The sequence below is a fragment of the Lytechinus variegatus genome, chromosome 11, assembly GCF_018143015.1.
Source record: "Lytechinus variegatus isolate NC3 chromosome 11, Lvar_3.0, whole genome shotgun sequence".
NCBI classification, from domain to species: domain Eukaryota; kingdom Metazoa; phylum Echinodermata; class Echinoidea; order Temnopleuroida; family Toxopneustidae; genus Lytechinus; species Lytechinus variegatus.
In genome coordinates, this window is record NC_054750.1 from 3,611,999 (window position 1) to 3,756,177 (window position 144,179).

Below are 144,179 nucleotides of genomic sequence, written 5' to 3' on the forward strand. Positions count from 1 at the left end.
CAATTGATGATAGCTTTACACCCACTTTAGTTTCCCTTACTAAGTATTCCCAGAAGTCAGAGTTGTAGATGTTGGACAACTATTGCAACAGATATCATTCTGGGATTGTCTCTACTTCTTGTATCAAAGGAAACGTCGAAAACAACTTGAAACCGTACCTTTAATGGAAGCAATGTTTAATTAAAGTCAGGGATTAAACAGACGAGGGTTGAACTCCGGGAAGTGGCACTGTCAACCGGAGGTGTTTTTACTGGTGGATGTCCTGCTGTAAATGTCACGCTAGATTGTGTTTGGGATCCCCTGTGGGTTAAGCGCGGGCTGCTCTCCAAGGCTCACAGGGGATGTATGAATGATGTTAATCTAGGCCGAAGACGTGCTGGGAGATCTGATAGATCCAATCTTTTTAGCGTCGGGCATACTCCCGACGAGTGCAAGGATTTCCTTGTATGTAGGATAGGTATGTCGCATCCTGCATATCGGCAGGTAGAAATATGAATTGTTTTATCTTGCTGAATGACATGATGAAATCAATGCAACAATCCCATTTCAAATTGGATGCATCGGAAGTCATGCCATAGTCACACAGGCGAAACCTGTCCGGACAAACCAAAGCCAAGACCCTGTTCTCATTTAACTATTTTATAGTGGTAACTAGTTTAGTGAAAAGTAGTTAAACATGTTATGGGAATGCTCGAAGCCATCTTGATGCGATCATACCATCCTACCTCTCACTTGAGATGAATAGTTGAGCATTTCAGAAATAGAAATTGATAAACTGATTGGCCTAAAGAGCCGACGAAAAGGGCACTTAACCAGCGGGAAAGACGAGGGATGCCATCTTCCGCTGCGAAGCTAACATCTGCCGCCAAGTTTGTCAGGCCAATAAATAAAAGGCGAGACCAACTTATTGACAAACTTATTGCCTTAATTGCTACAGGGGAAGTTTAGAATCCCACACCAGTTTTTCTGCATCTCCATGCAAATTTGTCGTGGAATACAATAAACATGTATTTTTTTAAGGGGGGGGGGGGGATGTTAAAATGCATCATCAGAATCGACATGATAATGGTATACATTTTCCCCTGTAGTCTTATTCTGCTTGCACTCTGTGCATCCTTTTGTTCTTGATTGCCAACAAAGAATTTTACCTAATTTCTTAATTTTCTACTTGAATTTGAAACATACTTTTTTCCTTCATTGAATTTTGAGTATTGACCCATTTCCACTACTTTTCACCATCACTTGTATTGTTCGGTTAGGTTTCTCCTCCTTTAGTCGTTTCAAAGAAATTTCATTCTCTCTTCTATTTATTTACCCTAAGAAGGAGGGCGGGCATATGTTATTAACTTAATTTTGCTAGGTATTTGTAACATCTTCCTTTTTTGTCATGCTTTGGCTGTTTTTCCCATCAACGGATGCAGCTCTGTTTCAAGCTCATGCTCGTGACTGGAAGGAATCTGACTCTTCTAATTAGTCTTCTGCATTTGTATTGAAGTCAGATGCCTTTCTATGTTATCTGAATCTTTCTTTTTTATTTTCCTTATAGATTCTTTGAGTTTTTCAATGCACTCTCTCTCTCTTTTTAGCAATCAATTTCCTTCGATTTCTTTTGTTGCTGTTTCTTTGTCTCTTCATCACTTGTTTTCTGTTTCCTCCTCTTTAACAACTTGATTCTTTTCACCAATCCTCTTTCTCTATCTCTCCACATAACCACTCCCCCTCTTCCTTTCACTTTCTCGCTCTCCTTTTCTCTTTTGGTGTTTTTGGGCGAACCATGTGATTTTGTCTGTCTTTGTCTCTTCTCTCTTCCTTATTGTTTCAGTCTCTCTCTCCCTCCCTCTGTGTATCAATTCCTTTAGCTTCTCTTATCTCTTGTTTCTTTTCTCCATCCATCTTCCCTTGTCTCTCCCAAATTTCCCCTCTTTCTTTTTCTGTTTCTCTCTCCCGTTTCCTGTCTTTCTCTCTCTCTCTCTGTTTCTGTCTGCCAGTATGTCTCTCACCTGTCTCTGTCTCTGTGTCTCCTCTCTCCACCCCTCTGTCCTTCAACCCCTCTTGGGACGCCGACATTTACAAAGCAAATGTGAAGTGTCAGGTTATTGAATTGGATCAATTTGAGCTGGGGATCTGGCTTAAGAGAGGCACAGAGTATCTTGAACCTTTGCTAGCGAGTCTCCTGACAGTTCCTCTTGTCTGGCTAGTCCATTCATTCATCTCATTCCATGACTCATGTGACGGAGTCTGCGGCTCATGCAGCAATCTGTAAAAACATTAACATTCACAAATTGGCAACATTGTGAGAGGTTTGAATGACCTGATGAATGTTCTCTTTTGATATAAAAGCCAGAAGTCATTACCAAAACTAGAATACTTTTATTAGATGTCGGCCTTTATGTCAGCCATGGAGGGGAAGTGTACTATCCGGGTAACGGTTCATGCTGCACCTTGTCAATGTCAGTGATTTGTACCGACGTACTTTCTCTTAGCCAATCAGATGCAAGTTCAGTAGTTTATAACATTTCTTTTATGAAATACCCCTCTGAACAGTTACAAAGCAACAAAGTTTTGTGAAGAGAGCAACGCGGAATGTTGTACACCATCTTTTTCTGAGAATGAATCATCCATAATTTTTGGTTAAAAACATGTTTTTTGCTTGTCAATTTTTTTTCCCGGAAACAAATATGCCCCCCCCCCCTTTGGAAAATCCTGGATCTGCCTCTGACTTAACAAATATGTATAAATGATGATTGTTAGCTTGATCAATGGTGAGGCCTACTTGTAATGCTGAACATTTTCTGAAAATTGTATCAGCGTGTCCATTGATATAGAAGCATAAATTGGAAAACCCACAGAACTAAAATCAGTGCCAGTTGCTTATTATATTTCTTCGATATATTGGAAAAAAACCTGTATTTCATACTCTAGTACATGAATGTAACATGATTGAATCCGCAGACAGTTTATTGGTGAACATGAACTTAACATGAACTGTGGCAAAGATCATACTGTACATAGCATAACCCTTTGGGATGTCTTGATTCTGGAATGACTCTGTTCTATCTTCTCTTGGCCGGGTTGGCTGGCTGGTTGGTATCACCTTGAAACGTGTTAAGGTGACAGGATAGTCCCAACCAGCAGCTACCCCTCCTCCCATCTATCTCCTTGGAACCCCCTTCGGACCAGAGGAATATTGTACAAATGTTGTGCAAGACATGTCTACATCAGAGGATGCATTTCAAGTATATGAATAGTGGATGATACTGAAATATGAGGATACATATGAAGATCTCGATCTTGATATGGTTGCAAAGCGAATGTTGATGAGCACCGAGGATAATAATAATAGTAATAATAATATAGGGTATTTATATTGCGCACATATCCACCTTCTTAGGTGCTCAAGGCGCTCCTATATTACCCGGCTAAGCTATAGGCGTTCATAGCGCACACAGCTTTTTAAGGAATTACTTCCTACCGGTACCCATTTACCTCACCTGGGTTGAGTGCAGCACACTGTGGATCAGTTTCTTGCTGAAGGAAATTACGCCATGGCTGGGATTCGAACCCATGACCCTCTGTTTCAAAGTCCGAAGACTAATCCACATAATCATAACCTCATCAGGATAATCTCATACTATTTGATGGAAAGAAATCAAAATAGTAAATTTAGCATTAAATGCTAGTTTAACAAAAAGCCAAACAATTATGAAACCAAATATCTTTATTTTGAATATTTAACTTTGTTTTAAAGAGAAATGCCAGTAGTTGCAGTAAACACTGATTTCATGAGTGATTTCATGAGAAAGTCTGTTAAACCAGGCTTAATTGTCAGTAGATCATCGATGATCTAGATCTGGTACAGTCACATAAACTGAACTCGTGAAATCTTGAAATCTACGCTGAAAAATATTCACGCTGAAGATCACCAACACAGATAAGTGCACGTGGGACAGTGTATTATGCTTTGAATGTCGTGCCCGACGCTTGACCTGAATCCTGTGCTTATTTGCTAATTTCTCAGCAATTACACAATTTCTTCCAGAATCTTTTGGCACATATTCTTTATTTATACAAACAGACACTTTGGTGGTCATTTCATTGGAATCTGTACGAACTCATTTTGATATCGTTACCAAGACTGGCATTTACCTTTAAGCGCTTATCACATTAGATAAGATTTTTTTTTTCATGATTGAAAAAAAAATTGTTCTCAAAGACCCAATATGGAGAGTGATGAACTATGGGGAAGGATAATCAAATATTCACACAAGAGAGAAATATGGTATAGATATGGTGCATAGCCTTCCCATTTCATATGAACCTATACAAAGAATTTGTTGGTGTGAATGAGGTTTAGGAAGGACAATGCCAAGGGGAAGGGGACAGAATGAAAGTGTATAAACTGCTTTGCTAGTGTAATGGAATCCCAATTACACAACAATTAATTGAATGGTATCGTGCACCTGCTGTTTTCACCTTTGGCAGGGTAGAGAGGCCCGGAAATGACAAATTAGCGGGAGATACGTGCCGGAAAGGTCAAATAATGTTCCGAGGTTCATGTGCCCCGGTATGCTGGTCTAGGTATCTTTATTTGGGAGTGGTGCTTTATTCTTACATGGGGGTGAGGGGGGGGGGCAGAAGTGTATTCATTACACTCTTGCCAAGGCCTTTTAAAGTTTTTAAAGTGAAAATATATAGTTTAATATATAAATTCACTTTTCTCAAACGAGTCATTGACAAACATTGGCCTTTTAATTTTTGCTTGAGGCCATGATGCCATCTAGTATGTGTATAAAAAGCCCCTTTTAGGGGGATAGCATCTGTTCACATTAAATCATGTTTTGAAAAGCAGAGTTTAGTGACCTCTGGTAAAATATAAAAGTACAATGCTTTATTGAAAAAAAACAGATATTGGACATGTTACCAATTATAAGATATTGACCACTGTTTATTGACAAATATTTTTTTGATTCATTTTGAAAAGGGGCTCATATCAGAAATTTTGTTTGCCAAAAATTATCATGTAAAGTGGATTAAATAAAAATAAATTATGGATGTTTGGATGTTTATATTAAGATAGCAATCTGATATTAAAGATGGAAAAAGGAGAGAGAGAGAGAGAGAGAAAGAAGCAGATGGACAAGAGAAAGAGAGCATGAGAGCTTTACACAGTGTGTTATATATTTATCGAGAGACAGAGAGGAAGAGATGGAATTGGGGAGAAAAAGAGATGCTGAGAGGGAGGGGAAGATGAAGATAAAGAAAGAGCTAGAGAGGGAGAGAGGGGAGGGAGTGTTGGGGTAATAGGGAGGAAAAGGGGAGAAGAGAAGAAGATAAAGAGACAACTCGCTTACACCAAGAAGAAGATGAAGAGAAGAAAAGCAGGGATAGTTGCCCAATGTAAGATAGATGTGATGTGAGAGAAGCGGAGAAGAGTGACAGAGAGAGCAGAAATTGATAAATATAGTTTGTCATGCCAATATGTTCCGAAATTTAGGTGAGATATTTGAAAGGTCAGGCATGTGAAGTATTAGGAGATGTTTTGCGTCAGTTCAAACTTACCTGCTGGTCTCAATATTATGCTTGATCTATAAGCTTATTTTACTGTTCTCTCTTTATTGTATCGAGGGTATGGTATCAGGCCTTTTCTCTGTTCCCCCCATTGAATACTGCATATATTTCAAAGTGTAAATGAGATGCAGGTTGTTTTCTCACTGTGAAGAATCCTCCCCAAAACTATGGTGTTTATTATAGCACCGATGTACACAGTATAAGTAGACAACACCAAGTATTTTTCACCAGTGTTTAAGATTGTTTCAGCTCAACACCCTTTGGTGTTGATAGCGTATTGCGGTTATTCAAACAGGAATGTATGTGATGCTAATACCAGGTTTTGATTCAACTACAATGGTGTCATTGGTTTGGTTTTACAGCACCCAAATGCATACTTATATGACTTTGAGTCCTATCCAAGTGACTCCCAGGGCCCCAAGTTGACTATAAACAGGACTATATAAACAGAGCATATTAATATGCTATCAGCATTAGATATGAAACAATTGATGCATATGTGCATTACACTGGTACTTTATGATTAAGTATAATCAAATCGATGATTGGTTTATGATAAATATAGAGTCATTTTTTTAACAAATAGCTATTGATTACTAATTCCTTTCATGCACATGACTGATTTCAACCTAATACACTTTATTCCGGCACAATGTCTCCCTTACAGCTCCCTGGTGCAGTCATGCCTATTAGATAACTGATCGAGGTATTCTTAAATGAAGGCTGTTGCTGACCTTGGTTTAACTGAGGACATAGCCAAAGCTGTGTGTTTGAAGTGAAGCCTCACTCGTCATCCAGGCCAGGGATGAATGCCCAATCAATTAAGATAATGTTTTATCTAGGTGTCTGATCTTAAGTGTTTCACATGTTTTTCTGATAATAGCTCCTCTGTACAGACACACTTTGTGAGATTTGTAGAATAGTAGTTTGAAAGATGGTTATACATGTTGCTGTAATCCTCTTTGATCCGGTTTTATCATCATTAATCCGGTTTTGTCCCTGTTTTACCCTCTCCCTCTATTTTGTGTGATTCAGTTTATCCTCTATCCTCAACCCATCTCTCCCACGCTCCTCCACTTGCCCTTTCTATTTTTTCTAGTATGCATTTATGATATCAGATGACAAGTTTATTTTGTAGAATGTGAAGTGCATTTAGAGGAAGAGTGGTTATATTTTTTAGATGTTTGTTGCGCACCTCATCATTTGTATTTTCATCTTAAAGTTGCTAATATGGCAGTCATAATGTTGGTTTGCTTGTTAATCCCCAAATTTAGAAATCGAGAAATTTCAAGGACAACTTAGAAAAAGCTGTATTTAAGAATTACGGTTTTGGTGGTAACCTGATGTTGTCTAAAAAAGAAGATTTCCACTTTGAACATAATTCTAAAAAAGGGCTGATTCTGAGTTGTCTCAGTTCTTTTTTTAATTTTAAATTTTAAATGTTTTAAGAGCCAGGCCACCATTGTGTAACTTAATTTGTTTTTTATTATCCCAAATTTGTATGGGAAAGAATTAACAACCCACAAGCTGTAAAAAATTCAAGTCACCCATCGGAACAAGACCAAAAGATTGCCAATTTGATATCTTCCAGCATTCTGTCTGTGCTATATTCACAGAGGGAGGTGGGGGGGGGGGCAGGGGACAGGATACAGACTTTGCAAGGGAGGGCAGGTTGGGTAGTTTGGTAGGGGGCACCTGTGCAATCAGTATTAGTGAAATGATACTCCATTCATTCCCCTGCGTGTTGGGGCAATCTGGAGCCTGACACGCCTCGCGAGATCCCGAAAGCTTGTCGCAATCGGCTTTGATCAGTCCCCTTCGCTTTAAATGTCTAAAACCAGAGGACATCCCCCTTGATACATAACCCATCTCAGATATCAGAGGGAGATATGATATTTGGTGCTCTGCCGTGCCTCTGGCAATTAGAATAATAGCAAGGAGCAAGCTTCTTCCTGTGAAATGCACGGGGGCATAGATGAATCGCGACAGTTTGTTTAATTGGGACTCATCTCTTTCCTCCGCTCATTTCAAAGAGGGTTTGAAGTGATTTCAATCTTGAGGCAGTGTCTTTCTACAGTTATAGAATCTACTGAATGAGGAATTTCATTTTTTGTGAAGATACATGATGTAGTTGGAGGAAAGTACTACAATACCAAATTCTCATATCTAATAGATACTCATATTTGCATAGCTTGGATATGAACTTTGGATAATTCTTAAAATCAAATATATATACCCACAAATTCTCATATCTAATGAATACTCATGATATTTGCATAGCTTGGATATGAACTTTAGATAAATGAAATAACAATGTGATATGATGAAGCAAATCAAATGTATAATTATCGAAAATCAATTTAATCAATCTAACTTGAGCAAAAACATTTTTTTGTATAATAAATTATCACGTTTAATAAAGTCAATGAACACTAATGTATAGAGCCATCAAGATTTTATTGGAGATCATGACACATACATTTGATTAAATACAATAGATTGAAATATATGACAATATACAATTTTGATATTCTATTGAAAATTAAGGTTACCATTGGAAAAAAAATAAAATGATGAAAATCTGCCTGGCTTTTCCAACACAACATGAAATTATTTATGATTTTCAAAAAAATGAACCCCAGATGGAGAGCTTTTGAAATATGTCTATCATAAATCTGTTTTTCTTTTTAGCTACTACTATGTTCTTGCCACAAGTACAAATAAAGCAATTATGTTTATGCAATTACTTGATTATTTCTGCACCCTCTATAAATTGATGTCCTTTGCCGATGCCTGCTTTCCCACTCAACGAGCAAGCAATGCATGTGAAGGTATTCTGAAGTCTTGAAAATAATGAGAAAACCAGCATTTCTGTTCTTCCTATCGCACACTGTTTCATCATTAAACGGCTCGCGGGTTAACAATAGGTGACTAATCGCCATGTAATAAGCAAACCAGACACCCATTCATGAAAAAGCTCAAGTTCAATCACGACGGCCAGTTCTCCCCATTAAGATTTCATGGGGGGAAACCCAACGCATGCACGTGCCTTGCATGTATGGGGGTAGAATAAATGATGTGGAGTTTAATGTGTACCCAAAGTGAATTATGTATACCAATTTAATTTCAAATACCACCACATGAAATTAATTAAATGTATTTGACTATAGGAAGCTTGTGGTTACCATGGTTTAATGTATTAATCATAGTGTAGTTTGACCCATTCAATGCTATAATGCACATTTTTTCATAGACTCCAAACTGCACATATACGGGTTCACACCCCCAACTGGTTAAAAGATTTACTAACTTTTACTTTAAGGGCTATAGGGCCCCATAGCACAATATCAAATGCAGTTGATGTATTGATTGTTACTTGAAATCAGTCATTAAAATCAATCATCAAATCAATTTTTGGTTTGTGCAATGAATCCCAGATATCAATATATACCTCCATCATGTAGATTTGTGTTGAACTTAAAAAAAAAAAAATGTTTTCAAGGGCACTTTTAAATAATCAATGGCTAATTTTGTTAGGAAATATTCTTGAAGTCCCCATGGTTTTTGTTTTCTCTGGTTGAATGAATTGAATAGGTAGAATTCACACATGACGATGTCTTCCCAAATTTCAAATATCTGCAAATCAGTATCATCTTTGCAATCTAGGATTTATCCGGAAATATTTATCTAAGTCCGCGACAGAAAAGATAGTAAGTAAGTACATGCCTTGATTTCCTCCCGCCTTGATTTTTGTAATGCCCTTTTGTTTAATTTACCGCAGGCCCAGTTACATAAGCTTCAGAAGCTTCAGAATGCAGCCGCTCGCATTGTCACTTTGTCAAGTAAATGCTCACATATCACCCCCATCTTATATTCGCTGCACTGGCTCCCTATAAAAAACTGGATTATCTTTAAGATTTTGTTACTTGCCTTTCACAGTATACGTGGATCAGCACCACAATACAGTCTTTCATTTACCAATCACTACAGACCAGGCAGATCCTTGCGCTCATCCACCTCTGGCTTACTTGTCATTCCAAAAGTTTCAAAAACTTGGGGGGGGAAGATCTTTTGCTTTTGCATGCCCCACTTTGTGGAATAGCCTTCCTGAAGACATAAAAAAATGTACCTCTTTCAAAAATCTTCTAAAAACTTTGCTATTTAACTCTTAGCTCTTTATGCGCCTTGAGCACTCTACAGAGTGGATTTGGCGCTTTACAAGTCTCATTATTATTATTAATAAAATCATGTAATTTGTATGTATTGCATTACAGGTGGATGAGATGATATTTGAGGGAAAATGTTTACCTTTCTCAACCCCAATTTCACCGTAAATCTCTTTCCATTATTTACCGTAGTGCCCCCATCAGCAGTCTTGTGTGAAATTGAAAACTGGGCTGTAAAGTGCCGAATGATAAATTATCATCGAAATGCCCCCATTCTGTAACACCATACTCTCTTCAATTACACACTGTAAATTCTTTTTTTATTGGAGAGGGGATCAGAATGGTATGGAATTTAATGGTTTTTGGGTATGTGGACTTACCAGTTATAGATTTGAAATGTTTAATTTTTTTTGCTATATTTATACACGAGGGTGTAATTCATATCTTTTGTGATTTTTTTGTGACTTTATGTTCCGTAGGTGTTGAAACATGACAAGGAATTGGTGTTTAATAAAGGGTTGAACTTGGCACAGTTTTGAAAATTGAGATGGAAGTGAATTTAAATTGGCAGCATTGACACAAAGCAATTTATTAATTTGAAGAGCATATTGCAAAGTATTTATATTTATAAGCATTCTGCTTAAATGCCATAATGATACTTTATTTTGACAATTACTGGAAGTGATTTTTTAAAAAGGATCAAGTAACGATTCTGTGGTACAAAATGAATGTTTCAACCTCTTTGTGTCTTCTTATTTCGTTCTCTCTAAAAAAAAAATCAAGTTTTTCAAGTTCTTGTCCCTTTTTTCTAATCTATCACTTTTGTTGTTCTTGATTTAATAGCTGTATACCTCGTTCCTAATACTGCTTTCATTTGCTTTCCTTCCCTATCTTTAATATCTCTGTTTCACAGACATCTTTACTAATACTTTCTCTCAAATATACTATAGAATCTTGGAAAGTTTCAGGGCATTGTGCCATTGAAAGCTAAGATGGGCTTATATTTTTCATGAATATGCAATAATCCACTGCAAATCTGTCATAAGTGCATAATTCATGGTAGAGCATGAAATTTCAGAAATGTTGACGAATATAGATGTGGTGGTATATACTACTACTAATACCTTTGCCTGAGATTTCAATTTCTTGGCAATCTCAGCGTCGCTGCCTCCGGATATTTTTCTTGGAGTGAGAAAATTATTCATGGTTTGGATATATGCAGGGGCAAATAATATGCTGCCGCGGCAAGGATTTATGATGTGAAATGAAAGACCTGGCAATATTGGTGCTGATATTGAAGCAATACGAAGGTTCTATTTGCCGAGCACTTCTCTCAAGTTTAAAGGAAAGCTCCAGGGAATGTGTATGTCAGCTACTGTGTTGAACTTTTTTTATTGAAATTTTGAGTTGTTTATTTTAGATCCATAATATTCCTTGAAGTTATGTTGTCCTTGGCTTGTACTTTTCTTTTCAATATGTGATTTCAGACTAGTCTGCTGTGCAAACCCTTCACTCGAGTTAAGGGTCTGAATTGCAGCCTACTCATGCCTTGTGCACTAAAGGCCGCAACACCAAGTTTTGTATGTGCTAGTCTTTGCATGGAGACACACTTGTTGATCAAAGTATCAATCAGGGTCTGTGCCTGCAGACTAGTTTCATACCGCCTCGAATTTTGTCAGTTCCAGGTATTTTCTGATTGGGAAATTTAGCCTAATCAGAAAATACCAGGGGCCCATTGCATAAAACTTTTTACCTGAGAAAACTCGGGTTTTTATACGGGAGTTTTGCCCTGTGTTAAAGTCAAAGTTAGAAATCAGACTAACCTTAGTTTTCAGTTTTTACCAGAGTTTTCTCAGGTTTTATGCAACATGCCCCAGGTGATTTTGGCGATGTGAAAGCAAATTGCACGTAATCTCCCGGAAATACCTGATAAAAAGTGGAAGGTACTTGTCAAAATTACAAGAACTTTCCCGGCGATTTTTCCAAGGTTGCAGGTATTTTGAAAGTGTGAAAGCAAATTACAAGAATTTTTAGACCAGTATGTAGTTGAGTGTGGGTGCTGTAGGTGGCTGCTGAGCTAGCGATATTGAATGTATTTTATAATTTAACAGGGATTCTTGTGATCGAGGTGTTTTAAAACCAGCTGATTTTTTTTTTTTTTGGGGGGGGGGTGGAGTGTAGGTAAAAGTCTATTTCTCTCTTTTTTTTTCTGGATTCATCTCCACTACTCTGTCTCATTTTGGTGTTAACCTTAGATCCTTGTCCTCAATGTGTATTAAATTGTCTTCAATGCTTAGGCCTTCTTAAATCAATCAATCAGTTAACCTACTCTCTCTTTGCTCATATTTTCTATCTGTCCACCCTCCATGCATCCTACATCCCCACCCTCCAATTATCTTGCATCCCTCTTTCCCCCCCCTTCCAGCACCCCACCCTCCCAACATCCCTCATCCCCCCATCCCTGTGTCACCCAAACCCCGCCCTTCATGCATTTTGCATCTCTCTCCCTCCTATCTTAATGTAATAATTCCCCTTCTGCCCTGTGTCCCTCATGTCCATCCCCTTAGTTCTGCCAGCATCACCAAACCCTGCCCTAATAGCGTTCCGAATCTCCCTCGCCTACCATACTTTAGTCATTCACGTTCCGCCTACATCCCTCATCCTCTTCTCCCAGCACCACCCCACCCGCCCTCCCTACATCCCTCATCCCCTCCTCCCAGCATCACCCCACCCTCCCTACATCCCTCATGCCCTCCTCCCAGCATCACCCCACCCCGCCCTCCCTACATCCACCATCCCCTCCTCCCAGCATCACCCAACCCCACCCTCTCTGCATCACTTGTCCCCTCCTCCCAGCATTACCCATCCCTTCCTCACTGCATCCCTCATCCCCTCCTCCCAGCATCACCCCACCTCGCCCTCCCTACATCAACCATCCCCTCGTCCAAGCATCACCCAACCCCACCCTCTCTGCATCACTTTCCCCTCCTCCCAGCATCATCCCACCCCTCCCTTCCTGCATCCCTCATCCCCTCCTCCCAGCATCACCCCACCCTGCCCTCCCTACATCCCTCATCCCCTCCTCCCAGCATCACCCAACCCCGCCCTCCCTGCATCATCGTCTACTCACACAGTAACCCTCTTCTCTGTATGACATTTACAGTAGCTTTGTTAGCTTGCGTTCATTAATCCCTATTTTTCTGTGGAAAGCAAGTGAAGTAAAAGAAAGCCAAGTTAGCGAGTGAGAGAGGCTGGCATATAGGACATGGGAGAAAACAATGAGATAGTGAAGAGAGATTGGACCTATAAAGATGACCTGCAATGAGCCATAGAGGAATTACATGATTGGGGATGCACTCTAAAATCAAATGTCACTTCACAGCTATTCTCATTGAACTCAAAAATGATATCAAGGACTGATTTGCAAAAGAATGTCTTTAATTATAAATAAATGTAATTTTTGGTTGTAAATTAAATCAATATTATGAAATCCCATTGGAAATAAGCCTTTCGGCTTTCATGGGCTATCCTGTCAAGGTATTCTTCAATTTCATTGTAATCTCCGGTGATATTCTTGATGAATAAAATCAATCAATCAATCTTTAAACAGTTTGTGGGTTCAAGAAAATGTGACAATATTATTAAATATTTTTTGTATCTTTTTCTTCTCTTTCTTGAATAGATGGTTCTTCTAGGTGTCCTTCTAGTTACAGTACTTATCAATATATTATTCATCGCAGACACCGGCAGAAAACTACGCGAAGCCCAAATGGAAGGTAAGAACATGTATTTCATTTCAATATGTTTGAATATACTTCTTTGGTTGCATTGGCCTTTCCAATCAGAAAGTATTTTTGCCTGGTGAAAGCAACCTTGTTGTGGATATTTTCCTGCAAAAATATTTTGGGACAATTAGTCCAAATGGAAAATCTGTTCTGGTTTGGGGGCTAGTGGAATTTCTCTTGAACTTGATTCTTTGCGAAATCCTGGTATCATGAATTTCTGCATAAATTTGATTTTAGGTTCCAAAGTCAGGTTTGGTCCATTTTCATTTGGTATGGCAGGGTGGTTGAAGGAGTTAGTGCCAGAGGAAAAAAAATGCCCTTTAACATTTTTTCTATAGGAATTTAGATATTCCGTTGGACATGACAAGTAAATTGGTTTTAATAAGCCTTCCATTATCCTCTCATTCACGCTAATGCTGGCAGTTTCCTGTACAAATTGTTACAAGGCCTTTTATAGTTTGATCTCAATGCCGACTCGTTAAAGCAGGAAATAAAATGATTAAGCTTGAAATACATTGTTTTTACTTTTTGGTACATATCAGAATTAAAAAAAAAAAGATTTTTTCTTTAATACTGAGCTTTCAAGCTACAATACCAAAAGTGTTATTTTTTTCTTGGACATCCTTTTCCTCCTCTAATTCTACCTATTCTTTTTTCTTTCATTTTACCCATTTCTGTTTCCTTTTCTCTTCTCCACCTCTATCCACATTATCAAGTACAACTAGTTGTTTTTCCTTTTGTCCGTTTTCACCTCGCTCCCTTCTTCTCTACCCCTCTTCCTTCCTAGAAATTCCCATCCTCCCCCTCCTTTTCCCATCTTAAACATTCCATAAATTCATACTTTTCTATTGGTATTACCATTGACGTTTGAATCGTGTACTCATATTAAATATTCAATTCTGCCTGTTGCTTCTCTTGTATAACACAAGATGCATTGAACCCGGTAGAAATGATCTTACACTAGGCCTATGATTACCAGGTCAGTAGTTACCTCCTGCCATCCTTCATTCATATGTTTTGCATTCATCATCATCCCTAGTACATTGAAATTGTGTGTTTTGTTGTATTGCAAGGACAGCACTGAATTTAATATAGATATGATTAGTGGTGTACCGAGGGCAGGTTTGAGCATCAGTAATGATTAATCAGTGGATATTCTCAATGCTATGAAGGGTTGGTCTCAAATACCGTGTTTACACATTGACTCGGTTCGGGGGTTTGACACGCGAGCCGTGTTCAACATGGCAATGTGATCGCGTTAAATATCATGTTTACACCGTGACATGGCTCGGGGTTCGACATGCGATCCATGCTCGACACGGCAATTTTATGCTGTTTAAACGCAATCAGTGTGATCCGCGAGCCATGTCGAACATGGCTTTTTTGATCCGCCAAAATCGTAAGTTCGACCCGCAAGCTGAGTCAGGCCCGCCTATTTTTTTGTGTCGTGTTGAGCCCGTATGACCTAGGCCAAACATGGCATATATTTGTGACATCTATTCTAGTTCCGTTCGTGATCCGCGGGCTGTTTCGAACCCGCCTTTTTTGTTCTATTATAAAAGCGATCACAGTTGCCCTCTTTGATGATTCAACACTCGAGCGAGCCGTGTGTAAACAGGATACATTATGAGTCCTAGCTCTTGTAGATTAGTGATAACATGATATCCGTGCTGCCAATCTAGGGGTGCTTTTATGCCCTCTTTGCAAAAGCAGAATGAGGATTTGAAATATGCTCATGATTCAGTATGAAAGTCAACAGCGATGGGGGAGAATCAAGGATTATTTCATAGATGTAGAAGAAGAAAAGTTTGTTCAATTTTATTTACAACAATAAATGAATGTGCAAACTGTGCATACCCTTCCTGATTAGCTACATAAACTCAACAAATCCAATGTTCTAAAGTTCAAATATCCCCCCCCCCATTGATGCTGTCCGCCTAAGGCCGTGTTTATGCTTCCACTTTTCAGGCCAGAATCAGCGTTTCCAAACGTGGTTAGTCCAAAACACGGTTGCGTCCATGCTTACTTTCATTTAAACGCTGTTTCAAAACGTCGATCGTAAACTCACAAAAAGTTCCGTTTGTAAACGTCGTTTGACCAGAATCAGGCTTTCTGGGGAAGCATAAACAGAACCACGATCGTAAACGTGTTTAAATGACGTCATTTGGTACATGCTTCCGGTGAGATGAAAATCCGCGGGCAATTCAGTCGTATTGCTCCATGCTTATCTCCACGTAATAACAACAATCGGAAAAAAACTTTCGAAAAAAGGCGCGCCCAATTTGACCTCGCTTTACGATGCGAAGCCAGCTGGAGACCATGATTTGCTCTGAAAAGTTAAGCATAAACAGCACTCCCAGAAACAAGTTTACGATCGGCATTTTGAATCGACGTTTGAAATCGCTGATTCTGTCCTCTCAATGGAAGCATAAACACACCCTTAGTCAGATATGCTCACGCCTACGCACATTCATCCTCTTCAATTCTTGCAGCCATCTTAGATTTGCGTAAATAAGAGTTCTGACACCCAGTACACATACATTTTACACTTATGATTTTGCCATTACATAATATTTTCCGTACCATAGTAATTTCATATTTGTGCAGGTGTATTGTATTGAATATTGGGACATCCAGGCATTGTGGATAAGATTTAAGATGGAAACATAATTCAGGATTCAAGATATTTTGCCAGTTGTGGTAAAACTGTTCATTATTCATTCAGCCATGCAATTAATAATACAGTTGGATTCAGACACGTACATGACATGAAATAAAAATAACATGAATTATGTATTTCACCCCTAAGTAGTACACATGATGCTTAACTAAATTCAAGCACTTTTGTCAATCATGTTTACTGAAAATTATTGGAACAGTTCCTAAGAGGCATGATTTCCACCCAAGACAAAGCAAAATAATGAAGACCTGAGACCTGATTTCCGCGGAGTTGTTCTTTATATCAGGTCGTACTTGTAGAGTAACACCTTGTTCAGACTTTATAAAAATGCAGTGTATAGGCCTTTAGATGAATTTGTCTTCACAGCACTGTAGCCTACAGTCATATAACTGGAGACTTCCAAAGAAAAACAAAAATACTTGAAATGGCTATATAACAAACCAGGTGCGTTGCTATGTCAGTAGATAAATTAATTGGTGTCTGTTATCTGATCTAGTGTGAATGCAACTCATAAATTTTGAAGAAAAAAAATTAATTTCAAATCTTGCAAAATTTATTCCTAGAAATGTCATTTATCACACTTGTTGTGAGTGGAGTAGCAATCACAGACCACTGTCTAGTTGTAATGTTATTTTTAATCATCTGTGTAGCCACCTTTTTTATATCATGAGTTGGCAATACACTTGTCCTTCATTGTAACAATACAGTAGTCCAAACTCTCTCATTATACAGAAAAGCATCATAATTCATAACAATGTATCAGTAAGCAAAGCTTATTATGTTAATTGAGTTTGCTTATCTTATGGTCCAAACTCTCTCGATATACAGAAAAGCATCATAATTCATAACAATGTATCAGTAAGCAAAGCTTATAATGTTAATTGAGTTTGCTTATCTCTCCTGCCAGGTACTGGAAAACTCATTTCATTGTTCTTTCTTCACAGTCAATATGAATTTCAGCGTGAAAAATGATGCTTTTATACGTTTTGAAATCGTTATTATGTACAAATATCCTTCAGTGTAAATGGGCTGCAAGGTGATGGATTGCCATTATTGCTAGCTCTGAAGGCAACCTTTTAGTGGCAAGATCGCAAGTCTCTTTCAATCTCCTGCAAGCCACAGACATTTACATTTACAACACCTTCAATTTAGCGCCGGTTATACCTTAAAGACAAAATCAAGTCATTGTAATCAACAATGATGTTGAAACGAAAACTTAAAAAGAAGAGGTTTATTCTTATCAAAATTATCTTGGTAAATTCAAAGTTCTAATAGTTAAGCTAGTCAAATGGTATGAATTGATAACCTGAACGGAACACTGAGTAGTACTGAAAATACTGAAATAACTAACATTGAATAGCATATGTGGGCACATGTTATATGACACCTCAGGAAAAGAGCCATGTAGTAAGAGAATACTTCGCTTACTTTGCTAATTAGGCTACTGAATGATTTTCTACCTTTATTTCATGGTTATTGTACAAACAATTTTATATTTTTTCTTTCAAAATTCATTTTGTGTTCATTCTTAGAATAAGAATTCATCTGTAAAGGGGAAGTTCACCCTGAAGAAAAGTTTGTTGTAAAAATAGCAGAAAAATGATGAAAAAATATTTTAATTGTTTAATGGATTTTTCTCTTTTGAGATTATTATAAATATTTGTTATTTTTTCTACTATTTTTGCATGAAAATTTTTGTCAGGCTGAACTTTCCCTTTAATGGTGGTGTCTTTACTAATGGGAGTTGTCAGATGACATTTCTATTGAAACCCCTCTTCCATGTTTATGCAGGAATAGAATGTATTTCATTTGAATAGATTGAGCAGAGCTGATATTTGTTGTTTGTCATTATTTGCCTCATCATGCAGCTGATATAGAAAATCAAAGCCACTAGAGAAACAGGCCTTCATTTGATAAATCTAATTTTATTCATCATCTGCATTGGTCGATGATGCTTCTATAAACACTTCACAGTCATGCACATGTTGTTGTGACCCATGGTCATTAATCATTTTGTTGGATTTCTTTTTTTTTATTCCAAAGACATATTTTTTTAACAATTTTCATCAATGTCAGTGATTTCAGATAGGATTTTGCGGAAGCTGTTAAGCTACACATCCCTTTTCATTTAAATTACCCCACTTATATTATGAAAGGAAGTTTGTTGAAAATATATAGAAAGTTAATGTGCCATAGATAATCATATAAAATGCAAATGACCCATGTCGGGCATTTTTAAACTCAAGGTTGAATGTTCGTAAATTAGTTTTTCTTCGAACACTAACCATTTACAAAGGATCCATCCTTTAAACTTAACATTTTTCAAACTTGCTTGCATTGTAGATTTGAAGGGTTCTTTGAAATAAATTATTTTTTTCTTACAAGTTTATTTATGATTATTCCCTGCCATATGGTCATTAAAATGAAGTTTGTTACATCCATATTTCTCTTTATGTTGTTAGAACAAGATGTTTACTCTCTCATTTCCCCCATTGTCCTTCCTTTCAGTATGTTTTATGATTTTGTTTTCAAATTCATATGAACATTTTTCTCAAATTAGGTGTTATTCTTGCATCCTTCTATTATATATTCATTATGTTTCTACTCTGCTCTCTCTCTCTCTTTATTTTTTATATTTTTTATTTTTATTTTTTACTTTAGTGAGGATTGTTCTTCCTTTCTCTTCTTTCCCCTTCTCTAACTTGATGAATTACACATTTTTTCTTCAATTTAGCTCTATCAATAATTAACTTGCAGCAACCCTCAGGATCTATCCCATCCTTGCATGGGCTTAGGATTTACATGTAAATTGAATATTGGCCCATATAAGGGGTTTCTACTATATGCAAAGGGATGATAAACTACAATTTTCCCTCAACCTAATCCTTATTATTTTTAACATCAGAGTGGTATTGATTTTGTGGTGTTTATTTGAATAACAATTTTAATTATCATAGTCTAATTTTTTAGAAGGCTTTCTTGAAATCTGTGTGCTTGATTGATGAGGAATTACTCTCTTTATCCAAAATTCTAATCAAACTTTCATATGAAGAAGGTCAGTAAATCCCCATCAACGAATGAGAATGGAATAATATGAATTTCAGAGTTTTTCAGGTGTTCCACTAAAAAAAACCCTCCTTTTCCTGATATGCGTGATTGATCAATGGGATTACTGTCAATTTAATCCAAAATGCAGCATTTTAATTGAAATTTTTATATGAAGGAGGTCAGTAAATCGTCATCAATGAATGAATTCAGAATAATGCGAATATTGGAATTTACTCCACTTTTTTGTAAATCCTTTCCCTGATATTGTGTGATTGATTGGTGGGATTACTGTCAATTTGATCCGAAATGTGGCTTTTTAATTGAAATTTTGGTATGGAGGTCAGTTAATACATGCAATCAATAAAACATCAGAATAATGTGCATATTGCATACCTCAATATTCCACTTTTGTGAAGCATTCTTGCAACCTGTGTTATTAATTGATACGTACAGGATTTGTATCAATTTGATCAAAAAATACAATTTTTTATTAAAAACTTTGTGTGACAGACAAAACTTTGGTGTTCCACTTTAGTAAAAATGTTCACTAATCCTAAAAGATTACTGTCAATATGATGGAAAATATGGACATTTGATTGGGTGGTCAAGTTAAAAATCTATGATATATTATGTTGCATCCCTAATGACCCTAATACACATTTGTCAGGATATTAGATCATGAAAGTGGTTTAACTACAAGAACAAAATACAGATGGAAAGGTTCAAAGTTTTCCTAAAAGGAAACTTCTTAAGCATGCTAAGAATCCTTAGTATTTTCATCATACGATTGTAAATGCTAACTTTCAATATGTTTCGTGTTTAGTGCCTTGTAATATATTTTTTAACTTACATATATTTTTTTTTCTCTTTGACCATACCATATCATATATCATAGCACGTATAAATTTTGGCATGTAACTATGGGCATTTAATTATACCTAAGCAAAAAGGCAGTTAATAATTAAAATAACTAAAGAATCAGTCAATGAGATACAATTACTCTGTTCCATTTGGTGAATCCTGTTTGCAGCCCCTGTGATTGATTACCAAAAGTTTACCGTCAAAATTCACTAAAAATACACAATGAGGTCAACAAATTTTAATAGAATAGATGAAAGGGTTCCAATATGAATTTCATTATTCAGATTTCAACCCCATCTTTTTATTTTAAATATTCTTGTTGAATTCACTTTTGGAGTGATGGATGTGGGTTTTACAATATTGTATTCAGGTTTATAATCAGAGTGATGAATTGTGATGATTGAAAAGTTTTATCAAAAATACACATGTATCTAGTTAATTTTTTGACACCTGCCGATTCTATTTAGCAGTATGAAGCAGAGTAATGGACCTAATTTTAATTGTGGACCTTTGTTGATAAAAAGATAGAGAATTTTACAATATGTCAGCTTGTGAATGATCTTAAAAGAAGTCTTTTGTAAGTTTAGCTGAGTTATATGTTTAGAAGATATTTATATGAAAAAAGTGTTTTTTCCATGCAAAAGAGATCGGCACGTTTCTTTTCTGCCTATACATCACATATACCATGTATATTGATGCAAATTAATTTATATATTACAGGATTTAGGAGAATTTGCATGTGTTATATTTGAATGAAACCCATGCAGAATGCATATACCTGGGGAGTTTCTCACAAATCACTCATCGGTCATTGATTCCCACAGACAAATTGATCCCAGCCAATCAGTTTTAAGGATTTCTGTAGCTTGTGAAAGATGTCACTGAAAATTCAGTGAGTTTGCAGAACACTTTTCTGATAACAAGAAAAGGGAGATGTTATTAACAAGGCATATCCTGTTTCGAATGTTTCCTTTTTGCTCATGACCACTGTGGGATAACATGTTTATTTATAATATAAACAAGCCCACAGATTGGAGCACACTGGAGATATTTCATGATCAGTCTAGCTATATAGTTTAAGGTCATTCTTTCCTGCAGATAAAGCCAGACTTGTGTCTGAAAAAGATAAAGTTGTCTGTGTTTGAGGGAACATTTATTTTCATATCCCTAGCTCTAAAGCCCTTGTCAAATAAGCATGGCTGTTTACACAACAAATGCAGAGTCCATTGCCATCCAGAGTAGTCTGGTGGTCCAGGCTCTGAAAGATTCTTTTCATCCATTGCCATCTGAGTAGTCTGGTGGTCCAGACTCTGTACGATTCTTTTCATCCATTACTTCACTCTTTGACTCATGAACAGCAAAGTCGAGTTAATATTCTTACATTATACATGTTTGACTATATCAAATTTCTTTTCAATTAAAAAGAACCAAATATTACAAGAAAATTAGAGTTCGATATATTTCAGATCATTTTGTTTGATTCTAAATCTTATTGCATACTAAGGAAGCTTCATATGGCTTATAATCAACAATTCTATTCATTTTGAGGCAGTGTCTTCTAAAATCAGTCTCATAACCAAGACTTATGTTTATCTTAAAAAAAAAGATGTTTGCTTGTTTGCATTTTAAGTTTGACGTTTTTCAATTGATATGATACTGTACTAGAGACTGCACTTTCTTCAGTTTAATGGAAACATTTAGATACAGTCATAGCCTCATAGGATGTGGAGTGGCATATTTCCGGCCACACCCAATAATCAGTAATTAATACTGGCTACTGTTATAAGCTAGTGAAATGCTTGCATCTGGTTGGCTCAGAGCAAATTTGTGACACAAATAAAATCACTTAAGATGCTTCATGAAATTCTGCCCATGTAAGTTGTTTCATATCTAACCGAGATAGGTACTTGATGAGCAGATTTAAAATGTTTTGTGGGCGGTCGGCCGTCGCCCCATTCTTTTTTTCTGAGCAGCTGTTTTGTGGATAAAATATGACATAGTCTAAGGATTTGCACATATATAAATGTAGTTCAGATGATGAATTATTGATGGTAGTGGGGGCGGTGCCCCCCACCCCTGCCCTATTTGTGCTTATACTCCTGGTAGGGTTTTATGGGAATGCAAATATAAATGAAAAGAGGTACATGTTGTAGAGCTATAACATTAACTGCCACGCTTTTATGAAGATAGTTAATTTTTATTCTACATCGTAATCTACATCGTAAAATAGGTCTCAACTCCATTAAGATATTCTTTGCATGCAAGCTGGTGGATTTCTGCTCAAATTAATTTCATCCATGATAATGAGAAGAAATATGAAGAATGTTTGGAATTTAAACAATCAGCCAGCGAAGGGATTAGAAAATGTAAAGAAAACAAACAAGTGAAGAGGAAAGAGAGGTAGAGGAAAATTAGGATCGATGAGCGTCAGTCGTCTGCAGGGTGAATGCCTGTGAATCAATGCCAATGATATTAAGCTGGAGAACCATGGGTTACTCAAGTGGCAGTGGTCTTTGAGATGATATCGTCAAGCCATTCGACCATTGAGAACCAGAAGGACATTGACTTGTATTTAAATGATATGAATTTGTGCCCTACTGGCACAGACTAATGAAATTAGGCAGTGTGATGGAATATCTCATGGTCAAAGATCTTCAAAGATTTTCCGAGTCTCGTCTGCCGTTGATTTTGTGAAATGATTAACCGGCATTTACGGTAATTGACCTTGGTTTGGTGTTGGGTGGATCGATTCTAATTCCAGGTCATTTTTTTCTCTCCAAGCATGTAGAATATAATTTCAGAGATTTTGTAGGGATGTTTTGAGAAAATAGTATCTGCAGAAGGGGATCTGTAGGTCAGGGTCAATAGTTTTTTGATGCATGAATATGGATGTCATTATTGTAGCAGTATAATGTGCTTTAAATTTAGGGAAGATAATGACACATGATGTATTGTAAATTTGAGTCTATAGTTCTTTTGGCCCTTGATACATAGGTGTCTTTAGATATGCAGATGATTTAGGAATAGATGAAGAAAAACTGAATTTTAAAGATGAGTGAGATTACACCGGGGAACGTAAGAACCAACCCCTTAAAAAAATCTTAACAGCAGAGAAGGAAAGTTTTAAAGAAATATATATTTACCACGAAGAGGCAAATATTTCATTCCTTACTTACTGAAATCTTTCAACCAAGCTGGTAATAGATAAGCACAATCCACTAATAGCCTTCTTTCAATCTAGATAGACAGAAATCATATTGATAGATCCATGCTTATGGTACCTATCAAAACTCATTGGGGTCATTTAGCTCATTGCAGCCTCTTGCCTGCATTAAAAAAACTATTAATAGCCATCGTCAGAATGATTGGAATTTCGGGCAAGTTTGCGTCTGTCCACGCCACTGACAAGTGCACAGAAGCTGATGCGTCCATCCCAAGTTTATAGCCATGATTTCTCCTGACACCGATCACTTAATACCAAAAAGAGGGGCAGGAATGGACTGATTAACCCTTAACATGCCTGAAAATAGTTTGCCCAAGACCAGTCATTGTCAGACGGAATGAGATAGATACTCAGTCTTCGTTCTGATGTGCTCTCTTCCGGCAGTATATTTAGGTTTGAAGAGCCAGGGTTGTTGCCAAAGGGAGGATTCTTTTGAGTGTAAAGCTCTTGAGTCATCTATGCCAAGTGTTTAATTATTATTTTTTCAGTTGTACGATTATATCATTTTTCTCCTTTAATAGAATTGTTCCTTTCCAATAATTTGGTCATAGGAAATATGTTTTAAATTCATACTTTGCATTTCCACAAGCTATATTATTTTTTTTTTGGATGAGTTAATGACAGAAATTGAAATAAAAGTGAGATAAATTTTGTTTGATAATCAGTTCAAATGACTCCTTGACTAAATGAACAATTAGAGTGAATAAACAATATTTAAAGATTAAATTTTGATTATACAACTAGACATGTACTATGTACAATGATTGAAGATAAGATTAAGTATACCATATTTAAGCATTAGATTGATTAGATGAACAATACAGTGCTTAAATATTCCACTACATATTATAGTATAGACCATGAAATAGAGATGACAAAGAGTCTAATCCTTGGTCCTGGTAAAACAATCACACTTTATTTGACAATATTTTGTTTGCATCATCTGTATGAATGCCAAATGCCTATACCTGTCATATGTAGACCAACTGCCGTTAACCCACAAATCATCAACTCATTTGGGAGAGGTTATACACATGCTCCAATGAGAGATGGATGGAGGGATCCACTGCGCAGCTGTCTCCGCATTGCGATGGTATTACCTTACTTAATTAAGATAACTCTGAACGTGGGAAGAATCATTCGACGGTGTCGTCGCTCAGTTGGATTCCTCGCAAGAAGCATCGCGATCTCCCTTTTCCAACCCCCGCTGGGAGGCAGATTGAGGATCTCGTTTTGAAATGTATGCTAGTAACCTCGGCTTTACAACCCTATCTGCGCTTAAATCCGCACTTTAGGAGTTTGTCTGTGGTTTCTGCAAGTCGGGTTGTATCAGAAGGATCTTTTGATTGCAAGAAATAATTTGTGTTTTTGAGTCATTTGAGTAATCTGTCCTTGAAGATTTCTCAAACTTCCCAGTATATAATCATGGATGTATTATGAAATAATTGAACATGAAGCATGATAACGAACTCATCTTATTGGAAAAATAATTTGATCTTCATTATACATTTGGTTTATCTTCCTCAGAAAAGATTTTCTGAAAATTCTGGAGTGGCCTTGGCTCATTCCTCTGTCCATACTTCTTCTATCTTACTTTGTAGCTTCCAAAGTCACCCAAATTTTATATCCATGGAAATCCTGCCTTAAATCTCATGTAACTGAGATACATGCACTTTCCTCCGAGAGGGAGAATATACAAGAGCAGGGCTCTTCGTGTAGATCAATGTCTTTATTTTCAGAGTTAGGAGATAATATTCAGTGGCAATTGTAATCCAGTAATGAGCGTGATGTACTTGTTGCCATAACAACAGGATGGATATCATTCTGAAAGATGAGGGAAGATGGATAAAAGTTTTTTTTTTTTAGATTCCAACATCAAGGATAATTGAGGCAAAATCTGTGATCAAAATTATTTTGTGATAATTGTGATTTGTATTTTATTGAAGTTAATTTGAATATGTCTTTGAGTTAGGTAATATTGCTACTTCTGCATCTATACTGCTCCTACTGTTATACTACTAAGGCGAAGACAAATACTACTACTACTACTACTACTACTACTACTTGACTACTGCTGTTGCTGCTGCTGCTACTACTGCTGCTGCTGCTGCTGCTGCTGCTGCTGCTACTACTACTAATATTACTACTACTACTACTACTACTACTACTACTACTACTACTACTACTACTACTGCTACTACTACTACTACTACTGCTACTACTACTTAAATTACTTCTTCTACTATTGCTGCTGCCACTACTATACTTTTGTTATGCATTATTCTACTGATTATACATTCAACTGGTGAAATTGCGCTTGTATCAAAATTTGACAAAAATGTCTCACACCATTAGTTCACCCTAAAGTCGGCAAGGTGTCACGTATGATTGTCAGCTACTGTACATTTTCACTAAGGTCACGCAATGGCAATTATGTGTTTACGGAACTTAATTTCTTGCTTGAGGGTAACAACTGCTTATATTTAATCAGCCGCACAGTTACATCCAATGGGACCAATTAGGAGAAAGTAAAGGATTGTATATATACCCAAGACTGTTGTTTTAGGTTGGGCCTCATTTCAAGAGCGTTTTCTCAGCCTTCGTTGACCATGGGGGAGTCGGGTTTCTCTACGCACTTGACACAACTCGCTGGGACTCTCAGCATGCCTAAACTCCTGACAAGTCAGACGTTTTACGGTTAATAAATGTATTGTGAGCATGGAATATTGCATTTCTATTGCTTGTCATGTTATGTTTTGCTTTAAGGCAGGCAGTCGTCTTTTTCATCTGTTTCTTAATGTATTTTAACTGAATATTACCTAATTTAACTGCAAACATGCCAAAGTATTCCATGAGAAAGTCCATTCATCCTCTATTTTCTTGTTGATGCTTTTTCCATAGTTACCTAATAATGCTGTATTTGAATGCAACCGTGCACATTTGAAAAAAAATGAAAGATATTTTAAATAAGTGGGATGGAAATACAAAATGATAATGATGTTTCTCCCAGAACCCCTAACTTCTCTAGTATGTTGAAAATTAAAGAAATATTTTCTTCTTGAGAAAGAATTTTCCTTTATCCCTACAGGGGGGGTGGCAATTCTACATATTTGTATACATGTGTAGGGCTAATCTTAAGTCTGTCATTGTAATGTCAGTTGACCCATCCAGATGAACTTTTACATCTCAGAAACATTCAACTTCATAAATATCTTCTTATATTTCAAAAAATCTAATCCTCCATGTTCTTAAATAGGCCTACCTACTCTAAGTGGATCCACTTGTCATTTTTTGTCACTTAATTTTGCTCTCTTTGAAGTCTGAAGGGCAGAGATGAGCATAGTTATATTGCATCAATCATGCATGCTTTAAAAACCCAAAATACTAGGCACTTCTAAGGTTGTAGCCCACCTGAATTGAAGTTTGTGTCAAAGAAAGCTATTTTAGTCTAGTCCGTTTCCATCACTATTGACAAATTCTCACCCTTAAACATTACAGCATTCAACTGAAAGTAGGAATGACAACAACAAACCTTTTTGAAGAATTGTCTCTTGTTTTGCTTTATCAGTGCATTCCACTCAGATTTTGATTAAGAACAACACATAATATACCTTTTTGACAATACTAGTGGTGATGTGATCTGCAACTTTTATAAGACTAAACAAATTTGTTTCAGTATGGAAGTAAGTTGGTACGGCTGTAATTTATATGTGTAAAATTAGGGGCAATGGATGAATACTAGTAGAAAGATCATAAAGGAAATCGAACTAAATTCACATTTTTCTACTTTAATATCATATTGATCAAAAGTATATTGACCTTGCACGAGGTTGTTTTACCCAGTGTTGATATATTCCATAAACATCTTGTAGATGGCTTTACAAAAATCCTTTGGTTGTAAGAGCAAATCCTAACATTCCTTTTAAAAGTATTTGCTCATAAATATTTTCATAAGATATTACCTCTACATCCAGCTCAGAAGAAGGAATGGCTAGCATGCATAATTCAAATAGCACCTTGCAGACTTGAGACTTTTCTTTAATTCGCACATCAAAATGAAAATTATGCCATCAATCATAAGAAATCATACCTGTTTTAAAAGCATCTCTAAAAGGGTTCTTTTAGCAGCTCAGTGGAACAAAAGCAAATAAAATGACCAATTTTTCCAAGGAAATATCCATCATTTCTGATGCTAATGGGGTAGTTTTTATCCTTGATTATTTATCATGTGCACCAAATGATTTTTTTAAAAGTATTTCATGAGTGAGGAGTGCATTTACTCTATTCAAAGTGCTATGGCTCAAAAGAAAATGGGAGAAAAAAAATGAAATATTTATCAACAGAATTGTTAAAAGGTAGTAACAGTCAATCACTCATGTTTTCATGCATGGCAGGGAAACAGTTCTTGCAAATTGAAAAACAATTGATCAAAATTGTTTTTTCTTGAAAAAGGAGATATGCACTGCACAAGAGTTACAAACTCAATTGCTAAAGCTAGAGTTACACTGGAACCGAATCAGTTGCGAATTCATCCGAATACACGTATTCGGGTGGTTTTCGGGAGTATTCTGTTCCCCCTCCGCAAATGCAAGAAAATTCAACAAGGATTCGGGAACATTTGAATCCACTGAAAACATCAAAATTAGGCCAAATTCGGCTAGAATCGGTCAAATTTATTTGGGAGAATTTGGCGTTGGTGTAACCTAGCTTTTGACGGATATTGAACCCAGTATTAGTTACTCGGTACTTTTACAATAGTAAATATCTGATGGAGAGGGGGGGGGAGAGGATACCCCAAAGATTTTTGCACTCCTTTCCCCTTCTTAAGAACACCACCCCAGCCCTCCCCACGAACAGTTGTCATGATGACCGTCAACATTTGCTCAGTCCATCCAGAAAGGGAGCCGGCAAACTCTTTGGGCCATCTGGGACTATTCCCCCAGCATGATGGCAGTCAAGACCATTGGTATGGCCGAGGTCACCGTCAACATGACCCCTGCAATTACCAGACTCCAGCCCAATAACTTGATATTGCCTCAAGAGATGAATGAATCATGGCTAAATATGGTCAGTCACAGTGATATCCCTTGCACTTGGACTTCTGGGAGAAGTCAAAATACTATACTTCTCCAGTTCTGTCTTCAGTAGTAGTCTTTAATGCAGACCCATGATGGTGTTTTTGTTGTGTGTAATTGAGTTTTTACAGGCTTGTATCAAACAGGTATGATTATTTAGATATGGGGCCAACATTTAAATCCGGCATCAGAAAGAAGTGACTAGGATTTCAAACTACGAACTGCATTAATCTTTAACTTCCCTATGAAGATTTTCTTGTGCCCCTCAAATTCCTTTGCTACCAATATAGTGTGTGAATTCCCTGTACGCAGGGGTTACAAACAAGCCCAAAACGGATGACTTCAAAGTCAAACTGACCTAAAGTCAAACTGACCTAAAGTTAATCTTGTAGAATATTTTTTTAAAATCTAGTTTTTTGGGGAGCAGTTTCAGTTTGGAAAGATTATCAACCATAATAGTAGTCTGATGGACAAGTGGACTGACTGTACTCACTGTCTTTAGTGTGATGGGGGATGGGTAGTCTGTTGCGCAAACCCTTCACTCGAGTTAAGGGTCTGAATGTGCAGCCTCCCCATGCCTTGTGTACTGAAGGCCCTCTCACAGCAAGTTTTGTGTGCTAGTCTTTGCATGGAGACACACTTGCTGATCAAAGTTTCAATCAGGGTCTGCCTGCAGACTAGGGGATGGGGGGGGCTGCATTCTTATGCAAACAGCCCCCTTGACCATCACCCCCTGTCAACATGAGCCTATTCTGACCAAGATCTTGAGTGTGTTCATGAAAAATGTGAGCACTGAATTAATTCACAGTTTTGATACTATGTCAATGGAATCATCAATGTTGATTGGCTGAATAGCACTGGTCTTCCATCTGTTACTATGGTAACTGTCAGATATTGACAGCTTGTCAGTGTTGACAGGATCCATGACATAGGGCCCAGGCCGTCAAGAGTGTAAATTTGCAACAGGCTTCAACAGGATACCAAGAAGTACATGTCTTGACTCTTCTTGACTTTGGGTAATCTATCTACTTCTCTGTCACCTACATCTGGAATCTATCCGTGGGACTGTAGCTATCCAAGACCAGAGGCTATATATCTTCGCGGAGCAAGAACGCCCTTAGCGAAACATTCTTGCGCACTGAAACGGTGCAGAAATGCTCTTACACAATGCACAATTTGTGCTGCTAAGGGCGTTTCTGCTTACCGATCGTGTGATGCAAAAAGTGAAACCTTGTGCCACAGTAACAATGACAAAAGTGACTCCAGACCGACCAAATTTATAATGTTATTATTAACAATGACAATATCATCGGATGATCTGGATTCAGTGTCATTGCTGTGACTGTATCATAGTAGATACTCTCTTGGTGAAGTGTGACAAATTTTTCACTGTCTTTTACAAAGTTTAACCTGCTGTTCTTTGTCCCCACTTCACAAATACTGACAATTACGGTCAATTTGCGATTGTTTTACTTCTTATGGAAACCTTGATTGTAATTGGCTTCTGAGCGCTGTTGCCGTGGTAGTAAGCCATAATGGCAAAGTTAATGGGCATTCTGCTCTCACCTTTGATGTAATTCATAGGATTCTAGAACTTCAAGACAGAGTCCACGCTAATTTCAAGATGATTTGAATAGATAGAGGTAAATCAGACAAGCATCATCATGAATTTATCACCAAATGTACTTTTTGATTATAAACAATTTTATGTGTAGGGCTATGGCACGTTTTGCTTTTCATTTTTTTATCATGAAATGTCTGAATAATTTGGTTTATTTGCAGATGAGTTGAACAAGACAATTGAGTGTACTCATGTGCAAGATATGTCACATGACCTCCACTGCGGATAACCCATATCTTCATTCAGTTAGGCCTTTTGCATCGAGGGCAAAATGAGAAGACTCGCTTTGTAACCAATATTAGGTTTTTGATCCTCTGGGGCGAAAAGACATGAAAATGAGGGATAAGGAGTATAGATCAAAACAGCAAGATTGCAACACCGATTTCACCCGCGAGCATTCTCAAAGCCTGACAGAAGTCTGGGAAATCTTATTCTCGAATTATCTGCCTGATTTAACGCAATATGCCCACAATTTTCAAAGAATCATTGTTCACGGGAGGAGAGGGGAGGCAGGCAGGCAGGCAGAGTTGTTCATTTAACCTTTGTCAGCTAAATTGTCTGGCATGTGACAATGTGTGCATGATAATGTACCGGGAATACGGATGACTCCTGTTTTGCATTACTTATATTCATTTAAATTCAGTAGGGATTTTTCTTCAGACAGCATTTTATTCATTATGCAGATTTTGCTCACTCTTGATGAGCATGTGATATGTTTTTGAAGAATTAATTTCTTCAAGATTTTAATATTTACATTCGGCAAGATAGCCTGCAAATTTCAAACAAAATGGTAAAAAAGTGATTAACACTCCTCAAAATAGAGTAATGCATACACCCGGTCATGCACAGATATTTTATTGGGAATAAGCTCCAAAAACAATTGTTTTCACATTTTGAATAAAACAGTATTGTTATGAAATGATTTATAAAGTCAAACAGGATGACCATGACTATTCTTCTTTGGGTAGTAGTACAGCCACTCTAGTGTATCAATTTTCATGCCTTATCGCTTTTTTTCTTACTATTTTTATATTTTGTGGAAACCTGTTGGTCTTTGAACATTAATCATTACATTAAATTGTCAAGTATTGGTTTATAAACTTATCAAATCAAATCTATAATCACAGGAAGGCTAAAGATTGGTTCACTTTATACACAATTGAAGCACTGATTTAAAATTTGTAAATTTTGCTGCTTACTATTAACCCTTTCAGTTGGTTAAGCAGTTTAAACAAGTGTTTAAATCTCAAATAACTAGTTTGATTTCTGATGTTTAATTGTATTAATAAATTAGCATGGTTTTTTAAACTTGAAAAAAAAACACTGTACGGTGTGTTGTATAAAATTTTAAACACCCTTTTACTGTGTACATTTGTTTAATGATTGACATTTAACCTTTGACCTTTCCTCTATCAGCTGCAGGTGGAGACGGCGAGACGATGGAGAAAGTCGAGGCTCGGGAGACCAAAGATGGAGGCAGAGATATCTTAGATACGATACCTCAAGAACTCGACATTGAAGTCCTATCCAGTGGAAACAAGGTTGCCGTATCAGTGGGAGGAACACCAGTAAGTTAATTTTCATTGTACTTTAAAAGGGAATTTCATCCTGATAAAACATTGATTATGAAAATAGAAAAATAATCCATCAAAGATTTGAATAAAAAAGTTTTATAATTTGTGACGTCCTATGCAAGCAGCTTCCCCATATATCATGTGGTAAAAAAATCAATAAAATGTCATTTTCTCAAAAATTTGAAAATGGTTTTTATTTTACGGTACCTTCATTATGGCAACAGACAAATCATCACAACCAATTCGGAACGAAAAAAGTTCATCATGTTCTCTGATATGTAATAAGACAGCCCATTACATGGAAGATGGGATTGCGTCGTAGTATACATATTGGCTTCACCTCAGCTGCACTTTTTTACCATGGTGCTTTGTTTTTTCCTGCATGGCAAACATTGCAGACAATCATGCCTTTCCAAACACTCTAACCATAACTTGAAACACGAGGAGATCCAGAGATCATTACGACGGACATGCCAAAACTCTCTTTATCCCATCCGTTGAGTTGCAAGCACGCATCATGGCGGGAAGGATATGGGAAATTATGAGATGTTTTTTAACTGTGCAGAAAAATTATAAAAGAGAAAGAAAGGACTTTTTCCAAAATGTAACTTGATTTTGTTTTGACTGATGAAATACCTTCAACTTTGACCAAATTTGACTTACACTCAGGACAAAAAAAAATGATAATTTAAGAGATGGGAGTTTGAATATGATATAGAGTCTGGCAAAGCTCAACTGAACGTAAGGTAAAGAACCAGGGGAGAAAAATCTGAGGGGGCCCAGGTGATTTTTGCCCCTGAAATGCTTCAAAGAGTCCTGGAAAAAAATGAAAGAGCCCGAAATATCCCCATTCACTGCAATTATAAAGCTTGTCAAACATTGCAGATTTAGAAAGTAGGTTTGTGACAATTAGCCCCTGGTAATAAAAAAATTAAGGTTTTGACTGTAAAGAAGGCCTACATAGTGTTTTATAACTCAAGTAGATCTGTTAGTATCATTTTAACGGTAAGAAAATTCCAAAGAATAAACCTACAAATCAATCCCCAACTCAGTAACAATTCATTTTATTGGGTTCGAGCTGGTTTTCATTTATCTTTTTACTTAGTTACTGACTAGTAAAATAAGAGTATATAAAAACACACTCTGCGTTTATAAATGAAATCACTTTTACTGCCATCCATCTTTTCTCGAAAAACCTTGTGCTGTATCTAGAGCTCAATATTGGGTTAAAATCCTCCAATCTTATTTAAACCCACCGCACCGTTCTCCTTACGAGGGCGAGGAGGAAAGCCGGATACTTCCCCTCGCGTCATAAATGAGAATCCAATCACACTGAATAGGGAGATAAACAACATGCACGCTCCCTCAGATATCACCTTTTCCTTTGTACCTTGCCGCTCCTGCTCCTCTCCAGGCCATTTGCTGAGGGTTAGGGGCTTGGTGGAGGACGGAACGCGAGGAAGGGGAAATGTATTTATTATCGCACTCTTCACACTTTCTCAAAAGGCCAGCTAAATGAATATTGTTTAGGATGGGAGTTGGGGTTACAAGGAGATTCAAATTTTTGGTAACGGGGATATTGAGATCTGTATGGGGGAGGGGGGGGGGGGGGGCTGTGAATGTAATTGGACAGGCTTCTAGCCTTGGCATGGAGATTCTATCAGAACATAGGGCTGCATGTTATGAATTAAGAGTTGATTTATCTCGACTAGTATGTAGAAATATGCGTCCAACTCCCTTTTTAATATAATTATGCGGTAAATAGCCATACCAAATAGATGTCTATTAATGTATTTTTTAATATGGGATTGGAATTATTGAAGAAAGATAATTATATTCCTTTGTCATATCCAAACTTGCTCAAGCTATCCTGTCTTGCTTTTTCTTCAATAAGAATTGTAATCATTGTTGCCCCCCCCCTCGAATGTTAGGAGATTTTTCATTGACAACTGTTGAAAGGTACTCAGATATGGGAATCTGATTGGCTACAAACTAATATACAAGTAAATATCGCTACAGTAACAAGGTTCTCTGTGGACAGCCTTTTTGAACATGGTTTACTAGCATGACAGTTCTTAATATTTGATTAATTCATGACCTATGTAGAATAAATACTTATGCGTGATTAGTCAGCATGCCGTCACATGACCATCGTAACAATGATGCTTATTATTATGTGTACCCCACTATGCTCTTTATAGGAATTATATAATATCCCTTTACTGAAATATAACAGCCCACGAGGAACTAAAATGTTCTATTTCCCCTCTAGACAGTCAATATCCTTTGTAATATTTTATGAATGTGTGAAAATATGTTTTTTTTTATTAACATATTTCACATATCACAAACTGGGAACAAACATTGTGGTGTACCAATGCTCACACACTTTCTAATATAGATTCTGCCTTACATTATAGAGGAGAAGATCTGTTGTTTTATTTTGCATGTGAGTGTTCAATCGATAGTCAATATTGTATAATGGCGCAAGAAAAATACAAATAATCATTATAGCAAGGGATACCCCCTAGATGCTGCCCTATATATGAGGCAAGATACAGTTGTTTTGTTTTGATTATGAGTGTTAAATCAATATCGTGTGGTGAGCTCTCATTAAATGAAAACCGACAGAGAACCAGGCTGGAGGGGCACGTTGGAGTGCGGTTGGTACGTGTTTGTGTTTGGTTTGATGACGTCAAGATATAAAAAGTTTCTTCCCAAACTAGTTTCAAGTGGATATTGAAATTAAAGAGATGCCATGGATATGATGTAGGCCTATGTGCTTTCGGAATATGCTTGGATGAATCGAAAAGAAAAGAAATTGTCTGAAAAATTGTATGAAAACAGTGAAAATGTATTTGAAGCATTATCATTCTACATCATTTTACTATAAAGATGCAAAAGTTTGTGTACAGAACAACAATGAGGATTGCAGACTAGAGATTATATAAATATAAGATAATTTCTTTTTGCTTTGATATGGATCTCATAAAAAGCATTATATAAGATTTTTTATATCGTTATCATAAATAATTGAAAAGAAAATTATGAATTATGAAAAAAATATGTTTAAAAAGTAGATTTTTTTGTTTTAGCTTTCAATTTGTTAATGTAAAATGATTTTGGATTCAACCTTAAGTTCAACCAAAGAATCATTGGTTTGACAATTTTAAAAATGAATGACAAAATAATTTCTGCTTGTCTGGATGCAGTGCCAGGCCAGCCACTCTCCCTCCCATAATTTAGTATTACACGATATAGATGTTAATTCAGGGATTTAGAGTGCTGAATTGTCTCTTATCTTGTAAACATATTTTGCAGTTACACCAACAAAAACCACTTCAGTCCAGTCAAAACTATTTCATGAATTCCATTGACTTACCATTAGTCAGTGGGGGGGGGGGTGGGGGGTGGGGGTGGGAGGGGGGGGGTAGTCTGCAGGCACAGACCCTGATTGAAACTTTGATCAACAAGTGTGTCTCCATGCAAAGACTAGCACATACGAAACTTGCTGTTGGGGCCTTCAGTACACAAGGCATCAGTAGGCTGCAAATTAGACCCTTAAATCGAGTGAAGGGTTTGCACAGCATACGGGGGGGGGGGGGGGGGGGGGTGGAGTGACTGAGATTTTACTTAGTGCATGTTCCCTAGCTAGAATGTACCATAGTAGGAACATAATAGAGGAAGCACATGCCCCCTCACAATCACCGCTCTGTGCTCATGACCGTCCTTACATTCGATGCTTTCAGACCGTCTTAAAAACTGAGAATACCACGTACACAAGATTATTAGTACTAAACGTAGTAATCTTATTAGTGTATTCTCCGATTAGGAAATTCACCCTGACCACAAATACACAGTATGAAAAATATGCAGTGTGAAAGAAAATCACTTATTCTTGAAATACCTGCTAAAGAGTGGGTACTTGTCGAAGTTACAAGAGCTTTCGTAATTCCTGAATACACTTGCTAAATAATAGGTACTTGTCAAAATAATAAGAACTGTTGCAGGGATGTTACAAGAATTTCACAGGGATTTCCTCTCAAAGGTTGTGGATATTCTTACAGTGCGAAAGCAGATTATATCATGAACTTTTCCATCTCATGGCAATGATGGATGCGGGCGGGCACTTGGCTTGTTTCGCTGAGTTTATAGCGAGTTCGGATCGCACCCCTCGACTGCTACTCAGAACATATTCGGCATTCTCGTAAGTCACTTCAAGAACTCACTCTGAAGTAATTTTGGTGCATATGAATACTGAAAAATTTGTTGGTCTTGGTCTTATGGTTTTGACTCTCATCTTTTAAGCAGAGGGTCGTGGGTTCGAATCCTAACCATTGCTTGTTTTCTTTCAGCAAGAAATTTATCCACACTGTGCTGCACTCGACCCAGGTGAGGTGAATGGATACCCGGCAGGATTAATTCCTTGCATGCACTGAGCACCAGTGATGGTAGCTCGAGCTAAAGCCGGGGTAATAATAGCAAGCGCTTTGTATCCTCAAGGCAAAAAGCGCTATATAAATCCAGCTATCATTATTATTAAAATAATTATTGGATATTTTGAGGTCTGAAACAAGTTCTTGTAAATTCCAAGGTATTTTGATGATTGAGTCGGTTTGAAAGCACCTAGTGATAGAGTCCTCCTTCTTGACTACATTTATAACATTAAGTGATGCGTGGCATATGGCAGGGTACTCCTCTCTGCTTCATTCATCTTTATCTTTGAATATCACTGAAATCTTTCCATGTAGGGCCTACTTAGGAGACTGTTCAGCATCTTTTAAGAGAAAGTCAAGGGAGAGTAAAATTGTAAGAAATTAGATTGTAAACATGTTATTAGGAAGAAGATTATTACTTCAGCTGAAATGTGGCTTTTCAGCTGACCGTACCATCAATTTCAACTGCACTCTTAATTCCAGGGGTTTAAAATAAAAGCAGATCGACTATGAATAGTGTCCAGCCGAATATTTGATTTATTTTCAATTTTAACCTCGGATCAAATCATATAGCTTTATATTTAAATTGACAATGTTGACGTCTAAATCTAATATACACATCCGATCTGGATTTATTTTTAAATCCTTTTGAATTTATAGTGTATATGATTATAGGCATTATATTGCTTAGTCTGTAGAAATATTGCATTTTGTAGGAGACAAGAAGACAAAAAGATTGTAAAAACTGAACTAGAAACTGATAATTTCAAAAGTTGTATAAAAGGAAGGAAAGAGGCAGAGAGAGATGGAGAGAAAGAGAGGGGGAAGGAGGAATGGAATGGGGGGGGGGGGTATTGTGGAGCATTTATTGAAGGGGTTTAAATCGGGGGGGGGGGACAGAGGGAGGTGGGATGGAATGGGGGTAGGCCCAGGCAGGGCTATAACGAAAGAGAGGGGCATAGTGAGTATGGTAGGAGAAAGTGATAATTTGATTTTATAAAAATGTCTTTTTAAAGAGATCATGTAAATAAAAATGAAGTAAATGACATGAATTTGAGGACCACAATAAAAAAAAAAAGAGATAAATAAAATGACAAACACCACCAGCTTATAGCCGGAAATGAAGGAAAAGTAGCAAAAGCGATGGTTTGATTGATCAAGGAATGCAAATTCAAAGAGAAGCGGAATAGTGAAGAAAACATAAAAGAAACCTGATCGATGATGCTGATCACCTTCAGAACTCCTGTACATGAATTCATGCGGTTTCCATGGTAACACTGTATTCTCTAGTCTACCAGGAAGGATGCCAGCCCAACAGGCTGGTGGCATTTCTCTTTTAGCTCTCTTCCTCCTCCAAACATCAAGTGCATTATCAGAAATTTGTTCTAAATATCAGTTGGTGAGGAATATTGTTCCATATAAAAAAGAATTCATTTATTGAATCATTTTACTCAAACTGATGATAATAACGATTGGATTTGTTTGGCGCTTTTTTCAGAGGATACAAAAACACTGTTAATAGCATAAGACAAGTTAAGGTTTGTACTTTGTAGTTATCTAGGTGTGTGTTAAGATGCTTTTTGAAGAGGTCAAGAGAAATGTTTCAGAGACTTGGATATCTTGATATATCTATTGGGTGTTCTATATATTGAATTTACATGATGATCTACGATTAATTTCAATTTTAGATCAGATGGATGACCGAACTGTTGATAAATGATTGCATCCTTCAATATATCTAAGAGGAACTGCCCTCTCCCTTTCTTGATTTTAGTGAATGTATTATACATGAATAGCTAATGTGTCACAATTTTGTGAGCATACTTCAGTTCTACTTCTTGAGAATAAAGACTTAACTTCTGTTTAAGAACGAGAGTTTTACTTCTTTTTTTGGCAAATGTGCCATCAGCGTAATCAAGCTTAAGTAATTTATTTTCAATGAAAGTTGGATACACATCCCGTTCCTTCTTGATTAGTTTTACAATTGCTCAACATGATGGAATCTGGGCTGGGGGATTTTATTTATGCATTTTCATCTTCAAACCATGGAGATAACTTCTATCTCCAGTAGTCCATGACAACTGCTCCATGGTAACTTCTGTAGATCTCCATGTTCAAACTATATGGCCAGTATTCTCAAAAGAGGTTTCAATTGTACCATGGTACAAAATCATGGACTTTGCAGATTTATTTCATTAACGCGCTTCATTTTAAGCGCACTTTTCAGAAAACGTGCATTTAATTTGATTTAAATTTGTGTACGCGATGAAATAAGTTAGCGTAATTATGTTTAAAAGTCTGCATAGTCCATTGTTTTGTACAATGGTACAATTGAAACCTCTTTTGAGGATACGGACCTATGGGTCTTGGCATTGAGATAATATCTCCGCAGTGCTGACACCGAAAATTCATTTATCAACACACGAATATGTCTGCCCTGTGCTGGAATACCTATAGTCGATGCCAATGAATGAGCTGTAGCAACACTGATTTCTTGCGACGTGATTAATCTTCTTGTAAAATTTAGGCAATGGTGTCGCTGGTTTTGACGGCCCTCCATGGAATATGACGGCGATTGCTTTGACTTTCACCACGACCTTGATGGATTTTGCATCTGGGAATGCCATCGAAGTCGGTCGGCCCAGCTCGGCTCTAGTCTGATCTTGAAGCTTATGCAGTATTAACAACCTCATATAGGCTTTGACCCTCTTCTGGCTAATGATCAAGATGATGTATGGAACGCTTTGTAAGGATTTTTCTCCTTTAAACTTGTGCTGGCCCAGCCCAGATTTGGTTGAGGTTGGTTTGGATGTTATCATGCTAATGCAGTATTAACAACCTCACTTATACTGTAGGCTTTGATACTTTCTAGTTTAGTGATTGAGATGATGTATGGAATGCTTTTAAGGATTATTTTCCTTTAATTTTTGTGCCAGCCTCTCCCAGCTTTGGTTCAATTTGATTTGAAGGCTATAGGCTTTGATTCTCTTCTGGTAAATGATTGAGATGCTATTTCAGGATTTTTTTCAGCTTTGGTTTGATCTGGAAGCTAATACAGCATTAACACTGCCCTTATCCTCTTCAGGTAAATGAGCTTGATGATGTATGGAATGCTCTTTCAGGGATATTTTTCATCAGCTCGTCATTAGTTTGGATATGATGCTATAATGCAGTATAAATACTCTAATATCGGCTTTGATCCACTTCTGAAGTAATGATTGAGATGATGTATGGAATGCCCTTTCAGGAGTTTTTTAAAATAATTTTGTTGAAGTTGTTATTGGTCAAATAAAAACACAAGTTTAGATGTACTAATATAATGTTAGCACTATACCAGTACACTTTTAAAGAAACAATCTAAATTCAGATTAAACCATTGAGATGTTTTTAATATTTGGAATGTACATGTATGTGCACAACTACAAAAAAAAGATAAAGCAAGTTGTGAAATCATATTATCAATCAAGCAATTACTACACCAGATTTCTTGTATTTCATATCAGAGTTGTAAGTATTGGTATTACAATATTTCCAGGAGTTTGTTTATATCTTTTGATTGAATTATGGATGGGGTTACAATTATTGGATAGTAGACAAAAATTCCAATTGGACATTTTATGATAAGAACCACACCTGGCATTTGCTTTATTAGAACCCCCAGTGCTCGCCAATGATGCAGCATAATTACCCTGAATTAATTAGCAAGCGAAGTTCCAATAAATTTCAAAGACAAATAAGGGGAAAGGGATTTTCATTTTACAGCTAAGTAAAAAATTGTTGTTTCATGTGCAAAATTCATTGAATTTACCTTTGCAAGACAGAATTCATGTTTTGGCTGTGTGTAAATTTGTGACAACAAAGGGAGTGTTCCATTTAAGATCAAGTTTTATGTTGGTCATATTAGCTGAAATTGATTATAAATACAAAGGAAAAGTAGAACAGGCAGATGGATTGGCCTGAAATGAGATTAGGGCAAATCCGTAATCGACAAAATGACTCTACATGCTCCTTTTACAGCAGTACAGCAATACATGTAAACATGCCCACCTATACTAACTGTAGGCAGTAGCGCCTGACTACACCGAGCCACTGGAACTAGTATTAAAGGCCCCCTGCCCTACTGATCAATAAATTAAGAACATGGCTCCAATATTCATGACGAACATGCTGCCTGCCCGCCCGCCCTCCCCGCAGACCCTAATCCATTGATACTCACACCCATGCCTCTTCATGCTCGCTACCGTCCTGCAGATGTTCTCGAAACTTGAGCCCCTCGTCCGGATCAATGGGTATTAAATCAGGGAAACGGTTGAAACTTGAGCGAATCATCGCAGACGAGCATTCCCTCGCTCAACCGTTTTTCACTGCATTCTGCAATGGTTGCTCCAACCTCTATAAATGTGTCTAATGATGTTCGTTATGTTACCCCAAAAGGGATTTAGACAATGAATGCTGTTTTTTTTCAAAAAAATCTGAAGTCTCTTTGCTTTTCGGGGGTTGTTTATTGTATAAAATTAATAGGCCTGTATTCCGAGATCAGGTTTAACTTTAAAAATGGTCTAACTCTGCTACAAGTATGGGAAGCCAAAAATGTCAACATTTTGTTGTCTCACCTGCGAAGCAAAGTGAGACTATAGGCGCCGCTTTTCCGACGGCGGCGGCGGCGTCAACATCAAATCTTAACCTGAGGTTAAGTTTTTGAAATGACGTCATAACTTAGAAAGTATATGGACCTAGTTAATAAAACTTGGCCATAAGGTTAATCAAGTATTACTGAACATCCTATTAGAATTTCATGTCACATGACCAAGGTCAAAGGTCATTTAGGGTCAATGAACTTAGACCATGTTGGAGGAATCAACATCGAAATCTTAACCTGAGGTTAAGTTTTTGAAATGTCATCATAACTTAGAAAATATATGGACCTAGTTCATGAAACTTGGACATAAGGTTAATCAAGTATCACTGAACATCCTGCATGAGTTTCACGTCACATGACCAAGGTCAAAGGTCATTTAGGGTCAATGAACTTTGGCCGAATTGGGGATATCTGTTGAATTCCCATCATAACTTTAAAAGTTTATGGATCTGATTCATGAAACTTGGACATAATAGTAATCAAGCATCACTGAAAATTTTGTGCAAGTTTCAGGTCTCATGATTAAGGTCAAAGGTCATTTAGGGTCAATGAACTTTGGCCGAATCGGGGTATCTGTTGAATTACCATCATAACTTTGAAAGTTTATTGGTCTAGTTCATTAAACTTGGACATTAGAGTAATCAAGTATCACTGAACATCCTGTGCGCGTTTCAGGTCACATGACCAAGGTCAAAGGTCAATGAACTTTGGCCGAATTGGGTGTATCTGTTGAATTACCATCATAACTTTGAAAGTTTATGGATCTGATTCATGAAACTTGTACATAAGAGTAATCAAGTATCACTGAACATCCTGTTCGAGTTTCAGGTCACATGATCAAGGTCAAAGGTCATGTAAGGTCAATGAACTTTGGCCATGTTGGGGTTTTTTGTTGAATAACCATCATATCTCTGTAAGTTTATTGGTCTAGTTCATAAAAAAGGGAAATAAGAGTAACCATGTATCACTGAACATCTTGTGCGAGTTAGAGTAGTATTCAAAGTGAGCACTGCTGCTATATTGAATCGCGTGATGCAGGTGAGACGGCCAGAGGCATTCCACTTGTTTACATTGTGTATATCTTCTGTTTACAATGCTAATTCATTATGCTATAATGGTGAAGAAAACCAAGTCAGTTATTATTCCCAGAGAGTTGTGAATGATCTGAGCAAAAGATGAGCTGATTAAATGACCATGTACTGTTAGGGATTAGTTTCACAATTGGCTATCCATAGTTAAACAACAACTTTAAACTAGACTTTAAATTGAACTTGAGTTCAGAATACTAGCCATAGACTTTTTTTTTGTATTTTGATTTTTTTTGTCCCATTACAAATTCCAACAATACATTTTCAATTGACTCTAATAGTCTTTTGTAGAAATTTTGAATTTGTACTATTGGAAGCAGCAAGTGGAGGATCAATGGAGGAGGATTAGGCTGGATGCACCGAATCATGCAAAGTGGATGTAGGGGGTAGGGGCAATTATCACCAGTATGATATGGCTGCTGGCGAAAGGGAATCCACCTTGCTCAGATTTATTAGGGGGGGGGGATTGATTTAAAACTTTGGAGTACTAACCGGCTAAATTGAGTGAAAATGATAATGTTAACATCAAATTCAAATGAAATTAACCAAATTTATAACTTTGATCCCTTAACTGGCTAAATTTTGTGAAGACGACAACCCATACGATAAATGTTGCCTGGCCAGGATACTCCCCAGGGAGTGGAGATGAGGCACTTTATATGTGTGGAACAGTGATGGATCCTGTGACCGGGGATAACAATCATTACAATGTAAAGCGCTCAGAAACCGACGTATGAAGCGCTGTATTTAATGTAACTATTGTTATTATCATGAATGTCACATCAAATTCAAATCCATAATTTTGTTGATGAATGAAATTAACAATTTTATGTCTTCATTTTTGTTTTCTGTTGTAGATTTTAGAAGACGATGAGAAGGATAAAGGGCGAGGTATTCACTGCATTGTATTAAACCAGGCCACTGGCAGCATCATGGCGAAGAAAGTCTTTGATACCTACATAGGACATGAGGATGAGGCCATGGTGTTATTCCTCAATATGGTTTCAGATGGGCGCATCATTATCCTAGCAATTAAGGTATGGAATCTTAGCACATTTTTGAAGGTAGAAGAATTGGGAGGAAGAGATATTAACATAAACCCATAATTCATGTTCGATATTGCCTCCTTTGCCACCCCCCCATCTCCCTGGGAATGAACCCTTAGCTTATTTTCAAGGAAGGAGAATTATTTGGAGGAAGATAATTATCATAAACCCATTTTGCCACTTCCAGGGGTGGGGGCTAAAGTCTAAAGGGATGGGGTTGGAGTGTCTTGGCTCTGAAAGAAATATTAATGAAATGGTTACATGGCACGGGGGGGGGGGGGTTATGATAATAACAGTGAAAACTAGTTACAAGAAATCAATAACAATAGCCAGCTTTGGATAAAATCTAAGAGTTTCTACATATAGAGCACCTCTTTTGGGTAGAGAATGAGGGCTCCTGTTTTTGTCTCGCCTGCGTAGCGGAGCGAGACATAGGTATCACTATTTCCGGTGTCGGCTGCGTCGGCATCGTCAACAATTGTGTTGTACACCCAATAACTTTCTACAGCTTCGAGGTGGGATCACCAAATTCATACCAGAGGGCCATCTCGTGAAAGCACAGGTCAAGTTCGAATATGAGTTGAATTTGAATAAGGTCAAAGGTCAATGAACTTTCCATGACTGGCACTGTGCTATGCTGTACATCCAATAACTTTCTACAGCTTCGAGGTGGATCACCAAATTCATTCAGAGGTCCATCTCCTGAAGGCACAGGTCAGGTTCGAATATGAGTCGAATTTGAATAAGGTCAAAGGTCAATGAACTTTCCATGACTGGCACTGTGCTGTGCTGTACATCCAATAACTTTCTACAGCTTCGAGGTGGGATCACCAAATTCATACCAGAGGTCCATCTCCTGAAGGCACTGGTCAAGTTTGAATATGAGTCGAATTTAAATAAGGTCAAAGGTCAATGAACTTTCCATGACTGGCACTGTGCTGTGTTGTACACCCAATAACTTTCTATAGCTTCGAGATGGGATCGCCAAATTCATACCAGAGGTCCATCTCCTGAAGGCACAGGTCAAGTTCGAATATGAGTCGAATTTGAATAAGGTTAAAGGTCAATGAACTTTCCATGACTGGCACTGTGCTGTGTTGTACACCCAATAACTTTCTACAGCTTCGAGGTGGGATCACCAAATTCATACCAGAGGTCCATCTCCTGAAGGCACAGGTCAAGTTCGAATATGAGTCGAATTTGAATAAGGTTAAAGGTCAAAGGTCAATGAACTTTCCATGACTGGCACTGTGCTGTGTTGTACACCCAATAACTTTCTACAGCTTCGAGGTAGGATTGCCAAATTCATACAAGAGGTCCATCTTTGAAGGTGCAGGTCAAGTTCGATTGTGAGTTGAATTTGATTAAGGTCAAAGGTCAATGAACATTTTACTTCAGAACTCAGTACTCTCTATACTTGAACCAGATTTTGTATTTTACTTGTTTATTCTTTAAAAGCTGTTGTTGTTATTTATTTAATGAGCTATAGTTCTTGGCACCATTTATAATATTCACACAAATTTGCCAAAGGTACAATAGAAAAGCTGTCAAAGTTTTCACTCACATTATTATGAATTACATTCTTTTTCACTAACATTCATTTCCTTACTTCCATGGAAATCATTATAGCTTCATAGTATTAACAGCATTCTTAGTGTTATCTCATTTCCTAGGGATAAAGTAGGCCTATAGCATTATTGCATATGTAAACTGTCAGAACCACAATTCACCCCCTAAACTGCTGACAGCCTCGGAAGTCATATAGCATAGTTTTGACATACATTCTCTTCATGACTGCAATATGCAGGTGAGACAACGCTTGGCGTTTGCCTTGTTAAAACATGTATTCCTTGGCCGTCCATCATTAGCTTTGACTATTAAACATCCTTAGAATGATTCCTGGGGTCCTTGTCTTTGGATGAGTGACCTTCACAGAAGGTGAAAATCGTGTCCTACTCTCGTCTTTTAAGTGCAGTTGACCTTTCAGAAATGAAAAGCTCACCTAATCATGTTTGTTTCTATGTTGATGGGAAATAAGGGGATGGGTGTGGGGTTGTGGGGAAATGGTGTGGGGGGGGGGGTCAGAGGGGTGCATGTAGAGAAAGCCAAGTGGTCATGTGTTCGCATGAGGGGACCATATGAAAAGTTTAATAGTCACTGAGTTCTCTGTGCTCTCAGACAATCGGAATATCGGATGCAAGGATTTGCAGTAGCTTATATAACAGTTTGCAGTGAATCGTTTCATGACCCCCCCCCAAGATTCATCGGATTCTTTAAGAATGTTGTATAAAGGAACATCATAACAAAGTATGAAGCAAGGTGTAATTAAATCCATGATTGCATCAGTTTTGGTTTTAAATGTTACCTTGTTGGTGTCCTGCTAAAGGCCAGATATTAAATATGAAGGATGTATTGATGCAATGATATGGGTTCATCCATTTTGGACTTTCTCATTTGGACAAATTTATTCAGGAGTGCTCTTTTTGGCTTGATCATTTGGTCGAGTCAGCTGTCTCCAGTTCTTCATATTTATTCAAAATAGGAAATCTGTTTTAATCTGTTTAATTATGAAAACTAAAAACAAGATGACAATAACCAATATAGTGAAAAATTCTATGAAATTCTATTTATAAAAACCAGACATCAATTCTTGATGTTTCATACATACATGTATTTCCATTAGTCTAAACAGCGCATGAGAGCTGAGAGCAGGTCTTTAGCTTATGCAGAGGAATAGATATTAGATTAAGTGACATTTGTCCGCTGAGAGAATAGGTTAAAAAGACGGTGTGTTTGAATGGATTAGCTTCTTATCTGGGAAGAGTGCCGACATCAAGGACTATTTTTCTGTGCTACTCATAGATTTTTAGACATAAAATGTATTTTCTGCTTGTTGAAATCAATCTAAAAATTAAACTTTTCTTTGTCTTTTCCTTGTTTCATTACTTCATTTTAATGACCTTTGTTGTTTAAAACACTTAATCAACATAAAATGGTGCTGAAAAGTTAGTGAACCCCACCAGAAAATGAACATTTAAAAGTGATCAAATTCTGCTGTGTTTTAGATGTTGAATTGTGAAGTCAGGTGATAAAGTATTACATTCAATACAGTTTTGTTTCTCTGGGCTCACCAAACATTGTAATGTTTTCTACATTTAACACCAGGAAGGAGTGCATTTTGTTGCAGGGTTCACTAACTTTTGAGCACTTATTTTTTTATATAGAAATTGGCACTTCGTGGTCACTTCATTCTTTTCACTGACAAAAACTGGTGTGTGTGAAGTCAAGTCAAATGATTTCAATGTCTCTAAGATTGCTTCACATCATTTTTTGGTAATTTATTTAAACCACATTGTTCTGCACTCAACCCAGGTAAAGCGACTGGGTAGCTGGCAGGATTAACTCCTTCTTTGCACCGAGTGCTTGAATCGGTAGCCCAAGCTAAATCAAGGGTAATGATACTTGCACTTTGCATCCCATTAGAAAGCATATATCTAGCAATTGTTATCATATTTCAGCTATTTATATACATTTTTCATTATTTGCTTTATTTTTTTAATAGGATGAAGGAACCTTTCAGATGAAGGAGCAGACGAAGCAGATGCTTAAGAACCTAGGGAGTGTGAAATCTTTTGATCTAGGGTGGAGAGATACATGGGCCTTTATCACACAGAAGAAAAATAGACATGGTAAGATATACCAACAGTTGTTTTAATAATTGATAATGATGATGATGATGGTGGTGGTGGTGATGATGATGGTGGTGGTGGTGGTGATGATGGTGGTGGTGGTGGTGGTGGTGATGATGATGATGATGATGGTGGTGGTGGTGATGATGATGGTGGTGGTGGTGATGATGATGATGATGGTGGTAGTGGTGGTGATGATGATGATGATGGTGGTGGTGGTGGTGGTGGTGATGATGATGATGATGATGATGATGATGATGGTGGTGGTGATGATGGTGGTGATGATGATGGTGGTGGTGGTGATGATGATGATGATGGTGGTGGTGGTGGTGGTGATGATGATGGTGGTGGTGGTGGTGGTGGTTATGGTGATGATGATGATGATGATATGATGATGATGGTGGTGGTGGTGGTGGTGGTGGTGGTGGTGATGATGATGATGATAACGATGATGATGATGGTCATGATCATAATAATGATAATGATAATGGTTATGATAATGACAATCATAATGATAGTGATAATAATAATAATGATGATAATAATAATATGCAACATTTCTATAGCATTGAATACAGTGTTTAGAACTATTGAAGCGCTGCATACTTATTATGCCGGCTTTAGCACAGCTACCCTGATTAGGTGCTCGATCATTCAAGGAATTCCTTTCTACCGGGTACCCATTTACCACATCTGGATGGAGAGTGGCAAATGTAGATTAATGCCTTGCCAAAGGTCCTAAGTGCTGTGGAGGGATTTGAACCATGGACTCTCTGGTTCAAAGTCTGAAGACAACACCTCTTCATATAGGCCTAGTTTGAGAAGTATTTGTTTGAATGCAAATAAAAAAATAATTAATCATATCAAAGCATGGTCCAAATGTGTTTATCTGAAAAGTTGTGTTGGATTGCAAATCTTTTTGTAGCCCGGAAGAAAAGTTGACATACATGGTAAGACATTGCTACAGTTACATGTTCTTGGTCATATGCTGAAATATTTCTAAATGCAATGTGAAAAAAAATAATTCTTGACTTAAATACACCCATCTGATCACGTTGAATTTGTTCCAAATCTTTCTCTAACACAGATGTGGTGATATATTTTGACAGTTTTAAGTTTGAATGCCTGTTGCAGGAAGCATTATGTTTGAATCCAACTAAAAGAAGTCTTTAACATTTCTCAAATAGGCTTATCTGATTGGTTGAATTGAAAGTTGTGTTTGACTTTTTGGACTTGGTTTTGATTGCAGATCTGTCTGCAATTGATTCCTACAGCTATTTCAGTCTTGTAAAAAAACACAATCATTCTGTTTGAGAAAAAGAAATCAACCAAAATATTATTTTGCCCAATGGATTGTGGGACTGGCCATGAAATGAGTGAAGTCAGGGTAAAAATGATGTTAACTTTTCATTGTCCAGTTTTTCTGAAAAGATACTGTGCTTTATTAGAAAAAGTATTACAGTGACAAAATTACAGGGCATGAAAGCATAAAAAGGCGAGACAGTTATTAATATTGCCTTTTTATGATTGCAGAAAAAATGAGAGTAATGAGTCATGTTAATATCTTTAACATACTTGTACACTTTCTCAAATACACTGCCATCGGCAATGACTAATACAGAATGTTTTCTTTTCTGATGAATTAATTATTTATGCCCTATGTATTATTCACCAAAAATAGGGCAGACTAGACACACTGTCTGGTATACTGGACTATTACTTCTTGAATATGTATTACTGAAAAGCAAAGAGTGACTGCAAGATTTTTGTTGATTTATGCCCAGAAACGGAAATATTAAAAGACAAATGTCCAATTCCAGCAAGTCTGATGGCAGAGAAATGTGAATTATGCATCACTGTGACTGTTTGGGACAGTTTAATGGTGTTGTTAAAGTGTCAAATATCAAAATGAAAAAGTCAAAAGGTTCACCAAAGGGCACCTGTAAACCTAGACATTTAAATTGAGAGAAACGATTGCAAGTAATTGGTCTGGGTCCATCTTTCTACAAATGTTCCTCTCATTATTAAATATTTCTTGTTTAATAGACCAATATTGAAAAACTGTTGATCAGAGAGCATGCAACAGCTGTCATTTGTGTAATAATGTACTATTGATATCTGAAAATGACGTCAGTAACATATTTCATTTGTCGAGTTCCTGTCATGTACAATGCAATATCCTTTTGAACTGGAAAGAATGGAGTCTGTTTCAAATGATGATACATTTATTGCAATTTTACCATTTAGATTTCATTCTGCTTCTTTGAATGGACAATATTCTGTTTGTCATATATTTGATAAGAAAGTCTTCAAACTACATGTACACATTCCATAGTATCACAAATTAATGTAATCGATAAATTTAAATGTTAAAGTGGCAGAAATACATTTTTTATTAAGTTTTTAAATTCCAAGAAAGAAGATATACAAAAAGAAAAATGAAATAAAGAAATATTAAAAAAAACAAAATAGAAAACAATAATTCTTTAATTATAAAATGTCATGAATCAGGGTTCCAAGTCCATCAGGGAAAATTATTTTACTTTTTTCCAGTCGGGGGAAAATGCCTCAAATGAGGGGAAAATCAGGGAAATTTGATCAGCCCAAAGTCGAAAGCACTGTAGTCAGTCAGAATCTGTTACATTTTGTTGCATATCATAACAACATCCATTGAATGACTGGTTATGGTGGTACTAATTAGTTTTACATTTAATATTGTTTTTATACTGAAAGTACATGTAATTCACTGCAACAACTTAGAAAACATGCAAAACTGGGAATGGGTTTAAATAATTATCAGGGAATTTTAAAACTTCCTCAGGGAAAAATTGGGGAAATTTGTTTTCTTGAAAGGCTGGTGTATGGTGTAGAAATATGCTGGAAATAAAGCCTACAATATATTCAATCATCACTATGTATTATCACTGTGAATCATCATCCTTTGTCTCAGAATCTTTATATTCACCTTTACTATTAGTTCAATGTCTTGCTATAATTCAAGATCTAGACTAAACAGAAGAATGGGGGGATAATGGAAATATGGTGGTGTTGTTTAGACTTAAATGACCCCTTGGGCATAAAGTTTCTTGATACAATTCTTCTAATCTATATGAGTTCTATTTTCCCTTCAAGGTGTGTGTGTCTGCTTCTAAATCCCTTTCTTTGGAAAATGTTGTTTCCTTTGAAAGTAAATTAACATGTATATTTTGTATTTTGTATATTGGCCATGCACTGGCATAATATTCATGCCAACCCTGGATATTTAATGCACATAATATTTTTTTCTGAACATTTTGAAGGTAGTTCAACTACTTTTTTGAAACCCCCTCATTGGTAACATATTCACATAAGAATGTATAAAATGCAAGCAAATTCCAATATATCGTCAACAAAATGATAATAAAAATAGATGATGAGCTTGAAAATTACACTTAAAAAGGTATAAGAGCATTGGATAAAGCATGATACTCAATTCAAATGATTCACTTTCCAAAACCTATAAAAAAACAATTGTATAATTCCTTTTAAATTGCTTTTTGAATATTGAATATTGAGCAAAGATATGAGAATTGCATTTACTCAATTCACAGATTTAATATCTAACCTATCATAATGTAGTTCAAATACAGGTTTTAAATCCTTGAAAATACAAGTTCCTCTCTATCTACTTTCAATGTATAAAAACAAGCTCTGATGCCATTACCAATTTGAATTTACGACTCCAGACTATGTTCTCATCCATCATTCTACAAACTGCGACAGAATTCCTGATATACTATCTCACAACTTCAGATTGCCGTCCCCTGCACAAGCATGCAAAATATTTACATTTTGATTAGTCAATGTTTGGATTTCCTTTTCCCTGGAATTTGAAAATGTAATTAATTAATTATTGGGGCAAAGCACGATGAGGAAAAAAAATCAGTTGGATAATTATGTGGTGTTTTTGTCTAAATTCCAAATGGAAGAAATGTTGCAGTGCTAAATATATTTAAAAGAAAATGTCTGATTAATTGTCATTCATTTCATTTCTCAATTTTATAGTCTCTCTTGTGGTATTCCTTGTGAAGTCATTTTTTAACCCCTTTTTCATCGTTTTACATCCATCTCTTCATCCCTTTCTCTCTTTTCTTCAAAACTAGAGTCTTTGACTTCTAATAAAAAAAAAAAAAAACTAAACTGAATTGAAATTAATGTCCTCATTTCCTATTCTTTGTTGTAATTATTTGAACCTTTTAAACATGTATAAATAATATCTTAGAAGTATTACGAGTATTACGAGTGCATGTAACAGTAGTTGGTATTCAAAGACACATGTAGATTTCATAGGTAAATGCTGTATCTATCTGTTTAGAATTATACCGAGTAGTGTAGATGGAATGTACGACATTACAGAAAGATTTGGTACTTGCAATCTGATTGTTTTCCAAAAAAAAGCGTTCCTTTCTTTCAGGCCCCCCTAGTAATTCATCAATTAAATGCAATGTCCCTGGTAAGTCCCCTAATTGCTCTTTCTAAATCAAATCTTGATTGATTCTTCAATGGAGAGTGACACATGCCATGAATGCTATAATTGCATTGGCGGCCAGTTTGCTCTTCAGCTCGACTTGATGTCTGCTAATTTCCTAAGACACACATTATCTTTCTATGGCCTTATCCCATTAGGGGCTTGATTCTGTTTTCTTTATTGAAAAGGTAATTGTTTGACAGATATTTTGTTTCTTCTCTCATCGAGTGATGCCAGGAGAGTGTAGGTGCTTGAATGGATCCATTTGGAAATTGTATATCGGCATATGACCCCCTCCCCCCAAAAAAACCCCAGATATAATACAGATTATGACTAGCCCAATTCTGTGCATTTGTGATTACTAAGAAAGAGGGCATTAGTGTTGTGTTACATAATATGTTTGAGTATGCTTTTATGAAATGTCAAAGGGTAGCAGGTTTAAATCCAGCCTTCAGCAAGAAGTTTACCTTCATTGTGCTGCACCCGACCCAGGTTAGGTGAATTGGTACCCACAGGATTCATTCCAGGTTGAATGCACAGCGTTTGAAATGGCGGCTTGAGCTAAAGACTGAATAACAATGATAGCGAGCCTCATAATAGATTATATCTAAATGCATGTAGGTGGTGCTATGAAAATGCCTAGTATTAATAACTATTACATCGTTTAAATATAATCCAGTATTATTTATTTATTTTCAGTTTTAATTACTCAGGGTGGTGTTATCAGTTAACATATTGCTGTCCTTGAGGGCACTGAAATAAAAATCAATATTTACAAAGGATGAATACATGAATCAAAATTGCATACTCTTAAACAACAATAAGAAACATTAAAAATACAATTCAATAATAATTTATTCAGTAATTTATTTAAAAATAATCCAGTAATCATTACAATTTTCGTTTTGGTAAAAACATCACATATCAGTTATGTTTTGGGTGTAAAATCAAGAATATTGACATTTTTTTTCCACATTTCTGGTGCCCCCCACAATTGTTCTTGATACAGGCCAGGCATATGCAGAGCAGCTTCACAAAGCACCAGACCTGTCTAGCTGGGGGTCACCTGTAGTACTCAAAGCTACTGTACCTCTCTCATCAAAGGAAGGTAAGTTCAAGAATTTGAGTTCCAAAAACCCCATTCTTGCCATCTGTTACGTGGTATTACAGTAAAATTTACATAAAACAGTGAAAATGTAAAGTGAAACATTGTCAGAGATTAGACTTGACACTTTATTCGAAAGAGGAAAAAAAGGGAAGGAAAGATAATATAGATAGGGACAAGAGAGACGACAAGAGGAAAACAAAGTGAAAAAAAATTACAGACGGGGGTGCCATCATACAAATCGAAAAGAAAATATCCTTTAATACAGTAAATTTGAAGCGTATGAGAAAGAAAACATTATGCTAAAACAAATTTAAAATCAAATGAAAATTTGTGATTAAATTTCAAATTTCATATGTGTATCCGATAAGTGGGGATGGTAAATCTCCAAAACAACTTTCCACAAAATTTCATCTTCATGAGATACCGTAGTTCCTTCGCCACTACAATAATGCCTAGTGGGAAGGGGAAAGAATCCAATTTGAATGCTAGCAAACACTGACGACAAGTCGGTTTCACTTAGATCCTCTCGCTGTAAACATGTATATTTGACCCGCTTTTCTTGGCTCTTGTTTTCATTTGTAGAGAGTGAGTGCCAGTGGCCGGAGACGGAGGCCAATGCACGGAGGAGGGAGTTCTGTGCCAAGGTAGAGGGGTATGGGAGTCTATGTAGCTGTGAGGACCCAGCCCCCATTGAAATGCATCCTGAACAGGTAGGTGCCAGTTATGGTAACATTCTCAAATGAGTTTGAACAGAAATAAAGGGCCACAGTACAGCACATAATGTTAGTGACATTATATCACATGATAATGATTTATAAATAGCCATGTTTTAAAATTGATATCACCAATTACTCGAAATTCATTATCAATGAATTATGCTAATTTATGCTTAAAATCATAAATACATTTAAGCTGTAATTCATTATTATTATTCATTCATTCATTCATTATTATTATTATTAGTATTATTTTTATTATTATTTATCATCATCATCATCATCATTGTTTATTCTGGTTAATTTCTTGTTACACTCATACTTTTTCTTAACCTTATAATAATACTCATATTTTTGTTAAATCCTTGAATTCACTTATCATGATTGCAAATAAAATCAGTTTCATGATTTCACTCATTACATTCTCAAGGTTCCGAATCTTATTTCAACACTTGATTTGATCGTTTGTTTTTCCCCTCGCAGTTTGCCAATAATCGTGTCTTCAATGTGCCTGTTGTAATCATAGCGAGTAATAGACCCAACTATCTCTATCGAATGCTCAGCACACTTTTATCAGCGCATGGAGGTAAGTTCATATAAATAATAGCGTTCTCTCTTATTTTCTAAATAAGATGATAGCGCCTGCCTAGCTGTGCTGGATTAATTAGTATGTAAATTTCCACCTAAAAGGAAATTGTCAGTCCGTGTTTTAGCCAAGTCCTATGTAATGGAACACAGAAAATTCACAATTGTGTCAAAAGGTGTAAATGATCAAACTAAATATAAAAAAAAAAAAAATTCACCCTGTGAGCATACTGAATTACCCCATGTGGTTCTCTTTTATGTCCTAAATATTTGTTTTTAGCTAAACGTTTATGACATACATGCATGGTTCATGCATGACCTGAATGGAATATTGTTTTCAAAAATGAAAATGAAATATATTGTCTATAAAGTTTTATATGGGCTAATACATGTATTATATAGGCATTAAAAAATATTTTTCTTCTTATAGAAACATCTCACCTATTTTGCAATAAGAAAGATTCGGGTTTATAAATCTATTTATAATTTCCTTAGATAACGATGCATCATACATTTTTGTCTCTCTCTTCCAGTAAATCCTGAGATGATAGTGGTCTTCATTGATGGCTACTTTGAAGAGCCTTTGGAAGTGGTCAAACTCTTTGGTTTGAAAGGAATACAACATACCCCCTTAGGGGTCAAGAATGCCAGGATATCACAGCACTACAAGGCCAGTTTGACCGCCACATTCAATATGTTTCCTGTAAGTAAATATATACATGCTCGAGGGAGATTTCCATCTAGTCAGATGCAATCCAAGTAGTTATCCAGGATAACTTTGATCTTTGGGAGTTGTCCTAATACGAATAAAAGCAACAAATAGAAGAGTTAAAACTGTATGACAGTCCTGTGGGCGTGTCGTGGTCTAGTGGTTCTGACTCTCGCCTTTCAGAGGGTCGTGGGTTCGAATCCTAGCCATGGCGTGTTTTCCTTCAGCAAGAAATTTATCCACACTGTGCTGCACTCGACCCAGGTGAGGTGAATGGGTACCCGGTAGGATTTATTCCTTGAATGCACCAAGCGCCTTTAGCAGCTGGAGCTACAGCCGGGGTAATATATGGTGTGCCACTGAATTGGCAACTAGATAGATTGGCGCCTCATAAATGCTATATATTATTATTAGTTTATAACGTTTATAAAGAAAAAACTCTCAGGAGGGCCTTTCGGTTCCCCACAGATGATGATTCAACCCATAAATCCCTTCATTCTGACATTCCCATAGGCTTTGTACAGGGACCTCCAGGTTCCAGCGTTGAATGGGTTAAAGAGACTGCTATGTCTTTGTACTCAAATACAAACATGATAAGTGGAAAGGATATAGACAGCAGAGTTCATGAAAGCAGTGCAGGAAAAGAAGACCGAGTTACACATGAAATGGTTTTAATGTATTCATGAGAGTCTAGAATTCAGTCATTGAATCCCAGCAGCTTTTGTCTTCATCCTTTCTGCCTGTATGTCTGGAAAGTAATCGGGGTAAAATCCCTGAATGCGATTTTATTTCTTGAGAGATTTAGAAAAGAGAATAAGAAATGTAATTTTTTATGTTTGATTTTTTTTTTGTGTCTGTAGAGGGCGCAGTATGCGATAATCTTGGAAGAAGATCTGGATGTCTCGGAAGATTTCTTCAGGTAAGCCGACTCTATGTGGTGATGGATCGTGGGATTGGGGAGATTGGAGGCAGATTTAGAGGGTTAGGGAGAGAGTTGGGAAGAAAGAGAGAGAGAAAGAGGGAGGGGGATACTAGTCTGCAAGCACAAACTCATAATTGACATTAATGACAGGTCTAGAATGAAGACTAGATGCCAAACTCTCTGTGTGATGGTAGAGCCAGCTACAGTGCATTGTGAATTTAGTCTGACTACTTCAGACTCTGCATGATGCAGAATGTGAATTGCAAAATCCAAGGGTCTGTGCTGGCAGATTAGGGAAATGCAGAAGAATAGGGATGAGAAGGGAAAAGTGAAGACAGAAAGTGAAAGAAAGAGAGAAATGAAGGAATGAAGAAAAAAGACAGCAAGAGGAGGGGGTGAAAAGAAAAAGAAATTGAGAGAAAAAAATGAGAAAACTAATGAGTGCAGAATGAAAGAAAGAGAAAGAACAAACAGAGGAAGGAGGTATATTTTTACATAACAGGAATATTCATTTCAAGGTTAACATGGCTGAATTGGTCATGTATACAAAGTACAAATAATCGACTTATTACATATTTCAAACATTAAAAAGTAGCAACATTTGTAGATACTGAGATAAGAAATACATGTATGTATGTTGCTAATAAGCCAAGACTACTTACATGTAGGCAATGAAATTGAATTTACTTAAGATAATGAGGAAGTGGTAAAATCAATAAAGAAATAAAGACAGAAGTGAAGGAATGTTGGAGATGGTGAAGATGAAGAAGGGTGTGAAGAAACATTAGAAGGAACAGTAGAGAAAAATGGTTTCAGGGAGTATTGGGGTGGATGTAAGGAAAGAAAGAATCTATTGAATTAAATTAGTAGGGCAATTCCATAAAATGTGTACATCTGACCCCCTATATGTGGGACCTTCATGAAATTTCCAGCTCTGATTTCTTGTTCTTTTGACAGTCTGTAATGTTGTCAAAGGACCATGACTTGGTCAGTTTATGAAGTGAAGTAAGACTTGAGATAAAGGGTTGGACGTACAAAAAAGTTGATGATTTTATGGAATTGCCCAGTAGGAACAATATGAGAAATAATGCTCACTAAAAGTGCATATTATTATTAATTATCTTCCACAGTTATTTCAGCCAAACTCTCCCCATCTTGGAGGAAGATAGCACGGTACTGTGTATATCAGCATGGAACGACCAGGGGTACGAGCATACAAGCAATGACCCCTCCCTGCTCTACAGGATAGAGACTATGCCAGGCCTTGGATGGATGCTAAGAAGAAGTCTCTATAAAAATGAACTGGAACCCAAGTGGCCCACCCCAGAAAAGGTAAGATTTGATGATTATCACAATACTGCTCCCATGTGATGATGATGATAATGGTGGTGATGATGATGATGATGATGATAGTGATGATAGTGACGATGATGATGATTGTGATGATGATGGTGATGATAATGATGATGATACTGATGATGGTGATGATGATGATGATACTGATGATGGTGATGATGATGATGATAATGATGGTGATGATGATGATGATGATGATGGTGATGATGATGATGGTGATGATGATGATGATGATGATGATTATGATTATGGTGATGGTGAAGGTGGTGGTGATGATGATGATGATGATGATGATGATGGTGATGATGATAATGATGATGATGATGGTGATGGTGGTGATGATGATGATGATGGTGATGGAGATGATAATGACGACGATTATGATGATGATAGTGATGATAATATGTACAAATATTCTTTCTTTCCTTGTAAGATTAATGCCTAGAATACACTGGATGCATCAATAATTGTATAGCAACATAATGCTAAATTCAAGGCAATCCTTTTAATAATGTCCATCTCCCCCTTAAGTCCATCTCCTACCATCACTAGTCTGCAAGCCCAGACCCTTGGTTTTCACAATTCGCATAGTGCATAATGTAGAGTCTGAATTAGTAAGAATACATGTAAGTTTACTATGTACTGTGGCTGGCTATTTGACACAGACAAAGCCTTTGGCGCCTAGTCTTAACTCTAGACTTGTATAAGTGTCAAATATGAGTTTGTGCTTGCAGATAATACTATCACCAACTCCACTTAAATCCCATTCAGGAGTATTATTTAAAGGAAGTCTGTCAACTACCAAGTATTGTTTGTATGGACATAAAAACTTCACACATATATTCACTTTATCTTGCAGCTTTGGGATTGGGATATGTGGTTACGGCTACCAGAGAACATGCAAGGAAGGGAATGCATCATACCGGATGTGTCAAGGACGTATCACTTTGGGGCAAAAGGAGTTAATATGAACAGCTATTTCCAGGTTTGTTGAAGATGGTGATCTTATCTGTAGAGCAATGCATGTCATGAATATTGAGAGTGGAAAAGCTTGAGTAGTAGGGATGGTGACAGGCTTGAGTAGAAAGCTGGTATGAGTTGAAGAGGTGAGAGAGGCTTGAGTAGATGAGAGAAGCTTGTTTGAGTCAGCGAGTGGAGTAGTAAGGCAGCAGGAGGAAAGAAGATCCTGTGACATTCTGTGACTTTTGTATGAAGTTGAATACATTTACCCTGATCCTGGAGCGTTGTGGCCCAGTGGATAAGTCTTCTGACTTTGAAACAGAGGGTCGTGGATTCGAATCCCAGCCATGGCGTAATTTCCTTCAGCAAGAAATTTATCCACATTGTGCTGCACTCGACCCAGGTGAGGTGAATGGGTACCCGGCAGGATTAATTTCTTGAATGCATGAGTGCTGAAAGGTAGCTCGAGCTAAAGCCGGGGTAATAATAACAATGCGCCTCGGAATATTTCTAGATAGATGGCGCTATATAAATGCCTATTATTATTATTATCCTAATATTCAGTTTTTATTTCTGTAACCTCTCCCACCCTCCCCAATCAGGATCTTTATTTCAAGAAGCGGGCCTTCAACACAGCACCTCACGCCAAGCTGAAGGACGTGGATAAGATGGTCCAAGAAGAGTACGAGAAGGAGATGCACCGTCAGATCAGTCAGGCCAAAGTCCTTGATCATAGGTTATCACCGTGCGACGAGGCCTTCATCCCCGATTCGCCCAACGGCGGGGAGACCTACGTCATGTATATACGTGTCTATAATGACAGAGACTTTGATACCTGGTTGTCAACAGCTAAGGTAGGTTTGACTGTTGTTATAAGCTACTGAAATCCTTGCATCTGATCGGCTCAAGAGCAAATTCGTCACTGAAAATCGCTGATAATTTGCATCATGAAACATCATGAGAGCTTGCTAGAGGCTTGCCAAACATTGCAACATGTAATGAATGCAAATTGGATATCAAGTACTATCATTTATTGCTGATTGGTCAAATGAATAAAAATACCTTGTTACTAAAAGAAAAGAAATATCCATTAATTTTAATAATAAAAAGAAACATGCATATTAAAATCAAACTGAGATCAATCTCAAATTGTGGACTTAGAAGATAGCAATAGCAATGATCTCAATCCAAGTCGTTCTTTTTGTGAGACAGGGATCTGTTGTTAAGGATCATCATGTTAAAGATGGCCGATTTTCAGCTCCTTTTCATGGTTTTCCAATGTTCGGGGAGTTTAACCTTCTTTCTCTCAAAATTAATGCTCACTGTAAACACATTGCTTCGTCAATAAAGAAAGTAAGAAGATTTAATGAAAAGGAATCACAGGCTTTTGTGTGTATATCTTTGTCAATAAGTTTTTGTTTTATTCTTTGTCTTTTCAGTGCTTCCATATATGGGACCTAGATGCCCGCGGTTTCCACAAGGCAATGTGGAGATTATTTATGAAAAAGAACCATGTATTCATTGTTGGAGTGCCTGCCTCGCCTTATTCGTAAGTCATTACCTCTGACTTTACTCGGTTCTGTTCAGTTCACTTTAGTTCAGTACAGTACAGTTAATTCAGCTCAGTCCAGTAAAGTTCAGTTTAGTCTAGCATAGCCTAGTTCAGTACAGTTCCACAAAGCTTCTGAAGCTTTTGATTGGCCATGAGTAAGATTGCAATAGAATTATTGATCATTGATAAGTTAAATAAAACAGGGACTTTATTTGTTTACAAAGTAAACACAGTACCTTGTACACCAACTAACAAGTTACCTAATGGTACATTGATCTGTAGTGCTGATTCAAACCTTACGTTTAATAGCACACAGGAAAGTCTATAAACATGTTCATCCAGCCCCGGCCGGCCATATAAGAGCCATTTCTGCACATGATTTGTCTTTATTTTCTAGTTCATATGAAAAGGTTTTTGTGCTCTCTTATTACAATGGATTCGGTAGTTCATGAAGTGACATGAGAATAGTCGCATGTACAAAAAGGTTGATTATCCTTTGGGATTGCCTAGAAGATTAAAATTTATCATGCAGTATAATTTTGTAATAAATACATATATTATTCTGTTCCCCTCTTCTCTTTTATTCATCTCTCTTCTTCCTTCTTACTCGTCAATTTCTGTACTTTAGAAAATACAAGCCAACAGACGTAGAACCAATCTATATTGAACAGAAGAAGGAAGGAAAGACCCGATGACCTATGATGGAGAGAACGTAAAACTTCTCCGCTCTTCTGTCATTCCATCCTCTGCCAAGGCGATAGTACCATTTATTAAAAAGAGATAGAGGGAGAGAGAGAGAGAGAGAGAGAGAGAGAAAGAGGATAACATAACTTATAGACATTATGCGGGGGGCAGGGAGAGAGAGAAACAGAGAAACTAGAGTGAAGAAGAGAGTGGGAGTGAGAGAATGGGGAATGAGGAAGAGAGAGAGAAGAGAGAAAGAGCAGGAGTGAAAGAAGAAAGAGAGAGGGAAGAAGGAGAGAGTGAGGAAAAAGAGGAGAGAGGGAGAGAGAAAGTATTCATATGAGCAGAATAAAAACATATTTATATGATGGTACATGTATTTATCTATTTGTATAATTTGAATTTTCACACGTTGCCTTGGATTATACACAGATGTATAATAATACACAAATGTATGTCACAAATACTTTTTTAAAAATCATTGTTATTATGTCATTGTTGATTGTGTCATAATGTGCAAGTATTGATGAGAGGTGAATGAATCATCGAATGAATAATGGATTTACCCATAGAATGCGATTTACCAATTTACAATCCCAGAATGGTTTCAAATGCATGTACATGTGTATCCTACCTTTTTACAATAATATTTATTTAAGATTTAAACTTATATATAGTCCATATGTGATTCAGCCGTGTCCATTATGAAGTTATGGGAAAATAAATCATGGTAGATCCACTTTGACAACTGATCAATTATTAATTGCCAAGAGATTACAAAATTTTCAATTTCCATAAAATATTGAATTTTCATGTCAAATAGACCCTGGTAAATAAAATAGGATTCCCCCCAAAAACAGTTTTGATAATTGGACAAACATCATTGAACCACAGATTTTTCAGGTAGAATACAAGGCAACTCTGCGACTTAAATTCAACCAGTATTTTGTATAAAGAATTACTGTGATTGGTGTGAGCTTCTTTCGTGTGATTATTTGATATGATAATGACCAGTACTTCTACAGTAGAGAACCAAAAACCTTTAGCAGTAGTGTTATGGAAACCTTTGATGAATCATGCTAAGTTATTTATTATTGTACATTTAAATGTGGATGATGTGGGGTTCCATTTCATCATGTAACAATAAAATTTTTTGTTAATCTTGATGACTTCTCCCAGGCCTGGACAGCTTCTCACGAAAAACTGTGAGCGTTGTGGCCCAGTGGATTAGTCTGCGGACTTTGAAACAGAGGGTCAAGGGTTCAAATTCCAGCCATGGCATAATTTCCTTCAGCAAGAAATTTATTCACATTGTGCTGCACTCAACCCAGGTGAGGTGAATGGGTACCCGGTACGATAATTTTCTTGAATGCATGAGCGCTGAAAGGCAGCTTGAGCCAAGGCCGGGGCAATGATAACAATGCGTCTCGGAATAGAATATTTCTAGATAGATGGCGCTATATAAATGTCTATTATTATTATTATAATTAAAAATTTAGTCATTGATTGTCAGTGACTAAGTTGTTCCCAGCCAATGAGATGTAGCTTATAACAATCGTCAGTGAAAATCACTGATTGTTTTATACAATGCTCTCCTGGTGCATTGTGGATACCTGGTGATAAAGGTACGAGTTGATGAACCGAGGCGGGTTTTATAATCAACCAGTAAATAACTATATCAACCCCGAGATCATGGGATCAAGTTCAATCAATAATTTTATATTGTTTTTCGTCAGTACACACATTTTACGTAGGTTAAGACATTATTTTGATTGAATGTGAAACTACTTTTTTATCATCTTTCAGTTACTTAATAGCCAGGGTAATGCATTGTTGAATTTACTTGTAGAACCACACCACGCTTCACTGTTATAGATCATACATTTTAATCTTCTGTTGAAATTCTTGTGTGTGATAGAAAGATCTTATGAAAAAATGTTGTGTCTTATGTTGTATGTGAAGAGTTTCTTTTGAGGCAGGACTAAATCATTTATCGAGGGAAACCGAGATGCTTGCCTGTATTTATTTAAAAAAATTATTTAAGTTTCGAATGGAGGTTAATTATGCTTTTTTTAACTTTGAAAATGAAAAAAAAAATTCTTTTCAAGAAAATGTGAGGAAGAACCACTAAGAAATTTAAAATGTGGCAAAAAAATGAAAAAAAATTGATTGGCTCAGAATTTTGATGAGGGTTTGTCCTGTTTGGAGAAGAAACTCTTCATATCTATCTGTACATGTTATGTAATCAGTTGCATAGTGATATTTAATAACAAAATGCGAGAACAAATCATCTGTAAGAATAATGATTATTGTGTGTCGAGAATGAAAATAGTTCAATTGCATTTGTGTGGATACGTAGAGCCCGGTGCTCAAATGGTGCTAACCCTATGCAAATGTGAAATTAACAAAATTAGCATAACAGTTATTGTCGCCATTTTGTGTCCAGTATACCTTAGCTAGCAGGCTTTGCTTTGGGATATAGGACTTGACTAATGGATCTATGCGATTTGAAAAGAGAAATGATATTGAATTGGAAGTAAATTCATACGAGTACTAAACTTTATATTATTGTAATCTAGGTTGTATTGGAATTGTTAGGCTATGCCAGTGTATGGAGGAATATAGTGAATGATTTGTCAAACCCCACTCAAGCATGGTGCAACAAAGTTCTTCAACAGTTCTTTAGTGTGCTCAGATGGAGTGAGACAAATTTGATATAATAACTGTGCATTATTTGTCTCAACGAAAGAATTGTCCTGTTAAGTTGACAAAGTCATGACATGATGATCATATTACTTGTTGAATGATGTCATAATGATGTCATTTTGCGCTAATCTTTCGTAGAAATGGATCGATCTGCAAGTATTTATAAGCAATGCAATCCAAACTGTCTTTTCCCTTTAACTATTGTTGCGTAATATCTTATCGACCTTGCACAAAAAAAAACTGAGATATGTTGCCAATTTTTGTTGTGTTATGTATGAGCAACCCATAATGTTTTTTTGTTTCATGACCATGGTCAATTATATTTATTATAGTGGATATATGCCTAGAATGCATAGATGTTTAATTCATTTGTAGGTATATTGTATGCATTTAATACCCATGTTGATGTGATTTGAATTGGTTTGTAACTTTATCATCAAGCCACAGTGTATATTATCTTTTTAACAAGTCAGTTTTGTTTTCTTTACTTTTATTTTGAGTTCGATGAAATTCTTTGTATCAATATTTTATGTGTAGTTTGAAAGAAGAAGAAAAAACTCAAAACCTTGCTACCTCTGCCGTCTTGAGAATCACAGATGTAAATTTTGTTTTGGCATAACCTCTTGATATAAAGTGTCCTTTTTATTTTAGAAATATGTTCTTTCCATTCTTTTATTTGTAATATATGGCATGATTTGGTAGGATAAGTCATTTCGGTCCTAAATGTTTGTACTGATGTAATTTTGCCTTTATTGTAATAAAATGGCCCATCAATGTGAAAAATTAAGGCAACACCAACTTCATCATCGAGCATCTGCAAGATGACTTTGTTTCAAATATTGTCTTGGGCCATTTTTCTTGTGCCCATTGTCATATGTGTACAACACTGAGGGGCATTATTTAGTCAGTGCATTGGTACATGTACGTGTAAAGTTTAGGTACAGGGATATAAGTAATGTTTTGACCAGAGATAGGTTAGGAGGGGCGAGCTAATGTGTATTAACAATTGTCTGACCCCCCCCCCTCGCCCGCATTGATTTTCCTGGGGGCTATTTTTCCCAACCTACATGTATGGCCTACAATCTGCAATATTGGATTCAATAGGAATTTCCTTGGTCTCTTTTGAGCATTCCTGTATTTCATCCAGATCCCTCATGCAATTTATTCCCCAGACCTTCCCCCACCCCCTCCCCTCCAACCAAAACCTTTGTCTATTGAGATTGTTCCAGCATAATTGTAAAAGTTTATAGGGTGAACACCCCCCCCCCCACACACCCTGTTGGTGAAGATCTCCAAACAAATTTTTGTATCATAACCCAAGGTGCACAGACCCATCATTGAAGAGTATGGGTTTGGAAAGCCCCCCCCCCCCATGAACATGCAAATTCATTTGAAATGCACAGGTTTATATTCACTGTAGAAAGTTTGTTCTTTTCAGCATTGTTGAGACGTTCAAATTTCAGTCTTTGTGGCTGTGTCAATGGCTAATTGCTTGGATCTTCATTCAGTTGGAAGGCTTGAAGAGATGATTTAATTATACTTGTCATTTTATGCTCTACATTGTAAATTTCTAAAGGGTTGGGGATGATGACCAGCTAACCCATGAGCTAATACATGTATAATCTTTAAAGGTATTGTTTATGTTTGTGAGCAGCCGATTTAAAATATTCTCAAACCAAGATGAAACATGTGTACAAGTGCATGTATTCGAACTAATAAACCCTGAAAACAACCATTATTGAGAATGAAAAGCCAATACTACAAGGCAAACCCCGCTTTTGTAAATAGGCGTCTTATAGACACCTAAATAGTACACATAAGTGTATGGGGTGAAATTAAGATGGTGTTTCCGGTCACTTTATATTTCAATTTTTGAAGCACTAAATGATTATTTTCGAACACAATTTTGTCTGGGCGTCATTTTTGTTACATATCACAGACACAGGTGACAAGTGTGACCTAGCTCAGATTTGTTAAAAGTCAAACCAATGTTAACCAATCACTTTAACCTTATTCTGTCGCTTATATATATACATATATATATATATATATATATATCTATTTGGGAGTACATGTAGTTATCCCATGGACTTAGGTCCATGGTTATCCAAATCCTTGGTAACTGAAAATAAAAATATCTATGGATACCCAAACGTCACTGATTTCTGGATTTAATGTTCCATTGAACATTGCACACAGTTCACAAAGTTTTAATTAAAAGCCTTGTGACCAAACTTTATGATTCTTGAAAAACTGGACAAACACTCCTTTGAAAGATCACCCCCTCTAACAAATTTAATGAGATACCATTAGTTATGTAACAGTTAACACATATATTATCATTCATGTTGATATGTAATTTTTTAAAGTTCCTTTGTTTAGTTTTTAATTAAGGTACACAGGTGCACTACTACTATGTTCATCTATTTTTTTCTTTTGAGGTTTTAAGTTTGTATATTAGATGTTGATTTCTTTTCCTTGGAAAATATTCTATATACTTTGTAAGAAAATTATGTAGTATTATTTGTGTATGATGGAAGAAAAACCTATTTCACATGTATATAATATTTTTCTTGCTCTTTTTTGTATCATGCTTGAAGAATAAGAAGAAAACTCACTTTAAATACAATTGTAAATTGAGTCTTTATTTGTGTATACACTGATAGGAATCAAGTACATCTCGGGGGGGGGGGGGGGGGGGAATTTGTCCTTCAAGGACAAACGTCCTCTGGGATAGGGGTTCAATACATAGATATATAAAAACTGGATGTAGCAACAGCTCGCTCTTTTAAAAGTTCTTCAAAGGTTAAGCGCGCACAAATTCTCACTTTTTACTCTTTTTACTTTGTGCCTGTTGTCATGCTGGTATGGCCCCATATACTGTTGTATATGGTAATGGAGTACTTTTCCTGTAGTTTCAAGGTTGAGTGTGCAGCAGACAAGCACCATCCAGCTTTTTTATATCAATGGTTCAACATGACCTTGTACCCTCTCAACTGGGAAAGCCAGCTATGCTGTTGTTTGGTATATTTCACCCAAGAAGATGTATACTCAACAGATAAATAAGTTGATTTTTATGAAAGCAAAAAAAAAAATGGAAAAATATTTGTGAACATTTGATGTAATTTTTTTAAAAGGAATAAGGACTAATGAATTTTTAAAAGTTCATTAGTTACATCATGCAAGCAGTTTCCTCCCCCCCCCCCCCCACATATTTTGGAATGTGAATTCGGCGAATTCCATATTTTTGATATGATGAATGAAAATATTTTTCTTATAGGAGAAGGTATGAAATGAAATATTGTTCTATATTAAAGGGGAAGTTCACCCTGACAAAAAGTTTATTGTAAAAATAGCAGAAAAAATAATAAAAAATATTGCCGAAGGTTTGAGAAAAATTCATCAAATAATTAAAAAGTTATTAGAAGTTCAATTATTTGATTTGTGACGTCATATGCGAGCAGCATTCATACATAGCGAATGGTAAAAAATCAAAGAAATGTCATTTTCTCAGAAAATTGAAAATGGTTTTCACTGTACCTTTTGTATATAAATAGACAAATCATTTCACACCCGATCATGAATAGAAAACAAAATTAAGTCATCAGGAACCATACAAAATTTGAAATTCATGCATTTTATATTACATAACACATGGAGCAGCTGCTCGTTTATGACGTCACAAATCCAAAACTTTGAACTCTAATAACTTTCTTACTTTTTAACGGATTTTCCTCAAACCTTCACCAATATTTTTTACTAATTTTTTTGCTATTTTTACAATAAAGTTTTCTTCAGGGTGAACTTCTACATTAAGAGAACATGTTTAGTGCAAATGCATTCTTGATGGTGGTGTTATTGGCTTCTATTTAATTGGGGTTGATTGAATCATTCAAAAACCTTTTCCAAACAGTAAAAATAAAATCTATTTAAATAACTGAACTACAAACCACACCCTGAGTAAATACAGTTCATGCCCTTTTCTTGATAATCATCAAAATGAAGTGTTTTCAAGCTCAGTTCGTTGCAAGGTTTAATACATGCATAAGATTCATACAGTGTATATAATTTGTTAATGACATTACTCAGAAAAATGGCAGTTTCTTTAAAAGACTTCAATTTGATTTTAAGAATATATATTAATTGAAGTACCGGTATCTTTCTTAATATTGTCAACCATACATTATAACAATAACTTTGCATGTTTGGGATAAGTGTTTTTTTAATTACGGAATCCAAAATTCATGACATTAAAACTAAACCCTCTATATACCACATAAAACCAAATGAATACACCGATCTACCCCTTGCTAATCCTGATATCCCATTGATGTTCCATGGCTCATATCACTGTCATGAACTCTAAAAAATTAAAACATGTTTGAAATGATTTGGCATCTTAAAATCATCATTGTCTCTACTCCACATCCAATAGCTACCCTGTTTGTTGCATAGTCACATAATAATCAACAAATTAAATTGGAGAATAATCTTAAACAAATCCTCTGATATTGCTACACAATTTTACTTTTAATACGCATACAGTGTATATATAACTCCAGAACGGGAAAAAGCGATTATTACCCACCTAAAGGCCTTCGTGCACCTTATGACTAGTCCACATTCTGACTTTGGAACAAATCGCATTTTGCTTACATGTATATTCTGAAAATGTGTGTATGAAAAGTATACTACCGTACTTTTATTTGAGGTTCATATTAACAATAAGAATACTAATACAACATTTTTGGATGATTGTAAGTCTTCATTTTGGAGTAAAGGCAAAATTAGTTTCAAGTTGTTGCCAATTGTACAATTGCTATAATGTCATTATGACAAGGTAATCAATTCACTTTTATTCTATAGATACAGTTGGTAATATAGTTACAGATTTGAACATGAATATTTATTTTAGAGCATTAAACAGTAAGCTGTTTCATGTCTCAATTGATTATCTAAATCATATTTTACTACGTTTTATTTTCAAAATCGAGTCCCAGACCAATCATAAGGTGTGCGGTGGCCTTAAATGTACCTGAAAGGTGATCATGTATTAAGAGATTTGGTCCGATTCAGTAGCGTAATTAGCCAATAAATTTAAGGAGGCAAAACGTGGGGTAAGGCGCAAAATTTCTAAAGAATAAAGGAAGTGAGCAAACAATTGTGACATTTTGAATGCAAAATAATATATTTCATTGCTTTTACTTTTCTTTCTCTTATATTCTGTAGTCATGGAACTACTGTCTGTGTGGAGTAGATGTGACTTCTATAAATCAGTAACAATACTATGGCACCCAAAAAATTGAAAAAACTTATAAAATCAAGTTGAAAGTGAAGAGGTAATGTTTAAAAGCACATGACGTTCATTACATACAAATAAGAACAAGTTGCACTTGGCAGGAAGTAGGAAGTTAAGAATGCTATTGCTAAAATGTACACCCACTGCTAGCACAAGTATTTCAGCCTATAAAACGGATAAAAATAACATCACTTACTACAGTACAGTTCATTTACTGGTATCAATTATGAAAACAGTGAAACTGATGAATAGGAATCTTCACATCCTTGAAATAAAATAAGATTCATCATTTCTTTAGACTCACTTTATTTCTCTGCAAAGTTGCGAAGTGAAATAACTTCCATACCACATTATTACTTCTAATAGCCAAACATATGCACTATTAACACAAATACAAAATTCCACTGTAGAAAAATACATGTATTTGAAGTATAGAAAATCTGAATTAATCTTATCTGAATAAATTATGATAATAGACCTAATGGATAGACGTCATCCTGCCAACATCTTCAAGGCTACACTTAAGCCATTGACTTGGTGATCTGCAGCTGGCCTATCTCTGACAACTCCTTTTACATGTATTCCTATATCCTCTGAGGGAGGGCGCTATGAGATTATGAAGTCTCATGCATAAGGTCTATAATTGATTTACTATAATTCACATGATATACAAAGGCTATGTACACTTGCACACACACATGTTATAAACATATTAAATAAATCTGTCACCTTTTCAGCCATTTCTTATATACATACACTGTAAAAGCTTTCATTAAAAATTGCATATTGATTGAAAAACTTTCATGAAACTAACAACCCATATAAAAATTCTTCTTGTAAATCTGTCAAAAAGTAAGAGCCATGACCTTCCTGCAGGATTCCAGCAAGCAGCTTTTCATAAGCAATTCCACATTTCATCACAGACGAAACTGGTATATTCCTCGAAAAAAATGCTGTAGGTCCATTCTTCCATCAATAGACTAAATCTAAAGTGGGCTGGTAGTCCGGCCGCAATATACCAGGTCTAGAAAAGTTGGTCCAGCTGGATTGTACGTCCGTGCATCTACTGGTAGACCAGATGCAAAGGTGGACTGGTCTAGAATGGCTGGTCCTGCTTCAAATATTCCATGCTAGTGCTGTAAGTCCATACATTTAGTGATAGACCAGGTCCGAAGATGGATTGGTCCCGCTAGAATCACATTTTGGCTGGTCCTGCCTGACTATTTCTTGCTACTTCTGTTAACTTCATACATTTACAGATAGACCAGGAGTAAAGATGGTCTGGCCCAGTCTGGATCACATTTTAGCCACCCCACTCTCAACATTTCCATTCTGGGCTGTCTGGTCCACTTTAGCTGGAGGTTGCTTCTCGATGAATGTGATGTATGAGTATACTATACTTCCAAACACACTGCGAATAGATGAATACAACAAGATACAACTATGAAACAACTCAGGGAGGCTACAATCAGTAAGAAATAATAAAGAAATAATATTGAAGATGATCATTGAAAAAGATGATGATCATACAATGACGATGATAGTGATGATACAATGATGATGATGATGATAATGATGATGATAGTGATGATAACGATAATGATGATGATAGTGATGATGATGATAGTGATGATTATGATGATAGTGATGATTATGATAATAGTGATGATGATGGTGATCATGATGATGACAGTGATGATGATGATGATGATAGTGATGATGATAATGATAGTGATGATGATGATAGTGATGATGATAATGATAGTGATGATGATAATGATAGTGATGATGATGATGATAGTGATGATGATGATGATGATGATAGTGATGATGATGATAGTGATGATGATAATGATAGTGATGATGATGATGATAGTGATAATGATGATAGTGATGATGATAATGATGATAGAGATGATAATGATGTGATATTTCAATTCTTTCAATTTTCAATTTAGTTATTGAACCATTATCAGGTACAATACAATTGCACAATTACACACCAATATTAATTATCATCAAACAAATTGCATATCAATACAAATACAAAAGAGAATAAACCAGCAGAATAGGATGAAGGTTTGGTGAGCCTGGAGAAAGCAGAGCTTATAAAAAGGGGCCATCAAGTTAAAATACACACTAAAAATATACAATGAAAAATGATAATTACACTAAATACACTGATGTAATAGATCGAGATGATGATGAGAATGAAAACAATAACAATAATGATAATAACTAAAGCAACAACAATAATAAGAATAAAGATACAAAACGATCACGAGTATGGAGAAAATGTGGAAGAGAAAACAATCCCTTATTGATGTTTTGGTGATAATCCAACATCAGGCATTGAGTTGCACTACAGTGGCTACAAATGACCTGTGATGGCCCGGTTTGTTACTAATTATTCACTCATTTTAGCTGCAGTTCAGACCATCTTCTTACCTGATGTTGAGGCCTATGAAGTTTGTCCAGCTGAATATATAATCCCCTCCTATAAACATCCCTGCATACGTCACACACAAGTTCTAGTAGGGTAGACGAGAAGAAATGCAAAAAAAAAATGTAACCAATTACTGTTTTAATTAAGTGTTAAAACGGGACGTTCACTCTGACAAAAATTTTGTTGTGTTGTAACCAGAAAAAAATTATTTAAATATACCGATGAAGGTTTGAGGAAAATTCATCAAAGAAAGTTGTAAGAATTTCAGGTTTTGGATTTGTGATGTCATATACAAGCAGCTGCCCAATATATTATGTTATATAAAATCAATAAACTTAAATTTTCTAATAGTGTATGATGGCGAAAAAAAATCTTTTAGGAGCGGGTATGAAATGATATTTTGTCGATATACTGGAGGTATAATAAAACCAAAACCATTTTCATTTCATTGTTTTACTACAGTTTGCACAATATATGGAGAAGCTGCTCGTATACGACATCACAAAAAAAATGAAATTTTAATCATTTTCTTAAATCTTTGATAGATTTTTCTCAAACCAATACTACCAATACTTGATTATTTTTCTGCTTTTTTTATCAATTAACATTTTGTCAGGGCAAACTTACCCTAAAAATAGAGAATAGTAGAAACAGTGGTGAATAAATCTTGCTGAAATAGTATAATTTTTGTGTGTCCATAAAAATATTCCTTAAAAATTATGCCTATAGCAGCTTTATTTTAGTAAGCCAGTTTCATGCACACCATCAGAGGTTTCCAATGTGTGAAGTGATGTTGCTTTCATTTTTTTTATTTTTTAATTTCATTAAAAAGAAATGCCAGTAGTTGCAGTTAACACTGATTTCATAAGTCGGTAAAACCAGGCTTAATTGTCAGTATATCATCAAGGATCTAGATCTGGTACAGTTACATTAACTGAACTATGTGAAATCTTGAAATAAACATGTACGCTGAAAAACGTTCACACTGAAGATCACCAACACAGATAGGCACACGTGGGACAGCGTATTATTATTGCTGGAATAGAGACCCGACGGAAGTGACTGAATCCGCGCTTATTTTTCAGCAATTACACAATTTCTCCCAGAATCCTTTGGCACATATTTTTTATTCATACAAACAGACACTTGGGTGGTCATTATATTACATGTAGATTCTGTAAAAAGTCATTTTGAGATCGTTACCAAAACTGGAATTTATCTTTAAATGAAATATCAATATTTCAAGTTTTCTTTTCAATCACTATTTTAACACAGCTGTCTTGTACAACGTGATATCTATTGCTATTCTGATATTCATATCATGGAAAATACATTTTACACACATGTGTGAGAATTATTTTATTGCTATTATTCATGTCTATGTCGTTATTATGTACTGCCATCAATGTCACTCTATACACTTTGTTATTTGCACTATTTTTTGTGCCACAACTGTTCGCTTGAAATTAAATTGGGTGATAAATACAATATCTATCAGGGGCCCGTTTCATAAAGCTGTTCGTAAGTTAAGAGCGACTTTAAGAATGACTGGTGGTCCCTTTTTATGCGCTTAACCCTCGCCAATGAATATATCATTTACCACAAGAAAGAATCACCGGTTGATCCTAAAGTCGCTCTTAACTTACAAACAGCTTTATGAAACGGTCACCTGAACTTAAGATTGTATTACCTTTAGACATCCCACAATGGTTGTAGTTAAAGCTGAGTTGAGACCAGTACATAATACAATGGAATACATCAATACAAATCTGGTGAGAAAAAAAAAGAAAGAAACTGGATGGATTCTCAACTACATGTACACACAGTTGAAAGCTGTGACCTTTGACCTAATGAGCTCAGAGATCCTAATTTTGACAATGCATTGGAGATATACACTACATATGATTAGATTTGTTAATTCTATTTTTTCAACAAATTTCTTTATAAATGCACAGAATATCGTATCATTATTATGTTAAAACACAGGATAGTATTTTATCATAATTATTGTCATTGCCCAAATATTCTATGTAACATGCAAAATATAGTTTTAATTATAAATATTGTTATTTTTTCAAATTTTCTATGCAAACCCAATGAAATCAACAATGTATCAGAGCTATATAAACAAAGAATAATATTTTTATCATCAATATTCCAATTCTAAAATTTTCTTTATAGACATAATTGGATCTATACAAATGAATATCAATTTTATTATCAATATTATATTTTTTTTTCAAATTTTCTGTGTAGACATACTAAAACCTTACCCCATGACACAAGAGAGAAAGAATAACAATGCAAATGTATTGTCATTCCAGTGTTGAAACTCCATAGCCTTGTCTAGATCACCAGTGAAGTAGGAGACGGCCAGAGTCGGAAGAATCATAAAGACTGCATTGTAGTAGAGGATACCATACTTACCCAGCTCCTAGATAGGAAAATAAATGTGAAATCTTTTATGATATAAAGATTTACCAGTGCCAACCAGCCACCCCAAAACAAGCAATGGGTCACCAGGAAAGGTTCTCTGTACGCAGCTAAAATAATAAGTCTTCAAACAACTAAAAGTTAGAAAATTAGCTTCATATCTGAAAAGAAATCTTTGTTCTTTATACTTTCAAAATTTTGAAGTGATTTTTTTTTGTATTAAATACAGTACTTTGGTGGGTAATTGATGATCAATTTTGACAAGTTATATATCATTCTAAAGGTAAGGATTTGCTTTTTCAAACTCAACAAAAATATAAATATTCATTTTGGGCGACTTATTGTTGTTGTTTGTATCACCAAGTCGTGGCAACATTTTTCTTTTTTGGTACAAAACAAATTAGATTCTTTTCTTACGTACCACTTTATTTGAATACATTTTCAAATACTTTTACATCAATTCAAGCAGATAAATAATCTTTCCTATCAGACATTGTGACCATGTAACAATATATTTGGTAAAGCTGTTAAATTGAAGGCTCTTGACTGAATGATAAGAGACATTGGCCTTCATGTATAACAATATTTGTTTCCTTTGGTATAAAAGAAATGAGCAATTATATTTGTACACTGTACCTTAGAATTGAGTTTCTTCTTCATGACTACACCATTAGCGGCTGTGAAGACATCGTTGGTTAGAATAAAGAAATACCCTAATGCATCAAAGGCCAAGTCATCGCTATGAGAAAAAGGTGAGAGAGAAAGAAATTGGTACTCAGAAAGAAGGGAAGAAAATTATCAGGGTCCTATTTCACAAAAGCTTGTTTTCAGAATATCACTTCTAGCTGGAGGAGGCTGGGGGGAGGGCCTCGGAGGCCCCCCTCGAAGTTTTGCGCAATAATTTACATGTATAATGCAGAAAGCTGTGGGTGTGATGATTTTACATTTTCTCCTTCAAGTCTCCTACATCTTATAAAGAAAACTCTCAACATATGGATATGCGGTTCCAAAGATATGCACAGTATTCTACATGTAAATTGCTCAATCAATTTCAATACATTTATTTTTTCATCCAATTATCATATTATCAAAGATTTTTTCTGCTACTGATTCAAATAACTTGATTTTATGCTGTTTATGATCACATGAGTGTCACAGACAGATTTCCTTGAAAACACAATGAAAAACAAAAGGTAAAATAAGAAATTGCAAAAACAATATAATACATATGAAATCAATCTGATATCCAATTTTTTTTCCAAGCACATTTGCCGACAACACCACAGAGGGTTTCTACACCCAAATTAGCACATTTAGAGCTTTAATTAAGGAGTTAGAGCAAAAAGTGTGATTCTGCATATCAATGAATTAATCAGCATCATTAACTAAAAGCAATTTTTATGAAATAATTACTATACAATTTTGTAGATTAGGTTACCCAACGTGCACATCAATTTTTTGCTCAACCTCACAGTCAATGCATCCCCTCCCAATCACACGGTCTATGCCCCCCTCCCTCCAATATGATCTCACAAATATTAAAATTTTCTAAATACGGGCAAGTCCAAGAAAAGGTCACCCTAGAAGGCAAAATTTCAACACCACAGATGGTTTCTTCACTCAAATAAGCATATCTAATAATCATATTTAGAGCTTTAATTAGGGAGTTAGAGCAAACAGTGTGATTCTAAAATTTTTTCTAAATACGGGCAAGTCCAAGAAAAGGTCACCCTAGAAGGGAAAATTTCAACACCACAGAGGGTTTCTTTACCCAAATAAGCATATTTAATAAGCATATTTAGAGCTTTAATTAATTTTTATGAAATAAGATACAAGTTTGTAGATTACGTTACCCAACGTGCATACCAATTTTTTGCTCAACCACACGGTCAATGCACCCCTACCCCCTCCCAATCACGCAATCTATGCCCCCCTCCCTCTAATATGAACTCTCAAATATTAAAATTTTCTCAATACACTAACACTTTACACTGTACTTTGGGGGTATTTTTTTAGATTTCCAATTCTATTAATGAGTGTTATTTAATCTTTTTTATAAAGACTATTAGTTACCTGGCTGCAATGATGGCTCCAATTATCATAGAAACAACAACTACTTGTACTCTTGTCGAAGCTCGTACTCTGAGGAAAAGAGAAGTCAAACTTTATTATTAATATATAGAACACTTACTGAGTGATCGAATTGGTGACCTGTTCCATGAAAGTTTGAATATAACCCGTGCATCTGAAGGCCACTGCACACCATATGACTGGCATCGGACCCGATTTTGAAAAACACTGCATTTTACTTATTTTCATGTAAGAAGCAGAACAATCTTCTTTGAAAATGATCATAACTACATGTATTACAGTACATATATTAAATATTGAACAACATTATTCGTAGTAACATCCTAATTTGCTAATATTGCAGTTAAAATGTGTACTATTGATGTTCCAACATTACAATTCCAAATTGATATTCCTTTTATACCGATGAAGATAAATTTTCAAATCAACATTCATATAATTATTCAGAACTTTGTAGAGTAGTTTGTTCCATGTGTTTATCTTCTCACCGATTGTTAATGTTATACATGTAAAGTTTTATCCCAATTTTGGGTCATAGACTAATCGTAAGGTGTGTGGTGGTCATGAACAGTCTCCTGAAGTGTTACAGTTCATAAGACAAATGCTTGGGTAAAAATTTATTTGGATTCTGATTGATGTTCAAGCATGGATGGGTTCAAATACTGATACATGAACAGCACACGCACCACCCGCACACTGTACCATATAGTGCACCAAGAATACCACCACAGGATCACCACATCACCTGAAGCACTAGCAGCACCTGACACAGCGCAACCCTCTCACGGACAGCATGTACGCTTTTTGGGAGAGTACTTCTTCAAGGTACAACACTTACAAATGGTGTTTCGCACCAAATGCTTGGTGAATCCAGATTTTTTGAATTAAATAACTGAATTTTGCAAGCATTCATGACAGCACAGTATTAGTAATGTGCATTATTCTTTTTAAATAGCAGCATCTCCCCGCCCACCCCCCAGCAAAAAAAAAACTTTCCTTACGTTGTTTACAAAGACAAATGAATCAACAAATCGTTTAGAAAGTTTGATGCAACTCACCCCAAAATTAAAAATTCTGCTATCATAGTGAATAATATAGAAAATCTCCTGAGCACTGTGAACATAGGAAGGCTGTAATAGAGAGAATAAAAATAAACCAAAGAAAAAACATACATTATTCATTCAAAATTGATAGCATGGTGACAAATGAGATGTATTTTTGTTCTCCTGTGAATATGGCTCCACATGAAAATTTGGACGAGAATGATTCTTGGCAAGAAATTATCACTACCTTTCAGCTTGAAACATGAGAGTATAGGTTCATCCAATACAGCATCAGAAAATGTTGAATGCAACCTCTAATTTTGATATAAATCTCTTCTGTGATTTACCATGAATCAATGGCAGCTGATCACCATACGCTATGGAAAGGTGGCAGATACAAAATATCAAGAAAAGGATTTCAAGTGATTTACTACATATAAGTCTATTACTGTACATAAAATTATTCCCAAGATCTTAAACGCATACAAATGATTTATGTTTCTTAGGAATGTGATACATCAAGGATTGAACCATCTAAAATGGCGGATAGGCGAAAGACATTGACTGCTCAGAATGATGCCAAAAAGCCCTCAAATTATCGATAAAACTTCATCCAACCCTAAAATAATGCTAATAATGTGAAAGGTGAGGATGCATTTATGCTAAATATGTTTGTTGAAAGATGCTATGTTAATACAGTCATTTAAAACGGATAAACGCGGATTTTAAAGCGTTCTTGGTACAGTGGTAGATACAAATTTTGACCAATGCGAGGATGTGACATTGTTAGAATGCATAAAAATGCGTAGACCTCTATTGATTATGTTCTTTTGTCGACCATTAAGCTATTTTTAGCATGATATCGACAGAGAAATTTATCAACGATAACACCTTAGTATGTAGTCCCCCCCCCCCCACACCGGCAATGAAAACTGTCTTGATAACAGAAAGCACCAGATCAAAGTATCACAAAGCTTTTTAACAATCCATCTTGAAAATAAATTGTGCTTGCTACAAATTTTGGAATAAAAAGAGGCCCCCTTGTGGGCCCCATCCCTGGTCGATCCTAGATTCACCATTAGACGTGGTATACTTACTTGAGACGTTTTGTGCTTCCTAAACCAAACACAAGATTCAAGATGTAGATGAGAGGTAACGGCCATATCTGAAACAAATAATTCAAATAAAAATGATTAATCTCTTGTATCATCCAATATCCCACATATCGTGTTGATTATTGCAAGTCAATGAAAATATAGCTGGACCTCATACATGTTCACTGGGGCCGAGGACAATTTTGCACTTGAAATGTGCAAAACATTCCATTACCGTTGGTTTCAAAACAAAAAGTCATTTTGGAATGAACAGAAGTAAAAAAAAAAAAAAAAAAAAAAAAAAATTTAATTTATTTTTCTCTTCTTCATTCCAAGAACCCCCAAATCATACACATCATTACCAAACTACATCCATATTCAGTTGATTTGCATTGGTACATGACAGTCAGCAAGCAAAAAAACATCCCTCTACATGTAGATAATAGGCCTATCATAATTCAATTTACTATATTGAAATCCATTATTATTTTGTAATTTTGTGATCAAGGGGTAAAGATGATATAGATACTGGACATGGTGGCTCAGTGGTAGAGCACCCGCCTCATGAATGTGAGGTAGTGGGTTCAATCCCAAGAAGAGTCATACCAAAACTTTCCAAATGGGACCATCTGTCTCCTCGTCAGGCACTTGATGTAAGAGAATGGAGAAGGGTAATGGTAACATGGTATGTTATGAAAGGCCCGCTGGAAGTCCAGCTTACAGCTGAAGTGGCTACCTTGGTTAAAGAGTTTTTATTATAACAATAATGATGATGATGATGATGATGATGATAATAATAATAATAATAATGATGATTTTTAGTTACCTTTCTTGGGATCTGCCAGTTCCAGTCAGGGAAGTGGATGATACCCAAACTTTTACCTAAGAACAGAATGACAATTGTTGACAGCATCTACAAGAAAGAAAACAAAAGAAATTGTTGTTTGTTAATAAAGTTTTACATACTATATGACATGTATTATCTTTTCTTTTTAATATCATGTAGTATATATTGCCCCATGAATTTATAGCATAAATGTTCAATGTCACATATATATTTACAATCAGAACGAATCAGTTCCATTCTGGATGTAGGTCCCATTTAATGTGTATCAATCAAGGCATAATTTATTAATGATTGTAGGTAACCATGTCAACAAACTTTTTTTTATCATTCAGCATATTTTGTCCTACGCTACTATAAAACACTAAGGAACATATCACATCTTATTCCTAATTCTTACAGGCCCTAAAATTTTGAATATCTATATAAAAATATCCGTCCATGATGAACTGATCACTCTCTAATAAACAAGCCATATTCCAGTTTTTGTTTAAGTCAATTGATTATCTATGATAGTCATTGATATCTTTATATTTTCGATCCAACTGAACGTCCAAACTTAAATTGAGTATTACCAAAGGACAAGATGCAAAATTTCTTGTTAATCACTTTTCTTAAAATCATTTTTCAAGCAGAAATTTGATAGCTTACCTGGCCTAAGCCAACCATTTGAAATGAAGGAAATCTGTAACGAAAAGAGTAATTATGAATAAGTGTATAACCAAATATCAATCTTTAAAAGAAACTTGTATAATCACAATAGCATTTATCCAGTTCAAAAAATGAGCACAACATGTGTTTGATTAATGAGAACAATCATATATATGGATTAATATGCACAACTGAAAAGGTATGAAAGGAACATGACAGAGAGATAGAGAAGAAAAAGGAGAAAGAGGGGTGTGGATGAAGCATTTTAGTAAGATATAGTTACACTGTAGAAGAAATTAATATCACCACTTAAGAAATTAAAGTAGGAAAAAAAATTATCTAAAATCACATACATGCAAATCTACAAAACACAAGTCAAGACGCAGTGTTTAAAACATGTTTCTTTTTAGAATCACAGGGGTTTTAAAATGCTGTAACACAGCATTTAAAATGTGCCAACCCTCCACAGAGCAGAACAACTCGACAGAAGATAAAATTTTCCCAGCAAAACCATGGGCAAATTGTGAAACCAATCATATGATCACAAGGGCATCCAACATTGGTCTACACCTGTCATGACTTATTGCCTGCGTCAATAAATTTGCGCTGGATGCCATTGCCATTAGTTGCTATTCTGGGCGCCAATGCAGTTTCTCACCACGGTCACCGGCCGTTACCAGCATGCCTCACCACCAGTAATAAGGTTTATCGCTAATCAAAACTGATATGCATCATCATGAGATCGAAAAGGGGGCAAGTTAGATAGCTCTGCACACTGCGGTCTCTGCCCCCTTTTTAATCCTATAATGCTTTGAGGTGCAGCTCCCTCTGATGATATTTGAGGATTCGCGATAAACCTTTAATATTGTTCTCAAATGTCATGGCTCAAAGTCACATTTCGAGGTCAATATACCCACCGCTTTTCTGATTATCGCGATCGGGAACGGCTGTATTTTGGCTACGATCTCAACATCATTGTTTGAACCCTCAGTCAGACATTGCTTCGCTTGGCCTGGCTTTGCCGCGCGCCGTAATGTTGATATGGACTAAAAGTTAGCAACCAAAAGATTCACCTGCAGTGAATATTTCATATCAAAATTACAGCAAAACTAAGCGAAGCAGTGTCTGAGTATTCAAACAATGATGTCGAGACTAAAGCCAAAATACAATCAGCTGTTAACTGGATTTAGAAAAGCGGCGGGCATATCATCATCAAGACCAAAAGTTTGTCTCTGTATTTTGGTTGTTCCGCTGAACTACATTGGCTTCACTCACCAATACCATGAATACAGACTGAAGAGTTGTTGGCCTACGTATAGACACTGACTGGTATACTGAACTAACGTTTTATAGGTCGCGATTTGAAACTTTTAAACGACGGTCATTCCTGTTAAATCATCATCAATGACAATATGATTGTTTATTGAAGAGTCGAAATCGAAATGTGACTGAGCTGAGTGAGTCTTGCCATGACAATGACACGGTACTGGTACTGGTTAGAACTACCGTACTGGATGGTGGTGAGGTATGTTCACTGGGCCGAGGGTCAGGCTGCATGATCCTGCATCCATGATCTTGAGCTCAGCTTCCTCATCACGTCGGCGGAACTTCTCCGCGAGTCACGGCCGAGAGCGCTGCGGTGCCTGTGCCCGTGGATTCAATTTGAAAACCTTCGACGTGGCGAATCCTGCGGGCAGTGCGGTCGATCAGCTCTGCAAAAATGATGCACATTAACAACGCATAATTAATGAAACTGGCACATGAAACTACTAAGACTTACTTGTATGTTGTCAGGACCGATTTATTGATGAAAACTATCAAAATTGAAGATAATCCATAAAAGACTGCAGCCAGAAATCGGCTGAGACGAGAAGGGGAGTCCCCCATCACCTGCCCACCTTCACCTGCCATACTTGTTTTTCCTGTGGGGCCGGGGATGATGGTGGCCTCGAAAAGACGAAAGTAAATTCGTAAAATTGGTCGCCCAAGCTGCTTGAAAACGGTCTCGTATACTCTAGTAGGCCATATGTGACATACTCTTCGCCCAGGCCGGGTACCAGCAAATAAGAGTTAAATAAAAAGAAGAAAAAATAATCAACAGACAAACGGGTCATATCCTTATTTTGATTTTTTGCTTTACTTAGGGAAAATATGAAGGATAACTTCTTTTTTTATCACTTAAAATTGACGGAAATCGAACAGCCAAGCAAGCTGGGTGGATAAGTGCAATGTAATGCAGACGATCGTAATTATTCCTTCTATTCATCTAACGAATGAGTGGGCACCCTAAACAAAAAAGTAACCTTTGACATACACTTTCTCTACCTTTGGCGTCCTATAGTTCAGAGTGTGTCTTGAAACAAACCTGATAATTTGTGGACTATATATTTCAATGGTAAAATTTTCATCCAAAACCCGGTCTTTCTGGGTCCCCTTATATAGTCCACTTGTGGTCCATTTAGCATTCGCAGTCGTGTTGGACTTTGATGTATAATGTTTTTTCTTCAATAAAATGTGTCAAGTTTAGATATTGATTACAATCATGAACAGTATATGTTTATGTCAAAATGCATTGCTTGATCCATAGTAGATTGAACGACCAAGAAGCAATCTTTTCCATTGTCATCAATTATACCTTCTTCTTCTTCTTATTATTATTCTTTTTTTTGGGGGGGGGGGGGGGGGGGACATTTTTTTGTTCAAATATGCAAACAAGCGACAAGTTGTCGACATAAGTATCCAAACGACATATGAAAGGTCAACGTGGTCAGATATGTAACTGAAGAAATTCAATAATATGATGATGTTTAAAAAATACAAAAGACATATATCTACTATCAATATACACTAAATACCAATTGTATTACTTTTTTCGAAGGACAGGAGTGGGGGGGGGGGGGGGGTCCCACGGGGTTGCAAAACATTTAATAGTTTTCTCCACTAATGTTTAAAGTGATAACTAATTCAAATGAGGCCAGTTGAGCAATACTATCGCATTATTATTAACATTAGGTCATAATATATATTCAGATTTTTCTTTTCGAGGTTCCATGGCTGAAATAGCTGAAGAACGAAATGAAAGGAAGACTAAACTTATGTTTACACATAGTTTTTAAAGACTATAAATCATTGACTTAAACAGATATTAATGCATTATAAAGTCTCCTCGTCCTATTCTATATTTCCTATGGCATTATGAAATGTACCAGTATAATTTCAATAAAATCAATTGCGTCATGCTTTAACGAGTACCAGTGGAATGTGAATACTGATGGATACAAAATATCAAGAAACTGTTCTAATCATCATTTTGGCACATTAAAAATGTAATAAAAAATACCCCCGGGGGCAGTCAAATGTATTGCTGTACACATGCGTGACCAAATTATTTCCAAACACACCCTAAACGAGCTTTTCCCTATGTGCAAAATAACCCCCTAAACAAGTTTTTCGTGGGCGTCATTTACACATTTTGGCCCCTAAACAAGTTGTCGCCAGAATATGACCCCTAAACAAGTTTTGTCTACTTGCTAACAATAAGCTTAAATAGACAAGCATATATTCCAGCGCAGTTAGGGTTCGATCGGGAAGGAGAACACTTTTCAGAAACAAGGAGGAAAAAGCACCGGGGAAAAAGTTTGGGGAAAAACATACCCCAAACACGTTTGGCTAGCCTTAAAAAAATATACGCAATCATAAAATGAATTGTACCGTCTCATGAAGGAACATTGTATTTCTTATTGGAAAGAGCATGCCTTTTTGACTCTCTTTACATATAATTTAGACTTGATTATTTCTCTCTCAAGAAAACAATTGTAATTATGCTATAGCGTCAATGAGGCGCCGATTATCTAATCACCGACTCAATGGAGCACTATATTTTTTACCAAAGGTTATTCTCTAGCTGCTGTTAAGGTGCTAGCATTCAAGGAATTAATCCTGCTGGGTACCAATTCACCTTTACCTGGATTGAGACCAGCACAATGTGGGTAAATTTCTTGCTGAAGAAAAAAAGGTTTCAGAAATTAACATATATTATTCGGACTTTTCTGATTGATGTAAGCCCATAGTAAAAATCATTAAAACAATGAAGTTCTATATGATTTAAAGTATATTTTACAAGACACAAATGAACCAAAAAAGGAGAAATCGTATATATATTTATATACTAGTAAACAACATCGGAGATAGGGACTAGGGAAAGAGAGAAAAAAAGGGGGATATAGTTAAGACCTAAAATGACAACAAGTGGAATGCCTCTGGCCGTCTCACCTGCATCACGCGGTTCAATATAGCAGCAGTGCTCACTTTGAATACTACTCTAACTCGCACAAGATGTTCAGTGATACATGGTTACTCTTATTTCCCTTTTTTATGAACTAGACCAATAAACTTACAGAGATATGATGGTTATTCAACAAAAAACCCCAACATGGCCAAAGTTCATTAACCTTACATGACCTTTGACCTTGATCATGTGACCTGAAACTCGAACAGGATGTTCAGTGATACTTGATTACTCTAATGTCCAAGTTTAATGAACTAGACCAACAAACTTTCAAAGTTATGATGGTAATTCAACAGATACTCCCGATTCGGCCAAAGTTCATTGACCTTTGACCTTAATCATGAGACCTGAAACGCGCACAGGATGTTCTGTGATACTTGATTACTATTATGTCCAAGTTTCATGAATCAGATCCATAAACTTTCAAAGTTATGATGGGAATTCAACAGATATCCCCAATTCGGCCAAAGTTCATTGACCCTAAATGACCTTTGACCTTGGTCATGTGACGTGAAACTCATGCAGGATGTTCAGTGATACTTGATTAACCTTATGTCCAAGTTTCATGAACTAGGTCCATATATTTTCAAAGTTACGATGGGAATTCAACAGATATCCCCAATTCGGCCAAAGTTCATTGACCCTAAATGACCTTTGACCTTGGTCATGTGACGTGAAACTCATGCAGGATGTTCAGTGATACTTGATTAACCTTATGTCCAAGTTTCATGAACTAGGTCCATATATTTTCTAAGTTATGATGACATTTCAAAAACTTAACCTCAGGTTAAGATTTCGATGTTGATTCCTCCAACATGGTCTAAGTTCATTGACCCTAAATGACCTTTGACCTTGGTCATGTGACATGAAACTCTGATAGGATGTTCAGTAATACTTGATTAACCTTATGGCCAAGTTTTATTAACTAGGTCTATATACTTTCTAAGTTATGACATCATTTCAAAAACTTAACCTCAGGTTAAGATTTGATGTTGACGCCGCCGCCGCCGCCGCCGCCACCGCCGCCGTCGCCGTCGGAAAAGCGGCGCCTATAGTCTCACTTTGCTTCGCAGGTGAGACAAAAACCTCGATACTCCACTTATTTCCTCTGTCAAATCAAGCAGTCTAGCGCCCTCTTTTACAATATGATACACTGCTTTATCGATGTTCTATTTAAATTTAAAAGGCAAAAATGCCATAAGCATGGCCATGCCCATTATCTTAAAATACATTTAACTTATCAAAACTAATTTATTGAAATGCTTGTGAAAAGAGAGAAATCTCATACTTCACATACCCGAAATTGTTCAAAGTAGCGTAGGGCTTGAATTTCTTCTTGCAAAATTCCAGTGTGAAATTATATTCCTTAATTTCATTGTTTGTCGCTCCGTATCTTGCATCATTAGCGAGTTTTGCAACCGCGCAGAAAGAATTCAACACAACAGTATATGCATTGGAATTGCCCAACAAATGATAAAGAACAGCAGGGAGGTCTTTGTCGAGAACTGGTGCACCGGAACAGCAGTTTCGTCCTTAAGTTTTGGAGCTGTCAGCTCCAGGACGAAACTGCTGTTTTGACACACCTGCTTTGACAGTCTTCTTTGTTATGAAGGGCATTTGATGATATATTTTCTACGTTCTTGAAAGCGTTTTGTGTCGCAGTGTGAAACCACCCTAATTTTAATATTCCATCCACTTTTCAAGGTGCTTCTCTCTTTTCTCTCACTTCTCTTCTCTCTCTCTCCTTTATTCCTCCACCTTCCTACTATCCCATTATTTCACCCTCTTTCTTCTCCCCTCTCTACCCTTTTTCTCATTCCTCACCCTTCCTTTGTCTAGCTGTCTTTCCCTCCTTCTTTTTCCAATCAAATATCCATTCTCAAATCCTGTTCTTATCTCTTCTATATCATTTCATTGAAAAAAAAAATTATTCACATTGCTGGAAAATGTAATATTTATCAATATTTCATTTAATTATTCATTCATTTATTGTTATTTCATCTTTTATTTTATTTATTCATTTAATTATCATTAATTTTTTTAGGGGGGGGGCATCATATTTATATTTAGTTTTTATTTTTTTTTTGGGGGGGAGCATTTGAAAATAATATTTCCATCCAAACCTGAACCTTACTTAACAGAACATGCACTTTCTGTAAATAATCTACATGCATATTCAGCACCACAAACAAATGATAACACTTGTAATTTATACATCTTCTTTGGCATTTTTCTGACATTTTAATTATAAAAAAATATTCCAAGACATTAAAAATCATGTGATTCTTGATCGAGCAGAAGGCAAGATAGGAAAATATTTGGATCCAATCCAGATATTGAGTACCAATATCTAAATGCAGTTGCCTTTACTGTGACAGTATTTCTAATAAATCTGATTAAATTGTGGTACAAATTTACACAAAAAGTGTTTGTTAAAGGGGAATGAAACCTTTGGAACAAATAGGCTTGTGTAGAAACAGAAAAATCATCGAATAAGAATAAAGAAAGTTTGAGAAAAATCGGACAAATAGTGAGAAAGTTATGAGCATTTGAATATTGCAATCACTAATGCTATGGAGATCCTCACAATGGCAATGCGACAAGGATGTGTGATGTCACTGATGAACAACTTTCCCTTTGGTGTGACTATAAAATACCCTCAAAATGTCTCTTTTTGCTTTTTCTTATGATAAAAACTCTTTATCCATGATATATTCTTAAAAAATATGTATTACATGCCCTCATGTAGACAGAACACATGATTTATGGATAGATGTGATAAAAGAGGCAATTCTAGTGAAATATATACTAAAGTAATGGGGAGAGTTGTTCACAAGTGACATCACACATCTTTGTCGCATTGCCAATTTGCTATCTCCATAGCATTAGTGATCGCAATATTCAAATGCTCATAACTTTCTCATTATTTGTCTGATTTTTCTCAAACTTTCGTTGATGTGTTTCTTTGATTTTTCTGTTTTCACACAAGCTATCTTGTTCCAATGGTTTCATTCTCCTTTAATAATTTAACAGCAAGAATATTAAAACAGCATCTGTATTTCACAAATTTAGCTCTTGAAACAAAATACTTTTTGGGTGATATATGGCCTGCCATATTCTAGTTTGACATAAAATATACATGACTTCATTGGTTCCAGAATGAGATCAGTCAAGGAACATAGGTAACTAAAGTCTCAGGAAAACACAGATTCAATCGGAATTTCACCGTAAATGGTTTGGTGCAATTATCTGAAAGCCTGTCAATGTAGTCTTGGTCCTTGGTCACAAAGATATAATTCACCACTTCTATGAGTTAGTTTGTAACTTATGCATTTGTTCTAAGGCTTTGGAAAATCTACATGAAGTGAAAGAATTCATGCCATTGATTCACAACATGAGACCAAGCTAATCGTAATCAAATTTAGCAGACAGTATATGAAAATGAAGACCAATGGTTAAGGTGATGGGACTAACTATCATTTCAAGGCAATTGGGGGAATTTTGGATGCTGCTACCATTGTGAAAAGCTGAGGAAAAATTCTATTTAAATGAATAACAAGATCAAATAAGGAATCCCAGTCTTCAAGAAAGAAATTGTTAGTAACATTTGATAAAGATGGTTTAGTAATCAAATATAGAATCATGCTTTTGATTTAAGGCCAGGCTATTAGGCCATAAATAAAGTTATTACCACTTACGGCTCAGGTACTATTGCCAGTTTGCGATGTCAGACGCTGAAATTCACGGCATTTCTGCCTAATTTCATGAAATTGGTTGGAACCATCTTTGGTAATATGACTGGGTTTAGACAAATCACCCGTTCATATTATTATGATGAGGTCATACAATACACTTTCACATTCCCCAGATATGATTAATGTATTATAGCTCCTTTAATACTTGAGAGATCAGTGAACAGCGGAAACACCTCGTTTTGTTAATCATGTGATCCAATTTTCTTTATTCACATAGCAACATTCTAGGTAAGTAGAATATAATCAAAATTGATAATAATAATATATAGGGGAAGGCAGGGTAAGTTGAGCATAGGGGCAAGTTGAGCCACCACCCCCAGGCCAATAATGAATGAGTCAGACATTGTGGTGGCGTCATGTATTGATGACCCATTACATAACCCTTTACCCAACCATATTGTTTTAATGAACTCATCCTGCCTTGTATCCACTCACCCCACCTGGGTCGAGTGCAGCACAATGTGGGTAAATTTCTAGCAGAAGGAAAACACGCCATGGCTGGAATTCGAATAATAATATATAGCATTTATGAGGCGACGATTTATCTAGTTTCCTATTTAATGGCGCAATACATATTACCCCGACTGTAGCTCCAGCTGCTAAAACCCACGTCCCTTTGATTGAAAGACTAGAGTAATACACACTAGACAATAGCACCCCCACATTACTTAATTTACCTGCAAAATACACTGATTCACATATGCAGTTGAGATGTTGGGTGAAATGCACCCCCCAAAAAAATACCACATTGAAAAAACATTTCACTATTTGAAAATGTATTAGTTTACCATATTATTCAAAGCCATTTCCTTTTGATCAATCAACTTTAAAAGAACAGTTCAGTTGTTTTGAGATTACCTTACCAGTATTCTCCTAATCTATAATGCAATAAATTATGTGTTTATCAACTTGATAATGCTTTCTCCTCATATAACACTTCAACCTCCTCCATCTTTCTAATGGAGTCTATTCCACCTCCTTGTGCTAAACCCTTGATTTCAATCAATGTGATCTTTTATTGGACTACAGGGTACGCAAAAGAGAGTGAGCAGAAATCTTCGATCACCCTGCCTTTTAAATATCCAGTATCGACAATGGATAGCCCACTTTGGTCCATTAAGATCAGCTATAGGCCAGATGACAAGCAGCAACCCTCAGTAAACCTGTTGTTCAAGTCTGTCACATTTGACATAGGCCTCCTCTCTGTTGTTCTAAAGATTGGCACAGAACAGTTCAGGTCTCTGCTGTAGCTCTCTAAATGTATAGAAAATCTGGGCCAAGACGCTGTTTAGCATCCCTCGGTCTATTTGGTGTTCTAGTCTACTGCATCTGTCATAAGCCTTCTCTGTTGATCTAAACATTACTAATTCCTGATCCAAACTGATTTGGCTTCTTTAGAAGCTCTATGGAGGCAGCTCTCGGTCTACTTGTTGCTCCAGTCAACCTTGTCAGTTTTGGACTAGATCTGGACAGCTCTCTTTGGCAGCTCTGAGAATACATGAACTCCAGGACCAAGACTCCGTTGTGCAACACACAGTGTCCTCATTGCTCAAGTCTGTTAATAATAATAATAATATAGGATATTTGTATTGCGCACATATCCACCTTGTTAGGTGCTCAAGGCGCTCCTATATTACCCGGCTAAGCTAGGCGTTCATAGCGCACGCAGCTTTTTAAGGAATTGCTTCCTACCGGTACCCATTCACCTCACCTGGGTCGAGTGCAGCACAATGTGGATAAATTTCTTGCTGAAGGAAATTACGCCATGGCTGGGATTCGAACCCACGACCCTCTGTTTCAAAGTCCGAAGACTAATCCACTGGGCCACAACGCTCCACTGTTGCATCAGTCAGACGACTTCTCTCTGTTGTTTCTAATCTTGTCAATCTTGGACCAGAACTGGACAGCTCTCTTTGGCAGCCCTGAGAGTACTCCAGGGCCAAGACACTGTTCTGCAACACTCAATCTCCTTGTTGCTCAAGTCTGTTGCATCGGTCAGTGGCTTTCTCTCTGTTGTTCTCTGGCTTGGCAGTTCTGGATCGGAACTCTATTCCCCTCTATGGAGCTTTGAGGACACATCCAACCCAAGATGCTGTTCAGTACACCCTCAGTCAACCTGTTGCTCAAGTCTGTTGCATCGGTCAGAGGCCTTCTCTCTGTTGTTCTCAAGCTTGGCAATCCTGGATCCAAACTGAATCGCCCTCTTTGGTAGCTTCGAAGATGCGCCCAGGCCAAGACGCTGGGCTGCAACTCTCAGAAGAAGCTTCTCACCAACCCCTCTTGGAAGATTTAAATCAGCCTGTAATAGTAAGATGGACAAACAAAATGCATATTCGTTGATAGAACCCTTCACTTAATTGATACATTGTATCTACTTTTTATTGTAGTATGACATTAAAGAGGAATCCAACCTTGGTCATAACATGTTGTGTGAGAGACAAAAAAATATGTTAAACTAAATGGTGAAAGTTTGAAAGAAATCAGACAAGCAATATAAAGAACATTATTGTTGTTTTAAAATTGATTCCTAAATTGGCAACTGACTTTGTACATGAAATCATGCTTTTGAGCAATTTTGGTCTGACATGCACTTTCATAATGCTGCATAATTTCTAATTATGTATCCAAACTCACAATAGGGTGAAAGAAGTTGTACGAAACTTGAAAGCAAAAAGTCAGCAAATGGCAAGATGAAAACTTTTGCACAACAGATTTATCATGAAAAATACTAAAGGGGCTGAAACACCCCCATCCCCAGGTAAGTAACACAGTAGGTTAATTTCTCATAAGGTTAATCATTATAATTACAACTTTTATTTACAACTAATTTCAAACATTTTCAAATAATTTCAATTAATTCAAAATAATCACAAATGATTTCAAGAAATTAAAAAAATTGTCAAATAAATTCAAATAATATCAGACTATTTCAAATAGTCACAAATGATTTCAAATAATTTCAGACTATTTCATATAGTCACAAATAATTTCAAATAATTTTTTAAAATTGTCAAATGATTTCAAATAAATTCAAATAATCACAAATGAATTCAAATAATTTCAATAACTTGCAACTTCAGTTGGACATACCTTGAGGTTAATAGGAAGACTGTTGAGAAAGGAGACAACGTCTTCATCTAGGTAAGGTAGCCGAGACTCTCTTCCATGATCAGATATTACTCTACAGAAAGTACAGAAGATTTGAAATTAGAAAATTTATTTATTTATTAATCTGTTTATTTATTTATTTCTGATATTTTGTCAGGGTAGCCCATTAACCAAAAAGCAATGATCTCCCATGGTGCCCTGAATAATAATTGCATACATTATGCAAACAAAATGCAAAATGTATATAGAGAAAGGTTTGACATTGAAATTCATAGTAAAAGTTGAAAGTAAATGTACAAACAGATCAATAATAGACTTAGCACAAGCGAAGCGCAAACGAAAATGGGTACCTTCAAATAAATACTTCAAAAGAAAAAAAAAGAAAAAAGAAGCTACTTAATACAAGTAATGTCAAGGTGGCAATTAAAAATGCAAAGAGCATTTCTTAGCATATTTTGAAAATATCAAAGCTGAGATGAAATATGCATGGATAGTCAAAAAACATATACAATCCCCGAAACCAAACAACAAAATGGAAAATGTTGTATAGGTTATAGACAGCTAGATGAGAAAATTCAACATGGCCTTTGGATATAATCGGACGATGGTATTGTTAGTATCATATTCAAACATCAGCCTAGATCTTCACTTCTCAAATAATAATAATGGAACTTACAGTGAAAGAAATTCAGATTTATCTTTTAAAACTATAAATAATAACAAACTATAAATGAAATCTGTACAGCATTGTAAAGTGACAAAATCAATGCTTTATCTCATCTAATGAGAAAGCAGAGTAGCTTGTACAAGAACCTGAATGTAACATGGAACGCTCATCAATGCTGTATAATTATGATCACACTTTTACGAAAAATAAAGATTGACATGAATTTAACAACTTTTAAACAAACTTTCATGTGAAACAGATTTTTTAAACAGTAGGCACATTATTACACCATTTGACTTCATGATTTTAAATCAAAGGGTTTTTTAAAGAAAGAATATTGATTTTGAAAGTGATTTCTAAGAGGGGTTTCAAAGTTATTATTTTTTTTATATCTCCGACAGAAACGGACCCTCCCTGCAAACAATCAAGGTATGAAAAAAATGGATTAAATTGTAATAATATAATAATAATGATATAGGGTATTTATATTGCGCACATATCCACCTTGTTAGGTGCTCAAGGCGCTCCTATAATAATAGTACATGTAATGGATAAGGAACAAAATCACAAGTGAGCTTCATGAAGTCTATGTAAACATATATTTTCTGGTTTTTACACTTTCAAAGAGAACAAATTTCAAATAAACTATCAAAAAAGGAAGAAAACACACAGAAAAAAAATGTTGATGTGTATCTTTGGGAACAGGGGCAATAGATGAATCCAACTTGCAGATAAGAAAGACTATAAACACAGGAAGTTATGACACATTCGAACAACTACAGGTGATTTACGAGCTGACATTAAACCATGGACACATGTCAATAGCCCACATTCTTAACATTACTCCCGAGACACGTTAGACCTCATTACACTTCACACAGTGACTCTGCACATGATCCCGTCATACAAGTAAACAAGTCAGCCATTAGGGACTCCCCACGATAGTTTCTGAACAAACATAGATCGTCTCAAAAAGGCAATAAAAATAAACAATGCTCTTTTAAAAGTTACTGCTTGGGAGAGGGGGGGGGGGGCGTGGATCACATTAGTAATAGCAAAAGGATTGGTGAATGCACGGGTCATGTGGTTAATGAACTAACACAACACAGGTGTCTGGTGTAACTTAAGGGTCGTAAACTGTAACCAGGTCAGAAATTTGCGAAATACAATGCTGCCCTCTAGAGTCTGATAAATAATAGGTTCTACGCCTTTGGGTGTACCTTCTCTACATCTGACTGAAATAATTCATATAAATCTAAATCAAATCACTTCTTAGCCTTATTGATTTTTATTCTTCCCAACACTGCCTTCTCTAAGATAAGTGAAGTTTCACCATCATTGTTTGAAATATTAGTAATGTATTCAATATTTTTCCCCAGGCTGCTATTCATTCAACCTTTTTACTATCGATAGCTGGCCTCTGCATTCACATTGTTTTTTCTTAAATAGGAGGAGCCGTGGTGTAGTGGTTCTGACTCTCGCCTTGTAAACAGAGGTTCGTGTGTTCGAATCCCACCGCGGTCTAACGTCCTTTGGCAAGGCGTTTATCCACACTTTGCCACTCTCGACCCAGGTGCTAAATGAATACCCAGTAGGATGCGAAAGATATTGTATGTTTGATTTTGCCAGCGCCATAATGAGGCTGCGATGAATGCAAGGAATGCTCCCCAGGGAGTGGAAATTGTGCACTTTTCGTGCGGGATTGAAATTAATCCAATGACGGGGTAATAATATGCTGTAACGCGCTTTGAGCCATTCTGGGAAAAGCATTTTTTTTAAATTGGTTATTATTATTACTTTAAAAATATGAACTACGTCTATAATCTAGTCATGTTTGTAATTTAGTCAGGAAGATTGTATGTATTTTGTGATCATTGTTTTGAATTTGTAATTATTATAAAAAATAAATGCAGAAACAACTGCTAAGAATATCAGATTTACTACTGAGAGTGAATTAAATGTACATGTACATCTCACATTCAAATGATGACACATAAAGAAGTCCTCTCCAAACTCTCATCTAACTAGTAAAATATAGAAACTATCCTTATATCATCTGCAGTATACTGAAAGGACTTTTCTGTAAGAAAGGGGGGGAGGGGGGTTTACGAAGGGGGCATTTTTGTCTAGATGCATGGATAACAATAACAAATTTGACACGCTGCGGCTAAATGGATCTCTGGAGGATCGTGGGCTCGAATCCCAGCCATGGTGTAATTTTCTTTGGCAGGAAATTGATGCACATTATGCTGCACTCAACCCAGGTGAGGAAAATAGGTATCTAGCAGGAATGTATTCCTTAAATGCTTTCGCTCTGTAAAATACTACGGGGACACAGCCAGGGTAATAATGTCCAAGTCCTTTGGAGGTGTATAGGGACAATACAACATATTGTGATATGCACTCTACAAGAGCTGTGTTATTATTATTATCATTATTGTGTCTTACCAATTGTTTGACACCACCCCCGTCCATTTTTTTATCTCGTCAAAAAAATTCCAGCAACACTCTCACTAACCTGTCATCTCTACCAAGATTACGAGCAGAGATGCGATCCACCTCCATCTTAATTTCTTCTATGAGACCAAGCCAGCCTTCTGACCTGGAGAATGAACAAAAAAAGTCGAATAATCATTACTGCTGACCAACAGATTCAATTACTGCATGTAATACAAATTCTAAGTGAATGTTACTTTTGAACGGAACAGCACAGTGCTGCGATCCCTGCCCAGTTGCCTATATACTCTATAAAAGCATTTTCATCAGTTTGGCTTAAGGGTCATTTATCAGTGCATCGCAACAACACTGAAGAGCTCTGCCGAGCGTTGCAATCTAGTGCATCAGCGCACCAATTCATGAGTACCCAGAGGACAATTTCATCAACATGTTTCTTTTGACAAGTTGTCAGATCTGATAAATTTCTTTGATTCTGATTGGCTGAGACACACTGTTACTATGGTAACTGACAGATAAAACAAGGACTTATCAGATAAAACCTCTGACAAGTCTTTTCACGAATCACTTCCCAGGCCTTGCCTCTAGATTTCTCTCTATTCTGATGGTGCTTCCAAGGGCAGCTTTTGACTTCCATCTAATGGGGGGGGGGGGGGTGCTGCAAGAAACTTGCAATTGATCGTAATTCATTCTTAGGTCCAAACTTCAATTTAAAGTCATGCATTTTATTGCAAATATATACACAGATAGGAGATAAGTCATAACTTAAAAAAATACAGTCTAGACCCTTTGCTTATCACCAACATCATCATCATCATCATAACATAATCATCACCATCCTTATTATCACCATTATAATCACCATTATTATCATAATCACAATCATTGTCATGATCAAAATTGTTATCATCACCACAATTTCATTATCATTAGGCATCATCATCGCCATAATCATCATCATCATCATCATCATCATCATCCTCCTCCTCATCATTTTCATCATCCTCATCATGATCATCATCGTGATCATCATCACCATCATCATTATAATTGTTATCACAATCACAATCATTGTAAATCCTCATCACCATAATCATCATTGTTGTCGTCATCATCATCACCACCACAACCACCATCACCACCTTCACCTGGTATACATCTTCCAGTTATTTACAACTAAGATTTGAACCCAGAACTTTCAAACTTGAAGACCAAGGCTTAGCCAATAGAGCTTTAACGCCCCTTCAAATGATTTTTAACAAACTTACTTGAACTTTGATCTGTGTCTTGAGTAACCAGCTAGCTGCTCGTCAGCACCCATGCCTACCAACACAACCTACACGTATGGACAAGGTTTAGAAAATATTGATAAATTAATGAAGTTAATATTACGGATACATGTACACTCTATCTTATCTACATGTTCATAAGTGTGTTGGCTCAGTTGTTAGAGCGTCCATCTCACAACTGGGAGGTTGGGAGTTCAAGACTTGGCCGTGTCAGGTCAAAAAGATCTTAACAAAAAAATGGGAGTCCCTGCTACACTGTTTGGCACTCAACCAGTTAAGGATAGAGCAATGTCGATCTGGCACTGCACAGTGGCTGCTGGGCGCACAATCAATCGGGCAAAGTGAATTTCAGAGTATTCATATTTCAGATTTCTATTTCGAACAATAGAATATGGATTTCATTTTTTTAATTTTCATTTTCACATAAGATTGATTTTGTGACACATGTAGCTATTAAATGTATACAAGATTTTTGTTCTACCTGAAAAAAAAAATATGCTTGCTCTAATATTATCTTTTTTTTCTTCATTTTGACCCCCAACAATATAAACACACAGGCTAACTTCTGGCACATAAATCAAAAGACTGTAAATTTGATACAATGACTGCTTATCCAACCAGCCTTGGACATATGTTCTGCACCTGGGTAAATTTCCAATTAATGTTACACATACAATGACTGCCAAAGTAAGCAGAATATTAAACTTGAAGTCATTGCGGATAAGGGCTATTCCTATCTCATTGCACAGTACGTGTACAGTTAAATTGCCTTAAAAGTTTAAGCAAACACGATTAAGCTTGAAGTGTTACTTTGATGTGCCCAAAGAATTGATAAGGGCCATCATCTATCCATGATTCCATGAATGTATCAAGCCCATGGAGTGCCTTGAAGTGTCATTATTTTGATGTGGGCTTTTGTCACTTCATTAACATGATATTATGTACACTTTGATTGCCGTTAACAAAGTAAACAGGAGCGACTTTGACGTGCCACTTTGATGCCTCCCAGAACCAATTACGGGTCATCATATTTTCATTAATAATACATACAATGACTGTAGAAGCAAGCAGAGTATTTAAACTTGAAGCATCATTGTGATAAGGGCTATCCTTATCTCATAGATATATCAGGTACAGTTAGATTGCAAAGCAAATAAGAGTCACTTGGAAGTGTCACTTTGATGTCTCCCAAGAACTGATAAGGGCTATCACCGTTCTAGTCACTCATGTCATTCATCATGTTCACTGACTGTATTTATCACAGTAAGTCGACGTAACTTTGCAGTGTCATTTATAAAAAACCTGGAACTAACAGATCACTCCATCAGATCATGATGTTATACATCAAATACAGCTGAGGTACCATATTTCAATGCAATTTGAATTGTGCTTTTCATGATTTGAGATGTACAAACTGTATTTACTATGATGTTGTTGTGGAAATGAATGAAATGAAATAAAATCTTACGATAATATAAGACTTTACTGTCTTCTTGACACATGCGTCATACGTCCTTCCCCAGACCAGCATCTCAAAACAATTAGTGGACAAGTTCAGCAGGGGTTAATGGTTGCATTTGCGATCCACAAGATGGAGTGAAACAAAGACAATGAAGCACCATCGAGCGCCAGAACGACCCAAGCCAACGTTACTCACAGGACATGCACAAAAACCATGCTGTTTTCCTCAATTTACCCCAAAATAATCATGACGGACTTAAGCCTTTCTTGTACTTGTTGTTCTCACATATTCAATTTGAAACCTACTCTGGGATGATGTGATAAACTGAACCGGAATGTCTAATACCCCAGCGAGGGGTCATTAAAGACAAAGAATGTTGGATGTTATCATCCCAGTGAGAGAACATTGTGTCATCTCATCATCATAAACATCAAATAATGTTGATGCAGAGAGTGCAACAATCTCATATAATTCCACATTGTTTGGAGAGAAGAAAGCTTTTGAGGTCACTGCCTGATAAGCATACACATATTCATTGCATTCTTTGAACATGAAAATCCTGAAATGTTGAATAACTAATATTGGAAATAGAACTAAACAAATATGCATGGATTTATATATGAATGAACAGAGTTCATTCATGGGAAGCATTTCATGAGAAACTTTGTCAGTAATTTTCACTGAAAATTATCATATTAGAAATTCAACATCAAATAAAACCACAGCCAATTATATTCAAATATATGTATACAAAGCGTAAAATGCATCGTGCTTATATATATAAGCACTACCGGTATGCCTTTTACGCTTTGCGTTTTGCGCACTGTGTTTCTAGATGCTGTTGACTAATAAATTCATCATTTCCTGATCAAGCACTATGGGTGAATATTTGATCTAATTTTTCTCTCTACGGTTGTTTCATTCACCTTGCATTTATATTTTGCCATCAAACTTCCATGTACCTAACAATGACCTTTGACCTTGTGACCAAAGATTCTGATCAGAATATCTTTGCTCCCATGTATTAATAAACCAACTTTGAAATCGTCACTTTAAACACTTTTTAAGAATTCAACACTAAAACTAAAAGGGACAGACGGACAGAACTGGACATCCCGAATACCTAATGCCATCGGAGACCCATCAAAGGTAGGCGGAGAAATAAAAGATTCAGCAAGATTATCAGGAGGCATACCTTAGCAGGACTGTTATAGGTTTCATCAATGCAGTTCGCTCTGTGAGACCTGGGAGTGATCAGTCTGCCTTGGCCCCTGGCAGCAAACCAGATGGCGCAGCCAATGCTGTCGTCCAGGACAGTATCTTGAGGATAGATCAGATGGCACAGACACTCGGACCTGCAGTAGAAAAAATAAACATTTGATGTATATACTGTACTATTACAAGGTTTTAGAAGTTATTATAGTTCAAATACGAAGAATATTCTGTCTGACTGATGAAAAATTAAGAGTGTAGTTATGCTATAAAACACACACATTCTGAAGTCAGGTTTAATTTAAACTCTAGTCTAAGGCTATGGATAACCAATCATGACATTAATCTCTAATAGTACAGGTTTAATGTATCAACTCATTTGACACTCGAATCATACTTTACAGACCGGAATGATAAATAAGACAATTGTCTTCATCAATAAAGAATTAGGAAAGAGTAGAGTAAAACACCAGAAACATTCCATGTATTCAAAATTTTGACGTTGTTGACTTTCCATAATTTTAGCACAAAGTTAGACCCTGGTCAGAGTTAATCCCGACTACAGAATACGGGCCAAAGTGTCATTCTGTGTTTCACTGATCTTCAAGTAAATATCTGGAGCACATGCACAATGAAAGTTTAGTGCACCATGTACTATCATTGGTAAAAGTGCATTGCCCCATGTACTACCAGATAGCGCGGCAACTAATGCTGTCATCCACAGCAGTATCTTGAGGGTGAAGATTAGTAGGCATTTTTTTTCTTCATAGTATTTGTGGATCAGCACCACAATACAGTCTTTCATTTACCAATCACTACAGACCAGGCAGATCTTTGCGCTCATCCACCTCTGGCTTACTTGTCATTCCGAAAGTTTCAAAAACTTGGGGGGAAAGATCATTTGCTTTTGCATGCCCCACTTTGTGGAATAGCCTTCCTGAAGACATAAAAAAATGTACCTCTGTCGAAACTTTCAAAAATCTTCTAAAAAACTTTGCTATTTAACTCTTAACTCTTTATGCGCCTTGAGCACTCTAAGAGTGGATTTGGTGCTTTGCAAGTCTCATCATTATTATTATTATTATAACTGGTTGGACCTACAGTTTGTTGACTGTACGTTGTTGTACCTCTCGGCACATGGTATGAATAAATGTCAATACAGGTTGATTACCAATGCGTGTAAATACAGTAAACAAAGGAAGGATTTTTTTTGCCTGATTATTTCAAGATTAAGTGTTAGGCTGAAAAAGATATGTAGTCTAGATGAGGAAAACTGACAGATCTGTACACCAAAGATAAAAGATAATCATAGGTTATCTTATATGTAACATACCACCCATCGATAGATGTAATCAGTAGGCAATTACATAGAAACATCCAAGGTGAATTTGATTGTATTGTTACTGTAATCAAATATTTATATTCTGTATCAGCTAAATGTCTGATCAATGACTTTTTACATACATGTAGCCTGCCCTATTGAAATAATAAAAAGAGGAGAAAGAAAATGGTAAAAAGAGGAGGGGGATAATGACGAAAAAGGAAGAAAGAGGAAGAAGAAAAAGAAGAGGAAGAAGAAAAAGAAGAGGAAGAAGAAAAAGAAGAGGAAGAAGAAGAGGAAGAAGAAGAAACAGAAGAAGAAGAAAAAGAAGAAGAAGAAAAAGAAGAAAAAGAAGAAGAGGAAGAGGGAGAAGATGAAGAAGAAGAACAAATAAGAAGATGGAGACAAAGAAGAATGAGAAGAAGAAAAAGAAGAAAAAGAAGAAGAGGGAGAGGGAGATGAAAAAGAGGAGAAGAAATCACAAAAGTCGCACAAGCGATAGAACCCAACCGAGGAGGAGGAGTAGAAGAAGAAAAAAGAAGAAGGGGAAAGAGAAGGAGAAGAAGAATATGATGATAGTAATGGTGATTAAGATGATGATGATAAGAAAGGGAAAAGAATAGAAGAAGAAAATGAAAAAAAAAACAGAATATGAGAACAAGTTGCATAAGCAAAGAACCCAAACGAGGATTAGGAGAATGATATTTAAAGAAGAAAAGATGATGACAACTACTAAGAACAAGAAAGAAAAAGGAAAGTATATTCCATATTATGCACTTTTATCCATACAATACTCCATTTTTGGCAGGAATCCTCCCCTCATACTTTCCACAACAATAGCTTAGGGAATCTTCATGGTAACGCCTTCCAGATGTTCAGGACATCTTTGGTTTGTTTCTGGCTCACGTCCAAATCCCTGAGGAATTGTTGTTACATCACATTCATGTGGCTTCTGCCAAATTTCAAAATGTTCCGAGTTCTTAAAGGTCTAACAGTAGAGAATCCATCAACTTTACTGAATGAAAATGTGTGTATTCTTCATTATTCGTATCCATTTATGTTACTTTTTGCTCAATAGCAAGATAATTGAAAATCATAATTCACAATACACAGACTAGCCTTTTGTCACTTTTCATTGGTATGAAGTTTGACTGATTAGTTGTGACTGAAGTTTGGTCAATTATACTAGGTCTAACTACCTTATTCGTTTGCTTACCCATTAACAATATTATCAAACTATTAATATTTCAAAACGGATACAAAAGGTGCATTTGAATACAACTCTACTTGTACACTCATAACAGAGTTTCATTGTTAAATTTGTTTACAATTAAGTTTTAATAGGTTTCATTGCATTAGTCATTCAACCTAATATTTGAAATCACTCCTTCAAAATAGGAAAAGCTGCCGTCAGCCCCATCTTTGAAAATATTAAAATCTTTGAAAATATTAAAACCTTGAAGAATGTCAAATATCAATGTCCCTTTCTCCTAATTTTACGATAAAGGTTGGTTCATATTTAGCTTTAAGCAATCCAATATGAAGCCTAGGGTCTCCATCCAACTGTTTGTTCATAATCTCCTGGATTCTTAGAAAAAACTTTCTTCCAACATGAGTTGGATTGCTGAAAAAACAACCATTGTTTGACATATAGCTTCTGAATGTCAGGCAGATGTCAATTAGCAGAACATTCTGCCAAAATGAGAACAATGGCTCCTTAATAAAATATCAAGTATTCTTGGCAATCAACTCAAGACAATTATGACCTTGATCGTGTACTTGTACATGTACGTGCTAGCAAAAAATCTGGTTTTACACTTGGTATGATAAACTGCTTGCCAGGATGAAAAATGTCATAATGATGATAGAAAACAAAAGAATGAATTTTAGATTATGGAACAATAGTTGAAAAAATAGGATGTGATGTGAAGCATTTGGCAATAATCTCTTTCAGGAAACAAAGAAATAAATGGGAATGAAATATCTGTCATCTTGTTATTCAATATCCGTTTGCACAGTGGGCGTGGATGTTCCTGGAAATCTCTCATAAACATTTTAAAATCCCTAAGCAAGGGAATATAGAAGTTGGGAACATATCTCAATAAGCAGATTTGATGTTCAGACCTAAAACCAACCTGTAGACTAAACTAAATTTTATCAAAAATTTCGAGCATACTTATCAAACAGAGGTCGTTCTTGATAACCTACATGTAACATCATGCTATCAGGTATGTTGTTGCTGTATGTCGGGATAAGATGGTAATTTTAGGATCTAGCAATAAGTATTTGATTAATCAATTGCAAATAATACCATATTATATTACAAAGCACAATCATCCACAATTTATTTTTCGCCATATTGTGCATGACTATTTGGAAAAACTGGAGCAATAGACATTTTTATCTTCTAAAAGATGTCCGGACATCGTCCCCACTCCCATAGCAAAAGGGAATTCATGAATATATCAAAATAATCTATTTTTCAGGGGTCCCAAAATCTGGAATAATATACTATTAGAAATAAAATCAAGCCCATAATTAAATTGTTTTAAAAGGAAAATGAAACTTTTTTTTACTTCAAAACTATTCACTGGTGCAATAATTCATACTCCATAAAATGTTTGTGTGTGTTCAAATTTGTAAATAGGTGTCGATGATTGTAAGTATTCATGTGCAGTACCTTAAATCCTTATCTTTTGTTTAAATCAATGATATGTGATTTGGTTTATATGTTTAGAGCTTGGCTTTTATATAAGGCTTAGCCTTCCTTCCACTCCTCATACCTTCAGGTCCGTCCAAGTAAAAGTAATTCTTCATTCTGTTTTTTTTTTTACATTGTTTGCTTATTTTTTATCATCATAATTATTTGTTTTATATTTTGTCTATGTTGTGTCTTTATACTATGTTTGTTTTTAATGAAAGTATTAAATAAATGAATTGAAATATCCAATGCCGCCAAATTTCTTCAACAGAAACATTCAAGTCCCAGTTGAAAACTTATTTGATCTCCCATTACCAGTTTAATAGTGTGTTTATTCAGGAGAATTCAAATTATGTTCTTTTTCATTTTCTATTGTTGTTGTGTATTGTGTTTATTTTTCTTGAAGCGCCATGAGCACAGAAAGGTGGAATTGTGTGCTATATAAGTAGCAACCATTATCATTATTATTTTTATAAGAAATGAGAAAATATTGGTGAAGGTTTGCTGAAAACCAATCAAAGCATAAGAGAAGTTTAGTATGGTTAAATTTACTTTTGTTTGTGACTTCACTGCAAGCAGCTTCATCATATATCATGTAATACAAATTCTACAATATCAATAAAAAAATGGAACATGATGATTGAAATATATTTTACCTACAGAAGGGGAAGGGAAAGATGTGCCTGATAATATATTCACCGCACAAAAAAATATCTTTCAATATTTTGAGAAAATTGCATTAAAAAAATATATATCTCGTGACATTGAGGGGCTGCTCGTCTGTGACATAATAAGCATTAATAATAAGCATTAATTTATATAGCGCAGCTTGTTCAGAGCTCTTTTTACTTATGTCTACACAGCATATTTTCTTAACTAAAGAGATATGTTTCTAATTTTGTTTTAAAGAGAGCCAAGGATGGAGAGCTTCTTATATCAATTGGCAGGCTATTCTATAGTTTGGGGGCAGCAAGTGCAAATGCACGATCATATACAAAAATGCTCATGTTGTTCCTACTGACATCACAAAATAGAAACTTTAAAATAACTCTGTTATTCTTTGATGAATTTTCATTTTACTTTTACCAGCAATTTTTCTTTATTTTTCTTTTATATTTTAAAATCAACCTATAGTCAGGGTGAACTTCCCCTTTAAGATGACAGTGATGATTACAGCAAAAACAATATTACATGGTGATAACTTTAGAAAAATGTTAATGTAGTTCCTACTGACAATCATGACAGTTAGTGCAATGGATGCAGTGAAGAAAATAAATGTAGTAGTGAAAATAATACCAGATAACACATGTGTATTACCCCAAGGGGATGGTGAGAAAGGAGACTGTTAAAGCCTCGAGTTCTGGGCCCCGTCTTCCAAAGAGTTACATTTGATCCAATCAATTGTAACTCTATGAAAATCCATCAGTGTCATAATTTTTTATTCAGGAAATTGCAAAATGTCCATTGTAAACAAAGGAGAACACACTAAATTGTCAAGAAATCAATGAATTTATGGATATACATCTAGAAGAGTTTTTGAACATACATGCATTTTTCTATGTTGACTTTGCTGGCTTTCCATTTGCGATTGATTGGATCAATCGTAACTCTTTGTAAAATGGGGCCCCAGATGTTTTTTTTCCCCAAATATTTCACCTAGTTTTCATGGGTTCACTAATCATTATAAATCTATGCTTTTTGTTTTGTATTTGCTCAAATGACTTTACTCAATGGATCACAACATTAGATATTTAGACACAAGATTTTTCACCTAGTTTTCTTGGGTTCATTATAAAACTATGTTTTTTTTTTGTTTTTTTTCTTGCTCAAATGACTTTTGTCAATGGCTTACATCATGCGAAGCGTTTGTTTTTCTAACAAAAACAACTACACAGTTCAAAAGTTCGTCGAGGTGGCTAAAAATAAACTCAGAAATCTGAGCAGGATCTCCACGTATTTACTCTACAGCAATAACGGTTTCATCTCTTTCAATCTAAAGCCCAACTTTGACACCATCATTTTAACTTGAAGCTGCTCGAAAAGCATGCATAAACCCCTTGTTGCTCCCTCATCTGTCATCGCAATAGGCAGCTGCTCGGAAAGAAACTGTGCCAAGAAATGACATGGTTTTGATTGCTGTGCTCACCTCATTGCTTGGAGTTCTTCCAATGTGACATCGATCTGGTAGTTGAGGAGGGAAGAGAGAAAGAGAGAGAGAAAGGGGTTAATATACATGTAATGCAACATAATCGAGAACCAAGAGGAAGAGGGGAAAAGAAAGGAGACCAGATACGAAAAAGAGGGAAGAGAGAAGAGATAGGGGAAGAGAGGAAGAAAGAAAGAGAGACAAATGGTGGGAAGGACGTATTAAAAAGTTGGCAGAGAGCAATGAGGTAAAGAGAGGTGAGAATAAAGAGATAGAGTTAAGAGAAGGGAAGAGAAAGAGAGAGGGAGACAGAGAGAGAAGGGAGGGCAAGAGAGGGAAATGGCAGAAAGGATATATTGGAAAGAAAGGCAGAGAGGGAGAGAGAGAGCGAGGGGGGGAGATGAGAAGAGAGAGGATCAAAACAGAGAAACAGAGGGGAGAGGAGGAATTTAAAAAAAAAGGGTTTTGCCGATGAGTGAGAAGAATTACCAGGGGAACAACAAAAGATTTTTAAACAATGGATAGCTGACTTCAAACAGATTGAACGTACATTTTCAGGTAAAAGGCTTACTGGATCTGTGTCAAACATATTCTTTTCATCTTATTTTTGGCCTATTTGATATTCTTGCATTTAAAGTAAGCACAATTTACCAAAGTACTGAAACTGTCATGCCTGTTCCAATTGCATAAGAACCTTCAGTAGTGATTTTGAAATTAAGGTTTTGAATTTGAACTGTGTCTTCATTTCAATTTATGTTGTTGTTTTTATGATAAATATTTCTTTTAATTTTTCGCACATACAGTATAAGGTGAATAGCGACCTCAAACATCTTAAATATAGCAAAGTAAACGATCTTTTGATTTTATTGAATTCTGAACAATCATTTCATTCTACATCCTTTATGCCCCTTATGATATGTAACTCACCTCTACAAAGTTCCATTTTCTAGAAGGGCTGATTGCTTGGAGCTCCTCTAAACCTGATATGCCGGTCAGACGATCAGGAACATCGAAGCTGAAAAGAAATGGATATCAGAGTCATCAAAACCATGTTCACATTCAATTCTAACATGATTATAAGAGACTTCTAAAATGTTATATATAACATATGAACTTCTATACAAGTACATACATGCACATAATCTATCCAGCAATTGCAAATTTTAAATGTCTCAAAAATACCCCAAAGTATTGGAGAGAGTTCATAATGCCTACTACTTTACAAAATTCTACTCCTTTAAAATTTTGGGCAAAATTAAATTTATTTTTGATGAAGTATTTGTTTGATAATAGGGATTTTTTTTTTTACTAGTTTGATTGATCTGGTTGATCATTGTTTCTTGAAGTCTTGAAAGTTGATTGGAAAATCTGTAGTGAATGTCAATCAGGGAGGAACCATCATAGGCCTATGGATGTTTGCTCCTCCCTACTATCCCATTCATTACTTAATGATTCTTTCATGTTGTACAAATTTTACAATTGTCAATGTTGTTTTGTTTCATTCAGGAATCATATGCTTGATTTCAATCTCGATGTATTGTGTCTTGTTTTTTCTAGAGGCATGGAAATAAATGAAGTGAAAAATATGAAAAAATAATCAGATTTCAAAGGTTAATTCATATTGTTTTGAATCAAATTTGCACTTCAAAATCCCCCTTTTTTTCAATCTCACCCTGTCATGATTTAAGCAAAGATTTACTTGTTTTCAGATCCACAGAAGGATTGGTTTACACAACTGAGCCTAGGATTTACTAGAGATTTACAGATCTGAGATGAAACGACTTCATCTGTGACCTGCTTTCATGCAGCAGGTTGTTGGGAATGACAATATGATTGCACACATGTCCTTTTTGGCTTGAACATAAAACATCACAATGATACATGTACTTTCTATCAAAGAAACAACTCTCATTTTTCCTCCCAATTATCTTCCAGCAAAACTCCCCCTCCTCTTCCTCCTCCTCCTTCTTCTCCTCCTTCTTCTTTTCCTTCTTCTTCTTCTATCAGATACATACAGAAGAATGTAAAATGTTGAAAATGTTGATGCCTAATTGTCCCATTAATAAATATCTATCTTAATTTCTATTAAACTGTTTTTTTCTATACTCTTGACAATCACTACTTTGTCAAGAGTTTGTAAAAAAATCATATTAACCAAACTGAAAGAGTCTGAATAATAATACTCCCATCTAGATATACAACTTTAACTCTCCTCCACAATGTACAATTTGAAGTTACAATTTTAATGTTATTTTCAATTAAAAAAATCTCTTTGATAATTCCACTCCCCCTTTTTCTTTTGCTCATCCTAACACTATCTACACTAGCATTTGTCAATTTTTCTACAGCCCTGTAAATCAATTTGTCTCAATTTTTCTTGCCTTCTTTCAGACTTCTTGCGATTGCTAAACACATCTCTTTATTTTCTCTCTTGGCATACCTCCAAAGAGATTTGTAAACATTTTGACCAACTTCTAGATGTTCACCACTCTGTCACCCTATACCAGTAATGAAAAGTGGTGGGGAACACAGTGGTCTAGTGGTTCTGACTCTTGTCTTTCTCATCAAGGGATGTGGGTTCAAATCCCAGCTGGTGTGACTTTCCTTTCAGCAAGAAGTATATCTACATTGCACTGCACTTGACCAAGGTGAGGCGAGTGGATACCTGGTAGGATAAAATCCTTGATGCTCCAAGTGCTGGTGATGAATCGGCAGCTTGAGCTAAAGCCGGGGTAATAATAGTTGTACTTTGTATCAATTAATATACCGATACTGGTATATGGGAGTTGTGACTGAGTGGATGAACCATGAGGTTTGGGTTTGAATCCCACTACAGAATTCCTGTCCTTTAGGAAGGCATTTATTCATGTTTGCCAGTTTCTATCCAGGTGTAGTAAATTCCTCCAATGCCTGAGCGCCTAGGCAGCCCAGCTAAAACCAGGGTAACATTCAACCGGCGGAGAACAGTTTTTGGAACTAAAGTGGCTACCCTGGGTAAAGATGACATTATTTTCATATTGAATGTTATCATTACAGTATAATATGCAACACTGATATAGCGCTTACTACATCGTTTTTAAGTGCTGCACACTATCAGCCCCCCCCCCCCTTTAAGCTTAGCTACCTTGCTCAGGTGCTCAAGCATTCAAGAAATTCTTTCCTATCCATTTACTACACCTGAGCGGAGAGTGGAAAATGTAGATAAATGCCTTTATTCCTGCAATTTTCAGTATCGTATTACCTTTTCGTCTGTAGTTCGGGGTCTTTTTTCTTCCTGTCTTTGATTTTGGTTTGGTGGGTAATATTCCTCTGTTCAAAGGCCACATTGAAGAGATCTATGGGTTGATTATCAGGTACATACCTACATAGTAAAGCAAGCATACACACTTACATATCATGTGATTTACTAACAAGCATAATTTCTAATTTTTTGAGTTTTTTTTGTATTTTCTGAAATTACATTATTAAACTGGATAGAATTGAAAAAGAAATATCAAAATTCTTATTGTTTAGAATAAGATTGAAATTTCCCATCTCTGATTTCACAAAGCATACTAAATCAATGTTTCTATAGAAGTTTAGAGAATGGCATGCAGGAGTAAAAAAACTCAACCTGTAAGTTAATGCTGGGCATATGAATTGAGTTTTTTACAAACTACAGAAGCATAAACCGTGTGCATGATCAGGTGTATTTACGAAAAGACCTAAACCCCCGTATTTTGTAAAAATAATCTTATTTCTGAAATGCCTACCTACACATCATTTCAAACATGTTGTGAACAAACTTTTGCAAATCATTTCAGGATAGAATTTAGGTTTGAATTATTGCTCTGGTTTCTTTCAAAGCACAAAGTAATGAGCATCGGAAAAACAACCAAATTTTTAAGGTGATTATCTCAAAATCATGTTTGGAGACCAGCCGAGGATTAAACTGATTCATAAATTGCTGACGATATGTTTAAATGTAAGAAGCAGTGCATACATTTGTTGTATAAAGGTTACATTGCTCTCTTGGTCCTCATTTGCTTTGCTTTAAGGAGGCTATGTTGGGCTACATTACCCCTATCAATCTCATCACACCATAAATACCTTGGTCTGATATTTTATAATCAACAAAAAAGAGCAAATATTGGGTATCTTACACTAAATGGAACCACATACCCTCTAATCTTCATAGAAATGGTGCCCCCACGTACATTACTCTCATTTCTAGCCATATGACTTTCGTAGATGAAAAAAATACTGATGTGAACAGATTGAGTGAAGTGAGGCTGTCCATTAATGTATATTTCCCTTCTTAAATGATAACAATTTACATTGCACTTTTTTATTTACTTTTCTCACCTTTTTCCTCTCTCAATATAACAAAATCTGTGTTCCACATAACAATGATTACCATGAATGTTTTCATAAAAATACTGATCAGGGACCAATCAGAAGTGCTGTTTTATATTTGCTATCCATTGTAAACCTTTTTTTCATTACAGGGCCCAAATGGGTGTTTCATAAAGCTGTTTGTGAAACTATGCACAAATTTACGCACAAATTGGACATGTTCTTGGATGCCAAGTCAGTTACATACATGTAGGGATATATCATATAGTACAAGAAAGGATCACCAGTCGTGCTTAAAGTCATCCGTAATTTACAAAGAGCTTTATGAAATACCTACTGGAACACTTCTTAATGTTACCTATCCGCCAGAGCAGCCAGAACAATGGAATCCAAGCCACCGGAGAACAGCACCCCAACTCTACTGCTCTTCGTCTCTTCCCCCTGACCACGAGGGCAGCAGACTGCAGAAGAAGACGAGGTGTTGCTACATGTTGGTATGTCTCTGTCACACTCCTGATAAACATTCCCAGCGTGCGCAAGGTCCTCCGCTCCGGGTGAGGCAGTCATCGCGCCATCAGTGGGAGATGATTGACACCCGTCAGGAGATGGGTTCACGGTTCCAACAGGGTCATCGCCATGGCAACAAGGGATGTGGTTTGTTCGATGTGAAGAATAGGAAGGATCATCATCACCTGGCTTCCCATGAATCATGTTAACATCATGGATGATTCTGTCTTGATGGTTCTTGTGCCTAGTTCTTTCCTCATCGTTCCTGTGAGCCACTTCATGACCATCCTCTTCAGTCCTGAAACATGGCTCTGTACTGGATAAGCCTGGTTTCAGACCATCACCAGAGTGAGATTCCAAATGGAGATTCTGAAGCTGATGGCTTGCATGAACTGCTTCCTTCCCCAAAGGCACATTGGTCACTCTCTTCCGAACTGCCTCTCCGAGCACCCTGATCAGTTCCTCAGCCTTCTCCCGCAGTTCTCTGCTCACTTGAAGATCAGTATCTGCATCATTCCTTCCATTCCCCTCATCATTCCTCATCTCACAGCCCACACTGGGTGCTGCAGACTGGTCTGGTAAGAGCATATTCAGAGGAGAGATGGGGCTGTTGAGGCAACCATCTCCAGTGATGCACTTAAGAAAATCACCAATTGGTGACTTCACACCATCTTTCTCCAATGTTGTTACAGCTTGAATGGGGAGAGCTGGATCAACACTTGTGGACCCATCTTCGTGCGCCCCAGACTTGGTAGAAGTTGGCATCACCATGGCACACTTGGGTGAAGGATGTCGCCATGGATACCACACAATTTCTGATGACCTCCCTGTAGATGCTTCAGAAAACCAGGATGCAACATCCAGGCAGAAGATACCAGAGGCTGGAACTTCCTTCCATTCAGATGCCTGGAAAATCAAAATAAAAAGAAAAAATTGTATAAAGTTATGCTATAAATACTTGAAAGGACGAAAATTAAATAAAAGTATATATATTCTTTCTTTGAAAATGAGAACACATTTCAGGAATAAAACTTCTGAAAAATAAAATCTAAAATGGCATGATCTACATGTATATCCCTAGGCCTGAAATTAGATAAATACACATGGAATGAGTGAATTTCATCCTATTATTGTCCCTCCCCCAAATAATAATAACTTGATAAGGAATAATGATGATGATGATAATGAATTAAGAATTATAAGAAATTATAAGAAATAATGATGATGGTGATGATAATGATAAAATAAAAACAATAATAGTACTTATAATCATCATCATCATCTCCCCAAAATGAATGAAAAATTATCTCATTAAAACCCTGGAAATAAAAAAGATGCAATAATAACATCAGAGGTGGGAGGTCTGTGATATTCTGAAAAAGAATTGTTAAGGCCCGATCACATCGTTCTATGCAAGCCTTGCGTGTGACTATTTGTTCCACCCACAGGTCGGCTGCATTGACAGTATCTCGCATGCAACTCACACGCAGAAGCGCACGCAAATCTGATTTGCAAGCAGAAAAGCTTTGAACATGCTCAAACACTTTTGTGGTGAGTTGCGGGCAATCACCCACAACTCATCCGCAAGTCTTACACGGGACGGTTACACTTCGTAATTCCGAAGGTTCTTTATTCCGAATGTTCGAAATTCCGAAACACGTAAATTGCCTCTACCTCGATGTTCGTTAATCCGAAAACGTAAAAGGGTTTGTTAATCCGAACATTTGTGGCGTTATTCCGAAGGTTCGATAATCCGAAAACAAAATAAGGTTCGTTGTTCCGAAGGTTTGTTAATCCGAAAACGAAAAGTTTGTTGTTCCGAAGGTTCGTTAGTCCGAAAACAAAATAAGGATCGATGTTCCGAAGGTTCGTTAATCCAAAAATGAAAGAAGGTTTGTTGTTCCGAAGGTTCGTTAGTCCGAAAACGAAATAAGGTTTGTTAATCATTTCGTTTTCGGACTAACGAACCTTCGGAATTACGAACCTCATTTCGTTTTCGGATTAACGAACCTTCGGAATTACGAACCTCATTTCGTTTTCGGACTAACGAACCTTTGGAATTACGAACCTTCGGAAATACGAACCTTCGAAATATCGAACCTTCGGAATAACGAAGCTTCGGAATTACGAATGTATGCGACACGGGATGATGTGACAGGGCCTTAACCTTGTGTTATTTTTTCCCTACTGCCCTGGAAACTAATTTCCAGGGCCCAAGTTTGGCTTTTGCCTGAAAGTAAAGCCCTCTATTGTTCTAACTCTATCTGATCTGTAATAGCTCATGACAACTAGCAGGTGTCAGCTCCTTTCCAATAATGGTAACAGCCTAGCATGATAATTGGAAGGTTAAAGGGTAGTCACAATTCCTTATTAATGGCATCACTGATGATCACAAATTGAAGCTTTCTACCCTCCCTTTTTTTCATCCTTGATTTTTTTTCATCCCTCCTCCAATTTTTTTAATTTATTTTTTGGGGGTGGGGTTAACATAATAATAATAATAATATGCAACATTTATATAGCGCTTAATACAAATGTTTCTAGGCGCTGCATACTATTACCCCGGCTTTAGCACAGCTACCTTGATTGGGCGCATCGAGCATTCAAGGAAATTCTTCCTACCAGGTACCCATTTACTACACCTGGGTCTAGAGTGGCAAATGCAGATAAACATGTTACATGTCTCCCCCTTTTAGTTTACAACTTCCACCCCCCTCCAATAGTGTTTTCTGAACCCCTCCTCTCTCTCACCCCCTCCCTTTCTCTCTTCCGCTCCCTCTATTCCCCCTCATTCTCCACCCTCTCTCACTCACACTGACCCGAACGTCATTCCCCTCTTTCAATTCTCACCTTGTAAATCAAAGTAATCTTTTTACCTTTAAACTTAATGCGGTGGGTGACACACAAAAAACAGGGTGCCAATTCAATTTGTATGGCGCCCCCTTGTTAAGTCATTTAACACAATAATATACACCTGGGAATCTTAAAGGTCAAGTCCACCCCAGAAAAGAAAATTGATTTGAACCAATAGAGAAAAATATTGATTTGAATCAATAGAGAACACTCCAACAAGCATAATGCTAAAAATTTCATCAAAATAGGAAGAAAAATAAGAAAGTTATGCCATTTTAAAGTTTTGCTTATATTTCACAAAAGAGTCACAATTCAGTGACACATATGTACAAATGTAATCAATGATGTTCTTCACTCACTATTTCTTTTGTTGGTTACTGTTTGAACATTTCAAGTTTTGCAGATTTGACAATAAGTACCAACTTGACTAAACTATAAAATGTTAAAACAAAGGTAATACCAAATGTTCAGGGAGGAATAAAACTTTGTTTCACATGACAATGAGGAGAAAATAAGAATATTTCATATAACAAATGAAATACATGCATAAAAAAATAGTGAGTGGGTGAAGTCATCAGACTCCTAATTTGCATACCGATCATAATGTGCATATAACTGTTTGGTGAAATTAACCAACACTTTAAAATGTCATAACTTTCTTATTATACATCCGATTTTGATGAAATTTTCAGTGTAATGCTTGTTGGATTTTTCTCTTTTTATTCAAATCAACTTTTTGGTGGGGTGGACTTGTCCTTTAATACTCCCTGATGACACACTCCTCACACCTTGCCGCATCATGGAATTCACATGCTCTCCATGACGCTACATCATTAATGTGCATTGAGGTTATTGAAAGTTAACATGGGTTCACAAAGTGACATGGTTTTAAGTTTCAAACTTGTTTTTCAATCGTTTTATCACCCAACCATGATGCACTTCAGCAATTACATGTTTATCAATTCAAAGTGGGATTCAAATATATAATAAAACACTGACAGTCTTTTTAATTGTGATTTACCATTAGGTGGTTTCAAACCGCCTCGATCACAAGAATCCCCGTTAAATTACGAGAACTTTTTTAGGCTGAAAAATACCCGTTAATTATTCCTGCATTCACACCGCCCTGAAACATACCCTTCGGGATAAGTTCCTGAAGTTACGAGCATGCGCAGTATGGTCTGATAAGCAGGCAAGGCGCGAGATTCAAAATCACTAGCCCAGCAGCCACCCACAGCTCCCGCGCCCAACGACGACCAACGACATGCTGGGCTAAAAGTTCCCGTAATTTGCTTTCACATCGCCAAAATACCTGCGACCTTGGAAAAATCCCCGCGAAAGTTCTCGTAATTTCGCCAAGTACCTACTATTTAGCGGGTATTTTCTTTCGGGGAAATTACGTGTAGTTTGCTTTCACATTACCAAAATACCTGGTATTTTCTGATCGGGGTAAATTTCCCGATCAGAGAATACCTGGAACTGGCGAACTTCGAGGCGGTCTGAAACCACCTATTGAAAGACATATTCAGAAAATGACAATACCCCACATGTCATTAATAATACTCCCTTCTTTACTGTGATTAACAAGGACTTGAAGAACAAGATTAGCCTTGCCGAAAAGTTTTTAAGGAAAATCCATCAAAGATTAAGAAGGTTATTAGAATTTGAAGTTTTGGTTTGTGACGCCATATAGAGGCAGCTGCCCAATACCCTATGTAATGCATATCATTTTAATTTCATAATGGTTCATGAATGACTCCATCTTTTTTTATTCAGGAACAGGTGTGAAATGAATCATTTATTGATATACTGAAGGTACAATAATTTTTTTTTTCAATTTTAAGAGAAAATGACACTTCACTGATTTTTTAACCACACGATGTATGGGGAAGCTCCTTGCATACATGACGTCACAAATAAAAAATTAGAATTTCCATAAGTTTTTATAGAGAAATTTCTTCCAGGGAGGGGGGGTTACAAAACGCATATAAAATTGAAAAAAAAATTGAAAGCTTGTGAGCAGCAAAGCAATCAAACTTGTCACAGAAATGCTTAGGCATTTTCTGAAGTGAAGTTGAAGGATTCTGTTCATGCTATTGGTGACTTTCATGAATTTTTTTTCAGAGAAAACAAATTGAAAATCACACCCCTTACCTACTGAGAAAGAATTATCTTATAATTTGATAATTCAATCATGAATGATCCTAGTTGACCAGTTTTGCAACCTAAATACATAATTGCATTGGAGATGCAACTGGGTTAAGGCTTGACTTAGGGGAGGGTAAACAATGCCCATAACAGAAGGGCCGTCTGCACCATCCAGAGTTTTCAAATTAGCGCGCTACTTCTGATCCGGCAAATTATCCTGATCTGAAAAATGTCGAGATTGTTTGTAATGCAGACGCAATTATTCCGCTAGTTCGTAGAATTAATCTCGAGATTGCAATCCCAAGTCAACTCGGGTTTATTTGCAAAATAGCGCGCTATTTTACGAATTATCCCGCTAATTCGTAGGTGCAGACGCACTCGGGATTGGACTTGGGTTAATTTATTCATGACGTCAGTCCATAATGCAATTCGCGTTCCATTTCCGCCTTGGTCAAAACATAAACACATCGCGATTGTACCGAACGCATGCGAAAGTCAACTTTATCGCGAATAGCGTTCATCAATTCCCCAATCAGCAACGATGGTGTCCCCCCAGCCTAGCCCCCCAGTGAATGGATTTTGGGAGAGACCAGACCGATGGGGGAGGCGCTCATTATCGACAATGGTCATAGTCAATAACAATACTGACAGCAGTGTCGTCTTATTCCTTCGCAAAATGTGAGCAAATAGCATTTCTTTCCTCCTCTCTCTCTCTCTCCCCCTCTGTCGTTGCCTCCTTCTCCGCCATCATATTAAACGAAGAATACTTCACTCGCTTATAATTATAGCGCGGCTGAGCTGAGAGGATTGTTGCATAACAACGGTCGAATTCGGCGAAAGTGCTAGTGAAAAGAGTACATGTACTTGATTGCATATCGCGGGAAGTTATTCAAAAGCGCGGGCCATTGAAACTCCAAGATCGAAAGTGCGCATGCTCGGAATATCGGGCTTGTTGCCTCGCTCGAGCAAGAATCGCTCTTCTTGCGATGGTGGAGACGGGGTTTCTCGAATCTCGAGATTAATCGCGAAGAGGGCTGATCGGGCTAAAATCTCGAGATTGAGCAAACTCGGGATGGTGCAGCACCGCCTAATGAAAGAGAGAGAGAGAGAGCGAGCAACAGAGAAGAAAGACAAAGAGAGAAACCCCAGTCTCACTATACTTTCTAAAACTAGTTTACTGGAAACCTGTTCAGGAAACCAGTTTGGAAGATTTTTTAATTCAATTAATATTGCTTGGAAAAATACCCGACATTTAATGCTTATTTGTCAGCAATTACACATTTCTTCTTAGAGTCATTTGGCACATATTTTTTTTTTACTTATACATATACAAACACTTAGGTGGTCATTTTATTGGATTGGGTTCAAACTCATTAGATCATTACCGCAACTGCAAGGATAGTAAGGGGTTAGCAATAGCACAGGGTTAAGGAAACGTATTGTAAAAAGCCCATTGAGGCGATGCTGAACCATCCCCAGTTTGCTCAATCTCGAGATTTTAGCCTGATCGGCCCTCTTTGCGATTAATCTCAAAATTCAAGAAACCCCGTCTCCACCATTGCAAGAAGAGCGATTCCTGCTCGAACGAGGCATAGATGCAATATGGTCTGAGGCTGTGAATCATCCTGAGTGTGTCTGCACCTGCGAATTAGCGTGATGATTTGGAAAATAGTTGACTTGGGATTGCAATCTCGAGATTAATCCTACTAACTAGCGCAATAATTGCATCTCCATTACAAATAATCTCGAGATTGGTCAGATCGGGATAATTTGCCGGATCAGAAATAGCGCGCTAATTTGAAAACTCGGCATGGTGCAGACGGCCCTATGGAGACCTTCAGATAAAGAGAGATTAGACCCTATGCAAGTATAAATAGCATTGGAATGCCCTGGATCCTGAGATTGCATCACACTTTGTCCTCACATGCCATGCCTCACTGACGAAAACGTTCCAAAAATGTTTCAAATGTTCCCCTCATTGCTCCTCCAGTTTGTTTCAATCCACTGACCTTGTACATGTACATATCAAAGTCAATGATGATTCATCAGTAACACCGAAGTAATACAAACTCAAATTGAATTGCACTTGTCAAACACTGTAATAATGCTCATTGTATTCAGTTGTGATAGCTTGTATCAATAATCGGAACAATGCTACCAAGTCCTTTATCAGCAGATACCTGTTGTCATTCAAGTGTCAATTTTGAAGATTGACAACGATGTTCAACGATTTGTCTTTGACATATTTCACTGATTTTTTGCAATCATCATCACTGCTGTACTCCATAGAAATACATGCAGGCCTCCAATTCAATTTTTATAAAGCAAAGACAAAATAAAAAAAGAAGAAAAGAGCTGTTCGGGCAACATTCCGGAGGGCCCCCCCCCCAAAAAAAAAGAAATGGAATAGGAATAGGAATGACCACTTGATTTAGTGCAGAGCTGCCAACCTGAATATGATCATTTCAGTATTATAAAAGCTGAAAATCATTATTTTGGTGAGGAGATCAGTATTTTCAAAGAAATGCCAGGGGATAGGATAACACATGAAACTTACAGTTTAGAAATCAGTATTTTGCATGAAACCATCAGTAGGGAAGGCGGGGTAAGTTGTGACAGTTTTTGCTTTTTGCATGTTAGAATTGATATGATTAATAATCTTGTCGAAATAAGTACCTTGCCTTGAAATTTAACTCTTCTGAAATATTTTCCACCTTTATATAACTTTCTATCCCCACACTGAAAGTCATCGTGACCTTTGAAAAAAACGATGTCAAATGGCTCAACTTGCCCCATATATGGGGTAAGTTTGAGCCACCTTGTGGGGTAAGTTGAGCCACAAAAACTTATGTACAAAATGTATGAAGGGAGAACCAGCATGTCAATTTTTTGTTTAAAGCCTTTTCATTTGCTAATTCTCTATAAATACTAACATCCTTTAAAAGGAAAAGAGCAGCCATGTAAATTTACCCCTTTCAGCCAGCATTTCAATCGATTTTTATGGTTTGTTTGTTTTTTAAGATACATTACCATAGGAATTACCATGGCTCAACTTGCCCCATGCTGTTTGGCTCAACTTACCCCAGCCCGAACTCAGTGCGATAATTTTGTATCCACACATTTATTATGCATCCATCATATAAAAGACTATGACAAGAATGAAGATCCATACCTGGACTAATAATGTTGTTATGTCTTTATTATATTTAAAGATGTGTGTGTTTATAAAGCACTTATCTATTTCACACCCTTTTTTACTTTTTTGGATGAAATTCATATTTTTCCCTCTAAAAAACTACTTTTTGTTTCAAAGTTGAAAACAATATGGTGGGGTTAGGGGTTATGCTATGGGTCATCAATACATGACACCACCACAATGTCTGACTCATTCATTATTGGCCTGGGGTTGGTGGCTCAACTTACCCCTATGCTCAACTTACCCCGCCTTCCCCTATTCTTCTAATTTTTCAGTGCTAAGTGCGGAAAATCTGTACTGCTTGGCAGCTCTGTTAGTGTGTTTCATGTTTTCAAAATTGCCAAGATTTTTTTTACTATTAATTTTGCAATGATCATCAAAAGAAATAAAGGTCTTCTTCAACAAAGAGTTGATTTGAATAAAAACAATAAATCCAACAAGCACATAACACTGAAAATTTCATCAAAATCAGATGTAAAATAAAAAATGTTATGACATTTAAAAATTTTGCTTAATTTCACAAAACAGTTATAAGCATATCTCGGTCGGTATGCAAATGGGGAGACTGATGACGTCATCCACCCACTATTTCTTTTGTATTTTATTAAATGAAATATAAAATTTTATAATTTTCCATACTATATGGTTCAGTTAAGTTGGTCCATAATTGTCAAATCTGTAAAAAATGAAATATTGTATAATTCATAAAATAAAGAAAAGAATCAGTGAGTGCGGGACATCATCGACTATCTCATTTGCATGTCATGATTTGTGCATATTACTGTTCTGTGAAAAACAAGCGAAACTTTGAAATGCCATAACATTTTTATTTTACATCCGATTTTGCTGAAATTTTCAGTGTGATGTTACTATGATTATTATCTATCTATTCAAATAAATAGTTTTCTGGGGTGGACTTGACATTTAAGATGGATTCCACTTCATTCTGGAGTCCCCCCAAAGTAGTTGTACATGAACAGGAGTGACCTCTAGGTTTCAAAAAGTGTCTCCAAGATTTTTAAAACTTATCTTTCGCATTGATCATTTATTAAAAATCTTTATTTTCTACGTTAGAAGCTTCCCTCCCCTCCCCCCACCCCCCCCCCAAAAAAGAAAAAGAGCTGTTTGGGCCAAATGTTAAGCTGCGATCCAGTTCATTCTGGAGTTTGCCGAAGTAGTTGTACAGGAGTGACCTCTTGGTTTCCTGTGTTCTAAGAGTAAAATTGGAGGCCTGTGGCTAATCAACATAGCAAATGCCTGTTGGAACTTGGAATGGAAAATCGTGTCTCTGCTTCTCTTAGCCATATCACTTATCTGTTAAACTCCCCATTCTTTTCATCAGATCATGGCCCTTGGTCTATGATCTGATCCAATTGTCTGTTTCTCCATACATAATTCTCCCTTTCTTACACTTTCCCTTGCTTTCTTTCTGTTTCTTTATGTCCTGTTAATAATAAAGCAATATTGACTGGCCTCGGGGCGATACAACATATATCGCCCAAACTAGATTTATATCGCTCGAGTCGTAAACGAGGGTGATATCCATTGACGAGTAGATACCATGCACGACCGTGGGGTCTCGAAAAGCACCCTAAACAAGTATTTTCCATATTCTGAAATTGCACCCATTAACAAGTATTGTCGAGTGAAACCCTACCCTTAACAAGTATTGAAAACAAAACGATACCCTTGGCAAGTATTCCCTGAATTGAACCCCTAAACAAGTACAACGATATTTTGATTTGGTTTTACCTTTACTTACATCTTTGGGCTTAGTATGGCCCCACCTCCCACACCTCGCACAAATCAGACCCTAAACACGTAGTGTTGACTGGGACAAAAAGTACATCCTTTATAAAATATTTTAGTCTTTTTCATACCCTCGCGAATTTGACCCTAAACAGGTAGCTTTCCTAGTGAAATAGATACCCTTTTTCATTATTTTAGGGTTTTTGACACCCTTATTGCGTTACATTTGTAACGTGCCCTATCTTTTCCTATCTTTTCCCTATCTTTTCTGGGGTGGACTTGACATTTAAGATGGATTCCACTTCATTCTGGAGTCCCCCCAAAGTAGTTGTACATGAACAGGAGTGACCTCTAGGTTTCAAAAAGTGTCTCCAAGATTTTAAAAACTTATCTTTCGCATTGATCATTTATTAAAAATATTTATTTTCTACGTTAGAAGCTTCCCTCCCCTCCCCCCCCCAAAAAAAAAGAAAAAGAGCTGTTTGGGCCAAATGTTAAGCTGCGATCCAGTTCATTCTGGAGTTTGCCGAAGTAGTTGTACAGGAGTGACCTCTTGGTTTCCTGTGTTCTAAGAGTAAAATTGGAGGCCTGTGGCTAATCAACATAGCAAATGCCTGTTGGAACTTGGAATGGAAAATCGTGTCTCTGCTTCTCTTAGCCATATCACTTATCTGTTAAACTCCCCATTCTTTTCATCAGATCATGGCCCTTGGTCTATGATCTGATCCAATTGTCTGTTTCTCCATACATAATTCTCCCTTTCTTACACTTTCCCTTGCTTTCTTTCTGTTTCTTTATGTCCTGTTAATAATAAAGCAATATTGACTGGCCTCGGGGCGATACAACATATATCGCCCAAACTAGATTTATATCGCTCGAGTCGTAAACGAGGGTGATATCCATTGACGAGTAGATACCATGCACGACCGTGGGGTCTCGAAAAGCACGCTAAACAAGTATTTTCCATATTCTGAAATTGCACCCATTAACAAGTATTGTCGAGTGAAACCCTACCCTTAACAAGTATTGAAAACAAAACGATACCCTTGGCAAGTATTCCCTGAATTGAACCCCTAAACAAGTACAACGATATTTTGATTTGGTTTTACCTTTACTTACATCTTTGGGCTTAGTATGGCCCCACCTCCCACACCTCGCACAAATCAGACCCTAAACACGTAGTGTTGACTGGGGCAAAAAGTACATCCTTTATAAAATATTTTAGTCTTTTTCATACCCTCGCGAATTTGACCCTAAACAGGTAGCTTTCCTAGTGAAATAGATACCCTTTTTCATTATTTTAGGGTTTTTGACACCCTTATTGCGTTACATTTGTAACGTGCCCTATCTTGAAAAAGACATCCTTTTTATGTGTTTTTTGGGTCGCGCATGGTATCCACTCATCAATGTAAGTGCCCCCCCCTTCCCCCGGGCCGCCTGCCTTATTGCCTGCTACATTTTCACGCATTTTCTCATTTACTTTCCTGAGCGGGCAATAATTGGGTCCATGGATAAACAATTTAAAATTTATTGACCTACCATTTGATCACAGTCATAAGCAAGCAATGATGTATTAAAGTTGCCCTGCTCAGATGTCTGATACGGTTAATAATTATTACTTCAGCAATCAGATTCAATAAGTCATTCCTGCACACAATGAATGCACATCATTCACTCCCTGGGGAGAAATGGCTACCTGGTAGGATTTAAAGTCATTGGAATACTGGACAAGCTCCAATGACTTTAAAATCCTACCGGGTAACCCTTTAGCACATGGGTGGAGTGGCAAAGTGTGGATAAAAACTTGCTAAAGAAAGGCACAAGTAGGCCGCAGTTGGATTTGAACACTGATTACAAGGCAAGAGCCAGGATTGTTCTTCCATTTATGTTGCTTTCATTCTTTTTCTCTGTCTATACATCACTCTCTCCATGATTAGCAACGTGCACCCTTCATACTATCTTTATTTTCCCTCTACTCATCCTAGTGCTCACCTCCTTTCATTCTCATTCTTCCTCTCTCTCGCTCCCTCTCTCTCTTTCACTCACTGGGGAATGATCGGGCAAACATATCATTCACCCCCTTTCATTCAAGTTCAACGTGATGAAGTAATCACGTGTATGATCTTACAACAAAACTAGAACGCTTGGGTCAAGTTCATTCACTCACCCTATCTTCTTGAAAATCATGTTGTAGTATTTGCACATACGATAAAGTTGGTTATCTTAGATTAGCTCATCTGCCATGGACACTAGGCATTTCATCTTCATTAAAGATCTATGTTAACTTGCAATAATGCATGTAAATTAAGAACAAGGAAGGGAAAGCAAGAGAGAGGGGGGGGGAGAGGGGGTGGGGGAAGGTGAATAGGAAACAAGAGAGAGAGAGAGTGAGGGGGGAGGGAGAAAAAGACAGAAAAAGATGTATAGTAGACTAGAGGTAGCAAGATTTTGAATGAAAATAGGAATAGCGGGAAAATAAGAGAAGAATGCATATAAAGGAAAAGGAGAGTGAAGAGAAGGGGATACGAGGGTTGAAATGAGAAGAGCAGTACTGAATGACATCATATCACCTGACCTGATATTTGTTTTCCTCCTTTGCCTCACAGCTGTCAGTTTGGCGACATAAGAACCCTTTTATCCATCCACTCTTTGCATTTATGTTCCCTTTATAGAAATATGGGGTTGTTGAAGTACAAGAAGTCCTACGGTTTCCGGGTAATAATTTCAAACAACTGTGAGTAGTACAGTACTAAATACTACTACATGTATAGCAATAATGTTTTCATGGTAGTAAAAGGCACTCATAGGGAGGGGGGGGGGGGGGTACTCGACCAAAAAAGTGGTAGGTCAGTGCCGTGGGCGAGACAAAAACCGGGGGCCTAGGAGTGGGCTTTAATATTGTAAAAAGGAGGGTCCCCGGAACGGGTTTCGGAACTACATGTACAAATGTTTGTGAAAACGGGGGGATCCTTGGAACGGGTCGCCTGTGTGTGCATCCCTATGGAACGGGCATACGTGAATGCAGCTAGCCCGGATGCACGGCTGCTGGGTGCACTCGCACAGAGGTGATGGTCGAGCAGCGCTCTACGGCCGCTTTTCACCAATATTGCAGTTCATTGTAGCAGATCAATGTGGTCGGGACGGTGTAACGAAAAATATGCGAAGCTTTGGAGCGGATTTTTTTTATCTCGATAAGAAGAAAATGCTATGCTTTGGAGCGGCTTTCTTTGTTCTTTTTCTCAATAAGATATAAAATGCTATACCCTGGAACGGAAATTTAAGTTTAGAAATGAGGGTCCCCTCCCCGCAGCACATACCCACTACGCATTATATACTGAGTGCCCCCCCCCCCTCTCCGGGCACACAAAGCTGAAACAATCAGGACAATCACAATTAATTATAAGTTTGGCAGAGGATTAACTGAATATGTGAATCAATGCAGATCACTTCTGACTAAAATCGGGCCTTTTACAATAAATAACATTACAAGACTTGAATTATTCCCTGTCCCCCTTCCCTTCTCCCCCTACCTCATTCTTTGGAGTGACATGGGGACATTCATGACATTATCCCAAATTGGCCCCCAGTAGGCAGTTCATGATAGGTGTCTAGGGAGTTCAACCCCCCCTCCATCTCACTTTCCCCTTCCTCCTCCCTCCACCCCCCCTTTCCTCTCTCTTCCCTTCTCACTCTACCTCAATCCCTCCCTCCCTTACTCTTTGGAGTGAAATGGGGACATTCATGACATTATCCTATAGTGGCCCCCTGTAGTCAGTTCATGATAGGTGTCTAGGGAGTTAACCTACATTCACCCTATCCTGTCTCTCTTGCCATACCAACAGGTGCATATACTTGTTTACAAATCTCCTAATACCTCTCAAACATTCTTCATTTAATTGGACATTTTCACTTTTTCTCTCTTTCTACGTTCATATCTAGGTTTCAAGGGGGGGGTATTTAAATTATAACATGATATCTATGTGCCGCGCCAACTCGAAAATATAGGGGCCCTAGAACTAAATCTTGGTCTCAAAATGAGGGACTCTGGAGCGGCTCTTGGATCATCGATTGCTAAAAATGCAATGCTCTGTAACATATCACATCAAAAAGGTGGGTCTCTAGAACTCCTTAGAGGCTGTTCTTCACTACGTTCCCAAAACTAGTTTACTGGAAATTAGTTTAGTGGAAACTAGTTTAACGCATAGTGAGAATGGTCGAAGCAGTCTTAGAAGCGTTCTTCTAAACCAGTTTGGAAAAACACCTCGCAATGTAGTTTTCAAGATCGCTTTGCCTCGATAAACTGGTTTTAGCGTAAGTGAGGACACAACCGTTCTTCGGGAAGGGATCTTCGCACATTTTGAGCAACTACTCCACACGACAGGTGTAGAATGACCATGCTGTGGTTTCAAATTTTGCGCAAAACGTGTCACCCCATTGAGAGCGTTTCCATAGCAACAAGAGCGCTTTACGCGAAGTGATTTTGAAAACCACTTTCATGTGATCAAGTGGGAAGGCTAGCAAAGCGACCTTCCAAACTGGTTTCCTGAATTGGCTTCCAGTAAACTAGTTTTAGAAAGCGTAATGACAACGGCATCCTGGATCGCAGGTGTAATAGGTAGCGGCTATGTAAAAAACACATGCTCATCTTGCTAGATTCATATCGGGCCAGCGCAAGCTAGCTGCTGGCGCGAGGAGCTTTGGCAGGTCGACATAATGCAGATCTGCCAACCTGAAAAAGAAATTTCAGTATTTTTAAAGCTGAAAATCAGTATTTTGATGACATCAGTATTTTCAATGAAATACCATAAGACAACACATAAAATGGAATCTTTAGAAATCAGTATTTTGCATGAAACCATCAGTATTCTTCTTATTTTTTAAGTTCTAAATACTGAAAATCTGTACTACTTGGCAGCTCTGATAATGGCTCCACGCTGATTGAGCTACCCGCTCTGACCGGCTGAGTAGATCATGACCGGCGTGCTCTGGAGTGAGATATCACAAATTTGAGGGTCTCCGGAGCAGGAAAAAATGGGAATCTCTATGGCTGCCTGAATCGGTGATGCTCTGGAACGGAAATTTAAGCTGAAAAAGGGGGTCTCAGCCGCACATACCTATCATACATTCATTACTGAGTACCAACCCCGGGGTCTCAAGACCTTTCCATTTCTGCAATTCCTCTCGTTCAATTTCTGTACATTGGACACTCTACCCAAAAATTTTCAGAGAGTGAAGAGTATCTTTATTACACAAGAAATGATATGAGACATCTTCTTTTGATCTTTATTAAACTCTGATGGACCATCAAAAGCTCAGTGTATACATGCTGGTATCATTTTAACCCTTACAGGAGGGGTTAGGGGGAGGGGTTGGGGTAGGGGCTCCAAGGGTTCAAACTCTTCCACTTCATGGGATAAATCCAAATTGTGAAAAGATTTGGCCACAACGTTTCCTGATTTTTTTTCTTTCAAATCTTGTGCAACTCAAAAATATGATTTTCATTTACAGGTCAAATGCAAATTATGTTTCTGGCAAAAATTCATAAATGTATTAATTACACCAATAGCATAACAATGAAAAAAATAAATACCAGTACCAACAACAACAAAATTTATGGGGTCTTTTTCATCCACTGAAATAAAAAATAAAAAATAGTGATTTCAACTATTTCAAGGAGAAATAACTGTGAAAGTGATGTTGCTGTATAGACCTACAACAAATCAAAGAGCAAAGCAAGTGACTTTGTTTATGGTCTTAAATTATATTCCAAGGTTTTACCCCACTGTTCTAATAGCAACAACAACAGTATGCCTGTTAAGATGAAGCATACAATGTAGCACACCTCTGAACTGGTTCAGGTTCAGTGGATCGGTCTAGAAATGTGACTGTGTTGGTGTGAACGGGGTCTAGTCAAGTCCAATATCAGTCAAAAGTCCTAGATAGAGTGGCTAATTGCTCCTGTAGGTCACGTACAAGTGTAGATAGTAGGCGTACTCAGACCTACTCAAAGTTAAAAATACCAGTTGAATGCCTATTCTCTGATCTGGAAATTTGCCCCGACCTACATGCATCCCGATCCGAAAATAGCAGTTGTCTTTGCCAACGTAAAATCAATAATATTCTCTATTAAAAAGAAAATACCTGCTAATTAAGCACTATAGTAGGTACAGTACTTGTCAAAATTACACAAACTTTTGCAGGGATTTTTCAAAAGTCGCATGTATTTTGGCAACGCGAAAGCAAATAACAAGAACTTTCTAAACCAATCGAGTAGTGCAGGCGCTGGCATTGTCAGTGGGTCTGCTGAGAAAGAAGTTTTGAATTGCACACTTTGCTTGCTAATTAGACCATATTGGGCATGCTCCTAAAGGCTTGGTCCTACAGCACTTTATTACAAATGCAGAGAGGATGTAAAACGTTATGTATTTGATGTGTACCTTTGCTTACGTGTTTCATATGCTCTATATCCATTGAGCATCCGTCCACTTGCGATTTCATTGTTTACCTATTTTGTCCATTGTCTGAAGCGGATGAAAACGGATGGAGCTCCCCCCCCCCGAAATTTTGCTTGTCTGCTGTATCAATTATGAATACCTTTTGTCTCTGTCGGCCAGTGGAAAGAGTTGCAATCAAACGCAACTCTAAAAATCATGCGCAACTTGATTTCCAACCAATCAACAGCGTGCATTTGGGACTTGCGATTGATTTTTTTTTACTTGCGTTTAAACGCAACTCTTTCTGCAACAGGCCCCAGGCCTTTAACTGCAACAAGTGGAATGCCTCTGGCCGTCTCACCTGCATCACGCGGTTCAATATAGCAGCAGTGCTGACTTTGAATACTAACTCGCACAAGATGTTCAGTGATACATGGTTACTCTTATGTCCACTTTTTATGAACTAGACCAATAAACTTACAGAGATATGATGGTTATTCAACAAAAAACCCCAACATGGCCAAAGTTCATTGACCTTACATGACCTTTGACCTTGATCATGTGACCTGAAACTCGCACAGGATGTTCAGTGATACTTGATTACTCTTATGTACAAGTTTCATGAATCAGATCCATAAACTTTCAAAGTTTTGATGGTAATTCAACTGATACACCCACTTCGGCCAAAGTTCATTGACCTTTGACCTTGGTCATGTGACCTGAAACGCGCACAGGATGTTCAGTGATATTTGATTACTCATATGTCCAAGTTTAATGAACTAGACTAATAAACTTTCAAAGTTATGATGGTAATTCAACAGATACCCCCGATTTGGCCAAAGTTCATTGACCCTAAATGACCTTTGACCTTAATCATGAGACCTGAAACTTGCACAAAATATTCAGTGATGCTTGATTACTATTATGTTCAAGTTTCATGAATCAGATCCATAAACTTTCAAAGTTATGATGGGAATTCAACAGATATCCCCAATTCGGCCAAAGTTCATTGACCCTAAATGACCTTTGACCTTGGTCATGTGACGTGAAACTCATGCAGGATGTTCAGTGATACTTGATTAACCTTATGTCCAAGTTTCATGAACTAGGTCCATATATTTTCTAAGTTATGATGACATTTCAAAAACTTAACCTCATGTTAAGATTTCAATGTTGATTCCTCCAACATGGTCTAAGTTCATTGACCCTAAATGACCTTTGACCTTGGTCATGTGACATGAAACTTTAATAGGATGTTCAGTAATACTTGATTAACCTTATGGCCAAGTTTCATGAACTAGGTCCATATACTTTCTAAGTTATGATGTCATTTCAAAAACTTAACCTCAGGTTAAGATTTGATGTTGACGCCGCCGCCGCCGCCGTCGGAAAAGCGGCGCCTATAGTCTCACTCTGCTTCGCAGGTGAGACAAAAAATTACCCTGAAAAGGTCTGCTTTGGGTCGGTATGAATGAGGAGAAGTATTGGGTATTTTTTGGAGCCTGAATAAATTCTTAGAATTTAACAGGTATTCTGGTGATTGAGGCAGTGTGAATACTCCTGGTGTGGATACCCCCTCTGTGGGCCAGTGGTTAAGGTCACATACCTGTCTGTGATGTCTGCCATCACATCAGTCAAGTGGCAGACAGGGGCAACAAGTCTATTGTGCACCTGTCATCTTCGTAGTGCTACCAAGACTTTGACATTCAGACCGGCCACAGGGTGGATGACATGTTTATTGGAGTAATGTGTCCTGGTAAGCTCACGCTCTATGGGGCTATGGCACAGGTGAATTGGATTGTTTAATAACTTCATGCATGCACCTTGGATACAACGTGTCGAAGTATAAAAGAAATCAAGGTTCTGTTATAAGTTCTATCATATGAAAATAATTTACAATATTTTACAGAGGCCTATATGTACGTATATTGTGCATCATCAAAGTTGTTCTTCATCTGTAGGCTTACAAATTGATGAACAAGAAGTAATCAAAGAGGCCGTTCTCATTACGCTTTCTAAAACTAGTTTACTGGAAACCGATTCAGGAAACCAGTTTGGAAGATCGCTTATTCACTTTGCTAGCATTCCCACTTGATCACACGAAAGTGGTTTTCAAAATCACTTCACGTAAAGCAATCTTGTTGCTATGGAAACGCTCTCAGTGAGGTGATACGTTTCGGGTGAAATTCGAAACCACAGTGTAAGCATTCTACACCTGTCGTGTGGAGTAGCGGGCTCAAAATGTGCGAAGTTCGCTTTCTGAAGAACAATTGTGTCCTCACTAACCCTAAAACCAGTATAACGAAGCAAAGCGATCTTGAAAACTACATCGCAAGGTGGTTTGCTGAACCGGTTTGGAAGATCGCTTTGACCGTTCTCACTACACATTAAACTAGTTTTAAGATGGTTGTGTGAACGGTGTCATAATTTCAATTTAAACAACAGGTTGTGCAAAAAAAAAATTGGCAGGACTTAATATTTTAATGTTATAGGATCTATAATGGTAGACTCACTCTACCAGCATACCTACATATTCCTATCAGGCCTTCATAATATAATTATTTTCCCTGGCATCGGCTTTTGTGGAAAGGAGATTATGTTTTGCTGACCGAAGAATCAAGAAAACAAAAACAGAAGAAAGTATTAAAGTGGTAAACGAAATAAAGAGATATCAAGGAAGCCAGCAACCGGCTTATCGAGAAAAACACACCACACCTACCCTTGGGACAGGAGAATACGACTTTGCATTGCTAGATGTAAAAACATACATTGTTTGTAATAGAACTTTGCAGATTAGAATTGTGAAATGGGTGAGTGCATTTAATACCGTGAGAGTCTGCACCCTTTCGGATGATTTTAATACTGAAAGGCTCCTCACGATTCGCTGTGAATTTGATAGTGCTAGTGATATCTACTGCTTGGATTAGACTAAGATTAGTGCGAACCTGCAAACCCGGCCCAGACATGAGGTAAACTAATATCTGAAAGGGGTATTACATAACTGTTTACCCAGCATTCCAAGCAAGACATCTTAATGATGCCATCTACATCCCACGTACCCATCGGGCCTATACGTACATACTTTTAATGATATGACATTATCACAAGCAATCTTCAGGCAGCGTGCAAATGTAACCCAAGTTCACAGATAACTGGGTCACATTCTCTGCAATGTGAACATTACGGACTGAAGGTGACATTTAGATAGAAATGTGCATGTATATTTACTTGACCCACTTTACCGTAAAGGCTTATTCACGCACATTAGTGCTGCCGATAAAAAGAATTATTCCTTTTATTTACTATTTGACAAAAGAAACCTCTTGCAAGTAACTACAACTCAGGCAAAAAATCATTGATTGATTCATTGATTGATTCATTCATTCATTGATTCATTCATTCATTAATTATTTTTTATTAATTATTCATTCATTTAGTTATTTTTATTATTATTATTTTTTTTTTTGGGGGGGGGGTGCTTTTCACAACCTATTTGCCTAAATCTGCAACAATGGAGAAGATTTAACATAGCGAAGGTGGATTTTCAAGGGCTTACGGGTATTTATTTTCGAGGGCTATTTTGAGCATTTCAGGGGCGAAATCACTGCGAGCCCTGTGATATACTAGATTACTAGCATTAAGGCAACTTTAATAAGGTATTGGTACACAACATCGTCCATGTACTTCAGATATCCTATCATCAAGATGGCAAGACCTATTTGTCTTTTGTATGACAGAATATTGAACTATTTGTTATCAATTAATTAATATGGGTACTGTAATTCCTCCAATTTCAATTAATGGCCTGCACACCTGGTCATAAATTAATCAATCGGTTCATTCGTTCATTCATCCACTGATTCACCTGTTCACTAATTGTTTATATATCAATATATAATAATACCATGGTCACATTTTCTCTACGGCGGCCGTACGGAGAGTCGAAAACAGCCGTTTCAACACCTTTCGTACCAACTACATATACATGTAGGTGGTTTGAATTGTAATTAATACAAGTGGAATGCCTCTGGCCGTCTCACCTGCATCACGCGGTTCAATATAGCAGCAGTGCTGACTTTGAATACTACTCTAACTCGCACAAGATGTTCAGTGATACATGGTTACACTTATGTCCACTTCTTATGAACTAGACCAATAAACTTACAGAGATATGGTTATTCAACAAAAGACCCCAACATGGCCAAAGTTCATTGACCTTACATGACCTTTGACCTTGATCATGTGACCTGAAACTCGAACAGGATGTTCAGTGATACTTGATTACTCTTATGTACAAGTTTCATGAATCAGATCCATAAACTTTCAAAGTTATGATGGTAATTCAACAGATACACCCAATTCGGCCAAAGTTCATTGACCTTTGACCTTGGTCATGTGACCTGAAACGTGCACAGGATGTTCAGTGATACTTGATTACTCTAATGTCCAAGTTTAATGAACTACACCAATAAACTTTCAAAGTTATGATGGTAATTCAACAGATACCCCCGATTCGGCCAAAGTTCATTGACCCTAAATGACCTTTGACCTTAATCATGAGACCTGAAACTTGCACAAAATTTTCAGTGATGCTTGATTACTATTATGTCCAAGTTTCATGAATCAGATCCATAAACTTTCAAAGTTATGATGGGAATTCAACAGATATCCCCAATTCGGCCAAAGTTCATTGACCCTAAATGACCTTTGACCTTGGTCATGTGATGTGAAACTCATGCAGGATGTTCAGTGATACTTGATTAACTTTATGTCCAAGTTTCATGAACTAGGTCCATATATTTTCTAAGTTATGATGACATTTCAAAAACTTAACCACAGGTTAAGATTTCGATGTTGATTCCTCCAACATGGTCTAAGTTCATTGACCCTAAATGACCTTTGACCTTGGTCATGTGACATGAAACTCTAATAAGATGTTCAGTAATACTTGATTAAACTTATGGCCAAGTTTCATGAACTAGGTCCATATACTTTCTAAGTTATGATGTCATTTCAAAAACTTAACCTCAGGTTAAGATTTGATGTTGACGCCGCCGCCATCGGAAAAGCGGCGCCTATAGTCTCACTTTGCTTCGCAGGTGAGACAAAAACGGCTGTTGTCGACCCGCCGTAGATCAAATGTGACCAAGGTATTAGGCATTAAATAAATAATGTATCATTAATTTATTCATGCATTTATCAATAAATTTCTTATTTATAAAAGCTATCTATTTCCTTACAAAATATATGATTCTGATGTATCCATCAATTCTTCCATCCATTCACATATTTATTAATTTAGCATTCATTCATGTGTACACATGTAGAATTATATTTTCATTCACAGACACATTCATTCATTTATTCATTATGTAATTTAATTATGTCATAAATTCATTATTAATTAATATTATTTATCAAATATATCATTGTGTCCACATCCCTCCATTCATCCGTCCATCCATCCATCAACCAAACATTCAATCTATCATTCAATCTATCGTCCGATCACTTGTTCATTCATTTATTCCTCATCCATCCATCTGTTCGTTCATTCATTACCTATCCATCCGTCCATTTCATCTATTCATTCAATCAATTTTTCATTCTTTTATCTATTAATTTACAACTGTACCCATCTTCTTTTTTTCATCATTTTTCTACTACTATTATCTCTAATGCCTAATTATCACACTAAATTTTCAGAACCATGATCTAGCAGCTTTATCCGGTTTTGAATCTGTCCCACTTTAATCCACCTGAAGCACTCTACCATATAAATCCATCAAGCCATTCATCCATCATCTGGTCAATTACCCTGACATATCAACATACCACAGGGATACCTGTCTCTGTCTTGGAGGCAACAGACGAAAGGCCAAAGGTCATCGTCCTTGCACCAGACTGCTTCCATCGCCACAGGAGGCTGCGTCTTCCGAAGAAATCTCTTCCAAACCAAAGCTGCGAAGTCTTCTCCTATACAGAGACATGATTATTAAAGGTAAATTACTACTTTTTGTTAATTCAATGCAGGGGGTAGAAAAGCACACAAGGGCTAGGGTTTATTTTGCCCCTGAACTGTTCAAGAGAGACCGGAGGGGGGGGGGGTGTTTCAAAAAGATTTAAGTATGACTTTTTTTTTGATAGAGTCACGCTTAAATGCCTATTTGCATGCGGTATAAAAGGCATGACAGCATTGGTCAGATCATGCCAAGAGGACGCACACTACTGCGTATGGATCAATAAGATGCGTTGCATATCATGTAGGCCCTACACATCAGCATTTTAGTGCGACTCTAAGTCATACTTAACTCTTTGTGAATCACCCCCTGGAAACTAAAAAGGAGCCCTGATAAAGCCCCATTTAATACTATGTAGAAGTTTATCCAATGTTGTAGAATTGGGCAGTAAATTGTGAAAAGTAGCCCCCGACAAAAAAAATTGCCTGATTCAATGAAATGATTACATATATATCAATTCAATTTAATTTGATCAAAAGATTAAAGGATTGTAGTACAAGTGTATTTATAAATAATAATCTGAATGATAGGTGCATATCAAAATATGTTGGTTTGTCGAGGATGAGTGGGAGGTGGACAAAATGTATCATGGTGAAGGGAGGTCTCTGCCTACATATAATTATGGCAATTACAAATAAATAAATATTGCCAATTTGATTTTTGAATGACTGAAGGATCATTAAATAATTGAGTGCATACTTAAGTTAAATTTCTTCCTACATATGAATAAGGCAGAGAGATGAATGATAATTTAAGACAAATTAGTACCAGTACTGCTGAATTTATTTTCTTTACAGTTATTTTATAAAAGAATCAATTCAAATGAATTCTATATTAAAGGTAAAAGACAGTAGTTGCAGCAAACAATTATTTCATGAGAAAAGTCTTTTACATTATAAAGGTTAATTGTCAAAATATCATACATCTACATGTAGATCTAGTTTAGTAAAATCTCTGTAAAATCATGAATTCTTAGCTTAAAATCAATAATTCTGATGATCACTAACACATAAAAGCATATGTGGGAAGGAACAGTGTATTAATATTGCTTCGAAAAATACCCAACATTTGATGAAATTCTGTGTTCATTTTGCTCATTTCTCAGCAATAACACACTTTCTTCCAGAGCTATTTCGCACATATTTTTTACTTACACATGTCTACAAACACATTGATGGTAATTTTATAATTGGAATCTGTTTGAACTCATGTTGAGATCGTTTTTGTGTGTGTTAGGGGGTGTGTGTGCATATGTTGGTGTGTGAACTTATGTTCTGTTGTTATTGCATTTGTTCTTAATGTAAGTTATTTCTTGTTTTTTATAATTTTTTGGGATACCATGTACAAGCATTTTGCTTTTCGGTGTCCCAAACCATAATTCAATTTTATCATCTATTGTACATTGCTATTTTGATATGTGTTTTATGGTTGAAAAAATAAATACAAATAAATACAATACCACAACTGGTATTTATCTTTAACAAAACTCCAAAGTTCATAGACATGCCCCTCAGAATTCTTCAAAGAAAAGTTTCCCCATTCTCGACAAATTACAAAATGATTGAATATTTGAATATGAATAAAACTTGTACAAAATGGGTTACATCATAAAATTATTAAATCAAACAAAAACTACAGCAAACTTAAAAAAAAACATTTTACTACATAAGCTAATATTACAGTAAGAAAACACATCTAAGATGAGTAAGTGAAGCAAAATAAGTTCAAAACACTGTAATGGATAAAAAAAGTAAAAAACAAAGAATAAAAAGTTATACATTGATTCTAATAAAAAATAAATAAAATAAATAATTTTATCATCATCATCATCATCATCATTATCATTATCATCATCATCATCATCATCATCATTATCATCATTATCATCATCATTTTTATCATTAACATCATCATCATCATTGTCACTGAGTTAAATGCTTGTTCACAGTCATAATTTACTCTTTGTTCTTTGTTTTACATTAATATAATAAAAAAAAATATCTAGGTTAAATCAATTTTTTTTTTAATTTGCATATATTTTATTGGACAAAGACAACAATCCAAAAGAACAAAACAAGGAACAAAGTCACTGTTTAACAGAGCTTTCATACTTTTTTTGTAAAGGTGAAATACAAGTATATAGCGAGGAAACAAGATCATGTACCTTCCAATAAATAAAGCTCCATGGACCTCTAATGGCTCCCATCACATTAAGGATATCTTGTGCATTCCTTGCATGGCACAGGAGATCAGAGAGGACTGAGGTGTCATTCCGCAATTGAACCTACATACAAGGAATACATGTATATTTTCATTTTCATTCATCTTTAAATTCAACCAATTAATCAATTTCATATAATACAAAGAATTTATACAAAATTTAAAAAAACAAAGACATGCAAAATAGTGGATCGTGTATCAAAAAAGCAATTTATAATAAAAGACCGAAGAAAGCAAAACTAAGAAAAAAAATAGATGTGAAACATGTATCGATCAAATAAAAATATATTTTATTAATCATACCTGAAGACCATCAAAGACCTCTCCATTCCATAGCAAGATATTCCCCTGCTCATCTTCAACGGGTTGAGGGGTTGGGTCACCGCGGAGATGAAGCACCTGCCCGAAGAATGAACCATACACTGAGTTGCGTTCAGAGCTTGCACATCGCTTCCTCTGTTTATTATCCGTCGTATCAGAACCTTTCTTAAAATCTATTGTTTCTGTAGAGCCCTTGCTCTCACCTGTATTGTGAATATCCGCATCATTTTCAATATTTGTCTGTATAGCTAAAGAGTCATTTTCTATTTTAAGTTCTCCAGAAGTAGCATTCTTCTTTGATATACTTGGATCCAAAGAGTACTCTTGGCATTCCTTGGAAGTGTCACTTCTCTCAACATCCACACCCTCACTGAGATAGTGTTCTACATGTATTGGTGACTTCCTGCATCTTGTTTTGTGAACAGGATGAAGACAAACCACTCTATTTTCAACTGCTCCCGTCAAATCAGGACCCCTTTTCTTTAAATTGGACAGCAGCTGTTAGAACAAAACAAGAGGTTTGTCGTGAGATAACAGTGGTGTCTGTAAAGGCACAAACCACCCTTTAAAATTATTCACCATATCAATCCCCTTCACAATAAATTAGAAAAAAAAAATTGCAAGTAAATCACAAAATCTTATGCCAAAATATATAAATCACTAGGCAAATTCACTGAACAATTTACAAAAATATGAATCAATAACAGAATGAATAAATAAATGAACATGAGGAGATAACTAACTTAATACATCAAACTAATATTGAAATTTATAAAAACAAATGAAGTGTCTCAGTCAGTCTCTGCATCACACAATTCAATATACATGTAGCAGCAGTGTTGACTTTGAAAATTACTATAACATAATCATTCACATAAACACAATTCATATAATGATACAGTACTATGTTCAATGACAATAAATTGACAGTTGACCTTGATCATGCGACCTAAGACTTGTCAGTGATACTTGATTTATACCCCTATAACCACATTTTATAAACTATATAAACTTTGAAAGTTATGACAGCAATCTAATAAAATTACCTTCAAAATAGCCAAAGTTTCATTGACCTTAAATGACTTTGACTAAGTTGGTCATGTGCCCTGAAACTCACATGAGATATTCAGTGATACTTTCAACTTTCAAAGTAATGATGGTAATTCAACAAATACCCCTAACTTGGTCAAAGTTCATTGACCCTAAATGACCTTTGACCTTGGTCATGTGTCTAGAAACTCAGGCAGGATATTCAGTAATACTTGATTACCCTTATGGCCAAGTTTAATGAACTAATAAAGTCTAAATACTTCCAAAGTTATGACGAAATTTCAAAAACTTAACCTTAAGGTATGGTCACACCGCCCGAGCGTTGTTGGAGCAGTTGTAGAGCGGAGAGAAAAAAATCATCACCGCTCGCTACCGTTCACCATTTTCGATTTCGATTGTTTTTTTATTTTTTATTGACGTTTTTGATTTTTTCCCCAATTTTGTGAGCGAAATTCGGCCCTCTTTCCCTACCGCTCCAACAACGCTCGGGCGGTGTGACCATGCCTTTAAGTTAAGATTTTGATGTTGATTCCCCCAACATGGTCTAAGTTCATTGACCCTAAATAACCCTTGACCTTGGTCATGTGACGTGAAACTCAGGCAGGATGTTTAGTAATAATTTATTAACCTTATGTCTAAGTTTCATGAATTAGGTCCATATACTTTCTACATGTAAGTTATGCTGTCATTTCAAAAACTTAACCTTCGGTAACGAATTGATGTTGACGCCACCGCCGCCATTGGAAAAGCGGCGCCTACATATATAGTCTCACTCTGCTATGCAGGTTAGACAAAAGTCGCACGATCCAAGATCCATAATAACAAAGGCTTGTCATTCGGTAAAAGGTGAATTGTATTGTTTACAAACTCGTGTACTGATGCATGTTAATTACATAGAAAAATCAATTTGACAAAGCATTCATGTCAAGATCTTAAATATCTAAATATAAAATTGCAGAGAAGTTGAACTAGGGGAAAAAATACCAAGAGGCTTGGGGCATTTTCACCCCCGAAATACTAAAAATGAGCCCTGGAAAATCCCCATTCATTGCAATGTTAAACTCTATTGAATGTTGCAGATTAAGCCAGATGAATGAGATAGTAGCCCCTTAAACAAAAACGTTTTTTATTGCCTGGTTGGAACATAATACATTCCAAAATTTAATTTCCTCTATAATTTGCATATTGTAAATTTTATCTATTTTTATATAACATGATTCAAGGAACATATTTCAGTGTTCAACTACTAGATGTTACCTTAGAGTGAAGGAATGCACTAGGACATGAAGAAGTTGATAGCACGCAACAAATGCCACACATATTTCTCCCTCATTCACAAAGAATCATTCGAAGATCTGGGAATTAAAAATAAGAAATATTGAACCAAGTCAGAACCTAAAGTTTGTGTTTTTACTCAAAATCTGACCAGCGAAACATAACTTAGGAAACAAAGAAGCATCTCCCATATCTTTAGAAGTTATTGAACATCAACAAACCACTTCATAGAGTCCTATTTAGACATGGTGTGATAAAGCTCAGCAATATGTTTTTCTTCCTGTAAAGTACAGACTGCCGTTGGCATACTTTGTACTAGTTGAGCTTGTTAAGTGCCAAGATGAATAGTGCCAGTAAAAGCTCTACACAACTATGTGAGACCAGATGCACTTATTCAATGAACAAGGTTATGATATAACCTTGTTCTCAGTTATATCTCCATGTGTGGCAAAATAAGGGTGGCAATGATTGGCTTATTTTCTCTTTTTCTATAGGACAAATGCTTGATTTTTTTACACTGACAGTTTTCATTACAGCTATTCATCTTATAACTTGGATCTTATGTAAATTTAATTCTTTGATTTATTTTTTCTTAATCAAAAATAGAGATTGAAAAACTGAAAATTTTCTTGCCATATTACTTTCCACCAATAGAGGGCGTACACAAAAATATGCCCAAAATTCAAGTTTTTGAGCGCTCTGGTGAATACAAAAATTATTCCCGAGTTACTGATGAAAAATAAATTGCAACTGTATGGAAATTAGTAATTTCGGTCACAAAAGTGATATTTTAATGATTTTTCAAAGTGTGTGCTATGTACAGCATTGGCATACCATAGTCCTACCTGTAGATTCCCCACAGGCAGTAACCCGAAGGGGCTTACCGTGTATTTTACCATACTCACGGGACTAGCGTGATTGATGGTCTAAATATTTCTCCAAATGAATTGTGAAAACAGAAATTATGCACTTACCATGATTATATGGATGAAGGTCTAACGAGTGGCAGTTGTCCTGACATCTGGGCGCAGACTGGAACCTCAAAAAAACGAAAAGTTCTCTCCTTCTTCCCGTCTCAATCGGCAATTTTTGTTATGAATTGAGGTTCCAGTCTGTGCCCAGATGTCAGGAAAACCGCCACTCGTTAGACCTTCATGCATATAATCGTGGTAAGTGCATAATATCTGTTTTCACAATTCATTTGGAGAAATATTTAGACCATAAATCATGTTTGTCCTGTGAGTATGGTCAAATACACGGTAATCCACGGAGCTCCCTGGGTTACACAGGCAGGATGGTTGCAGTGAACAAGTGGCCAGATGAGGCTTTATGGATGAGGCCTCCTTTGCAGGTCAAACCGATCGCAATCGCATGCGATGTTTTGAAATCGGCCATGAATGATACGTGTGAGGAATAAGATACTGGCCCAAAATCACCAATTTTAAGGCCTGGTCACCCCGCCCGAGTGTTGTGGGAGCGGAGAGAAAAAATCATTACCACTCGCTACCATTCACCATTTTCGATTGTTATTTTTTTGTCTTCGATTTTTTCCCCAATTTTGTGAACGAAATTCGACCCTCTCTCCCTACCGCTCCATATATTATATTACATAGAATATATAGAGCAACTGCTCGTGTGTAGCGGTAAGTTATTCACCTGATCTGCATAATTCATGCGGCGCACGGCGCAATGTTCAATAATTATTGCTGTGAATACAATGAATTCATCAAAAACATAAGCATGCCAACTTGACGCGCAAAATCAGAAAAAAAAAAATTTTCTGCCCTGATAATTTGATAACCCAAACCTAACGCAATTTCTAAGTATTTTTATCATAAACAGGATAACTATAGACAATGATTGAAATCAACTTTATATTCTTTTGCGAAAATGAATATGAAGGACAGCTTTTTGATAAAGAACACAGTTTTAGAGCGTGATTTATACCTACAACCGCTAACATAGGCGGATCCAGGGGGGCCCGGGCCCCCCTATTGGCGGAGCAAAAAAAAAAAAAAAAGAAAGGAAAAAAAAAAAAGGAAGGGAAAAGAGAGGAGAAAAGAAAGGCAAACGTAAGAGGAACATGATTAAATAAAATAACATTAGGGGAAGACTTTGAAAATAATTTTTTTTAATCTATTTGTTAGGATACAAAATTTTCGCTCGCGCTTCGCGCCTTATTGTCTTTTAGGGTATTTGCATATCTTGCTCAATATGGAGCTTGAAATATCAAACTTTGAAATCAATATACAAAACATATTTCAGCTGGGAAATTGAACTTTCATTATTTTGTTTCATTTACAAATTGATTTTAAAAAGTGCTCTGTAAAAATGTCTGTGTTATGGTCTGAACATTATCATTTTCTGCTTGCGCTGCGCGCTCGCAAAATTTGAATTTTCAGGTACCTATTATTTTCCTGTATTCCATAAAGTTCTCAAAAAGTTCCCTATTCAGGTCAGATTGTTAAAACGTATCAGCTAGCGCCGCACGCTAGCATTTTGATTAGTCGGTTATGTATATCCCAATATTAATTCTAAATCAAACTACTTTGATGACAGTTTATCAAAAATTCGGCTCGCGATTTCTGCTCGCATTGATAGATATAATGCCTCTTATGCATAATTACAAAGTGCTTTAAATGTCCAGTTTTCAGGCCATAATATTAACACATTTCGCGCTCTCATGCTTAGGAAGAGAAATAGGAAGATGGTCATCATTTTCATATGATGACATAATGCCCTCATGGAATGTCCCGGTCCTATGTAAAAACTCAAAGTAATAATAATAAAATACATCAGCTCTTTTTTAACTGTGATCCATCACAATTCACAATTTTCCCACAAAGTGTTTGCATTACAGAGCTTAAATTCACCCTTTGTTAGAAAGGGAATATCATATATTTTTAGCTCGCGCTTTGCGCTCTCTTTATTGACTTTCATAAGTTACTCAGAATACCCAAATTCTAGGTCGAAATCTAAAACACACGTTAATTCAGATACGCAGATTGTTCTCTATTTAAATCATTATCCAGTTTCAGATCACAATATCAAAAAGTGTCTGCTCGCGGATAAATAACTTATCCTTTTCATGATAAAACATGAATAGTGTCCAGAATTTTTCCGCTCGCGCGAATCGCATCAATAAAATACTTAGAGTCCTTCCAAGATTACAAAAAGTGCTTAGCATTTCATTATTCAGGTAAAAAAGGTCAAAATTTTTCAGCTCGCGCTTCGCGCTCGCAATATTTGAATGTTGAAATATGTAAAGTCTTCATGGCTAAATGCAAGCAGTCCATAACAGGTACAATTTTGAGCAGTTCAAAACGTATACACAAAATTTCTGCTCGCGCTCTGCGCTCGCATTATTAATGTAAGGAAGATCCCCACTTACTCATCCTTTTCATGATTTACAATACTAATTGAATAGAGTGTTCAGCAGGTCTAAATCTCGAAATTTTTTGCTTACGCTTCGTGCTCGCATGTTTAATTATATACCTATTCAGTTAAGTTACAAAACGTCTAAGAATTTCCATTCCTTAGGTAAAAATGTCAAAAAATTTCGGCTCGCGCTTCGCGCTCGCATTATTTGATTTTTCAAAATGTGTAACATCTTCATGGCTAACTGCAAGCAAGTATCTAACAGTACTTTTTCCATCACTTCATTTCTGCTCACTCTTTACGTTCGTAGTAATTATTAACTTGCATACACATCTTTTTTTCAGGAAAACAAACATTTCCCAGAATGTTCAAAATTTTAGGAAAAAGTACATAAGATTTCCAAAAAAATTTAGCTCTCGCTTTGCGCTCGCATTATACAAATAAGGGTTATGGTATTATACATTTATGTTTCATAAGAATAAATCTAAAAAGTGACCATTTAGGACTACCCCTTCAAAGAAACAAAAAAACTCCCGGGAAAAATCATATTCGAGCGGCCGATCGGGGAAAATATGGCTGAACAAATTTCCCGGCCCCCCCTATTGGCGAAGGCTGGATCCGCCCCTGGCTAAATCCTGTCACTGTCGGTATACATGAAGCAGTGATTCCATCAGCTTACGGTAATAATTTTTGCAACACGGGCGCCAGTCCGAGAAATAGACAGGCATTTGCCCAAACGGACAACATCTCAACCTCTGCTCATTTCTTTTTGCACAGGCACATAAAATCTTGACGTAACCCATCACCTTTTTCCCTATTTTCTCCTCCCTTTTATTTTCCATTAATTTTTCTTTCGTTCACTTTTTTTCTGTCTTTTCCAATAATTTTTTTACCCATCACATTTTTCCCTATTTTCTCTTTCCTTTTCTTTTCCATTAATTTTTCTTCCGTTCACTTTTTCTCTGTCCCCTTTTCCCTTCTATTTTTTTTTCTCGTCTCACCGCTTTTCCTCATCCCCAGCCCTCGACGCCCATGCAGATTCGCAAACAATATCAAGAGTATGTCTACTTGCAAGGGCGGAAATCTCTCCCCAAAGGTAGGGGGACCAGGGGCTGGAAAATTTGACAAGCAAAAAACAAACAAACAAAAAAAGAAGGTTTATCACCCCCAAAGAAGGTCATCTTGAACAAAAGAAATTTGACAAGTAAACAAGCAAAAAAAAGGGGGCATCCCAAAAGTAAGATCGTCTCTTTCAAAATACATGTTTTATTTCGATTTTGAATGAAATGACCAAAAATAGTAGGGGGACATTTTATAATGTGCCCCCTACTATTTTGGGTGAGGGTAGTGTTGTTATCTAGAAAAAAAATCCCGGTCCGAAACCGTCCCGGCAACTTCAAAATTTCCTTATCGGGATCCCGGCTCGTCCCGAATCCCGAAACATATCTCCACGCACAAATGCAATCCAAAAGTGTATACCTACATTTCCAGCCTTAAACACTGCGCACTGGCGGTGCACCAGACAGTCAAAGCATAGAACTATTAACTGTTAGCTCCATGGTCAAAGTGTGCATGCCACCACCGCAAATTGTAAACATTCACTCAAAACGTGGGGAAAATAATGATGAGACAGTCAAAGCGTGCCACCACCGCAAACTGTAAACATTAATGACCACTGATGACCCGAATTATGTTTGAGTCGACCCAGCTGCTGATCTGACAGTCCAATAACACACGTGTCGGTGCCACTGATCTGTGGTCGGTGCGCACGTGGTTGACAGTTATAAGCAAATTGCGTAATGTCTTGTCAGTGCGCCTGTGGCCCTAGCTAGCCCGGAATTTTAACTTTCAGTTTCACTCTCTCTCCCTCTCTCGTAACTCTGAACAGTATGATATCACCAAGGAGATATCTCCTTGATATCACTACTACTGAGAAAAGTGAATACTATCTTATCAGAGAAGCTTATTTGGAAATTTACACAAGATTAGTCCCGGCGGCCGGCACTTCGCATCAAAACAACAAACTCATTTTTTCTTTAATCATGAATTACTTTCGATCGAGAAAACATTATTTGAATAGATACTCAGACTATTCACAGTAAAAAAAATATTTTGAAACAACTATTTAAATATTAAGAAACATTGTTTAAGCCAGTCAATATACAACTGTTTTTAAACTATTAAACCAATAGAATTTTTTTTAAACTTTAAACAGTTTGTTTTTAAATATTTTTTGAAATTTCCAACGATATCATTTAAAACTGTTAATATCATTGATAATTTGTTTGATGCATAATAACAACATATTTTTACAACATATAGGGTATGATATGACTTTCAAAACAATGTTGTTTCAAAGTTTAAACAACGCCACTTTAAACATCGCCAATTCTAACAGCGTTTTGGTACAATTTTATAATTTAAGTCGAAATATACCTAGGAGAAATGATTTGACCATAGAGCTATTAACAGCTCTATGATTTGACCGACTGGTTTGCAATTGTAAACATCAAGTCAACAGATGACAGATGGTCCCCAGTCGTGAACGACCAAGCACTTCCCGTAACCCCCCCCCCTTCTCTCTCTCTCCCGGCTCTAACCAGCTGAAACATGATGCGCATTCGTCTAGTTGTTATTTGCAAACCGTTTCGCAAAAAAATACCCCAACAAATACAATCATCACAAAATTAATGGCGACTTTTTTTAAATGACTAAATTTGCAAATACTCATAGATCACCATCGTCAATTGTTAGTAAATTATTTCATGATAAATTCACTAGTCCATACATATCGTAGCAGATTCAACTCGAAAGTATGGGGTAAATGAATGACTCAGTAAAACGAACTGAGGTGAAAGAGGTCTGCACATGAGACTATACAGTAGACGATTGTTGTCTGCGTAGATCTCTCGGAGCCGTGTGCAAAGCTAGATTGCGTGCATGCTCATGCGATCGACGAGTACAGATTGCGTAATATTTCGAGGTGCATGTGCACACAGCCAGTTGAAACTAAATTGTTCTCTCGTATTTCGTAAGTACAATTACTAATTAGGGAAATATTACAACATGAATTTGGCCATTATTGATTTTATTTTCCTGCCGGGATACGGTCTAAGTTGATTGATCCGGAACCGTCTCGGAGCCTCAGACCGCCGGGAATTCATCCCGATCCCGGACCGACTGACAACACTAGGTGAGGGGGACATGTCCCCGGCCCTGGGATTTGCGCCCATGTGGGTGGGGGTGTTGCGCCTCCCTATCGGGATCATATCACAGCGAGTATACACTCTTCCATATGGAAGAGTGTTTACTCGCTGTGATTTCGATCTCACACATATAAAAAAAATAGAACAGCTACGCCTTGATCACAGGCCAAAATGCCTAACGATTTCTCCACGGCATTATCAACTATCGTAAAGGGCGCTCCATTTATAAATAAAGATGGATGACTAGCTGTCTATGGCGACAAAATTTACCGCTACAGAACCGGTGAGTACCAATTAAACATTATTATAGTATTCATACCTATATTATATAAGTAGAATTTAAAAAAAAATCGCTAATATCACTTAGTTATAAGCTAGGGCGGCCCAAACGCGCGTGAGTGGAGTCTCAGTTTATTAATACGGGTAAGTATTGCGGTGACGCCTAGAGTGGCGCAGGCCACTCATTCAATGAACAAGGTTATAATATAACCTTGTTCTCAGTTATATCTCCATGTGTGGCAAAATAAGGGTGGCAATGTTTGGCTTATTTTCTCTTTTTCTTTGGGGCAAATGCTTGATTTTTTTACACTGACAGTTTTCATTACACCTATTTTTCATACTACTTGGCTCTTATTTCAATTTGATTCTTTAAATCATTTTTTTCTTAATTAAAAATAGAGATCAAAAAATGAAAATTTTCTTGCCATATTACTTTCCACCAATAGAGGGCGTACACAAAAATATGCCCAAAATTCAAGTTTTTGAGCGCTCTGGTGAATACAAAAATTATTCCCAAGTTACTAATGAAAAATAAATTGCAACTGTATGAAAATTAGTAATTTTGGTCACAAAAGTGATATTTTAATGATTTTTTGAAGTGTGTGCTCTGTACAACATTGGCATACCATAGTCCTACCTGTAGATTCACCACAGGCAGGGTGGTAGCAGTGAACAAGTGGCGCAGGTGCAGGCCAAAGTGGAGTGGAGCCTGCACGAACTTCGCTCGAGGTAGGCCTACGCAAAGACCGATGCACGGGACCGAAGTAGGTACCTACCATTCATACCACTTGCAATTCAGATTCAAAACGAGTCAAAATTTTATTTATATAACATATGAAATGTATTAATAACTCTCATAAAACAAATTACATATAAAACTATTTCTACAAACCATCAAAAGGTGAAAATTAGAAGTAAGACCAAATCAGATGAAGACGGTATTAAATTGCTACACCATACACGACACGGCATACAGCTAAAAATCGAACGCCCTCTATCAGACGCCTTGAAAGTAGATGAAAGACAAAAAGTGGAGTAAGCAAACCGTGATTATGAAGGGGGTGATGGCGAGGAAAATGTTGTTGATGATGATTATGATGATGACGAGTGATGATGATAATGATGATGATAACGACGACGACGATGATGATGAAAAATATGATGATGAGGAGGAGGAGGATTGTGGTGATGATGATAATGATGATGATGACGACGACGATGATGATGATGATGGATATGATGATGAGGAGGAGGATTGTGGTGATGATGATGATGATAATGATGATGACGACGACGACGATGATGATGATGAAGGATATGAAGATGAGGAGGAGGATTGTGGTGATGGTGATAATGATGACGACGACGATGATGGATATGATGATGAGGAGGAGGATTGTGGTGATGGTGATGATGATGATGATAATGATGATGATGACGACGATGATGAAGAAATGATGATGAGGAGGATTGTGGTGATGATGATAATGATGATGATGATGACGACGACGATGATGATGATGAAGGATATGATGAGGAGGAGGAGGATTGTGGTGATGGTGATTATGATGATGATGATGATGATCTTGGTCTGGTTATACGTGTAGTACATAATTCGGAGGCATGCGAAAATAAACTATGCAATAGTGTCCTGAAATATGACTCAAATTTGCTCGTCTGGGCATGTGCGGGCACTCATCTGGCTGCTCCTGGGTAGTTTTAATGATCCAATAATGTGTGCTTTAACATACCTTGTTGTTGGCGTAAAGTTTTACCAATACAGCTTGTTTGCCCCTCTTCTTCCAATTTCTTGAAGTCAGTAAACATGGTAAAGTGGAAGATACTGGTTATATGGCGATGTGTGGTTTCAGCAGGTAAAGGTATTAATGAGAGCATGTGCAAGTAAAGGATTGGTTATAGGGTTAACCTTTTCCTTTTTTACCTCCCACATTTTCTCTAGAATTGACTTGAAAGAGTTTATGGAAGTTCTCTTCAAAACCTGCTTTGGCATTTTATTCCACTTCTGCCTTCTTCGAGCGTTTGCTCTGGGTTTCTCTATTTTATAAAATTATATGTCCTCTGGTTTTGGAGTCTTCATTGAGTTTGAAGAATTTTTAAGTCTCGAGATCATCGGTCCCTTGAATTATTCGGATGTTCGCGGATGTTGCAAAAACAGTCGTCACCTCGTAACCCTTATCATTAATGATAAAATGTCAATATTGAAACTATTTTTAAAAGACACGAATATCGTAGCATTACAACTGGTGCTATCTTTTATTTACTCCGTGATATTTTCCATGCTTAAGTCTAAAAATAGGTTCGCAAACAAAGTAGTTCTAAAATAGACACGCATATCAATATAAAATCGTAATCATTATAGCATTACTAAACGAACTCTGAACAAATAGATTAAATTATTACGTCGATGTGCCCCATGTAAGGTCGACTATGCAGCACTGAATTTTGAAAATGATACCAATAAAGTCGTTTGAACAAGCTTTGCGTTTGTAAATCATTAAATGGGAAATTCAGCGTGACGAAGAGTTTATTGTAAACAAAGCAGAAATAATAACAATTATACTAATAATAAGACACAATGT

At 36.6% G+C, this 144,179-nt stretch overlaps 3 protein-coding genes across 3 annotated transcripts; 1 reads left to right on the plus strand and 2 right to left on the minus strand.

The window, feature by feature from the left end:
• Window positions 1-13,397: 13,397 nt before the first annotated feature.
• Window positions 13,398-59,715, plus strand: LOC121423839 (protein O-linked-mannose beta-1,2-N-acetylglucosaminyltransferase 1-like). The gene is made up of 14 exons (XM_041619346.1): window positions 13,398-13,510; window positions 31,444-31,595; window positions 42,622-42,801; window positions 46,373-46,499; window positions 52,016-52,114; window positions 52,697-52,824; window positions 53,314-53,416; window positions 53,949-54,118; window positions 54,985-55,043; window positions 56,177-56,378; window positions 57,262-57,387; window positions 57,965-58,216; window positions 58,802-58,911; window positions 59,543-59,715. The coding sequence occupies exons 1-14, from the start codon at window positions 13,417-13,419 to the stop codon at window positions 59,607-59,609; spliced, it is 1,869 nt and encodes a 622-aa protein (XP_041475280.1). The 5' UTR covers window positions 13,398-13,416; the 3' UTR covers window positions 59,610-59,715.
• A 7,928-nt stretch (window positions 59,716-67,643) lies between these two features.
• On the minus strand, window positions 67,644-80,149 carry LOC121423719 (UDP-glucuronic acid/UDP-N-acetylgalactosamine transporter-like). The gene is made up of 11 exons (XM_041619151.1): window positions 79,986-80,149; window positions 78,206-78,239; window positions 77,537-77,623; window positions 76,714-76,781; window positions 75,632-75,703; window positions 74,556-74,624; window positions 73,119-73,221; window positions 72,323-72,483; window positions 71,740-71,818; window positions 70,052-70,134; window positions 67,644-69,014 (listed from the first exon to the last, which is right to left on the minus strand). The coding sequence occupies exons 1-11, from the start codon at window positions 80,114-80,116 to the stop codon at window positions 68,900-68,902; spliced, it is 1,002 nt and encodes a 333-aa protein (XP_041475085.1). The 5' UTR covers window positions 80,117-80,149; the 3' UTR covers window positions 67,644-68,899.
• Window positions 80,150-88,011: 7,862 nt separating this feature from the next.
• Window positions 88,012-142,549, minus strand: LOC121423641 (asparagine synthetase domain-containing protein 1-like). Its single transcript, XM_041619051.1, has 14 exons — window positions 142,472-142,549; window positions 134,699-134,796; window positions 132,374-132,889; window positions 132,015-132,134; window positions 129,666-129,806; window positions 107,302-108,356; window positions 105,850-105,969; window positions 103,536-103,623; window positions 102,609-102,643; window positions 96,424-96,583; window positions 93,746-93,813; window positions 92,542-92,625; window positions 89,339-89,429; window positions 88,012-88,547 (listed from the first exon to the last, which is right to left on the minus strand). Exons 2-14 carry the CDS (start codon window positions 134,759-134,761, stop codon window positions 88,356-88,358), a joined length of 2,733 nt encoding a protein of 910 aa, XP_041474985.1. The 5' UTR covers window positions 134,762-134,796; window positions 142,472-142,549; the 3' UTR covers window positions 88,012-88,355.
• Window positions 142,550-144,179: the final 1,630 nt, after the last annotated feature.

Coding starts and splice junctions, on each gene's coding strand:
- LOC121423839 (XM_041619346.1), top strand. CDS start 13,417: ATGGTTCTTCTAGGTGTCCTTCTAGTTACAGTACTTATCAATATATTA. Junction 58,217..58,801: donor CCTGGTTGTCAACAGCTAAG/GTAGGTTTGACT, acceptor TTGTCTTTTCAG/TGCTTCCATATATGGGACCT. Junction 58,912..59,542: donor GTGCCTGCCTCGCCTTATTC/GTAAGTCATTAC, acceptor TCTGTACTTTAG/AAAATACAAGCCAACAGACG.
- LOC121423719 (XM_041619151.1), bottom strand. CDS start 80,116: ATGGCAGGTGAAGGTGGGCAGGTGATGGGGGACTCCCCTTCTCGTCTC. Junction 76,782..77,536: donor ACTGGCAGATCCCAAGAAAG/GTAACTAAAAAT, acceptor TATTTGTTTCAG/ATATGGCCGTTACCTCTCAT. Junction 70,135..71,739: donor CCATTGTGGGATGTCTAAAG/GTAATACAATCT, acceptor CTACCCTACTAG/AACTTGTGTGTGACGTATGC.
- LOC121423641 (XM_041619051.1), bottom strand. CDS start 134,761: ATGTGTGGCATTTGTTGCGTGCTATCAACTTCTTCATGTCCTAGTGCA. Junction 108,357..129,665: donor CAGAGACAGGTATCCCTGTG/GTATGTTGATAT, acceptor TTGATTTTCCAG/GCATCTGAATGGAAGGAAGT. Junction 92,626..93,745: donor AGACACAGATCAAAGTTCAA/GTAAGTTTGTTA, acceptor TTCATTCTCCAG/GTCAGAAGGCTGGCTTGGTC.